Source organism: Enoplosus armatus, chromosome 9 (genome assembly GCF_043641665.1).
Source record: "Enoplosus armatus isolate fEnoArm2 chromosome 9, fEnoArm2.hap1, whole genome shotgun sequence".
Taxonomy (NCBI): Eukaryota; Metazoa; Chordata; class Actinopteri; order Centrarchiformes; family Enoplosidae; genus Enoplosus; species Enoplosus armatus.
The window spans coordinates 20,240,954-20,385,132 of NC_092188.1; the positions used below are offsets into that span (position 1 = coordinate 20,240,954).

General features: G+C 42.9%; 3 protein-coding genes across 4 annotated transcripts; 1 reads left to right on the top strand and 2 right to left on the bottom strand.

Annotated features, from left to right (window-relative positions):
* Positions 1-7,142: 7,142 nt before the first annotated feature.
* rspo2 (R-spondin 2) lies at positions 7,143-62,372 on the bottom strand. 2 transcript variants are annotated; one of them, XM_070912519.1, is made up of 6 exons: positions 62,245-62,372; positions 38,578-38,766; positions 29,385-29,528; positions 28,911-29,099; positions 7,415-7,425; positions 7,143-7,244 (listed from the first exon to the last, which is right to left on the bottom strand). In XM_070912519.1, exons 1-6 carry the CDS (start codon positions 62,342-62,344, stop codon positions 7,143-7,145), a joined length of 735 nt encoding a protein of 244 aa, XP_070768620.1. In that variant the 5' UTR covers positions 62,345-62,372. The 2 variants fall into 2 exon arrangements, with proteins under 2 accessions (XP_070768620.1, XP_070768619.1); XM_070912518.1 differs by lacking the exon at positions 7,415-7,425 and having other exon boundaries at positions 7,143-7,258.
* A 4,413-nt stretch (positions 62,373-66,785) lies between these two features.
* Positions 66,786-92,580, bottom strand: eif3ea (eukaryotic translation initiation factor 3, subunit E, a). The gene is made up of 13 exons (XM_070911294.1): positions 92,486-92,580; positions 91,175-91,292; positions 90,804-90,921; positions 88,832-88,874; positions 87,716-87,820; positions 82,007-82,132; positions 81,567-81,691; positions 78,733-78,859; positions 77,943-78,044; positions 74,151-74,260; positions 68,807-68,909; positions 68,181-68,315; positions 66,786-66,957 (listed from the first exon to the last, which is right to left on the bottom strand). Exons 1-13 carry the CDS (start codon positions 92,573-92,575, stop codon positions 66,922-66,924), a joined length of 1,338 nt encoding a protein of 445 aa, XP_070767395.1. The 5' UTR covers positions 92,576-92,580; the 3' UTR covers positions 66,786-66,921.
* Positions 92,581-101,268: 8,688 nt separating this feature from the next.
* Positions 101,269-124,657, top strand: emc2 (ER membrane protein complex subunit 2). Its single transcript, XM_070911985.1, has 11 exons — positions 101,269-101,308; positions 102,114-102,227; positions 105,110-105,174; positions 106,148-106,233; positions 107,980-108,037; positions 112,572-112,657; positions 112,907-112,966; positions 116,435-116,516; positions 116,759-116,869; positions 118,593-118,697; positions 123,993-124,657. Exons 1-11 carry the CDS (start codon positions 101,269-101,271, stop codon positions 124,077-124,079), a joined length of 894 nt encoding a protein of 297 aa, XP_070768086.1. The 3' UTR covers positions 124,080-124,657.
* The last annotated feature ends 19,522 nt before the right edge of the window (positions 124,658-144,179 follow it).

The window sequence follows — 144,179 nt, forward strand, 5'->3', positions numbered from 1 at the left end:
CCCCATACCAACAGAGCTGCTGCCAAACCACACAAGGAGATAGTAAATGAGAGCAGAAGGTTCTGTTCGGCTTCCTCACACACACATACACTCACCATGTGGTTTATTTTTTCTGACTCATACCCACATACACACACACAAAACACAATGCAGGCAGGCAGCAATTAGGGGCCTGTTCATCGGTGAACTACAGTAAACTAGCTCTATAAATCTTCAAGCTAGCGTTTTTAAAGTGCACAAACTAAAGTGCTGGCGTACCAAGCTGAGGAATTCACAGGATGTTGCTGTTGTTGGTCATTTGATTAGTAGACATTCTTGACTTGATGGCATTCAGACAGAGGCAAATGAAAATCATAGCCTCAGATCTTTGTTGAGACACACAAAATTGGAAGCAGCAGTGAGGAACAGGTAGTTTTTGTTCGCTTTGCTTTCCTGAGATAGGTCGGCCTCAAGACTGATGAGAAGATGAACACATTGATCTACTTTGTATTGTGAATTTTATATTCTGCATTAAAACAGCGCAGTGGGATGCGTTGGTGAGGGCGTGTTGTTAAGGTACTGGTGAGACATTGAAATACGATCCAGGGAAGTCCAGTTGGAGGAACAGCTTAATGACGCCAAAACACTGCACAAATTGTTTGTAACACTCACAGGAGTGGATTCTACAACGAAAATGATCACCGCTGTAACTGTTTTGTCTTTCGTTGCAACAAATTATTATTGGACTCATCCAATTTTTGACCTGATGGTGGATCTAGATGAAAACTCAGGAGATAACTAAAGTACAATACAATTCATCTGTACCAAGTTTCACGCCAATCCATCCAATAGTTGTCAAGACATTTCTCTCAAAACCACAAATGTCAATTACATGGTGGCATTAGAGGGAAAAGTCAGGGGATCACCAAAGTCATAGGGACACATCATCTGTGAATCATGAATTTCTGTACAAAATGTGCCAATCCATCTAGTAGATGATAAGTTAAAATTATGACCTGCTGGTGGTGCTACGGGAAAAGTCAGACCAAAGTCAGTGGGTTTCATCCACTGGGGACCCTGAATGGCTGTACAAACTTTTATGACAATCAGACTGACCCAAACTACTGACAGGCTAACATTACCATCCCACGTCACTAGCATGGCTAAAACTGAGTGATGGAATCGAACTTTCCGTATGATTGAATGCACAAAATTAGACAATTTTATGGTATTTCCTATCAAAGCAAATTAGTTAACGTTACCCCGTGGTTGGCAAAATAGAAAACATTTTACAGACTGATTTCTCTATGGGAATGATGAATTGTGAGTAATACTTTTGAATATCTAACACTGTGGAGTAGAACTTTGGAATTGCTTTCTATTAATGTTCCCCTTGATTGGATCCAGAGGGCCACATTACACACAATATTGCCTGTAATAATTCATTGGACTGCAATTGTTTCAGACTCTTAACCGACAGATTAGTCATCACTTTCTACAGTTAATCACTTAAACCAGCAACAGCAGAGAGCAGAGTGTGAACCAGAGGCTCCACCGCAGGTCACACTCCACAGCAAAGGCTGGGAGGCATTCACGCACACACACGTACACACACACAGACACACGCAATCAAGGCTGGGAACCACTGACATGAGGTCAAGACCTCCCCTACAGCTGAGTTGATTAAACACGTTTCTACAACCCACACACTGCCCAATAAAATGTGCTGTGCTGTGGATGATGACTGCGTCGCACACACTGGGAGCATCACTGGCTCCAGCCTTCCCAGAGATCCCAGCTCGGCGAGCCCAGCCCAGCGAGTGAGACGGAGGTACAACACCCCACTGCAGCGGCACCACTTCCATCTACTCGCCTTACTTTGAGGGACCAATCAACCTGGCTTCTTATAAGGAGGATAATGCCTGTTTGTACATGTGTATATGTATGAATGAATATTTCCTCCACAGACCCTCCAAGTGGGGGCAAAGGTTGCTCCTGAACCATGGTGCTGCATAATCCGTCCCTGAATGAAGCTGAGGGGCAAGATAAACATTCCTGGACAATGAGACCCTCCTTTACCCCCTGCTGTACTCATACCCACTTAAAATCTGCTTACCCACAATGCAACACTTGGCTCAAGTGAATAGCCCCCCTGGAACCTGTGCAGTGCCACTACAGAATAACACAGCCCCGCTCCTAGAAGCCATAAGTGTCAGCTATGGCTCAGATACAACCCTTCTGGGCCCTTACTGAGCACATTATATCCAATTCAACTGGTCTTAATATACTTTAATAAGACCTGTTTTCGATTAATTCTCCCTTGAAACCGGTAGTAACACGGCTACTAGGCACATATAAAAATTGAATGAATGGAGTAGGGCTGCCAGAGAGTCAGGAGGGGGAAAACAGGAATCCTTGTGGATTTGTCCTTACCAGCTGGCTCTTGAGCCCAATATAATGGTTGTGCCCATGGCTCTCAGAGCACCAGTAAGAGGAAATATTTGCCCGGTCTATAATGTGTTTAAGGTGCGCAGTATGATTCAGTTCAAGTCATAAAGCCCTTGCGTGTCACATCCTGAGAGGGAGGACGGAGCTGCTCTACCTACATTCCCCTCAAATGATCAGGGACAATGGCTTTGTGTTGTGTTTGGATCCCAATGTAGAAGTAAAAGCCAGGCATTTCAGAGGAACGCAGGGTTAAATAAACCAAAAAATACTTACAGCACCCATAGGAAACACCACACCGGGTCGGTATAGAAATGCCTGTCTGTTCCACGTAATGGATGGTGATAAAAAAAAATCCCATGTCCCCCGGCTGCACCTGCTGTTATGAAGCTGAGCTGCAGAAACACTACCACAGCAAGTGACTCATAAATATTCCCCCATTTGTCGTCCAAGAATGAAAAAAAAAAGTAATCAAACACAGCATGGTGATATTAATGCGCAAGGTGAGCATTGAGACCATGAATCTCGTCCACTTCCTGTCCAGCAGGTGAGGCAGACGTGGAGGGGCTGAATGACTGCGATCCTCATGTACTTCCAGCACAGCTCCGACCCTTTTTTACAATTTCCTGTTTCAAACGTCTCTGCAGCAAAGCAAAGTGACTGTCACAGACAATTAGCTTTTATTGAAGAACATATTTATTTTTGGGATTAACTTGTTACCTAGCAACTCCAAATGAAGCCAAAATCTCCATTGCGAGTTGACTTTGGATTGCAGTTTTGCAATTAGGGGCGAGTTTAGTAATAAAAGTCACCCATTAATGCCACCATTTAGCGGGCTTGTACACACCATGATGGCTAACACATGGCAAACTTGCTCAAAATATTAAGATCTGCTTGTCCTTTGACACCACTATGTTCCTACTCGTTGCCGTTTCGGCCCGTGCCAAACAGCGTGGCTAACCCATATGAAGATTAATGATTCCAGATTTCCCTCAACTCGAGGGGCAAGCAATGGCTCATTATACAGTTATTAAAAGCAGCAAATTATTACAGCATTTATTATCCCAGGCAATCTTATTTGCCCCACCAATGTCATAACTTCCATTTCTGCCATCTGCATTGGAACGAATGTGTCACATGTGCCACAACTGCCACAACTGCACACTCACAGTGGGCTACAGTATGTGAATGTAGAGCAGAGGTCCCTGAGCCCCTCCCCTTATCCTCTTACTGTCTTGTGAGGTACATACAGTGTCTACAATAGAGGCATTTACATGCCATAACAACCTGCTTTAAAAGCACTGATTGCTATCACTGATCCATACAGAGTAGAGCCCACTGGGTCATTTCCTGTTAGCGGTTTCACTTGTTGTGCCTTTGAAGCAGGCTTTAATAATAGGACCCAACAGAACTAATGAAAATGCTCTCTGTCAGATTAAAAGGGAGCTTCAGTCTCAGCCACCTAACCACATTCAGCACAAACAGTAAAACACACACACACACATACAGAGGCATGCGTGTACACACACACACACACACAGTTTACAGAAGTGGTTTACACAGAGAGGACCATTCCTTCTGATGTGTGGATGACTGCTAACCCTCTTAACAACACTGAGAATACCATCAGTGTCCCGTTACTCACAGCAGTAGAGAAAAAACGAGTGGATTAATGTCAGAGGGAAAGGTGAGGGGAAATCAAGGGACCCATTCCTCCGAAATGTGCGACGTGATTCTCCTTGTACCCCCTTTTTTTTCCATTGTAGACGCTGCAATGTGTGCTGTAGTGGTGGTCTTGTGCTTAATGAATCCACTTCAGTGCAGTTCCTCTCCGTAAGCCTCTAGGTTTAATCCCTCAGTCTGGAGCAGTGATAGTCTGGCCCAGGGGATGACATCTGTGAATCGTTCATTAACTTGTAACCAGCAGCAGATGTCTTTAAAAACAACTCGCTACATCTACGCCTTATTTCATTCCCTGCAACAGTTATTTTTGCTTTGCTTCTTTCACTGATGGACCCAACTGGCTACATGGAGCCGATTATTGAAAGTAATATGCAATTTTATGACATTGAAGACTCATGCAGTGTTGTTTGAAACAAATTTTACGACAATAATGTTGCGCAATATGGAAGTAACCAATATGTGGTTATCAGTCAAGTGAAAAATCTAACTGAATACAAGAAAGAAAAATGTTGATGCCCTGATGGCTGATTAAATGAAATAAAACATAATTTACTTAACTTTGATAATGTCTCTTTTCTCATAATGTCATACTGTTGCTGGCGGTATGCAGAATAAGGACGATTATCATTACATGCACTGCTGGTGTAGTTTCGTGATGAAAGTTCGCTTTAGCTACGTAGCTTATTGTAATTAGTTTTATGATGCAATCAGTTATATTTTTGAGAACCTTTTACTTCATTTTGTCAGTTTCGGGGCTCCATAGTTCAAATGTCACTTGGTAGAAGTGTTAAGCTGTGAAAACGAATGGCCTCTTGTGTGAAATATGCTGTGCCACTTTGACCACCTGTGAAAGATGTTCAGGCACTTAAAACCGCTATGTATTAGGCCCCAAGATGGACATGGAGCATATAAGGAGAGGAATATTTCAACACTGACAGCCTCCCTATGGAAATATCATGTGTGATTTCGGGGGGGTTAACCAGAGCAGGAAGACTGTGGTCTGTGTCTCCCAGGGTGATATATACGTGACACAGCGTGATTCATCTGCTACTGTGCATCCATAAGCTGTCTGGCAGATTCTGCTTTTCTCTTTGGGGACAATGATTATACAGTGTGGATCTCTGGCTAAATTAGCCGTGGCTTGCATTGAAACATTTTCTCTTTGCCAATGTAGCAGGCAGATTTAGCCAAGAGAAGACTTTTATACGTGTTTATTTGATGTTTTGAGGACCATAAAAGTGAATAAGTGGGACGTGCATCACTTAAAGAGGCAATCGAATGTGTGTGCGTGATGAAAGACAAGTGCCCCAGCCAAATACATGTTTTTAGGTCATGACACCATGATGTTGGAAATGAATGAGCCACCAACGACATGCACTGGTTTTATACCATTCATGGTGATACGTCATAGTGAATTACCAACCCTTAACAGTGCCGTCATGCTGTTAAGGCCCAATCGACCGTGTCCAATCCTTTGGCTGGAGGTAGCACTTGTGTCATGCAGTGCGACATGATGGATTTCACAAATGTTTTTGAAATCACATAATTGTACACTGAAGTGAAACAAGGGGAAACGGCAGTTTCAGAGTTTAGCCACTTATATTATAGACATAGACAATAATGAAAGGCTTCATCGTACAGTCACATGAAATGTATTTTAATAAAACACAATGTACACATATGCAGTCCTATGACCATACATTTGCTTGATCCTAATTATTAAACCTAGAATATGTCAAAGCATAGTTTGATTTGTCTTTTTTTCTTCTTCTTTAAAACATTGAAATCAGTAGATGAGGTCAAATGAACGTAATACAACACTTTGCGTGACACAAACCTTTTCCACGTGTTAAAGATATGCACTGTTATAAGGAACTCAAGGAATATTTCAGCATATAAGAGTAACAGTATGAGGCAAAAAATTCTCACTGAGCAAAAAAAAAAAGTACAAAATTGAATTAATAAATAAATCAAAATATATACCATATAAATGAAATAGCTATGTGGCGGCTATGTTTATTATTTGTTTTTAATCATTTTAATCTGTAGCTTGGTATTACAACCTTTTAATCTCTAAAACATTTAGAACAAGTGAACGAGTCAATACTGAAAATACAGTAATAAGCTTTCATAATTAGATAAACTATGTACACATGAGTCTGTTGCCATGCTAGTCGAACAACTAAATTTCTTCTTTTTTTTTTATCCACACTATACAGTTAGAGCATAAAGCGGTCTGAACGTAAACAGTTTGTGCTGAGAATAAAATACTTTGCAACTATGCATGGTAATTTCTTTAATATTACTCTCAAAAATGTACATAACAGAAAGGCCACACATGGGAACACGCCGTCTCCTTGGGGGAAGGTGAGGGTGGTTTTGACATAAATATAGGAACAAAAAAAACAGTCTCTTTCAGTTCAAGATGCCATTTTCTTGTCCATCAGCATCATTTGCTTCAGCCAAAATCTCTTTTGTCTCTTCATCCTCCATCTCTTTGTCATCCTCCCTGGTTCAAACCCCACCCCCCACCCCCTTCTGCGAGCTTGCCAACTCCCTCACTACCTCTCCTATCCACCTCCCTCTATCCGGCTCTCTCCCGCCTCCACAGTCTCTGGTTTGCCCCTCCGTCTTCCATCACCCTGCGCGGTTAATGACATTGTTAATGACGGGAAATGAGTTCAGTAATGTCAACTGTAAAGGTCCACAAGGCAAGGCAAGGGGTGGGGCTGAGAGAGCAGAGTCACCTGGCTGGTCACTGCAGCAGGGGGAGAAGCAGCGGGAGGCAGAGGCATGAAGCATGTGTTTAGTGTGTTGATACCGATATCGTACGCTAGACATATATTTTTTGCAGTGACGCAATTGTGAGTCATGGTTGTGTCCTGGTGGGCAGGGGGGAGGTGGGGGTGGGCTGGGAGGCAGGTGGGGAGGTGGCGGGGTTTTCGTGATAGTCGTCGGTCAGAATTTAGGTGCAGCGGCGGCTAGCAGCTTTGCGTTGGTTCTTTGTTCAATGGGGGAGTCCGTAGTTTCAGTCCTCACTGGCTGGTGCGCGCAGAGGCCAAGTGGTCGCTGTGCTGGTTCTGGGCTCGAAACCGCAGCCTCTGCTTGTTTTTCTTCTTTGGTTCTTTGGATCGGTGCTTCCCTGAGCCACCTGGGAATAAAGAGAGGAATGGTTAACCCTTTTATCGGTACTTCCCACACTCCAAGTAACGACCATCCTGTGTTTTCAGACAACCTCATGTCAAAGTCCTACTCAATGTAATGTGGTCTGGTTCTTTAACAAATGTTACTACATGATGACCTAGACCCTCAGGGGCCCTGATTTGATTCATTGTAAATTACTTTGGCAATATGCATGGTGTCTGGGGCTCTGGGCAAAATGGGTTTGGGGAAATGTGTGTGGGGGGGCTCAATAGGGGCCCACAGTTTATTTTCATTTTCATAGTAGGTTAATACGGCCCTGCATGTAATCCACCAAGCTTGTATTCCAATAAATTCTTTGCTTTTTTGATGAAAATGTGTACTACTGTTAGTCCTTATATACAGAGACTAGAAGCTCTGAGGCCTCCATGAGAAAAAAAGAATCCAGTCTGTCAGCATTTATCAGGCATTCTGTTTATGAAAAGATCTGCACGGAAAAAACAGCTCCATCTCCTAACCTCATTGACCTGGCCTTACTATAAAGAGATTGTTGGCAACTGTATGGTGCTGTACTAAGCATATTTGCTTTTAGTGCAGGGGCAGTGCTGTAGTACTGATGACTGCACCCCCGCTTGAATATTAATCAAGCAAACTTAAAATTGGGACACTTTTTCAATGTTACGTTACTTGATGGGTGAAAAGGATTCCTTTTCTAGCAACAGATTAATAACCTGTGAGCTCCACTTCTAAAAAACAGTGGTAAGTAAAAGCACAATCATGCAGCAGACTGCTGTGGAATGAATTACGCGAACTCAACCTGCTTATTTTGGGCTGGAGTACTTGGGATTTGGGACTTGAGCTTGGATTTGATTACACTGTCCAAGAGTTGGGAACATTTGAAAAAGGTGATGGAATAGGAAGATAACCACTTGGAAAATTTAAAATTTTAACTCCAAACTTCTTGCAAGAACCAAAGTGTGCTTTGAGGATTGATGGCTCAGGAGGATTCCAAAAAAGCCCTTACAGTGATGTCTCACAAGTTGTTCAACTTCTGCCAATGAAAAGGCCGCTTTACATAAAGAAGTGAACCTTATATGAGGGAACATCACATATCAGGTCTTCATTTGCTCCAACCCTCAGGACTGAACCTCAGTTTTAAACTCTGTTCAGCCCAACACTTTTCACTGTCACTGCAATGGAGAGGGGAGATAAGTATGGGATGTTGCATAACTCTCTTTCCAAGTTGGAAAGGTCCCCCAGCCCAAGGTTAATCCATCCCAGGTTTCACTGGGATGGGCAAGGCATGCTGGGAACTGACTTCCTGCTCTCGTGGAAGCTTGTGTGGTGGAGGCTCTGCACCCACGGCTCTCTGTGACAGAGAAAACTCTGGCTACCGAACCACAAGGCAACAATCTGGCTGCCAAGGCCACAAATAAGATAACGAGGTGTGTGTGCGAGATGTATGTGTGCGAGGGGGGAGTGAGTGTGAGGGAATTTAAGGGAAAAGAAAATCTAATGGGGGGAAAAGTGGAGTAAGGCTTGGACGATGAGACGCTATCTGGATCCTGATCTAGAACACAAAGAAACAAGCCACGCTATGGTTCGCTGAGGGGGGAGGCACAGGAAAAACGCTACAGAAAAACAAGTCCCGAACGCAGGCTTTTGTTGCCCGATTCTGGGTCTTATTACTGCACTTGTTCAAGCTTTTTCTCTCACAAAAAAAATAGGTAACGGTGTGTAAAATGTGGCATAATCTCTAATTGCCTTCTCATATGCGCTGGCATTGCGGTGGCCATTTAAGCACCCTTACGAAAGACCTATTTCCCATTCTCAGGGCTACGCTGTGAGGTAGATTTGAAAATATTCACTCGTTTAAGCCGACACGCATGAGAAAGCGAGATATTGCTCTGCTAATAGGGTCTCCCAATGAATAATACAGATGCATGCAAACATCAAACCATCTCAATGCTATTTCCTGCAATTAATCTAATCTTGTTATTTTGAGTCACATTGCCAATCGGAGCCATGGCAATAAAGTTTCTCGCACACAGCCGCTAGTTAAAATCATAAACTTTCACATCTCCTCCATCAAAATCTCATGCCCTTCAATTGAAAAATATTACCAGAAGACTTTGTACACTTGCTTAGCTGATGCCACTTTAGATTATATTTTTTTGCGTGATTTACGGTATGATAATGTTTGTTAAAGTAAATCTGGAGCTGAAAGGCATTTGGCCTATAGGTTCATTTTCCTAATTGCTCTTTAAAGAGGTAATTTTCATCCAAAACAGTGTTGCTAGGTGCCTGATAAACACAGCTTTCAGTGCAATCAACCTCGAGATGAATTACATTTGACAGCAATAAAGTACATGGTGCAGCATTAAACTCCCTCTGTAACGGGCAAAGCCTTTCGCAGGCCATTCCTTGGACGCAAGGCTGCATTTAAACTGAAAAGGCCTGCATTTACAGCAATTGCTTGAAACACAAATACATATGTGAGAGTTAAGTTTAAAAAGCATTTTTCCTGGCTAGTTGAGGACTGGGCAGGAGATCTGTGATCCAAAGAGTTTTACGCTCTCTCTAACAGCGCTCACAACACACACTTATACACACACACAACTGCAGGAAAGAAACAAATTCAGCAGCTGCACACTACTGAGTTCCAAAGGTATAACATTTTGGCATCTTCCATTGATAAGACAACTTTTTAAAGCCTCGTGATCAAACTTGGGCCAATCATATCACTCCATCCCTTCCTTCCTATAGCTTCCTTTTTCCATCCTTTAACTCTTAACTATAACATCATATAACATGCATGTGAACGGAAAAAGAGATAACAGGAAAAAGCCCTGGACTTGTCTGCCCTACAAAGGCAAAATGCCGTAACTACTACAAAAGTATTTGGTCAAAATTGAGTGACGACCTAAATCTTTTTGATCTCTTCCACTACACACACAAACACACCCACAAATTTAATATGGGGGGGGGGGGGTTAATTAGCCTAAAAGGGCATAAAATGAAGGCATTGCAACCTTTTTGTCAGCCTGGAAACTTCAAGCCCTTTTCCTGAACTTCACTGCTTCTCTTTCCAAGGCTTTTTTTTTATTCCTCTGCCTTTGGTTGTAGCAAGTTGATGACAAGCTGTCAAGGCAAGAAATGTTATGGAAGTCCTCACAGCAGGAACTGTATACACGCATCTGATGCCTGATGCTTTCCAGGCATCGCTTTTAAATTGTGCCCTTACAAATCACCAGATTCTGGATATTGTAACGATACTGTATATTCTAACAATCTCTAGTGTAGATAATAGCTCTGATACATCCACTCCATACTGTAGCTCTGCTATACAGAAAACCTTACCCATCTTGGAAGATTTATTTTGTTTGTCAAGAAGCTATCCAGTTCTGACTGTTATGAGCTGCAGAAACTGAATACTTCCAATCGGACTTCTCAATACCAGCATTATCAATCTCCAAACTAACTGATGACACCTCATAAACTCACCTACACAACAATTTCAGACCATATTTCATAACCAAATCTCAATGCTGACAGCTAGAGGGCAACCAATCCCCACATAAGCCCCTTCCCCCAGCATCTGATCCAGTCCCAGTGAGATGGTCATATCTACCCAAGAACTCCCATTTAGCCTTTCCTCAGGGCACTACGCACTCTGAACACTGAGCTTTCATCATCTCATATTTACGACCGATGTAATCACTTAAGCTGATTACCAGGGTTCACAGAGGAAACAGTTTAATTTGCCTGGAAAGAAATGATTAAGTCATCTCAATTGCTTTCAAAACCAAGAACAAATTCATAAATCTTACAGCATGTAAAGATAATTTTGTCTTGGAAGGCACAGTAGGTTTCAAATCATTCTCTGTCTTTGTTTTGCGCTGGAACTGGCACAGTGATCATCCAATCAAAGGAGCACGGCTTTTATCAGAAAATTATAATCCTTCCTTATACTTCTCTTTACGTTCTGGCTGCATTTACTATCACTACAGCAAACCATAATTTTGCCAATGTTTAGTTTTCCTTCAAAGATACGATCTTCCTCTGCCAGCTTGACGTTTGTGTTTGAGTTGGAAATGAAAAGTTAATCAAACAAACAAACACAAATCTCAAGAGCAAATCAAAATGTTTTGTATTTCTGAATCAGAAGCAGAGCCTGTGGTAGGAGTGTTGTTTACCGCTGTCAGAAATGACCTTTGCGGAATTCTTTTATGTATCCGCGTGTGTGCGTGTGCGAGCATCTTTGAATGATATACATGCCCTTTATGCCTGTGCGTCAGTGATTGTGAGCTTCTATATCACCTATGTGGAGCTTGAGAAATACTTAGTGTCATTTCCAATCTTTTCAGCTGCCAAACCAGTGAGCAAAGAAATATTAAACTCCTCCGCACGCACTGTGGTGGACGTTCCTCAATAACCTCTCGAAGCCAGCCGGGATCCACCGCTTTTGCTTTTTCTTCCCCATCATTCTCCCTCTCCCCCCCCCCCCCTCTCTCCGTGTCCCTGTGATGCTATTTGAGGCTCTCAGCAATAATTGAGACGACTGCATGGTGAGGATCCAACTAAGAGTTAAGCGCTATTAGACGTATCATATTATTAGGCTCGCACTCTAGAATAATATCTCCTTTGCGGAATGGCAATATGACTACTTGTCCAACTGATGCACTGAAAGATAATCAGTCAAATCCATATCCAGGGGGAAGGAAGCCAAAGCCAAAGCCAAAGCTCCCTTCATCTGTGTCAAAGCTAATATCTTTGTTTTGGAAAAGGGGACCAAACTCAAGAAAATGCATAAGTTTACATGAGAGAAGGTCTGCATTACGTAACAGCGTCGTATTCCTCTGAAATAAGGCTTTTATTTACCTTTTTGTCACCCAGCATACTTTGGAAGATCTCTCTGCTAAGAGACTTTTTTTTCTCTGCTGGCCCTGAGGCTACTGTGGGGGTATCTACAGTGTACGTTACCCTATAATCACAGAGGCCATGACCTGCTAAAAAAGAGCAATGCACTGACTGTCGGCACAGGCCAAGTGATTTCATCCACTAACGGCTCCGGCGGCAGTGCAGGAATCGAAGGCCTAATCTTATCTCCATTGCTTGTGGTTTGAGAAAAATCAATGGCTGACCTCGAGAAGGCATTAAGACATACGGTAAATGGGATCCTATACTGCTGAAAACTCTCCCCCGCTCTCCTGTTACCCCATCCCTCCACTCGACGCAGACGGTCAATTAATAACTTTCATAGGACATGGAGGGAGGGGGGCAGGAAAAAAAATCCAAACAATTTTGAAGAAGATTCGGGTGGACTTAAGGAAGGTAAAGCCGGATTTTTTGGCGGCTCGTCTTTTTCATAAACAGGCCAAAGCGGAGGCCATTATTTGTGAGGGAAGGAGAGAACTACTGGCGCCAGTGAGATTTGATTTCAGTGGCAGAAATTGGATTAGCAGCCATTAAGGGCCTCCTCACACATACATTTATAATGCTGTGAAGGGGAAAGGATCTGTAGCCAGCCAGTGCTCTCTTTACTCACACACCGACAACTCCTCTGTCTGGGAAAAGGTTACGGACGCTGACACGGCCCCAGACTGCTGCTGAACATAGTTTTCAGTTGATTTATAGGTGGGACACAGTGGTATGACCTCAAGTGACCCATAGTTCATTAAGGCGTAGGCCAGAGGCGGGCCAAAACTTTTAATGGCGCTTTGTGCTGTTGCCTGCCTGCAGGGAAATGCTGTAGAGGGCTGATTTGACATCTGAGGCAGAGGGGAACCTGATACAGATGAAAATAATGCTTAAGTGTAAAAAGGCAGAAATTTGTAACAGATACAGACCTGGACTGGGAGTGAAAAAGCTACAATATTTGGGAGGAACACTACTGGGAAATACTGCGGCGGAGACACAGACGTCAGATGTAGGAAAAAAGAAATCAGCCTTTTGACAGAGAGGACAATCATTTACAAGAAGCTCATCTTGCCAACCAACTGACAAGAGGCTCTCTGCACAGCGTCACTTAGCCCTAACAAGGTTACTTTGGATCACACTCTTTCATTCACTCTTTCATTCTTTCGTTCCCTATTCCCCCCATGCTCTGCTTACTATCACCACGCTGCGAGGCGAGAATGATCTAAAACATACGCATTCCGATTTAAAAAGCTAATGTTGGGATTAGGTCGGTCATTATTTTCTCATCTATGACCCGGTGGAGGATCTGCACAGAGATTAAAAAAGCAGGTTAGCTCACCGCGCGGCTCTTTGATGCTTCGTTTCACTGACAATAAGTTAAAGCGAAAACCCGACTCGGAGATTAACGTCTCTAAGCGGAGAAGTCCCGGGCAAAAAACATGCATGACTGACACGGTGATTAATATGCCTGATGGTCAGTGCAGACAGCATGTTTTTTTCCCCTCTGGAGAAGGTCGATCACACCAGCAAGAAGCAGCCACAACCTGCCCAGGAAGGCCACAGAACAGACGATGACCCCGCACATTAAAGTTCTCCTCCATCAGTCTACTCAGAGTTCAAAGTCATGCTCTGCTGCATTTCACCGCACGGGAAGCGTTCCCTTGTGCTGTTTGGGTTACCACCTCTGGCTCGAGGGCTCAAAGGTAGGTTATCAAGCAGAAACCTTCCATGACAGATGTTAAATTAGGCCAACTTCCAAAAAGTAAGAACTGAGCTCCAGAACTATTTCCTCTTCCTCACCTTCACCTAAACACTTACGCTAACTTTCATGAATGTTGGAAAGTTTTGGAATTACTTCTTCCTACTGTACTGGGAAAACTTTTATGGAATAATCCCTTGGGTCAGATTTCCAAGTTGGAAACTTGGGGCATGATTAGGGTTAGGGTTAGATGCCGACATGTCAACATGGCACTGAAATCCTTAAAATACTCCTAAAGTCGATACAGTATTGCTCTCTAGGTGTACATTAAATCTCTATAAACATCTGTGTGGCAAACAGTGTTTAGCAAGTTACATTAAATCAATTACTTATTGCTCATTGAAAAAGTGATTACATTACTAATTCATAAACATCAAAAGTCATTTGTTACGTTGCTTTTGTTACTCAGGCCAGCTCTGTCAACTCCAACGCCTTCAAAATCATGCATCACATCTTCTTAGTTTATTTCTTCTTTATTTACTTGCTATGCTAACTAGCCAGCTACCAATGCCAAAAATCCCAACAGCGACTGTCGCACACAGAACAGGATTTTACATCATGGAACCAATTTACAGCCTGCGACTTGCCTTAACAACAACAGACAAAAGGGATGGTTGACAGTATTAACTAATATGATTCACGTTTAGGTTTCATTAGATTTCAATAACTATTTCACTTTTATACACTTCCTGTACTGTCACCAGTTTCTCTATAAATGACTACAGCAGCCCTAACTCACTTGACTGGGGGAAGTTAAAAAAGGGCCCCACACAGGACCAGATGGTTTCATACCAATCCATGTAACGTTTATTACTCTAAAGCTGCATCAGGCAAGATTTATATGAAAAAATACAGCTGGCTTTTCTGCCTGAATTGAAGAATGGGGATTCAACAGGGAATAGCATCCCATCATTGTTGTACCCTTTTTGCCAAATTAATTTCTAGTGATCGCTTCATATACACCATGCGCAGAAACTTCACATCAAATATAAATGTCTCTCCTAAACTGCCATGAGCAGATGCCTCGTCCTAAGACAACTGGGCTCAGCAGCAAGGGCTAGATTTCCTCATCCCAGTGGTAAAGCGGTTCAGCCATTATTTTCTAGATGTCTGGTGTTGGTACCAGACACAGAGAAGAAGAAATTAGGTCTGAGGAGTTAAATCACATGACGTTATATGGTTTCTGGGCTATGACATCCTGCCAACTGTTACGCTTTTTCCCCACTTCCACTTGAAGCTGCCAGAATCTAAAGACTTGTAGTTTAGCTTCAGCAGAAAGCTGTACGCCCCCTGCAGCATTGAGAGGTTATGTGAATGGAGGCCTGCTGTGTATGTGACTTAGCCACTGCAAAACTTCGAAAATGGGCCAGCTAGTGAGATATGATCCTCTCTCTTCATTTTTTGAATTAAGGTGTGGAACTGATCATTATTGACTTTGTTTCCACTAAATGGAACCTTGCTGTATGGCAGCGGCTTCACACAGCCAATGGTGTCATGAGGGTAACGTCAGCAGCCAGGCAGTGAACAGGCATCACGGCCGGCCCGCTGAGTCTGATGCGCCTTGAAACCGCAGGACTCAGAGAGAAGCGAGCAGCCCCCTCTGCGGTCTGCTATCTCCCGACTGACTCATCGACACATCTGGGCCTAAGTATATGGGGCTCTCCTGCCCCACGGGCACTTGGGTAAATGAGGGATAATTAGCTTTAGTTGACTTTAATGAATGGCTTAATGTTGTGTTTCATTTCTGATGAGAAAAATATAAAGCTCTGCACTTATCAAAGGGAGGCCCCCGCGCCGATGTTCCTGAAGGGTTGCCGCTGGTGTGGGTCTGTTTGTTTTTGTATTTGTTGTGTGTATGGGGGCGGGGCGGAGTGAGCTGAAGAAAGCTGCAGCATGTGAGGGAGGGGTTTAAAATGTGGCCGCGGATCTAAAGATCAGCAAACCTGTCGGGATATACAGTAGCAAATTCATCATTCTAGCCAGGAAGTTACTACAGATGTGAACTCTGCTTGTCTTTACTCAAAGATGGAAAAGGGCCATAGCGCTCCACGTTGATTTCCATGTCTTCTATATCAAGAGGAGATCTCTATAAAGGCTTTGATCCATCTTATAATTCCCATATGCTGTGATATAAAGCAGGAAGTGTCTCACAGAGTTATGATAGTCATTCATCTTAGTTTCCGATAAGTGTATTGCATTGAGCTGATGAAATTAATCATTTTCGACAGACACGAGATCCAGCATGGATTTATTTTTTTTATTCAATCTTTGATAACAAGCTGCTCTCAAGCTAGTCCGATATAACTGTCATATACATTTCCATGTCTTTACACTGATGCACTGTCAGTTGCCGCTGCAGCTCAATACAGTTCATTATCTTTGCTGTGCCATTAAGAAGTAAAAGCTAATAAAAGCTGGACTTGGCAGTTCAGTTTAGTGTACTTTTAAACACTCTACCTTTTAATTTTTACAGCAAATCAGGCTTGGCATCCGTTGACTAATAGAATGAAACACACTCACTCCAGAGGAGCTCACCAATCTTCTTCCTCTCTCTGTGTAAACCAGCACCCCACCAGGATTAACTGTGCACTTTTAAAAGCACCCTCACACTGACAATGGATCAAGGCAGGAAAAGCACATCCTGCAGCGGAGGTAACCTCTTCACACCGCAATTAAACGAATATTTACACTATTATTTATCTGAGGAGGTGAATCTGAATTTCCAGGATCTGTTGAGTACAATGTAAGTCTGAGGCTCAAGTAAAGGGGGGGGTCAACCCCCAATGGAGGGCCCTTGCTTGTGGATTTACCTGGCTCAGCCCCCTCCCATGAGCCTTTAGGTCTTCACGAACAATCCCTCTGCATTACAGCACCCCAGCTCATTTTATGGAGAAGAATAAAATGGTTGTTAACACAGTCATGAGGGGGCACGAAATAAAGCGCACCCAGGGTAGGGGGCTTTCTGCACCCCTATGGGGCTATAAAGTGGAAGAGAGAAGGATGGGTGAGGGTTTCAACAAACAACTTGTCAACACTGTAAACTACTGAAACATAAAGTGTCTATAATTGATAGTTCACTAAACCTCTTTCCCCCGAACAGCGATCACAGTTTAGGAATCATAAAAAGGCACGGCAGGCCTATCAAGCTTTGGATTTCTCCATATGGTCATGGGGCGGTAGTAAGAGCATTTAACGAGTTTGGAGGGTGATGTCTTCTTATAGACTTTCCAAAACCAGAAGAGAAAATGTAAGGAATGTATTAAACAGTGTGTTTGTCTGCTCTAATGTAAGCTGCAATCAAAATCATGACCAGCTTACTAGCTGGTCTATTACTTCAATCATCAAAACATCTACTAACAACATTAGTTTATGGAGTTCAAGCTTACGTTTAAAAAGAAAAAAGAAAAAAAGAAGCTGTGTTCACGACCAGCACATCCACTGTGTAGTATCCCTCCTCTTTGTGGAAGCCACTACTGGAGGCTATCAGAGTTTAGGGCAATGTTAGCAGTTCTGTCCTGCTCTTTATTAGTTGAGCAACCCCAGCCAAACTCATTACCCGACATAGCTTTCCATTTGCCAAACATCGGATAGCCCTGATCCTAAAAGCCTTTTCTGTTGTAATGTAAAAATGAAAATATGCAATAAAAGTCTGATCTTACAATTTTCCTTATCATCCTCATAACACTTGGACAAACTTCTCTACACTGTGATACAAGAATGCTGTGTGTCTCCCGCAAGAATCAGCAAGTGGGGAGGATGTGATCCACATAGCCGCCATCACCACCATGCATGTGTACAACAGTGCGTGTGTTTTTCAGTCCTGTATGTGAGTTCACGTGCGTGCACACACTCTTCATTCTCTAATTCCAACTGGTCTGCATCCTCCTTGTCTCTGTGGGTCTGAAAGGGAACAGGGCAGGATATAGGAGGAAATTGTCCGGCATGATTCCCTCTTTATATCTCATTTCTGCACAAGTCCTTTTATCCCCCCTTCTCTCTACTGGGAAACCCCAGGAGGAAATCCCTCACATGTTTGGACATGGAGCACAACTGTCCCAAAAACCGGACCAGACCCTAACGAGAGGGGAGCCAAGCTAAATCAGACGGGCTTAGACGCTAAAACAGAGACAGGGGGCCATCAGGATCATGCCGCAATCCCCGTGCAATGGCCAGTGATGAGGGAATCAAGTCTGGCTGGCGCTTTTTGTTTTCTTTGATTGTTTAACTAACTCTCGAAGGGCGCTGTTGTTCAGGCTCCTCTGATGATCCGACGGACTGCACATATTTTTTGATAAAAATAGTTCATTAGTTCACAGCGGAAGAAAGGGAGGGAGGTGGGGGCTGTGTTTGATGTGTTCGCAGAGCTCCTGTTGCGCGGGGAGAGAGGTAAAGCCAATTCAGGAAGGGCCTGATCCTCTCTAAGGCCTGTGCTGCATCAAACACTTGTCAAACACCAGGCAGACAGACAGCTGAGTGGCTCTGACAGATCTGATCACAGACACAGGCAATAAGAGTCACCGCCGCTCGGCCCAGGCACTACCCTCCCACTCCTGTCAATAATCCCCCTTCAACTCACTAAAACACAAACAGAGGGCTCTGAGGCATATGGCAGACATTTTCTTGATGTTTTTAGCTGTGTATGATTACGGTGCAATTTCAACGGTCATTTCAGGGTCTCACCTCGCCGAGGATGAGGTTTGTGTACTCCAGAAGGCAGCGGCATCTGTCAGAGATGCAGCCGGGGAAGGAGAAAGGAATCAAATCAAAGTGAGACTTAAGCTCCCACTAATCCAAAAGAAATGTCTCAAGGCCTGTCGGGATCACGGTCCTGAACCTTGCCACCCAGCGGGAAGGAGCGTTTATGTTTGAAGGGATTTGATATGGTACCTGGAATGGGTTGAGTTTCATTACGACAACCACTCAATCATGTCTAGGGAGTTTGCTTGGAGAGCCATCATGTTATATCCTCTGAAAAGGCAATATAATTGGTTTTTCCTGCATGACAGAATACTCAAAATGCATTATGAAAATGACATATTTGAGGGAGAGGCGTTAAATGCAAATACCACTAAATGAACAAGTACAGACATGGGTAGTAAAATATTTGCAGAATGTGAGTGTCCCAAATTAGGAAGGGGTCATTTTCCATAGAATATTTTAAGATTTGAGTATTGTTTTTATTTTACAGTGTTTTTTTTAACATTTAATTTATTGTAGGGTTAGGATTAACATGTTACGTTGTGTTAACATATTGTGTCATATACAAATTCAATTTAAATATTTTCAACATACTGGTCTATGCGTTTACCACTACCACTGAAACGGAACAAATACCAAAGATAAGTTAAGGAATGCATCTTGCACATACACCTGGCTACAATTACAGTGATATCACACTCATAGCAGCATATTTTACAGAACAAAGTCCCCTCGACTTTGGCTTACACGATTGTCTGGTATTTTGTTATTTAGCCTACTTTTTCCAGTGAAAGCCATGAAGATGCAAAGAGCAAAGTGTGAGATGGTTATTTTAAACACCATATGTATCTTCGTCTTCTCTACTTTAAAGCTGCTATAATGACTGTTTCTACATTAGCAATGGGCCAGAAGTTTAATGTGAAAAATGTCACTCGTAGAGACAAACCCCAGAGACACCTGATTCTGCCGTTCCCCATAGCTCCACGGAGTATTTTAGCATCTTTAAACTTTTTTGGTTTTACTTTCTGCAACTTTACTGTTTTGATTCACTCTCATCAGGATCATCTTCAGCAGCATCAGGAAGTTGTTTTCGGCAAAAATAATAAAGCCTCTGTATGTTACCTGCTCAGCACCAAACGACAGACAAAGTTAGCGACTAGCTGGCGAACACAGTGGAGCATATAGCAGCTAAAGACTCAGATGTGGCGTAAATAGGCATCTGTTTGCTAACAAAGGTAACCATATCAACTTTAAAAGGTAATGGCTAAAACTAGCTTTAATGCAGATTAAAGTGTTAATTCAGAGGGTATAAATACCCTGCTCATAATTCTCTTTCGACTCGCAAATAAGCCGTTTATAATCACAGAGGGGCTTCTGTCTTAACAAGTTGTAGATAGAGGCTTGTGCTTTATGCGGTGAGAAAACGTGTTGAGGTCAATAACTTGTGCCAGTATTCGCTCCGTTAAACTGAAATTTTAACACCTTAGAGTTTTGCTTTTTGGTGTGGATGGGAGTGTCGTGCTCTACAACCTTGGTAAGTTGGCCCAGGCCTCTACTTACCACTATAATGGCTCTGCTCTTAGTCTGCACTCCCCCTGTATTTGTCACTGTTTGCTCTCACACACACACACACACACACACACACACACACACACAGAAAACACACAGACACACAGACGTACATGCAACCAAAGGCCGGCAGGCCTATACTTGCAGCTTTGTTGTGTCTGCATGTCTGTACACTGGGTCCACGCTCACGGACATGAGTGGGTCAGAAGCCACAGCCTCTCTCTGAATCACTAGCTGTAATTAAAAGCTGTGATGTCTCTATAAAGACGCCCGCCAGAGATGGAGAAAGAGAGGGAAGGAGGGTGGAAAGAAGAGGAGAGGAGAGGAGAGGGGCTTCTGGTGGCTGAGCCAGTGCAACTGTGCACCAGATGTTTTCAGGCTCCCCCGTTCGGCTCCTCGCCTTCCTTCTTTCCTCCTCCAGCCAGACCACTGGAGAGGGGGGACTCCAGTGCATGCAGCACTGCCTCGAACAGTGTACGCCATGCGGACACATCCTCCTCTGTGGCATGCATGTTGTTCCTCAGACTGCGATATGTGATACATGAGTGAGAGAGTGTCATTTGAGTGCGAGACAGGAAAAGAGAATGGAAACAGGGACGAGGAAAAGAGTAGATAATGTGGCGACTTGTTCTGCCTGTGAGGTCTGTTTTATTGTTTGTCGGTGTCTATTACGTGTGTCTCACACTTTGGCTGCGTGAACGTGTGTGTCTGCAGGCGCGCGCGTGTGTGTGTGTGTGTGTATGCATCCTCATCTGCCTGGTGTGGTGTAGATGTGGAGATGAAAGCGTTTGCGGCCCACAGGAGAGCTGGCAGCAGTGCCGGACTGGAGGTCTGGCAGACAGAGAGAGGAGGTGCAGGGATGCAGCACGATCAAACAGACCCCACTCTGACCAGCATGGGTTATCTAAATATGAGGTGGGAAGCCCAGACACAGGAGCCTACTTCAACATAGGTTCAGACCCATATAGGCACTTGATGTTCTTTGACTTGATTGAAGCAGAAAGCAGATGATATTTGGCGCCGGTTTTTGATATTAAATCTCACCATTCCAAAAACTTCCAATAAAGTAGAAAATTCAATGTTTTCCAAGAATGTTATGCCTGTCAGGGTGGAAGAGCCTCTAAAACTACATTTAGACCGTCTTAGCACACAAATCCATACTAATTACATTTTATAAAACAGGGTGAGCAAATTTCATTACAGGTTTAACAGATTGCCACCCCTGAAGCTGTTCTGTAAAATCCTTTTCACACCTCACTGAATAGATTTCTCCAGTCAGCCTTCTGATACAAAATAAGGAAATAATCACCAACTGTGGTCAGAGGCAAAATCTCCATCATATCACAAGTGACACAAGTCACTGGCTAGTCGTCATCAGATATTTTATAGAAAGAGTCCCATATAGTAGTATAGGAGTCAAACCCTACTTCAAAGATCTCATCACAAGCTGTTGCCATCCATCCCTGTAAAGACACAGACCATGTCTCGACTGCTGTAAAAAATCACAGGGTGTAACAGCACAGACTGCCCATCAAGGGAGCGTTCACTGAGGGAGCGCTTTACAGCCCCGACCGTGTCATGGGCAATATCAGCCCATATACTGCTCAGTGGGGGGAAATAGCTCCCGTTTGTGGGGCATGAGAACATGAAAACATTCCACTTCTGCACAGTATCTCCTCCTCCCCCTCCTCTTCCCTCTTTCCCCCTCCAGTTTGCTGCCACTTTGTTTGTTTGTGTACGTCTGTTTTTGATGGTGCTGTTGATGTCGGCCCATATGCCTCATTTCCTCTGCCAGAAGACAACAACGGAAGCTTAGCAACCAACGCAGTGTTCCCTCTCTTTGAGAAAGTCCCACTGAACAAGCTTACAAATGATCCATTTAGGTCAGGATTTCATAAAACTATTCAGATTGTAGTCATGAGTATAACCATCAACTTTTGGCAATGTTCTGGCTGTCAAATGCACATCTATTCAACACCAAAATGTATTCTAGAAAGATATCTACATCCGCTAGCTTGGATTTACGGGAATAGCATTACCACCAACGCACACTTCACAATAAAGTGAGTCAAACAAATAAGAGGACTGTTGCATCTAATGTGTGTACACAAGTCTACAAAAGGCAGTTCAGCAAAACCACAACTCAACTGGGCCAAAGAGTGTGAAAAAAAAAAAAACCTTCAATCACACCCCTCCTCTTTCTTCCTGCTTGGAAAAGACCAGATGACAATAATGTGGAGTATGGAGCCCCAGTGAGCGCTGCTGACCCCTCCTCCTCCACCTCCCTCCTTCCATCCCTCCACCCCCTGGTCTTTGAAAGGCCTCCACATGTTTATGGCTCATGCCTGTGGTATGACGATGGATTCTCCATATAAAAGCCAGCAGGATCATGGGGTGTTTCAAATATTGCTCTCTGAAGACAGTTGCTGACAAAATGACAGCAGCCATATTTATTTTGGTCAGAGAGCAGGGGCACTTAGTGGGAAGTTAATCAGAGACCCCCCTTCCTTTTTCTTCCCCCGGCTTCCAGCACCCCCCCCAATAAGGAATGCACCCAGGGCAGAGAAGTTTCAGAGACTACTGGTAATGACTTTCTCCTCCGATGGAAGATTTAGCACCACTAAACTGCATGAGATGCAGAAAAACAAACCCGAAAGTTTGGTTTGAGGACATCAGCGTAAAGCAAGTGTTGATTGCCTGTCCAGACATGGGCCTAGATAATCAATTTTCAACTGGTTAGTAGGAGATACAAAACATAAGCGAAGACGGGGGGGGAATAATCTATGACAGAGATTTGCAAATATGGGATAGCTGAAACAGAACTTGTGTTAATTTGTGACTGTGACCGCAGCGGTGACCATAACTGCCATTGGCACTGGGATGTTGGAGACCTGGCCAAGTCAATGACAGGTTGATGTGTCTTTCCTCTTCACCCATGCTCTTATTCACTACAGCCCAGTGCAAAGCTTCCAAAATGCTCTCTGTCATCTCAGCTTTACGGTTTCACAGTAGTGTGTGTTTATTTCATCTTTTCGTCCAGATTTTGGCAGCATTTAATTAAATTAATGAACGATGCAAGCTCATGTGGTGGGTGGTGGAAGGGGGTAGGGGGGTTGTCCCAGTCAGACACTAACCCAGGCCCTGTGTCCAGAGCCAGGCCATCCATGCTGTCCAAGGGAGGCAGGGTACTTCTGAGGCCTTCTCACCAGCTACTGTGTCAGCCCCTATGGAGCGGCCTTATTAAAAGAAGATTAAGCCGTGGCTCCTCCAGTCACAACAGGCTGCAGTGTGAGGCTCACATAATCACTATGACAGGGCGTCTGCCAATTAGTGCTCTCCTTCTGTCCTGGGAAAACGCTCCTCACTCCGCTCCCGCTGGCGGGAAGAACTGATCCGGATTGTCCGTGATATTACCCAGGCCAGAGATCGCCGTTAATCACCACCCGTCATTCCACTGTGGCAGAAATCAGAGTGGGACTTGTCATCTGTGCACCAGCTCTCGCTTCCAAAAGTCCTGACTTCCCGTAGAGCACACCCGGGGAACATTAATTGGAATAATGAGATAAGTACATGAAGGAACAGAAGTGCAAACCTCTGTTTTCAAGTACTTTGGGAAGACTTCAGAGGGGTGGTTCGAGCAAGAGCTCAATTGTTGTTCAGCTTGGACAAACTGCACCATGAGCTCCTCTGCTGAGACAAGAAGAACACGCTCCATCAATTAGCCTCGAGTTGAAAGCGTGCGTCTGTTTGAGAAAAAAGCTGGCCTGATGGTAGAAGGCTACATCTGACAAAAACACATCCAGAAATGTGTTTGGATGTTGGGTTTCCGAGCCAAACACAGGCCAGACTCAGATGCGATCATGCTGAGTGCGTAACTAAAATGCTCAGAAGTGAATGGCATCTTTCACCAGAGCTTAAACCTCTTGGCTCAGAGAGTATAAACACCAAAATTGTGTTTCACATGCTCATACGCACGCACGCGCATTAACTGCTTGCTCGTACGCAAAGACTTGCCAGATACCGGAATTGTTTGGTGTCTCGAGCGGTGTGCGCTTCAGACAAGGCGGTTGAGCTTCCTCCAGAGCGGATTTGAGGCAATCAATGTTGCTCTGTGCATCGTTTTACAGGACCGGAGACTTTGGAGCAGATGGTTTGCAGACGGTGAGGACCAGGAGGTCCACAGCACTGTGGATTCACCGCAGAACCAGACTGGCTTCAGACAGAACCTGGCGTAAATCCCACCAGTCAACCAAATCCTCATGAGGTCTGGTCGATCCAAGGCGGATCTGTGTTCACTTTGGTCCCCTGCAACAGACTGTAGGTGATCTTAGGGTAAATTAAACAACTGCCCGCCTCTCTGTCATGTCCAATGGCCTTAAATACAGACAAAGACCTTGCAGGGCCTTTAGATGTCTCACTACGGAGGAGTGATGAGGCAGTAAACTGAGTCTAGGTGGGTTTATCGTCTTCTACACCCCAGCCGCAGAACGTGTAACAAAGCGTGTTTATCCAAGGTTTCAAATTGATGGCAGAGGGAATAGACTGGGCATCATGGCTGCAAGAGGTAGTTATCACAGTTACAGCATAAACACAAACTGCACACAGAAGTTATGACAGACAGTATTAGTGGTGGCTGGATCCAAGCACTCAGATGACTGATGAGATGGAGGGCTTGGCCTCGGCCGAGCCTTACAGCAGAAAGGGTTTCTCTGGTTACACACACGGGAGATCAATACACCCACAAAGGCCTGCAGCACTCCAAGTACAGGTACATAATACAACGGCCAAAGATAATCATTATATGTTCCTTCTTTCTTATTCTTCCTCTCGCTGCATCTTTCTGCTGTCCCTCTTTTTCTTTCCCTGGGGTCAGCAGAGGGACTGTGAGTCTTCATGGGCCAGTAGAAGCAGTCGTAGAAGCATTTCAAGTGTAAATTGAACTGCATTGTTCTGGAAAACCAGGTCTTAAATATGTTTCTGTTGTCAGTTCCAAAATTTGCTAAGCTATAAACTTTTACTGTTCCATAACTTCATACTGTAAAACTTCTGTTCTTGTTTGGGTTCACTTTGAGCTTGGCCGCCTCTTGCACTACAAATGCCCCTTAAATGACTGTACTTTTACCTACAATCCAAGCAAGCAGAGCTGCACAAATGTCACTCCGGCCTGACACCATAAAGACTTTTGTGCCGTCTGAGAATCTGAAAGCCGATTTGTCAAACTGTCTGAAACTGAAATTAGCCTGAGTTGCAATGGTGTGTTTGTGTTGGACTTTACTCCCTCTTAAATCTCAAATCAGGGATTACATTGAGAGTGGGAGTTTTCGAGAGCTTTAACATTTTAAGTTGTTTACACAACATCTAATGTCACTGACATGGCAGAAGCAGCTGTTGTTCAAAGATTATAGTAGAGTGGGTGGGCAAGAGAGAAAGAAAATACACAGATGGATTGATAGGCAACGAAGGACAGCAGAAAAAAAAGAAGCAGAGAAAGAGGAGTCGAACTTGTCACGTGTCTGTTTGTAAACCAGTGAATCTGATGACAGGAGTTGCTGGGAAATCTCTGTAGGGACTTCCTTAATGGCATCAATATGGAAGAGCCGGGGGGCTGCAGCGTTATCACTCTTCTCACCTTTCCTCTCCTCCCCTCCCATCAGCTCACAAGGCAGAGAGAGGGGGGAACCCAGTCTGTCAATGCTAGCTGCTCCGGCGCTATTAATAAAGTCTCTTTATTGTTTATAGCCTGTTCAGGGCACTACTCCAGGGATCCAGAGGATAGAAGAGCATCTGACCCTCTCCAGGGAACAATGCAAAGGCCCGCCACACACGCTAGCCAAGCATCGACGAGGCAAGACTTCCTTATTCCTCTAGAGATTGTTGTATTGAAGTATTATTTGACAATTATGCACCAAACGTAAACAGCTGGGTGACAATGATAGAACTGACAAAGATTTCCAATGTGGTTTTGAAATTGTTTTCGTGAAATATCTGTCCACTCCAGCCTTCCTGCATTGTTATACAAGCAGAATGTCCACTTTAGTTGGAGTGCTGCGATACTCCCCAGAGAACAGTCCCTAAATATTCTGTGCAACCTTAACTGGTGGAAAAGTCACAATTTATTTTTGCCAAACTTCAAAAGTTTGCCAAAAATTAGCTTGACAGTTGGATGGAAATAGCACTTGTGACAGTGTACCGCCACTGTGTGTCCATGCCCCCCACACAACCTTTCCCCTCCTTTTTGGGGACAGAGTGCATTATCAGGACACCGGCTGAGGACAGCAAATGAAACCCAGCAGCGCGAGTGATATACAGTGTGTTTACGCTGATCGGCAACTTGTATGGAACGCATCAGACACGGTTTACACAACTCGTCATGTTCGCTGTGAAAATGCCTCTGCTCTTGACATTATCTGGGCTTTACTCTCTGTGCGAGTGTGTGTTTTACAGAGGGATTAGATCTTTGCCGACATAGAGGGAAAAGAAGAAGATCATTCGTGTTGTTATTGCGCTCCTCGAGCTAAGCTGGGAGACAGGGATCTGTCAATGACGTCCAGTGTAATTCAAACACGTAGATATGTAGAAATGCAAGCCAGGGTGATCAGATAAGCATTTCCATAAATAGTGTATACCTACATGCTGCTTCCTCTTATTTCCTGTCTCCGTTTAATCCATAGCATCTTTATGGTCTGCAGTTATATAATCCTATGCTTATCCTAAGCATTGGTGTCTGGTGTCCGGTGAGAAGAGCTCATGAAAATGTTCATTTTTAGACTGTCTTAAGTTCCAAGTGATCATCATAATTACTTCTACTATTTATATTTTCTTCTGAATATGAAATCTAAATGTTGAGGTTCCATTTTTCTCAACCCCATTTAAGGATTAAATTTACCATACTGCATTGCAAAGCCTGTTATTTTTAAGTAGTGCCGGGGATCTCGAGCTTGTAAAGTCCTTGAAATCTGTATAAATTTAAAAGGTCACCTTCCAGGCTATTTCATGATGAACTCAGCCACATTGCAGCCATTTCTTGAACCTCCACTTCCTGATCACCTGCATTTCAAAGGGCGGCCTCTCGTCCCATTGGACCATGCTTTATTATCACTCACGGAAAGTGATTATTTTACAATGTCAGTCGGTCGAGCTTCCATGCGACGGCACTGGATCTCCTCCCCTTCGACTTAGCTGCTTACACTTTTACATTGTATTTATTTGAACTGAAAAGTGTTGCGTTTCACTGGCTTTTGCCAAGTGGGGATTTTTTCACGAGCGGTCGAGCGGTGGGGAATTAACAACACATGCCTAAGTCTGAAATTTACCTTTATTAAACGGGCCACCGCAGTACTTCACAAGCCCGGAGAGTCCTAAGATGCACACACAGTGACACTTTTACGTACAGCTTTCAACCACAAAGCTGAGGCCACTGATCCTCCACAGAGACATAACTCCGTGATTGGTTAAGAAACTGTACTGAGAGGTTTGCAATGGCTGTGGCACCAGGGAGCAGTAGCTTTAAGTGAGATGGACATGGGGAGCCTGTTGTCGGTTTCTAAAGGACTGAAGAAGAATGGTTCTGCTCTGCACTCAATTTAGACTTCACAACAACTTCCCATCAGAGACTTCATGCTTGAGATAATTAACGGCAGTAACCAAGCGCAACAATGCCAAATTTTAATTAAAGAAGGTCATAAAGTTTCTTGGAAAAGGTCAAGCAAGCACGGCAAAGTCACAAAGAGGCACGTAGGGGTTGGGGGAGAACTTCCTTGACAAACAGGACAGGACTTTGGAGCTAAATGTGCCATGGAATCACAGTTTCCAACCCAGAGAGCAGCGACTGCCTTGGTAGCGCTGAAATATGAGAAACTATCAGGGTTTATTTCAAGTTTATTTACTCTCTCACCACTTCACTAAATGATCCTCCTATTCAACACTCCAGGCCAAAAATGGAGAAAAATCCTCGAGGTTAGAATATTTTCCTCTTTCTGTAAAACAATGTTTTTCTTTTTTTCTGACAGCCTGAATCTGCCACTGTAATTGCTTCCTTATTTGGTGAATTAAATATTTACACTTGGCCTATCCTAATCCAAAGTTTATAAGAGAGGCAAAAAGTACATTAAGAGAAAGGACATTTATTTTAAAAGCACTCCTAACTGAGGCCATCACCCCAAATGGTGTGTTTGGACTGTCTGAGAGAAATAGTTTACTTTTTGGAAAAAAATATTTCCCTTCGCTGTATTCACACACAGAGAAATTCCAGATTTGACTTCTCATTTAATGGCCTGACATACATGCTGTGTGCACCGCAAATATCTCTCATGCTGATGGGAGGAAACAGAGACAGCCATTGAGGAAACCTGCAGTTTGAAGAATTCCAGTGAGGAGAGGAAGGGAGATGGGAGGGAGGGGGGGTATACCTCAGAAAAAGAGCTCTGGCTGAACAAGGCCCGCCATGGAAAAACACTGATATTTCATGCACGGAAACGACACCGTGCACCTCAAAAACGCAGACAGTGAAAAAACAAGACTGAGTGCAAGGTACGAGGGTTACATGAAACAGGTGGAACTGAGAGGGGGAAAAGAGTCTCCTATGGGATAAGTGGGCTGTTTTCTATAATATTCACCAGAGTAGTGTAAACTTTAAGGTGAACATGGATGGAGTTGGGACTGACTGACAGACTATCTCTCTCACACACATCAACATGTGGCTGTATGACATCCTTACCTCTCCTGCAGTGCCTCATGGCCATTTTGCACATCCTGGACTCAGCGATGGTGGGACAGGGTATTGTGTCCTTGGGTGGTTTCTTTACAATGTGCCGCGTCCGGGTCTCCAGACCCCACTTATAGCCGCAGGTTTTGTTTCTCCTGGTGCAGGCTCCCCATTCACTCCACTGGCCCACCTCACAGCCCTCTGTGGAGACACACAGGAAAACAGTGATGTGCAGTGAAACCACAGCAGAGTGAAGTTTAGAGGCAACTCAAAGACCCCAGGTCAAGCTTTAACACTGGGTGAAGGAGCTTTACTGGGATGCTTTAACCTCTTTGTGTGTGGTCCCAGTTTAGCTGCAGGTTTTTTGGTCCCAAATAAGCAGGCCAAGTTATAGAATACTGTGCAAAGGTAAAGAGAGTCATAAAAGACAAGGTTGTTTACTCTCTTGAAACTTTTTTTGTAACATATATAAGTTGTTTCACGTACCTCCACACTCCATGGTTTCCTCCAGCGGGGCAAAGCCCTCGGGGCACTTATCAAAGCAGCGCCCTTTGTGTAGGTAAAAGCCTGACTTGCACTTGGTGCAGAAGTCTTTGCTGAAGCAGGACTCACAGTTCTCTATCCTGCACCCTGGAGGAAGAAGGAGAGAAAGAGGAGAGTCATCAGGGTCTGAGCAACGCTCTCATCTGGAGTTGATCGAGAGCTAAGGGGTTTGGGGAAGGGGGTTCTTGAAAGGATTACACTGTCTCTCCCGCAAAAAAAAAAAAAAAGTAGTAGATGCCCTGTGAATCATTTCTCTCCGGGGCTCAAGTGTATTTCAGAAAACTTGTTTTGCCTGACAGAGATTTTCCCTTCATCTTCCTGTTCTTGTGTAGAGTGAGCATATCAACAGTGTGAAAACACAACAGCAGAGTTACGTCACACTGACCTCTTTCAACAATTTGCACTGACATCCAACAGTTTGGATTCAAACACACAAGCTCACGTTTTCAACTAATGGTGTGCTGCAACTGGAAGATACACCCCATTGGGGCTCTGAATAGTGTCCTTAATATGCTATCTTGTCACTCCACACTGCTCCAATCTGTGTCTGTTTCCATAACTGAGGATTATTGGGAAGTCAGGCTTTCATTAAAGTGTCAACGATGGCTTGTGATCACGATGTTGGCCAGCTGTGGGGACCCTTTAAGTCTTGGCTACAATATGAAAGAGGGTAGGTGGGTTAGGAAAGGGGGATGCACGGGGGGATGACAACATTTTGTGCCGCCTTGCCAAACAAATGCTGAATGCATTTAGTCAGCAAACACACACACCACGCCCTGCCGCTGCGCATGACACACAGTGCCGCGCTTGCAAAGAAAGGCTCGGCAATGTGTCATCAGGCTCTTACTCTGCAAATAGCACGTCAGGCAGGGCCAAATTACAACAACCACACCAGCAGGGCGACGCACAGGCCCACATGATTAGAAGGAGCCTCCCAGAACTGTCTAATTTATGACGCTCCTCAGAAGCTCTATGTGGCCCTATTGCTCAACAGGCTTCCAGTGTCGGGGAAGCACAATCTGTAACCTGCAGCCACCGCCTCCCACAGCTTGCAGGGGGCTTCCCAGGTAGGGTGTCATCTGCTCCTCTGACTGCGTCTCACACACGGGGATGCAACCATGCATTAGCGCGTGCGCATTACCTCGACGTGTAAAACCTACGTTACTGTGATTTTCCACATGTGAGAGCGGCAGAGGCTGAGGGCTGCTCTTTTATCTGTGACCCTTGCAGGGCCTTGAAGGGAAGGTTCTCACAATCACACCCCTTAATTACACCATCTCCAGCTAACCATCAGGCCTCCTCCTCGACATTCCTCCAAAACGAGGGGGTCCCTCCCCGCTTTACTTTGAACCCTAAAGTATGGCCTCTGCCCACTCACTCTGGTCTCACGCTTTCCCGACCAGTCTAAACAAACCATGGACACATACACACATATGCACAAACACACACATACCAATCAGATATGGCTGGAGATAAACCCACTCTGCAATGAAGCTGTACTCCAAATTCCAAGAAACGTAGATCCACTGACCATAGATCTCTTTCCTGCATCCTCACACCATTTTTATGTTATTAAGTCAATCAGCTGACATAATGTAGCTTATCTAGGTATTACTTTTGCTCTATTGTATCTTATGGCTCAACATGTCTTGGATCTCTGGAGTAACAGTAGTGCTGTAGAGATTTTGGTGTGGAATGTGTGAGTCTAAGGGAGGTATAAATGCATTTTACTGTCCTTTTTTTTGCTCTCTGCCTCTCATCCACTTTCTGGGTGAAACGGAATCATTCAGGCTTGGGTTTGATACAAGACTATTGGGCTCGTCTCAGGGAGCAGGATAATAAATCACCGAGCTAATTGGAAAGCACAAAGCTGTCTTTTACCCTTCACACTTCCCAGGCCTGTCATCACCTGGGAGACTTTTAGCTCCCAAACAAAAAAATAAAAGAGTAAAAGGGGGAACAAGAACATCTGGCAGTACTCTCAAGCACTGAGGTTGTTGTGCAATCCCCAGTTATTGACAGTAAATACGAGCAACACAGATGTGCGAAACACTGTATCCTTGCAGCGGCAGTAGCACTTGACAAGGGTTTTGATTAAAACATCACTGTTGGTTTCAGTTTTGGATGTGGTAAGGCAATGGCGCAAATGCCCAGAAATCTTGTTTTCCAAATAGAAGATAAGCAATACTGTCGCTCTGTGAGATGGATGAGGTGGATGACACATCAATGTGGCTCCATGGGATTTAGAATGCAGGAAGGCAAAGCTGGAGGGTCAGAGGTCATCAGAGAATGAGGTGGGTCGGAAGGGATCACTATGACAGACATTTATCCCTCTGTCCAGTTATCTGGCAAAAGGCTATCTGGGACAGCGTGGCCTATCTGTGACACTGGAGAAGCTCCCACACTGATCGCTGGCCAAGTCGCCAGTCAGGCAGCTTGTCCGGCATCTCCAGGAACAGATACAGGGGAGCGGGTTCATTCTCCCTGTGGGATTAACCTCTGGACCACCTTTAAAGTCTTCATCTAGGTGCCTCAGGGAGACTAATGAGAAATAATGAGGTCATCAGATCCCATTGAAGGCCCAGTGTTCCTGGGACTTAAACGTATTATCATCATTATCTCCCGGCCTGCTTCTGGCCGGGAGTTATATTATGAACACAGGAGGGAAAGCCTTGTGTTTCAGCACTGAGAGGAAATTCAAAAAGCTGCCAGTGAAGTGGCTGAGGGTGCACGATTTACAGAGATGTCGTCAGCTGTGCACCAGTGCCGCCGTAATCCGTATAGCTGTTACACTTTTTCTTTTTTGTTGTTTGTTTGAGTTTGCACTTGGTTTGCATGTCAAGTGCATTTGAAGTTCATAGATGAGTCACAGAGCATCACTTGTGATCTAATGGTGCATGCTTGGCAGAAGCCAGTCCCTCAACTGTGGTCTGGATAGGGAACCCATCGATTTTATCACGGACACTCAAAGCCTCATGTCACTTTCAGTCAACAGCTTCCTCTGCAGGCTGACAGCACCATGTGTAATCACTCTATTTATTTACATGAATATTCACTGTGTAAGGAAAGGGTGCTAAATCATTTCCTGAAGATTGATGAATCTCTCGTGTTCCAGACAGAGTCTTTTACGTTATCTGAGCGGGAGGTGGGTTGTCAGACCACTCATCAGTCTACCGAGAGAGTGTCAGCCTCCTCCAGAAAGCTAACCAGACCCGATGTTGCGCAGCAGGAGTGTCCATGTCGTAAAAAGGCCTGGCAGTGTGAGGGGGAAAACAAGCCCTATTTTTCCATCCTTCGCCTCCAAGCTGCGTTGAACAGCTCCGACCTTCTCTCTAGGCCCCAGGTTTGGCTGACATGGAAGCTCTGGCTTGCTCGCTGCCACCCAGCCATGTCGTGTGGAGCTGCGGGTGGCAGGAGTTCATGGCAAAGGCCAGAGCTGCCATGTTCTTCCCAACTCTCTCCGTGCTGTTTTTTCCACATGGGTGCTCCTACGCACACCGGCGTGGAGCTAGGTGAAGCAGAGGTGGTGTTCCTGTCAATCAGCATCTTCCAGAGAGAGAACAGGGATGGCAGATGTGTCAGAGGTCCTCCTAATGTCTTCATTCCCAAGGAACACAGTCATATATACCCGGGTCTGCTCCTGTATCTGCTCAGCCAGCTCCAGCATACACACAGACAGCTCAAGCTTCAGATGGTGGTCAAGCACAGACAGCCATTCCACCCTCACTATAGTATGCAGTATGCACAATTACGCAGTGTTTTGAGAGAGAAAAACAACGTCTAGCTGTAATGTCCTCGGAGAGGGCTTGGTTTGGTGGGTCCATTGTATTGTCTGGCAAATCTGGAAGTGCAGTTAGTAAAGCTGTGATGATTAAATGTCCCTTGGTAAGGCTCAAAGGCCAAAAGCAACTGGTCTCGTTGTTGGTCAGACTGTGCAATGGAAATACCCACAAGCTCAGAATTAGAGCGAGAAAGAGAGAGCTTGAATGAGAGCCACGGAGAGGCAGAACGGGAGACAGCGCTGCCAACTAAAGGTTGCAAAACCCATGTTAGTTCCTTTACACAGCCTTGGTACCCATTTGGCTGTGACCCATGATGCAAGGCTCCACCCCCAACCCAACAAATTCCCATGATGTTCTTTAAAACTGAAACGATCTTGGAAAAAGGTACATCCAGTCATCTCCTACTTCCAGCCCTAATTTGATGTGACAAAACAGCGAGAACAATGGGATTTGGTGAGATTTCCTAAGTCCGAGAAATGCAGTAAGAAAGAAAGCACAATTGGCAATCCAAAACAATTACGTCCGACAGCAGAGTCTCTAGTGGCACATTACGCTGGCACTGAATGAGCTGTGATATTTAAACCACGCTTCCAGGATATTGGCAATCTCAGGCCTTGATCAGACTGGTTGTTGGTTGGCAGCGAACACAGCTGGGGTTTCTGCGCGCTCTAAAGCCTGCTGCAGTGGGGTAAGGCAACTGGGTTGGTGGCTAGACTGTGTGTGTGTGTGTGTGTAGCAGTGGGGGGTCCATAATACACCCCGAGGGAGGAAGTTTTGAATGCAGCCTTGCTCCCATGCTGACCCTCTCAACACTTTCTCTCTTTTAAAAGACAGCTCTGATAGTCGCCTTTCAGCTCGTAATTCTTTCAGCCAGAGAGCGCGCTTGTGATACAAAATGACTGAATATGCTTTGGCTCGGGAATGTATGTTAAAACCGAGGTATTATGAAATGTGACTGAGGCGAGAGCATGACTGCACCGCATTCACACAGATTTGGCTGTACATAAAGCAGCACACTGCGTGACCGTTGTTACAAATCTTCCCTGCCGAGCAGTGGGTTGACACCCACAGACACTAGTGTGGGGGCCTCTTCTGGGCGGCTGATAAGAACCCCGGTGGATAACACTGGAGTTACTGCATATGGTTTATGGCTCATATCAACCCGACCATTAGCTGCTGAAAGGAGTTCTTGCAAAGCCCAGGAGACCCAGGAACATAATATATGGACACACAGAAAGGTATTATGCAACAAGAAGGCATTGCTAACGAACCAGCTACATCTGTAGTTAACACTGTGGCTCCCATTCCACAGGCCTCTTTGGAATCCAGGTGAAGTGAAGCTGCAAATGGGCTTCCAGTTATGTTACGTTGCGGAAAGTATCGTTCCCATTGTTTTTGGCTCTGATTGTGGTGTTATTTTCCCTGCAGTGTAGGGAAATCCCCCAGAACAGTGAGCCTTAAATTTGAAATTCATCAAGTGAGGCACAGTTTCTTAAGTAGTCCTGAGAAATTAGTCGGTAATATAGGCCAATAAATTAGGATTCTGAATTATGGTATACTGGGCGGGTTCTGGTCTTTTATGAAGTGCTGGAAATACAGTAGGTGGTTACACTCAAACTATAGAGTCTCTAAAACCAGCAATGAAGGCTGATTTCTTTACATATGTGCAAATTGCACGACTGAAAATAATTCTGTTTCTTTTCTCTCTGTTTGATTTCTGCCTTTATACTTGTAAATGTACAAAAACTTGTATTCGTAAATACTGTAACTGAGATATTGAGATACTTCTTTTAGCTAATGTTCAAATGTGGCCTAAGTTTAAAAGTTCCTCATATTTGCGCCCATAGCCGAAAGACTATGAAGTTGAAAGTCTGCAGTAAATTGCTACTAGGTGAGACTGACTCCAAAGACTGAGGTCCATAAATGTGGCTCTTTTAGAGGACCAGAAGGCCATGCTGAATCTGCTCCTCCTCCCCCAAATGAGACAGTTTACCCTCAAAACTAATGGTGCATTTGGACAATCCTCAACTCACAAAGTCATACATTTACAAGACCAGGTGGTTAGCTAAATGGCTAAAAAAAAACTTCACCTGACACCTGAATTTAAAGCATGAAGTGACACTTAACATAAATAAATTATTTCAAAAAATGTTAATGCTGAATATATCACACAGGTAATGTTTTAGCTTTTTACCTATCTAGTGTTTTGTGCCCAGTGCATGCTGGGATAGGCTATAACCCACACATGAGGCTGAAAAGGAATACTAAAGAATGTTTTCTTTCCCACCATTAAAAAGAAGATATTTCGGTCTAGAAGTAGCAGTATTAAAGCAGCCTTAAACTCCTTATCGGTCAAACTATCTGTGTGACTTTCCTGCATCTTATTGCTAGCTCACAGAGTAAAACATTTTCATCCCTCGTCTCCACCCACAGCTCTCTCTGTCACATGCCTCAGGAAGCCCTTCAGAAAAAACTGAAAGTGAGATTTCAGCCAGCGAGTGGCTGTAGTGTATAAACCTCTTGCTTGTCTAGCTCTTGTTTTCCTTTACCCAGGCAGTCCACACAAAAAGAAATTCTTGAATGAGATAAGATCACACAGACAAACTTTAGTGTAATAATAAGCAGCTGCTCTCTAAGTGATTTCAGGGCCTGTGTTTAAAAAGCTCATGATAACAGAGACGTAATGCCACGTTCCAGGCCTCTTTGGAAACCAGGAGCACACGGCAGCTCTGACCGTGTCGGCCGAGAACCCCTCACCATCGATTGTCCACTGTGCCTTTGAGTTCTTGCGTACCAGTTGCCTGTGTCAACTCGCAGAGAATATTCACTGACCCGACAATTAGCTTCCAACCCAATAAATATATATCCGTTTATGGAGGTTGGACGTGAACTGTTTAGTGAAAATGACGTGCAGAGCACAGCTGAGAATGAGGGTCAAATAGGAAACTGGATTAGAGAGCCATGACTGAAGCAGCGATCACATCAAAGAGGGTCTCGCTCTGAGATCTGATGCTACGTGACAATACAAGATGTTGTTCTATGAGCACTTTGTACGGAGATGGATCCAGATTAACTTGCCGCACATCAGGATCAGTTAAAGTCAAAACTCACCCAGCATGGGGATACAGCGGTTAGGATAGCAGGGTTAAAGTAAAAAAAAAAAAAAGAAAATAAAAAGACTTTTCACCAGAGAACAAGATGTCTTTCTCTTCCAATTTTCTCTGAGTCATGAAAATGGGGTGAAATGACTGTTACTGGTTAAATACTGCACTAGACAAGAATCTTTCAGAAAAAAACTGTGATCGCAGAAGAAGAAGAAGCCTAAATGACACAGAGATGCTGCAACATTTGCTAAAATATTGACAGTTTGGGAATCTTTACTTTCCAAATGAGATTAAAATCCAAAAGTATCTCTTCCTGTTTTCCATTCAGATAATGTTAGATTGAGATTTTTTTTAAACGTTTGAATAAAGGACAGTGTTGGACAAATTACATGAAAAATAGGGCCTTTATGAACTCCAGAGCCTCCGCACCCACACCTCACATTCTCTGTATTCAACACGGGTGGAAACAGAAAACGAGACCGTATGGTTTAACATGCAGCATGCATGCAGCTACGTTTTTGAGGTATTTACTAACCATCAACTGCTAGCTTAGCGATAGGATCGGTGACTGCATGCAGCTCTCCAGCAGTCCCGTCCCTCAGTGAAACCGCAGGGTTCTGAACGCAGGCTTAGCAGCGACTAACGTTAGCAAGACATCTAAGAACACACAACAACATGTAAGTACTCAGCAGGAGTCACGTTTTTCTTGTTAGAGGCTACCCTACATCCTCACACCAATGCCAAACTAATACCGGACTCATTGTAACATGTTACAATGAGCAGCATTGTATTGTATGTTCATACTCAAATGGAGCCACTGGATGTACTTGCATGTAGGTTGGCAGTGATTGGGTAAGCAGAATGGGTTGGGTTTTTTTCTCTCTTCCTGCGGTTGCTACATGTTCGCATTATTGGGCCTAAAGGTCCGGACGCCCTCCTCTGGGGCTTCATTTTAGTGCGTCTGTCAGGAGTTTGGCTCAGGGAACCAAATGAGTTCAAGTTCCTCTCTGTTTTCATATGAAACACTCAGCCAACACCTCGGGCTCCGAGTAAACCTATAAAGTCAGTCTCTCTCTCTCTCTCTCTCTCTCTCTCTCTCTCTCTCAGAGCATATTCCATGTTAAAATAAGGTTATGAGATCGGGGTGCTACATGAGGAGGAGAGGGAGACATTTTATTAATTGGATTTTAGAGTTATTCTTTAACGAGAATCATGAGAACGTTTCAATTTTTCACTGTTATTGTTTTAATACTAAAACATAATTCAGAGTGTGAGAGACCAAAGGTGTGGTCTGTTTCAAGTTATTAAACCAAAACAATGTTTTCCACAAAACAGTTGTAGTGGAAAAAAACAAACAAAACATTTACAACATTTACTGCAGTCCACAAGAGTACTATGAGCACCAATGAGAAGACTATTAGCAAAATACCTAATAGGGTTTTATCATTGAAACAATTATTAAAAATGAGACAAGCTTAGAATTAGATCATGTTTGCGTTCCTCATAAATAAACTACTAATCTTAAGTCTTAATCTTTGTTTGCTCCTCTTAATGCTTTGTTTGTCCTCATCAGACTTCAATGAAAGTACAGTTGTTGGTGGAGGATCTGGACACTTCAGTTGTGACTGGCTTTCTGTTCAAAGTCAAAAGCTACTTTGGCTGCCAAGAAATGACTCTGTCTGGTGAAATTCTCAATCCACGAGCCCCTGCAGACAGTCGACAAAAGGAGTGAGTTTCATGCCCTGATGCTAATATATAATCATCTTTGTAGTTCAGTTGATATTGAATGACATGGCCGAAAGGGCTGGTTTTTACATGTTGCTCTTAATGTGAAGATACAAGTCTGTAGAGTGGGTTTGGCCGAATCTTCAGTGCATCTTGGTTGCATTTGCACCTGGATTTCATGCCTTCAAACATCCCCGTGACTATAGGATGTTTGGTAAGTGTAAAGGGAGTGTTAAAAAGAAATGAGAAACGAGCTGCTAGTCTCTCTTAACTCCTGGGGGAGACGCTGCTCAGACGAGACTTCACCTCTTACATCCACCTGTGTGAACAGATGAGCCGTCCAAATTGCGAGGTATGTGTGTCTCCTCTGGGTAATTGACAATAAATTATGTGTTGTGGGAAAAGGGGAAGCTGAGGGCATGCGTGGTGGGGGGTGTTGGGAAAAGGAGGGGAGAGTGTGGGAGATCGGGGGGGTAGAGGTGGAGTGAGAGGAAGGCAGGGTGGGTTAACCTCAAGAGGACTTACTGGAGCACATGTTGAGTTCGGGGCTCCGCATGCCGTAGTATCCAGCTGGACAGTCGTGAAGACACTCCCCGTACTGCCTCATCCTCTCCCTCCGCAGGAACAGGAAGAGTTTGGGCTGGCAGTTTACGCAGCCGTTGTCCCTGGAGCACACCGAGCAGCCTTTACAGATGGGGTACGCTCCATAGCTAGCTGCAGGACAAACACAGTAGAGTAAACAGCAAAGGTGATTAATAAGAGGGAATTAGATACATGAAGGTGTCAGCATGCTTCCACCGATGTGCTTGTTGGATGGACAAACCCACTCACACACTCTTTATGATGTCCATTCAGGGCTGCCTCCAACCCATTTTGTAACAACGCTCCAACGAGCACGGCAGCTTCACACAGCGATTGGCTGCATGTGCAGAAGTGAAAAAGACCTCTTTTTTCATTCATTCATTCATTCAGTCACACAACTACTTGTCAATTTCATGTGTGTAAACAAGTGCAACACCATGAATGCCTCTGAGGAGAGATTGTATGAACGGTGCGCAGTTATCTCCATGTCATCATGTCTCACCCCTTTCTATTTTCCCGGCTTTTCACCCCTTCAAATGTGGTTGTTCAAGCTATCTGGCTTCCAAAGTTGACTAAGGCCCTGTACACCGAGGCAGATTTGCACAATGCTTGTCAATGGCCTTTCAATGAGCAACTAAAGAGATGATGTAGCATAAAAGTGACCAGAGATTGGTGGTTTGGTAATTGGATGCATCCATCCCTTGTGCCGAAGGAGGATTATTGCCAGTGCTTTCTTCTGTGTAAAATTGAAATTGAAGTCTACGTAGGTCCATTTTGTTTTTCAAATTTCCTGCTACTTGTTGCATGATGGTGACGTAAACCCAATTGGGGTTAGGGTTACTACAGTGAGCATAGCCCCTACAGCTCATTGTATGTAGAGGGCCTGAGAGAATGTTTTTTAAGATGAGGTCAGTGCTATTGTTATTTTTTGCTTGAGCCGCACTGGAAGACGCATCTAACATGGTGGGTCGGAAGGCTGTTCTAGTAACAGAAAAGCCGAATTCTGTTAGACCGTTGTATCATCACTCATCTGTGGATGGCCCTGACTTCACCCAATAACAAGGACGGGGTGAACTTGAGGCAACAGACTCAACTGTGGGAGGGCTGACCAGTAGAAGACAACCCGAGTACAAGAATAAAACCAAAACGACCATAATAGATATATCAGCAGGATGTCCACTAATTCATAGTAAATATGTTCAATTCAACAATTTGTCATTCATGCAAACTCTGGCTCCCCTCTTGACGTTCGAATGCTGATTGGTTATGAATGTGAATATTGCATTAATTCTGGTCAGAGCTGGCCTCCTGAACAATTGTGTTGAGACAGCCGATGAAAGGCCCCAAAACCGCAGTGGCTCTTGCCTCGGCTCGAGTTGCCTGCGGAAGACAAAGGAGCCAGTAAAAAGACAGTCCATTCCACAATAAGTGACTTTCAGTGTAAACTCCTTAGCGTCCCGTTTACAGGAAAATGTCCTTGGGCGAATCCAATCTCTCCAAACGAGAGACACTTCAATTGATCTAAGCCAAGTCTTAAATATCACAAGCAGGGACCGGGTAACAGCGCCGCTCAAACTGAGCGACCTACCACAACGCTTAATAAAACACTATGCAGCAAACTGGACAAACCCTGAGAGACAGAGCAGAGCATGCCTGCGTTACTGGCCGTGGATCCGCATATTAGATTTCTCTGAACTGATTCACCAAGACGAGAGTGAGCGCTAAGTGGGCCCAGTGCAAGCATCAGTTTGTAATCATGTGAAAATCAGTCAGCGAATGTCAGACGCATCTTTTTTTTCATTTCTTTTGCCGGAGTGCTGGGAGACCATCTTTCGAGAGGTAGTGCCGGCTCTGTCAAACTGTGCTCATTCTCTTGAAGCCGGGGTGCATGGAGGTAGATTAAGTGCTAATCAGAGTGTGTCCCTGATGGTCCTTAGGGACGAGGCTTACTGCAACACCCCCATCGATCACGGCAGCGCCAGCGTGTGCGCTCCAAGCCTATTCATCACGCAGACTGGGGATTGTTCATCTGCAGTCGGCACTGGCTCGGTGAGACATGGAGGAGAAATGAAAACCCCAAATTAAGATTAGTTTTTGGGTCTTCCAATTCTCAGAGGGAAATTGTGTCTTATGTTCAACTGTCAGTCCCGTGGCTAAGATATCATTATTTCTTATATGAGCTGTGCCAATGCAGGTCGTCTCTCAATTAAACACAACATCCTCAGAGTCAGTTGGCTTGTTGGACACAGGTGCTTTTTTATCAAGTTTACAAGTGGCTTACAGTACAGCTTATCAAATGTACAAATGTTTTTTTTGTTTTTTTTTACTTTCTGATATAGTTTTTAAGTCATACAGTCAGCCTTACAGGAATTGCTAAAATAATCTGCAGGCATTTATGTCTTGATATTTTTATATATCACACGTATAAAATGACATTAAAACACGCTAAAAACACAGTAAATGCCACTTTTATTTTAAAAAAGTAATTGCAGCTGTATTAAAAAGTATTTTTCTCGCCAGGTAACACCACAAATATAATTTCTCAAATATATCTCGTGTTTCATTCTGTCAGTCCTTCCATTCAGTAAAACTACACTGCAGCATTAGCCCAAACCTCACACTTAACCATATATTTCTGTAGCATATACAGTCTGGATGTGTTTACGGCAAACTGACATTCACATTAACTTGGTCACATTTACTCCCTCTGCCCTCGCCAAACTTGAACACAACACTGACAGAAAGGGAAAGCCAACTTGGCAAAAAGTTAAAGGACTGCGAGGCTGGAAAGCTTCCTTCTCCAGCCCATTTTGAGCGGGCTCAACTCTATAACTATTAACAGCGTGCTAACAACACTAACCGAACAATAATAGAAAAATAGAATCAGGGCCTGTGGTCATCTTAGATCACTGGCCAGTCAATCAGCAGGGAAATTACAGTCACTGAAAAGTCCCATCATGACCCTGGCTGAAAAATCCTGCTCACTCTTTGTTGTCAAACATTTGTTGTGCTGGTTGCTAATCTCGCAACGCGCAACATAATCACACGCCGCTTGAATGCAGCAGATCCCACATCCTGGAATTAGCGTACAGTTGGGGGAAGAAAAAGGGGGAAGGAAAGACTGTATACGGTGGAGAGAAACTCTTTTGGTGCTGATCTTGGGAGATTAGCTTGTGTGTGTGTCTGTGGAAAGGTTTGGAGGTTCAGGCCACAGGTATGTCAGGAAGGAGGCCACAATTCACAGTGTCTGGAGCAGCGCTGTCCAACTCACGTCCTACACTACCGGCATAATGTCTAGCGCACTTTACATCAATCTGTCGACCGCCAGCAGGTTTCAGCCATTCTTAAAGAAAACACTCATTCATATGAATGTGATTTTGGAGTACCAGAAGAAATATAAGAGTAGCTTTAAAGTACCTTTACAGCAGAGCAGAAAATGTAGGGGGAAAAAGTATTTGGAAGAGTCTTGAGAATAAAACCTTTTACCTCAGCATGCTTTATTGGCATGAAAATTGAAAACAGTTTGCCAAAGCATGTAGCGGCCATGTTTTTAAGTGGCACTGAAGAAGAGAAAATCAAAGGGAAATGGGTTAAGTGTTAGTTCTGAAGTCTCTATAGATCATTGCAGCTTAACGTAATTTGGCAGGAACATAAAGCTGTATGTTTAGTGTGCTGGGGGATGTGTTCTGAGTTATGGATGTGGTTTTTTGTTTTGCATATTGTGTCTTTCTCTTGTTCTCAAACAGCAGACACGTTCTACCCCAAGTCCGTCCGAATGCTAAAAAAACACGCTATGTGTCATGTTTCGACACATGCTCGACTGCCCTCTATGACTTCTTCTTCTCCCCACAAACCATGTAATGCCTCGGCTCTTCTCGTGTTTCTTCTGTCAATCAGGTTGAAACTGAGAGTGACCCAGACAGACTGAGAAGACGCACAGAAAGCGGTCACTGTGAGATTATGGATACCAGGTTTACCGTACGTGGTTTTTTCGAGACGCGCCATCCACAGTGCCACTCCCTGCACACGATAAACCGATGCAGTTTACGGTTTCAACCACGGAGCACATATTACGTGAAACCAAACAAATCTGCCGTTCCCACTTCAGACGCTAACTGAAGATCCCTCTGAGCCTCAAGTATTGTATTTACAAAAACCAGGGTCCATATGAACATCCCTGAAGAAGACTTTTTAAGACAAAGACGTAATAAGTGCCTCAATGTGTCATGTCTACAAGGCAGAGAGATGTTGCTCTTGTACATGAACCACATGAAGGACTCTTATATAGGACAATATATTGCGGCAGCTAGACTGAGGAGGATTGTGTGACAAATGCATTAACACAGGGAATCCCTTTGTTCATTTGCATTTACAAGATTCAATTTAGCTAATGTGTATGTTTTAAAAGAATATTTTGACATTTTGGGAAGTCGCTATCTTGACAACCAGCAGCCCGTTAGCTTAGCTTAGCAAAAAAATCTAGAGACGGGGGAAAAAACTAGCCTAGCTCTGTACAAAAAACAACTTATCATTTTTTCGTTTTTGGTTTTTACACAGATAAAACAAATTATATAAAATGTTATTTAGTGAGCTTTAGAGGTGCTGGTAGGTGTATTTTGTTACCTTTTAACAGAGCCAGGCTAGCTGTTTCCCCCCGTTTCTAGTCTTCATGCTAAGCTAAGCTAATCGGCTGCAAGCTTCAGTTACATATTTACGGTACAGGCGTGAGAGTGGTATGAATCTTCTCATCCAACTCTAACTAATGTTTTGGTCATCATCATCTTTGAAACAATTGCATTTGACAATTTACAAAAAGCATAATTTAGACCGTAAAATCTACATGACACGGTTAAATGGCCGTGCAGACATTCATTGATAAATATTTAGCATGTTCAGGTGAGGTTTTGGTCTTTGATTCACAACATGAAGAATGACGGCATGTTTGGAGCGCAGCACTTTCATTCTGCAGCCGTAGGCTTGCTGGGAGGTTTGCTCTGAAGCAGCTCAAGAGCAATTAGGGCCGCAGTGAGATCCAGCAGAAACCCAAACTCCGGCTCAGGTACGTTTTTATGAGTCCAAAGCAAGCGTGACAGACTGCTCTCAGGGCTGCCAAAAAACCTCCACATATACAGGGGGTTCCACCCACGGCCCGGCTAACTTCCTGCCTTCCACTCACCTACCGTTACCCATGAAATCATTCACATTGACCCATTCCAACTTTCTGCAACCTGAAACCCTAACAAGGCAAATTGCACATAATTTTTGTGTTTCTTTTAGAGCCCTGAATTTAACATTGAGAACAAGAAGACATTCTTACATAGGGTTTCACTGAAGCTCTTGCAGACCGACTGATAAAAAAAACAAAAAAACATTTTCCGTGCGATACTGATACTTCAGGTGTTTATATTTGACATCTGTATTATAATATGAGAATCAGTATAATTTAAACAACACAAACTGGACCGTATCTGATTTTTAATATAAGTTACTTAAACTTTTAGGAGCGTTTCCTTATGTTTCATGTTTTATGGACAAAATGGGATTAGGTAATGTCAAAACATTCATATAAATGTGTTGTTTCTATCAGATGTAGGATTTTCTTTTTTTTAAAAAGTGGTTACATGCCTCTTTCTCTCCTCTCAGCTGCTCACTTCAATCACAGACTTGCCCACTGAGCAGCTTCAGCGAGCACAGAAGATGTTTTCTTTCAGAACAAACCCCATCTCGTCATCACCTCTTTAACCTGCTACCACTACTTTTATAAGTATTATTTATTCCATCCCCTGTAAAAAATCATGCATATAGTTAAATGTTAAACATAAACTGAAATGTATCCACATTCGTAGATGATGATATTGGGCATAGAGGTTTATAAAAGAGGCTTATGATGTGGTCATTTTGATTAGACCCTAGTTTATCTCGTCTCGTATGATTTTAACACCACGCTAGATGGAAAATGATACCCACTGGATCGACTGTGTGTCTTGATTGAGGACTGAGTTGAGCTGGAAATGCAACAGACTTGAAGCAATATCATAACGCAGCAGTGGATTCCAAAGATAGCACATGGAGGACAAGAGCCTATATTAAAACACAACTGTTTCTATTCTCACAGTTCTCCTCCATTTCTCCAAGGGCCCCTGGTATGTAAATCTAATAATACAGACTGTGAATGCAACTAACCAGCAGCCACACTACCCATTGTTTGGAAAAGGCCCTTACAGTACAGCCCATATGAGAAAGTTTGATATCATCGCATAACACAACAGAAAAGGTATTCACTTTATTCACTACATCTATACTAACTGTAAATGTCATATGGTAAAGAGGCAGCGATGGCAAAACCTCAAGTCTTGGAGTTGCATAGCAGCAGCAGGTCAAGAAGATTTGTGCTCTCATGTGGAAAGCATCACATTCACCAACAGAATTATACGCTTTCCTCGTGGCACTGAGACAATTATTGTTTATTGTCCACCTCCCTTGTTCCCCCTAAATGATGGTATAAGCTTACTGCTGCTCCACTTTAGAGGAGAAAGAGAAAGCTTGGGAGAGGGAAAAGGGCAGATGCGGGACAGAGCAGCACTGCAGCCACCAGCCGACTGGCGGCAGACCGAGCCGTAAGAAGAAACAGCCGCTTTTCTGGATGCCTGTTCAAACCACCTAAACTCTCCAGGCTTACGCTCTTGTTGTTGTAAAAGGCAGGAGAGCCAACAGTGTCAAACCTCGCACTCACAGTTCACCAGCCGTTGTAATGTCTCAACATTGTTCAAGCTCGTTAAAAGCTGGTACATGGAAAATGACATCAAACCGCCCGGCTTTTCAGGCCCGTGACTTTATTTGTCATGGAACTGGAAGTTGCACTTAGCTCAAAGATTGCAGAGAAAAAACAGAAGGGGTAAGAGGGGGGGTATTTCGGGCCTGTGCGCTGAAGGCACATTTCTGCTCCAATTTAGCAGAAAATATGTTGGACTTGCCTCCGACTCTTTCCCAGCTGGAAATAGTCAGGTTTTAGGATCTACGTTTTTTCCCCCAGTTTACTTTAACAGATCATACTGTAAGCACATGTTTATAATTTAGGACAGTCCTGCTGCTTATAATGATTTTGCAGCTTGAGACTGAGCAAACACATTTGCTGTCAGACGTATTAGCTCGGCCAAAGTGTTCCTGTGACACAGATCCACCGGGCGAGGCGGGCAGCGCAGAGAGTTGAACCTTCACTTGAAAGGGTGGCGGTTTATATCGTGTATGGGTAAAACAGGCAGCCGCGGTTCAAACGGGCCACTGGAAAATGGGGGCCAATTTAAAGCTTCACTTTTTTAGTGCACAATAAAACAGAAGCTCAAGGTAATTTACTTTGGTGCGATTCAACAGGTTGAGCCACAGTCGCATGGAGGTGAGAAAACCACATTTGATTCATTGGATGGCCACATCACCATCATAAAAAGTGTTTGTTATTAAATTAATAGTTCAACACTTTGGGAAATACGCTTATTTGCTTTCTTGCTCAGCGTTCAATGAAAATATTGAGACAGTTCTCACCTCTACATATTAAATATGTGCTGGAGTCTCCACTGGTTGCCTGGAAACTGCTTACAGCCAAGAAATTGATTTTTAATTACATAATTCAACGTTAACATTATGATGTAATGTTTACTTGTGTGGACCCCAGGTAGAGAAGTTGCTACTTTGGTAGTGGCTAACAGGAATCCAAATAAATAAATAAAATAACATAATGCTAATGCTACTGTTAAGTACTACTAACTACTACTGTATTGCTATTGTAACAGTAGTAAAATTTGACAAAAGTCAGCTAACTGACTCAATAATGCTTGTTAGACAGATATATTAACCTGAAGTTTGTTAACATAGCCCACATAAGCTACAGGTCATAACAAACCAAGTAAGAATGTGACAGCGTAACGCGTTTTGTTGCTCATGAACTCAACTTCTACTTTGTAGGAGGAAGAATGTGTTATTCCTTCTCTCAAATGGTACATTGTCTCGCTGCAAGAGGATCATTTAGCTGGTTCGGTTCAAAGTTGCCAACAACTGTCTTAGTTTAGCCCACATTAGATCAATTTCTCTGTCATCTTATTTAAAAAAAAGTGTGATCCATTCAAACCGCTTAGTTGATTCCATAAAATTTAAGCTGTACAGTGTGTATTGATAATCCCTCTGTCCTATGTTGAACCTGCAGCCAGTCAGATAGAGACATTGACAGTGTTTCTGAGTCAATCTGGAAACGCTCTCTGCACCTTTCACCCATCTGTCCAGCTGAACTCATCATGGCCCTCACCCATGCACTCTTTCCAACTCTATATGAAGACCTTAGGTTAGTTCACTTCCTTATTAAGATCTTTATGATGGATTATGACTTAAATCCCCTGTCCTGGGTCAAATCCCACATCTGGATCCCCTGATGTGAGAGAGACCTCATGATTCCTGTTTGGAAAATTAGAAATATAAAGTGACCTAGCTGACCTAATCTCACGGTATGTGCCGCGGTTTTTTCAACACTTTCTGCCACAGTGATGGACACTTAAACCACTTGACCATAGCAGACATGTGACCGCCATGGAAAGCTCTATGGTCACATAGGAGGGGGAAAAGAACCCTGCGAATGACCTTGATGTGGTGGTCAAGTAACAGCATCGCCTCTTCACTGTGGCTTGCGGTCCCATAAAATGTTTTACAGTTCAGTCAGGCCTCGAAAACAACGGAATATCTGTTCACAGTCACTGTCAACAGAGCTTAAACAATGCGCTAAAACAATGCAAACCTCTAATCAGGTTAAACTTGTGTTCCAGTGAAGGAAAAGTCCATCCTAAAATACAGTTTAAAACACTTATAACTGCTGGAGATGCTGCATTTATAGGTCCGCTTTATTTTTGGTGGTGTATTTTATATATTAACAGCCAAATAAAGAGAGTAAATTGCAACACAGTCACAGTATAATGCATGAAACATCACACACTGAGTGGGATTTTCCCTTAACCTCTACACACGCTAAAAGACTAAATCTAGAATCATCATCGTTTTTTTTTATTATTGCTTTTTGAATCAACGCTTCCTGCTGAGTGGCACAGGTCACCACTCAGCATCTGCCTTTGATTCTCCGGACAGTGATACTCATTCATGGTTGGTCAGCGCAGGTGTAAAAGGACTTTATGACACTCAGGAATGGAAGCACTACGGGAGTTAGTCGATGACTCACGAGGATGGACTTTATCACTCTCTCTGGGCAGGCACTAGAAGATGAGCATGTGGTTTATGTTTCTTGCCAGCTCTTCCTCTCTCGTCCATCTTTATTCCCTCTTTCAAGGAAAAAAGGTTGATGTGTCTTGCGAAACGCCCAAGTAATTTTCTACTCATCTCCACCGTTTCTCAGCAACTCACACCGTACCTACAGTGTGGTGCCATGAACGCAACATGATCTAAGATCTGTATTTTAGCATCCAAGCAACCGAGGATCAACTAAGCACTTAGACTTTGCAGATTTAGTCAATATAAAACGTTTTTTTCAAAGGAAGTGAGATGATGAAATGATGACATTTGTAGTATTTCTGAGGATTGGACTTGAAAAATGATGTAAATTTGTGCCAAAAATACATTGGCCTTCAGCTGCAATGCTATATGGAGTATAATAAATAGTTTTACAGCTTTCAGTCGTGAGAGTCCAGAGATGATGCACGCCACATTTGGAAATGATAAGTTAAACTGTCCATGAGGTGTTTGCAAAATACAGTGCATTTTTTCAAGAAATTGAAATTATCAGACAAATTCATGGAAGGCCGTGCAACTAACGGAGCTTGTGCCTGAAAATGAGGAAAAAGAAGATATTTGTTTCTATGACGAGCAGTTGTAACCTATCTGGACTATTTTATTGATTTGATTTGACGAGGCATCAAAATAAAAAGGACCACAGGAATGGCAATAAATGAAGAAAAAGAACATTTTCAAACAAACTATGGTGGCAGTGTTGATGATGCCCTAGGAGATGTAGCTGAAACATTTTACTCCATGTTGGAAGTTTTTCATCCCAGGAAATCCTTTAATCTATGGGAAACGTGTGCCTCACTTCAGAGGAAAGATAACACAGACGGTTGTAAAGATTGTGATTAGTCTTTGTTATATCTCATATAAATCTGCTCAGGTGCCTGAAACACCCTATTTTTTTCCTCAAGTTCCAAAGTCTTTGACAGCAACCAATAAAATACAAACTGCAGATGAAGTACAAGCAGTGAGAAGCAAGAAATGAGAGGGCAAAGTTTAGAACTCTGAATATTTCAATATTTACACTCCCTCAAATCCACTCAAGCTGTTGGAGAAATGTGTTTTCCTCCAATAGAAAGAAGAAAAAGGAAAAAGGGTGGGTGGAGGAAAAGGTGGAGTGGCTCCGATTAGCCCACATGTTGGTAATTTATCACACATAAACCTCACACCTAATTTTCACACCTGTAGCTCAACGTGCTGGAAGTCTAGTAATTCACTCACTCACTCTCTCTCACAAACACACACACACACACACACACACACACACACACACACACGCTGCTGAGTGGGACCTGGCCGCGGGTTTCCCTCCATGCGGGGAGGAGGACCAGGACTTCACAGGCGAGGATCAGTGAAGTCAGCGGGCATGCTTGGCATATTTGCACCCCATGTAGCATTGCTCTGTCTCTCCCACCCTAACCCGTGTTCACTCGCCCTCCCCATTTGTCATCACCTTGACTAAACTCATCCCGACTTCCAGCTCACACATCTGAAAAACAGAAGAATTGGATGTGGAATTTGTCGTACTTGCCAGAAAGCGCAACATACTATAGCTGCAAATCCAGATGGGAGATACTCATCTTTTGTTCAAGTGTTACACAAAAACAGATTGTAAACTAAAAAAAAACTATAAAATGTTAATATCAAAAACAGTGTTCAGTGTGACTTTCTATCACTGATTGAAAGTGCTGGGAAAAGAAACCAAATCCTTCACTTGAGTAAAAGTAGAAAAAGCTGGACGGATCATAACAGTAAATTAGGAAGTGTAAAAAATCCTGCATTCAAAATGCTTACACAACAGTATTAATGTTGATTAATATCTATTAAATGAAGTATCAAATAGTAATGTAATGTGCAAGAGAAGTTAAACCAATATTTTTACTTTATTTTTTAGTAGGGGTTAAATACTTCAACATTTTGGGAAATACTCTCATGTCTGTACACTGAATATGAAGCCAACAGCTGGTTAGCTTAGCTTAGCACAGATATTAGCGTGGGACAACTTGCTGCCAGAAAGCTTTTCTAAATGTCAAACTATTCCTTTAAGCATACCTCAAGATTCTAAATCACTTCACAATACTGCTGACAATGACGGAAGGAGTATTCAGATCCTATACTTCAAAAAGTCACATCAGCAAAATATATTTAAAGTATAAAAAGTCCAAATATTAGGCAACAGAATAGATTCATTATTGTATTTACAATAAATGTACATATGTTTCTGGGAAATTATTACTGATGCATGTTGCAGCAAGGAGGAGCTATTTTTAACTACTTTATATACTGTCGCATGGTTTAATGTATACAGTAACACTGCATCATATTTTAGAGCACTTTTTAAAAGGATTTAGTGGAATAAAAAAGTTACACTTTTTCCTTTTAAATGTGGTTTGTGGCAGTATCGTTTCCCCTCACTTCAGCTAATCGGGAAGCAGCCTGAGAACCAGTTCCCAACCACATAGAAATACAAAAATATTTACTTGGAGAAACAAAACTCACTGGTGCCTTCACAATGAAAAAATGCCTCCTTACAAATAATGAACAAATGCCTTCTCAATTATAATTGAAATGCCTCCTCAATACTAAACAAATGCCTCTTCGATAATACGGAAACTGAAACATTGCTTTTTATTCTTTACCCCCTTTAAAGTTTCCCCAAACGAAGTAGACAAGAGGAAATGTGTATGAAGGCTGTTTCAATAAACAAATATACAAAATAAAGGCAGACTCTCTTGAACGAATAGCACTAAGATAAGCCCTAATGCAGGTAACCTAGTTGAAAGTTCTCTTTTAACCCTTTTAGATCACATCCCCGCTTACATTGTGCACCTATCTAACAATATATGCCAGAAATCTATTTCGTTGTATTCTTATATCAAAATCCTATCATGTTTTCTTCCTGTAAAACAAAATATGATGTGCTTACATAAGCTTGGACTAACCAATAATATCATTACATCCACCCATCAATCTTCAACTTTTAGCCACACAGAGCTAAGATTCATTAGCTAGTACGTCGGTTATGACGCCCACTTTTCAACGTTCAAATCAAATTCCTCCCAACGTTATGTCCCGCCTGTCTATCCTGTTTCACTTGGAAACACGTCAAGATACGGACGTTAAATACTCTCAAAATGCTGTTTCATCTGGACTTTAATATTGACTCACACCAGATTTCAGAACGCTCAAAAATCACTCTCAACCAGACAAACAAAACACAGCAAAGAAATCTCAACAGGCCTAAAGAGACAGAGCTCCTAGCTGACAATATCTGCCAAGATAAGGTCTGCAGTAAGTAAAGGATCAGAACGCCCCGGGTGTGCAATTCCCCACCTCTCTTAAGCCACTATGAAAGGGCTTCGTCACACCCTGATTGGCCAAGAGGGAAACGCACCAAGCTGCTCTCAATTATTATTTAGCAGCCGGCCCTCCACACGCTGCGCAACAGGTGATCTGAATAAACCTCCACTCAACTCAGAGGGACTTCAACATTCAGCCACAATGAATTGGGGAAAGGGAAATAACAGCAAGCACCAGAGAGTGTGTGACTGCTACAAGTAGAGGGATGAAACAACAGAAAATGGAAACACTGAAGGAAAGTACAAGTACCTCAACATTGTACTTAAGTACAGCACTTAGTTACATTCAACCACTGCTGATCGCTAGAACTCACATGGTTTAGCTTGTTGATAAAAGGCAGTTATAAAACATTTGCTGTTTGAGTCTGATTCTTATTTTATGAGGACAAAAATCCTGAGTTTCACATTTCTTGTTTGTTTGAAAGAAATAGAGGAACCAGGTAGTTAGCACGAGCAACCTAAACCAACTCAAATTTCACCAACAAGAGTGGGAAGGGGAAGGAGACGTCACACTGTTTGAGTGACCTGTGATCTGTGGGAAATACAAAGCTCTTAACATTAAAGATGGAGACAAAACAATAAAAAAAAGGGGGGGCAAGAAGTCGCTAACTGACTATAGCCACCTCCCTTCATACCGATATCGAGCAGGCGCGACGTGAACGCCCTGCTGCAAAGTTCTACCTCATTAACCCTTTAACAAGATATAACCTCACACCCCTCCTCGCCCACCGAGGCCAACAGGGAGATGTGAGGTGATCGCCAGGGTCAAAAGTGGAGTGCACCACAGGGGACAGATGGCAAAGACCTGGTCTCACTTTCACACATGGTGCCTGCCACAAAAAAAACTAAACATCAAAGCCTTATTCCCACCCCCCCAACCACAAAAAAAAAAACTGGGCTGGATCCAATATCTACATTAGGTCTCTCACGGGAAAAGAAGACAACTTTGCTTGTTTTCTCGCCCGACTGAAGTCTGTTTCCTACTGGAGAAAAAATGGCCACACCATTATTTGATCGTGGGTTAACTATTAGAATATTAGAATAATACTGCCAACAGTTAATATGTTGTTCCAGTTGTCTGTAAATGTGACCATGTCTTGATCAATAACTTGAGGATTATCCCAAAAGTGAAAGACTTTAGAGAGAAGTTCATCTGAGGTGTTTCACTGGGCCTGTGATATATCGTTTGTGTAGACGGGTATACTGTATCCAGATGAGAGCAGCCACCTTCTGCTCCAGCAGGTGTCTGGGTCACATCTGGCCTCGTGTTCTCACGCCACCACAAAACTGCACCTGAATGGCTGGCACTGCCCGGGCTTCCTAACAGGAACCGGCTTGTGTTGGCTCCAAAAAGGCCACACTCAGCCCTCAGGAGTGCACATTTCTTCCCTGCGGTACCCTTTGAGCTTTCATAAAGCGTGATGGATGAGTGGACTCCACAGGCCAAGATGGAGCACATAAAGCAAATATGAAAAACTATTTTGCTTTCAGTAAAAGTACTATATGCGCCTTACTACATGTGGAAACGTAATCTGTTGCCACAAAAAAAAAAGTGAGCTTTGGTATGCAGGTGAGATAGAATCAAACGAAGGTGTTAGATGTTGCAATAATAGGAACTTTTGGATGAAGAAACGGGGACGTGCATCCAAAAATCTCTGGGTGGCATGAGGTTGCTTAGTGTATCATTACGTTGAAGCAACAGATGCGTGGAGCTGTACCTGTCTTGTGTCTACACGCCACAGTGTTTACTGCTACAAATGAGCAGCAAATTGGGTTGACATGTATTGGCTGCTGTTACAACAATGTTCCCAAGAGCTGGATGTGCCAAAGAGCTGTGCAATAACTCAACCACAGGTCTCCTCTTCTCTAAACAGTCAGAAAAAAAACAATGTCTTAGATGCAATCTCTTGTTCTCCAAAAATAACACTCCACCTTTGAAGTTATGTAAGCTCCTTTTAAGAGTACACCGTCCCAGCTACTCATGTGCATATGCATGTGTGCCCTCGTGCTCGTTGGTGATGATAACCAGCCCCAAGTTGTCCATTACCCTTCACTACTGCCCATTACTGCACCAAGGCAGTACCATCTCTAAAGCCATTAGCTGGTAAACATGTAAACTACGTGTGACCCCTGTCCACTGATACCTATTAGTTATGACTCCTGCTGGTGACAGCTGTTTACACAGCTAAGGCCGCTGCTCCTGAGACCTGGCCCCGGTCCAAATAAAATAATATCCAGTTAAGGAGAAGTCAGCCAAGATGTAATACAAGTGCATAACTAGAGGGGGGGAAAGAGTGAAGGAATCTGAGTAATTTTAATGGACTTCTTTTTCTATTAAAGTTTTATACTTTTCTGTCTAGCATTTGTCTCTACCACAGCCTTGTTTCATTGTCTGGACCCTAAACAAGATTAGTGAGAAACCCTGATGGAGAAAGAAAAGTCACCACAATTGATGTCCTCTTTAACAAAAAGCAACATAAAAATGTGCTGCGTTAAAATCACAACACAGTTTACCAGTTTCACCCCCACAATTAGACTTCCACTCTCTCTTTTTACACTATGTGTGTGTGTGTGTGTGTGTGTGTGTGTGTGTGTGTGTGTGGATCTGTGTCCCGAGCCTGCATGGCGTGCAGCCAGAGTGAAGCACAGAAACATACACAGGCTTAAGTCAACACAGACAACAACAAGACAAACAACAACAACCACACGACTACTTGGTCAGACATGTTCTGTATTACAGTGAACAGGGCCGGGCCTGTTCTGCTGGATACTGGGCCCAATGACAGAGAGCAAGTTACAACTCAGATGACAATCAGTGACAGGTGAACAGCAAGCATCATCCGATGTGCAAGACTGACCGGTGGCAAAAGTTCAAATCAGCAAACTGTCAAATCAGAGAAGTGAACGCATTGTCATGGTAACCAATTACACCTGAGATTTTTCTGTATTTATAACATAAATAAATGAATACATTTAAATTGCGGCCTAAAGTGTCTTGGTAAAGTGATCTGATGCGTATGAAGGGCAAAGCCTTTAAGTCACATTATTTTCATACTCATCAAACCATTCAGGGACCCACGCTGCCCAGTATGGAAGCATCTGCGTTTGTTGATTCTTTACTCATTTATTCAGGTTTTTCCTTTAATTTGTCACCCGTCTGTAACCGTTGTGCAACCAAACTGCAACAACCGTGGAAGCAAACTGTGAGCTGTAATTGGATTGACAAGATGTTGTATCCACCCACAAAAGGCTGACTGTGAGAGGCGACAGCAGGTTTGGCCATTCAGTCTGGCTGCACTTGGACTGAATTTGCAGACCCTAACACTGACCATCCTAACCTTGAAGCTGCTCTAATAAACATTTTAGATTAACAATGGACTACGTGTGACATGGAAGGTGTCACTTAAAGTTTTGAACCCCCAGAGAATTATCAGTCTTTGCGGGCCCCCTCAGCTCTACTGGCCCTTTTAGCGTCTTTCAGCTCAATGTTTTGGTTTTACAGCCGGCGACTTCACAGTTTTGGTTCAGTCTTAGTCTGCGCTGTTTGTCCACGCTCAGTGAGGAGAGACGGGGCTAATGTGCTGCCTGACAACTAGGATGCTAGCCAGTTAGCTAGAAGTTGTGTAAAGACAGAGAGAGGTAATCACACAGCTCATCAAGATAAGTGACAATTACTGGGGTGTGAGCTCAAACGACTGTGGCACACTCTGCTGCCTTGGGGCAAAAGGTTACGTTGCTTCCATGACATGATTGATTTGCAATCTTATTGTTTTGCTCTGATGACAGACAGATGCGTGTCTCTTTAAGTCACTCTTCCACCGCTCTGTGCATCCTCTATTCCCATCACTTTCCTCCTCTTTGCTCCTTCTATTCTGACCACATAAATCTTCAGGGGATGACCCTCTAAGACGTCTGACATGCACGCTACGTTGCCCTCTCTGTTTTGCGCCCCCCCCCCCCCCCCACCCCTCTCCACAGAGGGAGTCAGAGAGACAATGAGCTCAACATCGAGGCCCAGTAATGACTCCCAGCCCTCTTGCTGATTAAAAACACACCGGGTGCTTCTGCACTCCGCAGGCAGCCATGAGGCCTTCCCCTCCTCACACCACAAGGCCTGGGAGCGAGGAGATAGAAGCACAAGCCCGCCTCAACACAGCTCGATACCCAGAGAACAAAAATCCAGTGTAAGCCTTACTCGCTGTAGCATTCACAGCTCTTGTCCCAACTAGTCCAAGCCTAATTCCACAGGCAATTCTTCATTTAGTCTAAGGGTGCCCAATTACCAACATTTACCCCGACCTCAGCCAAAACCATAACAAAACCATAACAGAGGCTGCTTACAGTCCCTGGCTCAGATACATCAAGGGTGGGGCAAAAATATCCTGTCACGTAGTTGCACGTCTTGCAAGTGTGTTGGGTTCATCTTTCACACTGCTTCATCATCATATTGGCAGAAGATTCAGAGAAAAGCTCAGGTCTTCATTTTATTAAGCATTGGAGCGTATCAATGCTACAGACCCCCCCAGGTGGATACAGTGCATCAGACAGTCAGTAGGTGACGGTGGGTTGCTGCACCTTTACCTTTACCTCTCCATGTCCATACTTGGGCCGCCAAATTACAGGCCAGCTCCACGGAGACACTCTTTATTGCATCTGACCAGCTCACTTCCTCTTCATACCAAAGGCATCGCATGCTGAGCTTTATTTTGATGTGGTGTGTAAGCATAATTAGAGGTCCCATAAAAGCAGGGAGAGGGGAGGAAAAAAGGAGTCTTGTCCATCTGTCGAGTGTTAAGGGGTGGGCACGGGGGTAGCGATCAGAGCCCCATGCCTCGCTGTTGTTAGAGCGGCAGCCATTCAGCCAACAGGCATTGATGCACACAGCCTTTAGCTCCAAACTAGAGCCCGCGTGTGTGTTTGTTTCTGCACACGTCGGTGTATTTTCTCAAGGGGCCTCCTTGAGTTTCAGATTTCCAGGCCTTGCAGATCGATGCAAAGTAGGTACTAGTCGGCACGCACACAGAGGAACACACTGACATGGCAAACAAGAGCAGATACGGAGTGTGGCCTTTTCTAGAAACAGCATCTTCATCCAAGGATCCTGTTGGATCTGTATGGCTCTTCTACTCATTCAGGGGAGGTGGGAAATCCAATGTATGGGCCTATCAACTAGGCTCAGTTACCAAGTTGCATGCCAAAAAGTAGTTTAATGGAAATACACTTATTTACTTTCTTGCCGAGAGTTAGATGAAAAGGTCGATACCACTCTCACATCTGCATGGTGAATATGAAGTTAGCTTATCATAAAGAGTGGAAACGGGGGGAAACAGCTAGCATGGCTCCATCCAAAGAGAAACAAAATCCAACACCAGCGAATTAACACCTTTAATCTGTACAAAAAACGTCAATTTGCAGTTTCGCGTGCGGCAATGTGCTGGACTATTTGTCGACTGGCCACTGCTCCTAGCCAAGAAATAGTGAAACGACAGATTGTCATGTTTACGCCACAGCTTTTGTGAGCACCAAACTAAAGTTATGTAACAGTTATTTTGTGAGCTTTAGACGTCCTAGTAGGTGCATTTCATTAACTTTGGACAGAGCCAGGCTAGCTGTTTTCCCCCTGCTGTTGGTCGTTATGCTAAGCTAAGTTAACCAGCGACATATTTACCACACAGGCATGAGAGTGGTGTCTATCTTCTCATCTAACTCTTGATAAAAAGGGAATAAGCCTGTTTTTTTAACAATTCCCATAATCAAAATCATTAGGGAAAAAACACAATGGACGCCTATTGTATCCACATCATTACCCCTAAACAGCTCTTCACTGAATTCTTTTAGAGGTGTGTATTAGTAATGTGAGAGGTAAGTAGTCTGGAAGTGCACTTCAGTGTAAGCCTGAGGGGCTCCATCTCCGGCTCTGGGCAGCTCTCCTACCTGTGAAGCCCTTGCATGAGTCATTTTTTCAAAAAATGCTCCTTTTGTGTTGTTGTTTTATGTGTGGCACTTAGAAATGATTCCCACATTAGAATTTTTACGGCCCAATAAACTTGAGAGAATCGGACCAAATTGGCTGGTCATATTTAGTAGCTTTATTAGGAAATGTATTAAGGTGTAATTGCTTCAGGGGAACGGGCATAGGTGAGGGTTACAAAATTGCCCTCTCGCTCTGGAGGGACACTACAGTTTTTGTCCACCGCTCGGGAGTTTCCAATCACCGTGAGGAAATGTGGAGTGTATTATGAGATTTTATATTATAAGTCCATTTTATTTCGCATTTCCGAAAAAATGAACATTTACAGTGTGGTAAAATGTGGCCTGACATAAAACCATCTGTTTGGCATTTAGCTTTGCCAGCATATGGGATCCTCTGATGACAATGATCGAGGGTGAAAGAGAAGATTCCCCCCGAGAAAAAAATAAATAAAAAACAGGAAAAGGAGGGACCAATTCTGCTCACAATGAATGTTTTTTCTGCTTCGATGTGATAGATGGAAGTGTGCAGAAGTGTTACAAAACAAGCTTTCGCATCCATGTGAAATGGATCCCACTGAAGCAACACCCAAAGAGTTGATAGATGAATATGGCCCACTCCTCCCACCTTCCTGCCTCACTTAGTTCCTAATACACAAGCGCAGGATAAAGGATCATTACGCTGATTTGAATTCATTAGGCTTAATTTAATTTAATAAACAGACTTCTTTTTTTCTATGGGAAAACAAAGAAAAAGTGAAACAGATCGTCCCCCTCTTCGTCACGTGGTGCCTGAAAGAATCTCCCTCTGTGCCTCTCTCTCTCTCTCTCCAGTAGAAAGTTCATGCCACTGCATGTTTTTTCCTCTGCTGGGGTTTTTTCGGCAGTGTAGCATGGCATGAGCGCACTGAGGGGCCTTTCACCGGCTTCATCTGATACCGCTGTGACTCGGAGCAGGAGCTGCGCTACAGGCCAGGATCGACATGCATGGGTTAGTAGGTCAAACAAGGAGCTAGTCTTTCGACAGAGTTCGGAGGCCGGGTCAGACTAATGTGATTTATCAATACAGCACATAAGTGAATCATTGTCCTTAATGGCCATGATAATCCCCGAGACAGACCGTGGACGTGATTGGTTGAGGAGTGGGTGAGGGCGAAGGGGGTGTGCGCGCCGTGCTGGACTTGATGTCTTGATTAGAGCATCAGGAACATGCACCTGCAGGGTGTCCGTGTATCTCCCTGTACTCTTTTTCTCTCTCTCTCTCTCACACACACACACACACACACACACACACACAGATTTACACTTATCGAGGTTAGGCTGATGGGGGCCTGGGAGAGAAAAGACAGAGCTCTGTTCCTTGACGCCGGAGCTCCGGCTCAGGTCAAGACTCGGCTCGCTGTAATCCCTCTCAGGTGATGCTGTTCACATTCAGCCGTTTCCAGCTGATCTGCTTAAATACGCCTTCCTCATCCCCCTAAAAAGCCCCCCCACCTCCACCTCTACTCCACGCTGAAAAATCTCAGATCACTTTTCCGCGTTTCCTTGACGTGATGAATCTGGTGCTTCACATCAATAAAACAGACTGACTCCTTCTGTTTTTTTTTATATGGAATATAAAAAAGAAAGTCAGGATGCAAGGCTCACATCACCTGCATAAGAGTGGCATCGTGTGAGAAGGCCTTGTTAACAGACGTGCCATCAGCGGGGCTTTTTCACTTTTTCCATAAGGCAAGAGTGGCGAGGCTGGTTTAAAAGCAGCGTCTTGGAGCGCTCCCTCTCCTCACTAGGCACTTAATCAATGTATTATATTGCGCTGAAGTACCAGGTTCCAACATTAACACTTACACCCACAAACCTGGAACCTTTTGTGTGAGCTTTCAGCACACTGAGGCCTGATTTCCGAGGGCTTCCAAAGACTGTGTCTGAATTGCTCATCTGCATCCAAAGATGCTATCATTTTTAAACGTACACAGCCAAAATATTTGGCTTGAAAATAATTTCCAAATCTTTTTTGCTATATTATCAACAAACTAAAACCACAAAGTCATTTCACAAGAGTCCAACACCTGATGGTATCAAGTTTCCACACACTTTTTTTATGGGATTCTTTGTTGAAAGAAGGACATATTCAGCCACAAATCGGGACTATTTTCTGTGCACGCACACCCTTGTTGCTGACTGTCATGCATCTCTGACCTCACTCCTTCCACCCTGCTAGAGTGCACCGGTTTTATCTCATCACTTTTGTCCATCAAAACATCTGGGGATGCTGTTCAAGCAACAGATTACACAGTTGAATATGATCTGAAACATGCTGCGGGCCTGCTGGGAGGTCAAATTGTGGGATCTCTGAGTGGACGCGTAAGGGTTAACAGTATCACATGGCAACTTTTCACCACTCTGGACTGCTATTACCAATTCATTACCTGTTTAAACATCTTAGGGCCCCACTGTGTGTGTCTCTCTGTTCCTCCAGGCAGCATTGGAACTCAAGCCTGATTTTATGTAGTCAGCAGGTGGCATCATTAGCCAAAGAATAAAAATGAAAAGTAATACCCTTGTGTCTAGCTATGATATCATAGAATGGCTCATTGGCATCACTTTCCTGCTTCTCGTGGGCAGGATAGGGGGTAAGGAGGTGTAAATTCAATATGTTTTGTCATCTGTTTTACATGAAAAAATGTATATATATGTACAATTACCGCAGCCAAATGGGAGGTCGTGCCATGCAGTGAGCGAGCAAGACAAGATCAGCCCAGAAACCGCACAAAGATCCCAATCTTGACACTCCAGTCATACCCAATGGCTGTTTCTCTCCTTGACATCCCCTAATTATAGTGGCATCTCAATCTCTTTCACCTCACATTGCTCATGTGGCCTCATGCGCGCAGAGTATATTAACTTTTTTTTTTTTTTTCATGTATGTAAAACTAACAAAAGACGTTTGTTCAATGATGTGTTTTGTGACACATAAACCAGCTACACGCCTGGGGAGCAGAGTGTGGCCAAATTGAGTTTCGAACAGGTCTGGGTCTCAACACTCCTGAGCGGTTTGGATGGCTACCCGTGCATGCCAGACGAGGCTTGTGTATGAAGCTGTCACAGGAACCTCGAGGGCTAGAAAAATATTCGAGCATTTCTGGGCCTATTGGACAATGATCTCTTACACATGCTTCTTCCAATATAACCGTGATAAATAAAGGAAGGAAGCAAATACCGAACACTTGGCCGGCTGCCACCGCTTGCTAGAATGGCACTTTTGGCCCAAACTGCCCTCCCCCCCAAACACACACACGCACACACACACACACACACACACACATACACTTTCAGCATTACTGTAAAACCTGTACATATTTGCATGGGATTAGTTTGACAAGTGTAACATCCGCTCTGAGAGCTAGCGGCAACAATGTGTAGCTTATAGCGCTCAGCCTGAAGCTGTTCTTGAGGTCAAATGTGTAAGTTAACCTCTTGATCTCATCCCCACTGGTTAGCCCACCCCACCCCCCCACCACCACCCCCTTCTCTCCCTTTCTCTCTCGCTTTCCCTCTTTCTCTCTCTCTCTCTCTCTCTCACACACACACACACACACACACTGATAAAGAGGCACCAAAAGACAAACGTTAAGATTTGATGCTCGACCATCCAAGTTGACCCTCCAGATTTAAGCAAACTAAGCAAACTACACTCTATCTCCTGTATGGCATCTAAGATCACACAGTCCTCCGAGAGAGAAACACACAGAGGAGCTGAAAAACGTGTGTGTGCCAGTACCCCGCAGTGATTGCCTGATTATTTGCAGATGGGCAGTGGAGGGCTTGCAGAGTGTGGAGGTTCCCCCTGGCACGCAGCGCACATGATTAAATCTGTGATTGCCTCACAATTTACAAGACCCCCCCCCCCCCCCCCCCCCCTTTCCCTTGACTTTTCGTTTTCCTACTGTACTTCTACACTGTCCAAAAGTCCCGCTACAGGGTCCCCGGAGGTGCGCGGCGCTGACCAAGCCTCCTCTCGTGGTCGCCCCGAGGATCTCAGCGACGCGTTATGTCACATGTCTGAGGAGGGCTCGACGGGGGCCACTTTTCCTAATCCCACTGTCTCCTCATTCATTCAGAGCACAGAGCAGTATTTACAAAGGGGCTGATCCCCTCCTCAACTCCTGCGCCTCCGCTGAGCGATTGTTACGCGGGTTTCCTACCAACTGTTCAAAGTGGTTATGAGATCAATTAAAAGCAGCTTAAGGGGGGGCTGGTGTGGAGATGTGCACAATTCATAAGTCAGGGAAGGGGATTTCGTATCTATTCATTAAATAACTCCAACAATACGACCCCCCCGCCCTCCTCCCCCACCTCCTATAAGCCGCCAGCTCTCTATAGACCGATCCGCACTGGCAGCTTTTTTTTTTTTTAGCAGTTTCGCATGTAAATAATATAGGGAGCCCTTTGTTGGGGCCACAGCATCGGGAAGTGGCGTTAATGGCCCGTCTGACAGCGTGGTTTGAAGACGATTAGCCAATCCACTGACGCAACGTCTTTTTCTACTCATTTCTGGACAGCCGATTTTGGGCACATTTTACGCATCAGCTACCGGCTCTGAAATCGTTAAATAATGATGAAAATCTCCTTTCTAGAGGTTAACAAGTTAAATCAGATGCTGCCAGACTCAACTGTGGCTTGGATAACTATTTTTCTTTAAGCGTGGATTTCCGGAACGCTCCTGAATTACAAGCTGATTTCGGATCGGCAGCTCTCACCTGTGCGTCTCTAAAAGAAATCAAACAGAGATAGTTATCAGTGTTTGGTGACGCCTGCTCTGTGCGCGCCGTGCTCCGTGGGAACCTCCAGAGAATGTAGTGAGAAGGAGACGGACTTTAACAGAATGTAAACCTTGTTCAGGACTGTTTCCGCTGCCTCCCGTGACCCACACAAACTCTCTCGCCATCTGTTAAAAGTCACCCCCTGGATGCTGGCCTGAGACCTGCGGGCTACAACCCCGTGTTACCTCTTTTGTTTCTCCTCCAGCGGTGCGACGGCGCCTGACAGTTGCTGTACTCCATACAGTTCAATACGATCAGGGCAAAGGAGAAGAGTCGAAACTGCATCTGGACGGCGATCTGTTTGTTCGGACTCCAGTAAAAAAAGAAAAGGTGCCGGTGGGGCTCGGGGTGAATTTCTCTGACTTTGTAATGTCCTCTCCAGTTTCTTTAGTCGATCCTCAAATGTGTCAGACATCAGACGAGATGCGACATGGTATCACGTCGCCGACTGGGATCATTTTATGAAGCGCGGTGGTCCTCCAGTGACTGAAAGTGTCCGTGTCGGTGCGCTGCGGGGAGAATGACAAAGGAGGTTACTGTGATAACAGTGTAATGAAATCAACACCTTCCTAAACAGTGATGCGCGGGGGTGATAAGGGGGGGATTAAAACAACTAAAAAAAAGCTCTTCTGTGTGTTAATGTGTTGGAACAAACACAGATGCAGGGGCAATGCGTGCTGTTCAAAACGGCGCTTCCAAAAAATAAGCGCAACCGTGCGTAATAGTCGCCAAGGCGCCCCGTGAAAGAACGCGTCGGTGTGTACCTTGCATCAGATGAAGTGTAATTCCGCTCCGGTCCACTTTTAGGTTCCCTCTGAGTGCAAGTGCGGCTCGGGAACACGCAGCATCCCCTCTTTGTGTGAGAAACTTGTGTCTCCAGAAGAGAGAGAACAGAGGTCCGAGGAGGAGGAAAAAGGTGGTCGTGGAGAAGAGAGAGAGAGGAGGAGGAGGAGGAGGAGGAGGGGGGGGGGTTCCTTTCCTCGTCTCTGTAAAAGCTTAGATTCCGTTTACCTGCGTTTCCTCACTCACGCCTGTCCCGTCCGTGTCCAGAGACAAACTCACATGTGTTGCTTTGCGTTAAAGCGGAAAGCGAGAGCCGGCGAGCGAGCGAGTCCGCGTTTAGCGCGCTGCTGAGGTTGCGCGCTGACTGACTCCCAACTGGTCCTGATGCTTGCTGCCTTTTTCCTCATATAGCGCCGCGCCGCTGTCACGTGTGGAGACGTCTAGTTGTTGTGTTCATCTTATTTAACATGTTGAAGATGACATTTAGTGTAGCCCCCACACCCCCCACCCACCCCCACCCCGCGCTCACTCACCCACACTGGCCGGTACGAGGCTGCCTCTGGGTCCTAGTGAGCGGAAGAAGCTGGAAACATCCCGCAGGGGGGGGGGGGGGGGGGGGAGTGAATGTGATCTGTTTTACTTGTCATGCGATATGGGATTGCAGCTTATTTACTGTGTTTATTGTTATTTCAACAACCAGAATATCCCTTTAATATCTCAGTTTCTTAAGATATTACCACGCAGTTACACTACTTTCCCCTCATGGAGGTCTTCATAGAAGTTTCAAATGAAAGTTTTCTCAGTTGGATCGGAAGTGAACGGCCAATCTAACGAGGCCTATCAGCTTTCTTCCGCCGACTATACTGAATAATTAGAGGTTCGCCAAAAAAAAAAAAGCAATTATGTGCGTAATGAGGTGGGCCCGCAAGTCAACCATCTCGTCACGCCTCTTATATTGTACTACACTTCTTCCTCCCTCCTCCTCCTCCTCCTTTTCTGAAATGAATGATAATCATTGGGGAGGCTGTAGCTGTGGAACATGAACAAGTCATTCCATACATTCAGGGTTTTCCAGGCACCCGGGGACTTTCACACTGACCCACGCGACCTCATCAACAAACACGCGGGATGGTCAATGGAGGCAGAGGATCTCCTTCAGTCGGAACCAACTTACCGTGTGGGGGGAGACACGAGGGGCCTGGCAGCCATCCATCCACTCCTCGGTGACATTCAAACGCCGGCTGCGCGTCACTTAACAAAGCAGAGGTGAAATGTGACAAGAGTGTGGTGAAGTACACATGTGAGCATCTGAAAGAAACATACTGGACATCTCTGGTACCATTTGCAGCTGCCTCACATACTGATTGGGATACACGTTGTGAATGCTCTACCCCCTTCAGCCACTAGGTGTGGCACTTAATCTTTTATTTATTTCAGGAAATTGTTTTCATGTCAGAGCCACATTGTCCATGGCAGTAGTTCTAACACCAGCCAAACTAGTGTGAAGTCAAGAATAGTACACAGCCGTTCATAAGACATACAAATGTAATGATAATGTGCATTAAAGACAAGATATAACAATAATCTCCAGTGTAAAAATGATGGTTAAAAGTAAAATCAACCTGTTTTTACCTTAAGTCTGGTTGTTTGCTCTCACAGACCTCCCATCTTAACATTAGAAAATGTCATTTACACGCTGGTTTTACACTTTTAAACACCAGAGACACCAGTGAAAGAAAGATTTCTACACTCAGGCAGTAAAACACACATTTACTCAAACACACACAATGTTCAAGTTTCCATTTTGTCACTGGAACTGATTGAAAAAAATATGTGGGGGGAAAACCTCTAACAATACGTTTAAAAAAAAAAAAAAAAAAAGAAGAAAAAGAAAAAGAGGAATCATGGTTGTTTCCTTGCCAAAACCTATAGTGACCTTTGTCCCGGCTTTGTTTATTTATTTATCTGGAGAGCAGTGACAGACATTGTGGTCAGGAAGGCTGTTAGCCGCAGGCAGTGCCGCTGGTTTGGATCCCTCTCTAGAACAACATCTGAGAGTGCACGGTTAAGGTGAATGTGATAATTTAGGCCTCCGGCACTTTTATTTTCATGATGTGTCATGGAGAAGGGGGCCGGTAAACCAATCACTTTATTCTCTCCATCCCTCCCTCTCTTTCCTCCCTCCCTCCCACTCGTTGCAGTGCACGTAAGTGGAGGTGACGTCAGCATTTGGGATGGTCTGGCTCGGAGCCCTCAGTGCCATAACAGCAATGAGGGGTGCTGCTATACACTCTGTTCATCAGAGACCCAGACTGGATGGTCTGCAGCGTGGGTTTGCTAGGTAAAAGTTCCAGGCCACTGTGGTCATCTAAAGTCAGAATCTCGAAAATGTCAGAGAGGATGAGAGTGAGGCAAACTAAGAAAGTTCAAGTTATACTTAGCAGCTTTCCATGTTTGTGGCTCCAAAATGGAAAGAGGCTAACTTCAATGTCCAGAAATAATCTAACATGACATTCACAAACAAAGCTGAAACCACATGTACAAATACAATTTTATAGTCACCATAAATCTGGTTAGTAGCTGTTCTGAAGCTTGAATTGAGAGAAAAAAAAGGAAATTTAAACATCTACAATCCCAAGACAACTGGAGCTCTACATGTGTTGATGAAGATTGTGCGATATGATCGAAAGCTACACAAGAGTTTATTAAATGGGCCTTCAGGTGAGATTGTTCCGTCAGCTGCTGTATTCAAGGTCAAGAATGAACTGTGCACCTCAACCATAAATCTAATAATTAATCCTAACATATTAACGTCCATCTAAAATCTATCTTTAATATCCAACTCTCAGCCGCTGTAGGTTTGAGAGGTGGCTGTAAAAAGTTTGCTTTTGCAGTTACCACCTCGAAGCGTTGCGGTCGGCAGCCAGGGCTGACTTATTGTAGGTCAAAACAAAACAAATGGAAACAAAAACAGAGCAGCGCTGAATGACTGGAGCTTCATGCCCTCTGTCCGTGAATCCTGACTCGGTGCATAAATTCACCTGCATGGGAAACAGTACTGACTGACAAAGCAGTGCAGCTTCATTCCCTCTTAAAAAGAGGTTTACGGCCACAGTTTTGTGCATTTTCAATCTCATGACGGAATTGTTTACCTTGTAATTCAGTTTAAGGGCTGAAAACTCTTCAGGCCCATCTCAGAAGTATACAGAGAAAATACATTTTACTTTTATTATTGCCGTTTCTTCTTCTGTTAACAGAACAATGTCACCCTTCTGTTAAAGTCGGTCTGTAGAGTCCGACGCATCACTTCGTGTGGTTTGAAGTGTACATGCAGGTGATGAGACACGCTTTGCACTTTCCAGACTTCAGCCTGACAAAGCCAAAGTGCCTTTTCACATAAAATCCTTGTTTAGCAGTTAAATGATATGTAAGGAGGAAATGAGAGGCATGTGAACAAATTGGGAGCAGTAGTGATAAAGAAGGAGAGACAGAGAAGCAGGGGACTGAGTTATGAGAAGGTCGAAAGCAGAGAAAAGCGGGGGTGGGGTGAGACATTAAAAAGATTGTGTCCGTCTGGCTAATGGTACTTTATGGCTCCCTCATGTCCTCAGATGGGCAGGATGACTGGCAGAGAGTGTGACCACTGTTAACTGTACATCACCTCCGCTTGCCCCCTTCAGCTGACATCCCACTCAGCGAGACCGAGCCTGCCACGGCGAAGCGAACCTCTAAAAAACACCATAAAAACCAACAGACTAAACAGCCATTCATCATTACGGCGCACACATGAGCCGCATCACACGCAGCAGTCTTTACTGTCCCACTCGGTGACTCAATGCGCACATTAAAACTTCATCAAGTATTACTGATACAAAAAAGTCTGACCACTCAAACCTCAACCGCTGTTTGTAATGTCCAGAAATAAGGCAATCATGGGTGAAAATGGTTTTGTTGGTCACTTTATTGAATTGGTGATGACTTGAACCAAGTGCAAAGCAGTACTGTGCTCCTTGAGAGACAAGTGTGGAAAAGAAAAGATGTAACACAATGAGTAGGACGGATCCGTCTTCACTGCGTCGCTAGAATCCGGTTTCCTGACCTGCCCAGTTTGGTGTCTGGAAGAAAAGCGTGAAGAAAAATGGCAAATTAGACCATTTGTAGATCACAGAGAGCGATCAAAACAACATTTTGTTGTTGATTGTGGGAAATGTGAAAACAAGTAACATACATGTGCAAGCAGTTAAGTGCTGACGTTTTCCTTGTTGGAGTGTAATGTGTGTGTTCTGTTGGTAAGCGCTGGGTGGCTGTGAGGGTTGACAGGGACCCTAAGCAACCGGCCCAGATGGTAAGCAGTAAATGTTCTCTATATGTAAGTGATTTGTAGCCTTGAGGACAGAGGGATGTAATGGTGCTCTGTGAGTTGTTTGCAGCCTCTTTTGTCTAATTACTAAAACTCCTTAATGAGGGGGGGGGGGTTGCTTTTTTTACAGGACAGGGTTATGGCAGCACTCCCGCTGCAGATATTCAAACAATAGAAAGGAGGGTAATTGAGGACATCAAAAGATAGCCACTCAAGAGCTGCACAGTTAAAAAGTGAACATTTAACATGTCTGTTGTAACTCTGTGGCCTTGGTGCTGTCAGGAGTCGGGCGAGCCAACACATCAATCTGCTTTGACAGCGTGCATGTCTTCAAGGAGTAGGGAGTAGTGTGAAGCAACAGCTCACAGCCCAGAGTATGTGCGTGATTATGACAGTCTGTGTAGTTGAACGGTCTAAATACCACTAAAACGCACAAGGTCAACATCAAAAACACACTTAAAATGGGATGACTGGACCCTGAGCCAGACATCTGCAGCAGGTCCTAAGTGCAGGTAACTCCAGGCTTTGAGTAATGTTCACCAAAAGCCAGTGTGAGGGTCCACCTTATTTACGTTGCTGAGCTGAGTCACAGCACTCAGGCATCGTTTTATGGTTGTTTGGAATCTACCTTGTCATTAGGTCTTTGAAGAGCAATGGAGGGATGAAAGCGTTAGCTCTGTTAAACTTGCTCTTACTGGCTTATTTCGTGTAAAGAGAGCTTTTGTTGATGGTTGTTCATCAACATTCTTCAGCCTTGTTCTTCTGAGCTGATCATTTGAGACCCTTTGAACTGCCCCGAGTTCATGGTGACCTTCTAGCCATCTGATCGGTGAAGGGAGGGATGGTTGACCTGGGAGTGGGTGGTGTGTGTGTGTGTGTGTGTGTGTGTGTGTGTGTGTGTGTGTGTGTGTGTGTGTGTGTGTGTGTGTGTGTGTGTGTGCACGCGCATTTTGTATGTACAGTATGTGCCTTTCTCACCTCAGTCTTGTTGCTCTGGGCCTGCTTTTTCTCAATGTTCATGGCCAACATTTGGCTGCGGAACGAGAGGCTCTTGGTCTTCTCAATCACCTGCTGGTAAGGTGATACGGCGTTGTTCCCCATGACCACATGGCCCTAAAAATACAGACAAACACGGATAAGAGATTCTCAATAACAACCAATAAGCCAATCACATTTGGTCATGCAGACACACCATTCTACAAACACCAACCAGAGGCTTAGGTCCCTATTCACATCTACTGTAGGAACATCTAGATAATTCTATGTCATTCTGAAGGACTGGGCTATGATTTGCTGATTACAGAGAACAGTTGTGATGTGTATGCCAAAACATGCTCGTTCAACAAGGAGCCTCACGAAGGGGACCTAACAAGGGTGAGATATTATGGTTACAATGTCCTTAAAGTGCAGCCTTCAATTACAAAATCAGGACATAAATAATGCCTCTTTATCCCTCAGAAGTCCCACAGGAGGAGCATCTGAAAGGGCTCTATGACTGTCACTACCACCCTCAATTTGCGATGGGCTGTTTAAAAAAAAAAAAACTTTGATTAATTAGTCGAGTACTGAGCCGATTGATTGAGGAAGACGACAGAAGGTCTCACCAGTTTGGAGTCTATCTTTGCATCCAGCCTGGCGTTGCGGATAAGGTTGACGATCCATCTCTCAGCTTCCTCGGGTGACATGTTCAGTTTGTCTGCCAGCATGCTGTAGAGGAAACACAGAGACATGGAGCTTTAACCTGGACGTAATGCAACAGAAAGGGTGGGAAGGTCTGTCTCAGTGCTGGGCAGATTGTCCTGAAAATGAAGAGAATATCCAAGGATGCCAGCCCTGGCTGAGGACTAATATTACTGTATGCGAGGACCTCAAACAATTAATGAATTTCAATTAGTCTTTATGACCAAATACCTGCAAAAATGTTAACACGCTAGACTGAAGGTGAACGTCATAAAGTTTGCACCTGTTTAACACCACATCTAAAAAAACATTTCATAATGTAAACAAAGCTAAACCTGAAATTACTGTTAGCCACACATTCTGGTGAAGACAGGGGTACTTTAGTAATACTACTAAGCACAGGACTCATTTAAATCACAGACAATCTCTACAGTTGGTTGCAAACAGTGACTTCAATTAAACTGCGCTGCTGTCTGAACGTGTTGATGCAGACATGAAATATGTAACAGCACAAACTCTTAGTTAACACTGCATTACATTATGATGGATGTTGAACATTAGGTGGCAAATGACTAGTTACTATTTTCAGTTGAAATGGCCAACACATTATGTTCAGGCAAAAAGGTATAAAACATGAAGCACAGCCCAGAAACACTTCTAATGGTCCTTCACTAATGGGAGCTTGATTTACAGACTTGGACGAATAACTCAATTAGAAGTGCTGGGACTACCCCATGTTGTGAGCCTCTGTGGTTACATATTGTTTTTTTTGCTACTTCTGTGCAGGACACACGCTCTCCCCACCTGGCTGTTCCAAACAGTGACTGTCCTTCAAAATGAAAGCCAGGTTGGAGACCGCCTGCTCTTTGATACAGCTAGACGTGGATGTGTCACAGCAGAGGGGAGGTATGAGGGTGGCTGGCATTCTTTGATCCAAAGCTTTCCCCAGTGCAGCTGGCTTCCCTTGTGGCTTTCAAAATAACTAGACCCCCTTCGATACCCCCATCTAGACCCCCTTCCCCCCACGTTTCCTGCCCCCTTCCTTCTGTCTGACCCCCACCACCCTCCACGCCTACCACATTTCGTATAAGGGCCCCAATAAATATCCTCAACCCCTCTGTGCACTGCCCACAATTACTACAGCAACCCTACCTCACATCTCAAAGACAAGACCCTGACCCCTCCCACCCCTGAAAAACCTGACTAACACACATGCTTAATGAAATGCTGTAGGTACAAATTTGTCATTGTGTACAGCCTGTGTGTGTTTATACAAAATAATAGGGGTTATAAGGCCTATATAAAAACAATTTACTCTACTAATGATCACTTCCTGATCCATTAATCACATTTTCAAAGCCTCCTTCAGTGAGTAAGCTAGAATCTGCCCAGACCACACCATTTCTCACGCCATGGCTCTGCAAACACAGACCCCACCACCACCATTACTGATTTAAGCTGTCGCTCCCAGAGTGTGACTTATTTAAGACATTCTTTTGGTGGAAAGTAATCTTATTTGGGATTTGTGATAATGTCTTAACTCAAGGTTCAAAAAGAAAAAAGGACTACCACTTTCTAACCCATGAATGTTGGTCAAATGATGGCAAAACCACATAAAGAAGGCAAGTGGAATGATGTCAGTGTCTGGATGGGGCATTAAAAGCATAAACAACAAATAAAGGCATTACCTCAGCATAATGAGCAAAATAGCGTTTGGTCTGCAAGTGACACTGCACATCTCTCAAAACATTCACCACAGTGAAGTGATAGGAGGTGGATAACGAGAAAGAAAAGCACCAGTCGCGAGTTGATTCATGTGTGACCCGGCAGCCCCAAGGAGAGAAAAGGGGATACAGAGAGATTGATCAACCTGTCAGTCACACCAACAACCTACGAACACAGCCCTGCTGGACGGCTGATTACACCTCAGGTCATCAAAACCTGGACAAAATGATGCTTGACAATGAAATTGCTCCTATGGATCATTATTGGGAACCTAACAAGTTTAGAAAAGTGTCAGCTGTCTAATGATGCAAGTTAAGTTGTGATGGATAACACATGTCGGCGATCACAGACTGATGCTATTAACATCAAGGATTTTAGTCTACAGGCCTAAATTTTGCTAATGTAGAGCAAATAGCACATTGACAAATAGCTGTGGCTCACATTGATAGCTTAATCAATAAAAGATTTGTCTTATTTGGAATATAATGCTGGCTACTATAAGCTTCATGAAGTATATACATACAACATAGCAGGGCTATAGAAATGTAGAGCAAGACAGAGACAGACACACAGTGTAAAACTACAATAGTCAACACCTGTTAAGAGCACCACTCCATCACACTCACTGACATTCAGGAACACCCTTCACTTATTTACCTAACAATCAAGTAATCTAAGGCAAATTTGAATGAAATTTGTTATTGGTTCCGATTTTACCCGTGTGATTAAGTGATTGCTGCGCAGGGGTACTCTGTGTTTTGTTTGGCAATTCAGTAAAGTGGGGGCACATGTCAGTCAAGTCCAGGTCAGATATGATGGTCAAAACAAACATGATCTGGTTTCCTCACTGGGGAGTTAAGCTAACCCCTAACCCCTCTAAACGTGATTTGTGCCGCACAACACAGGAACACAGAGTGCCCCAAAAGGCCCAGGGCCTTGGCCTGGACCAGCCAAAGTCCTCTAATCTAATTTATAAAAAGACGTCTGGCAATGTTTTCCTCCCAGGAAGGACATTTGTATATCAGAGGAGGGTTCCTTTATCTCATTGTCTCTCTGAGGTGTACAGCAGCCACCCCTACTTCTTAAACCTCAGAGAGAAAGGAAGAAAAGAAAGAGAGAGAGAAGGAGGGAGATGTGAGAGGGAGCATGGAATGGGTCAGACTCACACAACCTACACTATTGACATCCTTTGGCCCTTAAGCCAAGCAGACAGCCTCCATGCCTGGTTTTATTTTACACAACCATGATCCTGTTCCTTGGGGAGAGGGGATCAATTTCATTTCGACCCCTTACTTGCTCTGGCTCCTGAGCTTTCGACTTCAGGCTAGGGGACTCCTTTGGGTCTCAATACCAACCTCACACTTGAAGAGAGGGGTCAGCCATTGGGGTCTAACTCCGTTAGACGAGAGGAGGATGAGGGGGGGGGGGGGGGGGGGGTCTTTCTCAAAAGTAGCCCCCTTTTTAACATGGCTGGCCTAAAATGAATGCATTGTTAAACACTAACATATGACAGCGTTTGGGAGACTCCAATCCATTTGGAGCAACCTCGCGTTCGGCTTGGGGTAAAATTGATTTTTCGGGGAAACCGAAATGATTGTGTGGTCTTTTTAATGACTCAATTGTGAGGTGGAAAGATCTTCAGTGTTACATCCAAATACACAAGACACTCCTTTCCAACTACCAGTGAGCTGTTGTGTACAAATACAATCTCATGACGTGGGGGGAAAAAAACTGCTGAAATGATCATGTGTCTAAAGCATTTACTCAAAATGTCAAAGGACGAGTGAGCATTTGAGGTCAAAGCAGGGTCTCGCCACTGAAACATTCATGGAAGGACTGAGGAAATAAACCCTGTAAATCAAACAAGGAAAACAAAGCTAAATTGGAAACACACTCGGGACACTGAAAAGTCTAGACAAAAGGATGTGTGTGTATGCAATTACAAGTGCAGGCTGAATCACATTTTCACTGCCTACAGTACACTTTTACATAAGCCTTTATTGCATAAAATAACTCTATTACGCCAACTTCTGGTCTACTTTTGTGTCCCAAGCTGTGGGCAAAAGGCGAGCTAAATATCTGTGAAACCATCATGGCCAACAGCTGTAAAAATGTCCTCATTAAAAACAGCCATCAAATTCATTTGAGTCCACGCTTGGGTGCAGAGGGCTTCTGGGTAGAGGACTAATGACTTGGAATTTGGGTGTCTTTCAAAAATAGACATGTTCTGTCCATCGTCATAACACCGCCAAAAATAAAACACGGAAATCCCTGAAACTGCCCCTGATGTGTGTTCCTGCTTCAGAAACCTCGACAAACTGAGAGTCCGAGACACAGAAAAAAGGTGAAAAGTAGAAAAATCACCGATTGACTTCCTCTTTCAGTGTTACCACTAACCTTTGTGGTCTTTAACAAGTAAATGGATCCAATTGCAGTAAGTCTGCCAAAAAGAACCAGGACTCCTAATCAATTCCAGACAATCTGCAACTGGAGATTTCGACAGGGCCTGATCATGTTCCACGGTTCAACCTTGACTACAGACCTCCACAGCTCTATATAACAGTCAATGCAATCATTTTCGTGTCAACAAAAGTAACTCATTCCCTCTTTCCACTCAGCATCATGTGTTCATGGACCATATTTGAAATGCAGACCTTCATTCAGATCTTCAGCATTCACAATATGCCTGAGGGGCAGCATACTATGGATATAGCTTTCTGAAGACAGTGGGGAATTTGTACTGTATATCAGTGAAGAACAGGATAAACAGATTAGATACAGCAACAAGCACAAATCCACCATTACAAAGATGAGAATTAATGGCGGAGAAGAGTGATCTTTGTCACTCTCTAAAATTGATGTAAAGAGGCAGCCAAATCCTATAATCTCTCTTAATTGCAGACAATTACTATAATCTTTTTTCTCTCTCTCTCTCCACTAATGCTCACTATAATTAGCATTGACTAAATTTCTTGTTTTTGGGGAGGCATCCAAGGTCAATTTTGTTTTAATGTAACTAAACTGAATTTTAAACTAGGAGTCAATAGAGACCTACAAAGGCCTCTGACCTCCATTCACCCAAAGAAAAGGAGCTGAAATGTTCCTGCCTGCTACAGCAGCTGGGAACGTCTCGAGCCGTCTAAACCCTGACCTCTTCCTGGGAGAAAACTGTCCATGAATTGGCCTTGGACAGGTGGTCTTAAAAGTTTAGTGGGTAGAGCAACCTGTGGAGACCTGGAAGCAGTTAAACCTCACAATACTTAATCCTCGAGATGTGTGGGGTCAGCATGGCTGTGTGTGGAAGGGGCAATAAACACTTATCTGTGAGGAAAATTCCACTAACCACTAAGCCCATGTTCTTACTTCCTGTTTACTGACTGCTTACAAAGTCTACTGACAGCAAATAGGACGTCCTGTTAGTCCTAAGAGATGTCTGGCTGAATTCTGCCGAGCAACTGTAGTGTCCCTATACAGCATCACCAATGATAAGTTCAACTTGCAAATGTTAGTTTCACTTAGTTTGGATTGTACTGAGTGACTAACCTGATGCTGATGCACTGGTGGATTCTGCAGAAGGTCTCAAAGATGAAGAGGCGGGCGTTCTCAATAAAGTCCTCCAGGCAAGCAACCAGGAAGAAGTCATTCACAAGAACCTAGGAGACATAAAGCATGTTACATAGAGCGGTGTAAACATTATACAAAGAGTCATTTCTGTCCCTTTCAGAGACAGTTTCAGTCTCGAGTAAGGCGAAGCGGTTAAATGAGTGAGAAAAGTGAGAGCTTTTCTTAGACTCATTAGGACAATCAAGCTGGGATCTTCGGATTGACTAGCAATGCAGAGTCATTAGAGTAGCATTACTACTCTTACTCTTATTCAATTATGGAAAAAAAATATTCAAATTCCAATCCATTACTGGTACACAGTCAGAGTAAACAGGGAAGGGAGGACCATCGTGGCTACATTTCTGTTACCAAAACGTTTGTTTAGGCAAAAGTTTTAAAGATGAAAGTTCCCTGTATGTGGTAGAAATCCCAGGCCCTGCAAGGTGCTTCACATCAACCACAAATCTTTGAACTCGACAACAAGCACATTTGACAATACAGGAAGAACAGAGTTAACTACAGAAAGGACCACATTGTCTGTGACTTCTCACCAGTCATCTGGTCTGGTGATTCAGTGTCAACTCCAGTGTGCAGGATCGCCAGATTTCACAGCTACAGTCATCCAATGACTGCAGCATCGCCAGTACAAATAAACTCACAGATGAGAGCAAGTCTTTTCAGCCGTCCATTTACAGTATCACCTGTGGCTTGTTACAGTAAGAAATACATCCCTGCTTGGACTCTTTGACACTTCTGCATATGGCCAATTCATCTACTGTAAATGTTCATGACCCAGCTATGGCCCCAGAGGTACCACTGTGTGAAATGCTCCCATTTCTCAGTGCCTGCTGCATTCCAACTCTCTATTGAGTGCCATTACACATCACAGACCTCCATCTTCAAAAGTCCTCTAAGAATTACCAGCTCTTTATTTGCTTAAGCTTGGAACGCTGCTATCTGCCCAAAGTTCTGCTTGAATAAATCCCAACTACATGGCGCTATCAGGCAACATACATTTCAGCTATGACAACGCTTATCTAAGGCTGATAAACTTTGAACAGTAAAGTGCCCTAATTACTGTCATCTGGGATTCAGACCACAAAGCTTAAACAAATACTGAAAGGGGCTTGAAGAGTCCTTTTATGCACAATCTGAGGGCCTGACTATAGGTAGGCATATACTTCTCTTTCTTTGACATGCAAGAATCTAACATCTGACAAGTGATTCCAGATTCGGGTGGGAGTGGGAAAGAAACAAAAAAAAAAAACTGCAAACTGTACAGCTCGAACAGGACCATTTAAACCAAGCTAAACCCCCCATTTGAAAGCAATTGGCTCAAACTATTGTACAGGGTACAGTGAACTGAAGACAGCAGAGCTGAAAACAATACCCATATCTTGCTATTACAGCAATCAGTAAATAGATGGGTGCCACTCTTCTCAATGGCCCAAAATTGATGCATTACAAATGCTCATCAAGACAAGAGCCCATCCCAGCGGGGTATCCGTTTACCTCAATCACTCCACGGTCTGTGAAACATCCCTTTACCTCTGCAGAAATTCACACGCAAAACTTAAAAAAGCGCATTATTTCAAAGGGAAGAAACTGCATTACTGACTTCAAACAAGACCATTTTGGGAAAATGTTTGCAGACCATCACAGGTAATGCATTAAAGGTGCCGTTAAACATTTTGGGAACCACCCACCTCGCTAAACCTGCTTGTGAACTGAACTAGGTTAATAGAGGGCTTTTGTGCCTACTGGACATGCTCTGATAAGACTGACAGGTAGGCCAGCGTTAAAAGCACCTGGAATAACTTGGGCTCTGACCTGAGAGGTAGTAGGGATTGAGCATCTGTTTCAATCACAGTAGAGTCTCTGTAAACAGGACCCCATGAGACGAGGTCAAGACCAAACCATAGAGTGCCTAAAAAGTGCGTGCAAGTTTTTAACAAGGTCGGTGATTGAGGGCGTGTGTCATGTCGTAGCTGAAACAGGATACAGCTCTAATATTGTTGATAGTACATGTCATCATTTGGAGATGGCCCCTGGAGACCTTTACACAGGAAAAATCTAATTTTCTCTTGGAACATGTTTGGAATTCTTCTGACCATGCACAGATCTTTTTGAGGGTATAACTCAGTAAAAACAAATCTGTTCAAGTTAGTTTGGTTATAACTTCATTTGTTAAATAGTGATTTGGGAAGCTGAAGACTCTTTGTATTAGCTTAAAAGAAAAAAAGTTAAAACGAAACGGAACAGTCAGTAAACCGCTGACATGATTTATAAACATTTACTCCTGGGAAAGAGCCATTTGATCAGGCCAGATGTTTTTCATTTTGAAAGTTTATCGTCGAGAGGCAAAAGATGAAAAAGGGGCCAAATAACCCCAAGTTTCGCCTTTTATTCCTCTGCAGGTCCAAATTATCAAGTCATCTGGGAAAACCAAATTACAGTGTGTAAGCAAACGATGAACCAAGATCAAGTTACGCAAAAAAATACATATAGCACAACACCAGTTAGGACACCTGCTCTCTCTCTAATTCTGATTACTGTGCACTGAAACCGACAAGCCCCTCATAAGCTGGCCTTATGCCATCAATGTAAAACACAATTTATCACTATGTTGTACAGGCATTCCTGTTATTGTGTCTACCTGCTGTATCTAACTGAATAAAAATGCAACACACTGTTTTAAAGAGGCGTTGATTCAACTTTATGGTCATCTTTAAAGGCTGTAGTTTGTGGTGCTGTTGAATTGTGTTGCATTATTCTGAAAAATCAATTATATAAGTTGGGTGAATACAATATTTGCGACATGTGTATGAATATGGAGACGGCACAGCTACACTATGAAAGTTGAACAGATATCCAGTATAACATTAATTCAGCCACACCAAACAGTGTCATGTCTTTACAATTCTTGGCCTGTAAGCGCTGCTTGTTTCTTAAGCAAATGATTACAAAGCGGCCAGTGGACGCTTTCTGACTGAAGTTCTGTGGAGAATGTGAAGTGAAGCAGAACTGTGTTTTTAGAACAAACTGGACACACAGAGCTTAACGAAAGGTTTCAGACAAGACCACAGGAAGTTTGATAGAGAAATGCTAAATGATTGAATTTTTCACTGTACATATCATCTCATTCGAGGTCACTGGTGTTCAGCATTCTAGTCAACATACAAAGAGGACTTTTATAGTATACTACTCATTCTATTCTCACATCAAGGACTACAGTTACATTTAGCCATTACAAACCAAACCAAAATTGAAATAAATGCTCCAAATGGCAGCTATGAGAGATCTCCCTCTAAAAACGAGTGTCTGCACGCCTCTGCGGAGACTTTTGCTTATGAAGCTTTTACTGTTAACTACTAGCCTGATGGGTCAATTATAGGCCATAGTAAAGTTTGACAGGGGCCTGAGTCATACAGTGTCTATATCGGACAGTATGATATGAGGCACAGACTATCACTGTTCTGTCTGCACTGGACCCACGCAGCAGAACACCAGCAAACAGAAACGCTGTGTGATCAGATAGAAGGTCAGACCGAGATCACATGATTACTAACGATGTTCACTACGATACTCTGTGTGAAAGTTCATGAGTCTGACCTGCAAAGCAGAGGTCCTCAGAAGACTTCTGTATTGTCATGGAGATGCACAATAAAACTGCTTCTCACAGTTTTGCAACAAAAAAGTTGAAATGGCGAGATTACTGAGGTGGTTACTCACCGACTCACACTCCCTGAGTTTCTTCTGAGCACTGTCAAAGTCAAAGTTCACATACAGGCACTCCACAAACTCTGTAATTGGATCTTTGTAGGTGTAAGACTCCTGAAAAAATGGAAACAAAATAAAATCAATTATGCCCAAATACCTCTATAGGATCATTTATCAAAACTTATAGCTTCCATTTTTAACAAAGTCAATGTTTAACTATATTGAGATCAATAGAATCAAGCAGACATATACATAAATATCATGAATTGTACATTTGATCCATGTTTTTCTTTCCAATCAAATAGAAATCACTAATACCAGCATGTATGAATTCAGAAAAAAAAAGCATAAATCCTCACCGACAATAAGGACTATGTATTTAAAATAACCACCTATTAGGCACAATAGCTAAATAAACATAATTTACAAGGATTTGAGTGAAAACACATTCTGAACAGTTCCAAATCATGCTTACAGACAGAGTCCTAACCTGACCTGAGGCCACAGAGCAGAGAGCACTGAGCACACGTTTTAGTGATTACCAACAATCCACCAAGACGGTGCTTAGATCTCTGAAGTAGCTACTGTCATTGGATGAGAGGACATCTGTACACTACACTTGGTCAATTCACTGCCATTCATCAGGAGGTACTGGGTTCAAGCCTTTCAAGCTTGGACCCAAACCTACATACACTCCCTGAGCTTAAAAACCATCCTTCAAAAGCCCATATGGCCTATAAGCAATGACTTGGTAACTGTGTGCACTTTGTAAACACAAGGATGAAAATAAAAAGTCTGGTACCTGCTGTATGACCTTCACCAAATCCTTCAGAACCTGCCGACGCTTACGGACATCCTTGTTTGTGATGACCGCTGTGGTTAGGTAACGCAAGATGTGCGGGCACATAGTCTGGATGGCATTGAGGTATCTGGAATGAGGGAGGATAAAGGTAATCACTTATCAGACCGATGTAAGAAAAGACATGATCTTTACAAGGACACACAATATAACATTTTGGCTGCCTATTGGGCTCCTGGCATTTAGGACAGAGAACAAGCCTTTGCAGCTAAAACAGATAAATGTCCTAACAAGACTCTCACTTCTGGACATGGGTCCCAGCTTTAAGCTGTCTCTTTCATTAGTGTCCTATGAGAGGGGAGAAGGAAAAGGAAACCCTGGCAAGAAGATATAGATCAGTGAGCAGGGACCTGCCTAGTAGCTGAAACCCAATCCATCAGGGACTGATGTTTCAACCACAGGTCAACTGGCTAGGGGCTGAACACAAGAGACAGGACGCTGTTACAGGCTGATTCTAATCCCACACCAGCTCTGGAGACAGCGTCCTGTAAAAAAACCCAAAAAAAAACACATGTAAAAGGTCTGCACACACACAACACTTTCTTGTCAAGATGGCCATCCTTCAACATTCATTGTATCACCAAAAATCCTTATTGTTTTCTAAATATCTATCTTTGAACTTCACCCTCCACTCAACCCCCAGTTGACCAAATTCAATCTGAAAAGAGGAAGTGGAGTGGGCCCCTCCAGGTCTCCTATAGCTGAGGCCAGAGGAACACATGGTGTTCAACAGTTTAATTAGCTGAAACAATTAAAAAGGGGACAGGGGACCTGTGGCAGCAGTGATGTTGAGTCTAAAAACAGCAGTGGGCTGCTTGGCAAAGCCATCGTCAGCCTGGCTTTAGGAGAGCTCTCCCTCTCCCTCCCTTTGTAGTTGCTCGACCCCCGTGGAAGACCGCAACGCTCCGTGCTGTGTTCCTGATTAACTTACACCTACTCACTCTCCAGGGGGGTGGGGTCTCCAATAGCAAGCCATCTTGCATGAGTCACTGTACCATATCTGGGGGGCATTCACCCTAGCCCACTTAGGGTACTTCATCTTTTTCCTTTTTTTGAGTTTTGAGGCAACAAACGTCGCTGCACTGGTTTGCTGAAGATGCTACTGAGGCATGCAGGCAAGAAATCAAGCATGAGTTCAAATTTCCTCTGCTCAAGGGGGGCTGTGGGAGAACACAGAAGAGGGACAGGGTAACAAGGTCCCATTTCGCAGCACGTCTGGGAAAGAAAATCATGTCGAACAATTGAACGAGTGATATCACCAATCAAGTGACTCTGGATCTATTGCTGCAGTAGTATTATCCCAGTTTGCACCTGTGTCATACTTAAGACTGGACTGCCTTCATGGGAAACAATGCTCAGTAACTGTCAATAGTACACAAACAAGGCTTTGGACCAACATCTGCTGACTGCAGGGGTAAGGGAGGTCATATGTGGAGCTGACGGCCAGCCACTGGTCACCGACTTCAGCCAAAGGAAGTACTGGTCAAGAGATGGGGAAAGAAGAGCCAAGCCTCAGTGGGGAAAACATGAGGTTTCTAGACTGTGAAACTGCAAAGCACACAAAACTACCTCAGTTTGTCCACACAGATGGTTGGGTGAGCTTTTCATGAGTAATTATTGGGCAGGCCTCCTTAATCATCCACAATAAAATTAAAAACTGAGTAAAATTCAGGGAACCAGACATTTGAGTGTGCTGTGTTGTGGTTGCCTGTCATACTGTCTGTGGAGCCCAATCATCTGTACAATTATACAAGCCTGCAATCAGAACGGGGGAGGGAGCAAAGACATCAAAATAGGTGGTGTGCAAATTTTAACACAGAGTATAAAGTTTCCGATCTGCGATACACATGGCCTCGTTCTCCACTTGGAGAGTAAACAGACCACACGAAAACACACACTTCTGAAACCACTTTAAAAATACCAGCGGGGTTCATGAAGAAGCCCACCGCCCAAAAATGTGTTATTAAAGCAAATGGTTTTCTCTAAATCAAGTTAATGTAGTTTCTACAAATCCTCTTACAATCACGTATTACTATAAAAAAAAAAACACATACTGTACATATTACACATCAGAAACATACATACAAATGGTCACAATATAATAAAAACAACAGCATTCGTCAGCGACAACAATTATCAAAATATACAAAGAGAATCTGTATAAACAAAACTAAAGTAGCTAAAGAGGACCTAGAACTAGATGCTAAATAATTATTTATACACATAATCACATCTATTCTTGAGATGTTAATACGAGTGATTTTTCCAACAAAATTCATAGCATTTAATAAAACTTATTTAAGCTTGTTTATGGCTCGTTTTTTCGGCACCCCCCGGGGTTACCACCTCCGCAGCCTAAACTGACTACCCACATTCAAAATGAATGGGAGGACTGGCGCTTTCGCCGCACCGCTGGATTTTGTCTATATGCAGCTTAACTGGAGCCCCAGTTTGTGCCTCTCACTCATCGCTTCTAGATGTGCGATTAACAGAGCGGACCCCCACGCTCTGCTCTGCGCATGTACACGAATCACGAGGTTGCCATATTTTGCATATTTTAAGTTTGCAGTTACGCATTTCAATTTACCTTGATGGACCAACAGACCCAAGGTTCAACCAAGCTCACAGTTTTGCTTTTCCTGTTGACTTGTTTTGGGGAAATGGATCTTATCTTTACAACTACTTCCTGGTATTCTTACAAACGTTTTGTAATATCCTGGCAAGAAAGCAGGGGTTAAATCAAGAAACTAAATAAATATTAAAAAACAGTTACTTACTGTGGCTGGTAGAGAAACAGCTCAATAATATTGTCTCTGCCCTTGGGGTGGTTGAAGAAGACAAAGAGAGACCAGTGAATGAGCCATGTCCTCTGCTGGAGAGACTGGAGAGGGGAGGTAACAGACTGGAAAGGACAAAGGTAGAAATACAGGCAGGAGGGAAGGAAGAAAGGCAAGAGTGAAAGAAGCACAGAAAACAGACCCAAAAAAAAGCACATTTCAAATTATAAATATATGTTGCCAGTCACATAAAAGGGCCATCAATCAAATACAGACAACAACTTCATACTCAAATCCAAGTTCTTAAGTAGTCAGATGAGCACATGTGGGTAAGGAATAAAACGCCACAGCAGAGCTGTGCTGAGAGTGAAATGTCAATATGAGAGTCTATGTAACGGAATCTAAATGCAGTATCAAATTCTGAGAAGTGGGGCATTTACGTTGTTATCGATAGTCTCTCTCAGGCGGGTGAGGTCCTCCATGGCTGCCTCCCAGTTCTGCATCAGGATCTCAGAGGCCAGCTTGCCCCACAGAGAGTTCAGGGCATTCCTGTCTGTAGATGGGACCTTGGAAACAGACATGGTGCACTGTTAAAACCTGAAGCACACAACACTACAACACATGAAACAACCATTTTTTCCACATTACTTTAGAATTAGTATTTGGTCTGTCAAGCAGAGTCTCCTTATACCGGTTGGCGCACTGTTCAGTAACATCTGCATCCGTACACAGCCAGACTGGGCTTGCCACTACTTGCTTGGCTTCAGTGGCACAGCTGCATAGTGCAGTCACTTTTCTTATTTATGCTGGATAAATGGATTAAATTATGTCATCCTAAGGGAATGGAGCTTGACAGAAAAAGAAAAATGGATCATGAAAGACTGTTTAGCTTTTAATAAAACCAAATTTGCTGCACTTTTAGATACTACAACCACTGCATTGCAGTTGACCATACAGTTTCTTACTCTCAGATTACCACATTAAGTAGGCATATTTGGTGCATGCATGTCACTATGCTGTCTGAATAGTTTGCTGAAAGTAAAACATTTTGGGTACAGTGGAGTTTACTTGAATGGGTAATGCCGACAGGCCTCAAATCTAATGGCATACCAGCAATGATGGACCTCTAATCAATGCCTGCATCATAGGTTACTATACGGCCGTAGTTACAGCAAGTATTTCAAATGTCATTTGTCTTGTTTGCAGTCAAGAGTGTTCCAGCAATTTAGCATTATGGTTCCATAAAGTTGGGGGACAAACAAGAGACAAAGAATGGTCAGAATTGATGCAGCAGACGTCCAGATATCCTGGCTTTTATTCACTGGTATGAGACAGAATGGTCCATCTTTGACATTGCCATACCGTGCAGCAGCAGTGGTCTACTCCATCCTTATTAAAAAGACTGCATTTATATCACAAACAAAAACAAACAAATATTCTAAACCAAATACTTGGGTCCTCCTACATTCCACGCCTGAAATAAACTGAATTGTGTCATCAACTTCAATTAAGTGAAAGATGAGCTGACCACCAACCTGAAGAATAATCAATCTGATTGGTGGGGCGGAGGCACCTACCCAGAACATATTACTAGAATGTTTTAGGATCAACTGTTTACCCAAGTGTGACATGCTGCATAATGCTGGTTGGTGAAACAATTCTACAGTACGTGCTTTGATCAAAAAACGACAGCATCCCTGTCCAAGGGCACGTACACCGTCACCCACTCCATGAAAGAACAAGCTGCAGTGCGAGTCTAATTAAACCATCTTAGCTTGTGTAAAGCTCCTTAGAAAATCAGTAAAGAAACTTGCGATGGATATTTGTCATTATAGATTTTGTTTCTCATTAGCCAAATTATTATATGTAAAAGAATTTTTACATCCATTGATAATTAATATAACTAACGGCAGCTTTAGTGATGAGACTGAAAACCCAAAGAATAAGAATAACCAAGAAATGTCCTGGCCTGGTTGTCAGGCATCACATTAAATAACCTGCTTAATATGTACATCAAATGTAGTACAAAACATCCATTGAGATTTGCTTTAACATTTTTTATGCCACTTCAGTCATGAGACGGATAATTGCAATAATCTCCATCCGTTACCTTCAGCAACTCTGGACAGCTCCGTCGTTATCACAAGGTAATTAAGCTGAAATATGAACTGACGCTAACAAGACATCTTTTCGAGGATAATCACTCTCAAAAATGTTGCAGGCTACTGTTTCCGATTTCCAGAACAGACTAAAACAAACAAAAAAGAATCAGGTAATGAAACACAGGTTGAGAATGTCTCTGAACCTCAGCAGGGCAATCACTCTGCAGTGGACATCGGACTACACCCTAGGGCTCATGGGAAACTCTGCGCCACAGTAGTTCATGATAACAGCAAACACCAGACGCAGTGACATGAGTCAAGCAGGAAGTCAGGGTGGGTGTCTGCTGAGCGGCCAGAGAAACCTAGATCCTAACCACACACCCCCGTACACCGTCGGACAGCCGCTGAAGTGGACTGTGAGACACGACAGATGCACAAGTAGAGGAAACACTAAAAAAAGAACAGGTTTCCGCTGGAACCCCACAAATTGGTAAGATTTTTCAGATATAAAAAGGGTTTTGTCTTACTTGGCACCAGTTACACTCATATTATAGCAGTTTATTGAAATGTTATCAGAGACAATGGCAGGTAAGGGGAAAGTATTTGGAAAATCTCCTGTAGTATTCCCCCAAAGGAAAACACAGTAAGATGTGTGCGTCCATCCAGACAGAGCAGCAGAGTTTCTTTGATCACAGGGCACGACTCAGGTCCATTATGAATGATTTTTTTTTCCAAGTCACAAGAAAGATCAGTATTGTAACAGCGAGAGAAAAAAAATTGGCTCCACTGCCAGTATAAAGGTCAGCATTTCATCTGTTGAAGTGTTTTGTTTTGTTTGTTATTTTTTTTTCCCCCTCTCTTGGAAGTCCCTGCCTGCTACGTTTGGCTGACCTCCAGGTCATTATGGCAGCTTTCTACACACACACACACACAAATACACGCACACAAATACACACACACACACACACACACACACACACACACACACACACACACACACACACACACACACACACACACACACACAGTCTGGCTTTCACTAGTGGCCACGCTAGAAAAGTTTCAATACCTGGGTTTTTCCAGCAGTTACCTTAAGTTTCCATTGGTTTGTGAAATGGGCACATTTTCGCTGACTGACCAGCAACAATAAATTTACTGTGCTGGGGATCCGTCGGGATACTCAATCTTTATTCTTAACATTCAATCCCTGCATTAAGTGATGATATGAATAAGTTGCTCTTTTCGGGCTTGGCCACACTGTAACAAGACCTGAGGCATGGATTTTGCAAGGCTGGCTTCCTTCGTTTAATTGACTGGGTTTCCCACGTTAAATGACTTTATGGAGCCTCACCTCTCCCATAAGGGGGAGGGAGAGACAGAAGAGGGGCCTGTGAGGATGGGAGGTCCACAAAACACAGAGAAGAGGGGAGGGGGAGAGCGGCGTACAGACTCCCACTAATGAAATCCATTTCTACCTTTTCCCCCTCGTCTAAAAAGCCTCTTGCATTGTCAAGAGTAAGCAAAAGATATCTAGTTACAGAGCCTGATCTGGCTGGAACTTAAAATGAGGGGTCTAACAATTTGAGGGGTAAAAGAAAAAAAAAAAAGATGATGCTGGACTTCGAACAACATACCTCAATTAAAGCAATTTTGGTTTATTTAAACTGAGCTGCAAAGCCATAAACAACTGTTGTTGGAACAGTGGGATATATCCGTTGCAAGCTTTTGAAGACTTTTCTTAATGCATTTTTTTTGGTAGGGAGTGGAAGTGGAAAGCTTGGGCGAATTACCCGTCATCTTGTCTCGGATGCAACTCTTCCTTCTACAGATTTGAGCAGATCAGTGAAAAAGCCATCAAATGAAGTACCCAACTGCTTTGGGTTAAGAGGGTTGTTTGTAGCGAAGAGGGTTCATCATCGCTCAAAGTCGCTGCCAAGTTTTTCAGGAGGGGACACTCCAGCACAGTGAATGTGCATGACTAGCCAGAGTCACTGACATCCGAAAGACAAGAGGCAACGCAGTGCAGTATCAAATGCCAATTAGAACAGGAACAAAAGATGGTCTTAATGTTTTTCGCTCTAATGAATAGACAAAAATGTTGATCTTTCTCTTGCCCCTTTTTTCAGGGCTGGCTTTGGCATGAGTCCTCGCTTTACCGCAAAGCTAAATGCTGAACCAAAGACAAACAACAGCAGGAGGACGAGTGAGTGACACTTGGAAACCACCGACTATGCAGGCTGGTTCCACTGGTCATTATAGGACATTCAGTTGAGTTGAACTTACTAACACTTGATGCAAGATAACACCAAAGGAGTCAAAATACAGCTACATTTCAGCTGGAAATTAGTTTACTTCAAATGGAACAATAACGTGAGTCAAAAGGGGGGTGGCTACGAGGCTGAAGATGCCCTTCGTGTGACTTTGAAGGCAGCCTAAGAGTTCACACCAGTCCAAGTCTTTGATTCCTGGTTCCATTGGCAGGAAAATAAAAAGTTTATAACTTTTTCAATAGAAAAATAAGCATTGCCAAATAATGGGCGTCCGCTTAATAGATTATTGGTGGGGTACCATTGAGTACCACAGTGACTTGTCATTGGATATTACACAAGCTGGAAAACTGCTGTAGAGCTAGCAATTAACTATTGGAGTCGCTGACTGAATCCTCATTATGTGTCTTGCAGGGGCACAGAATGCTTCAAAATGACTGCAAATAAGCCACGGGATCGAGTCAACAGCAGATCAGCACCTGTTAAACACTTCTCATGTGAAAGCACCGTAAACATAACCAGTAGTTGTGTAGTTCTTGACATATCCACTACTCTGGAAATGTCCTCAACTCTAAGACTACCAATTACTGCAAGGATGCAGCAACCTGTACTAGTCTACCTCTTCTTATACATTAAAAAAACTCGCCTAGTACAGAAGGTAATGTTTAACAGTCAAACATTCAAGGATCACTTGTTCAGAATCTCAAAAAAGATGGAGGTGTGGCACCTTTCACACAGTTACAACGTCACATTATCTACAGTGACTCAAACTTAGTTTTTGACCAAGGCCACTGACAGATTTCCAAGTCTTATGAGAGGCAGCAGTCCTTGCAGTCGGGCTGCACCTAGCCTACTCACTGCCTAGTTCATCTTTCACTCATTTCTGAGGGCAAAGGGAGAGAAGCCGCAAATGCTAGAACACAGGCAACAAGTCCTTTTGTTTATAGAGGAAATAGGGAGTGTACATGCACACTAACACCAATACTGCCAGTGCTCTGAACTGTAATTATCTTCCTCTGCAAAACATTTGCTCGCATAATTCAATTTGTAAAAACATTCATCTTGAAAATTATTTAAATCATACTCTTTGCACTGTATAATTGTGTCTTTTCCCTACAGCTCGTCCTTTAAATTCAGGAAAGAAAGAGCAGCCTAATAAAGACGGCCCTTATTAAAAAGGACATTTCATAATGACAGCCAGCCCCCCCCCCCATCATACGTGCACTGCCTCCCTGAAACACCTTGCAAAATGTGTGTGTGTAAACCTCTTGATGCTAACTAAGAGATGCCTTGCATAACTTAAGCACACCATAAGCTAAGGAGTCGTGACGAGGGACTCTCTGGCCACAGCACTCAAATCAATAAGCTGTCTACTGAGGCCTGCCCCGTGAGAAGACTACAGACAGATTATGCAGTCCGCCACTGATCACTTGGCCCAGTAAAAGATCCTACTCAAGTCTTAGAGCAGCAGTCTCCTCCTAATACAAAAGACGTGCAGGGAATTGAATAGGCAATGACGTAAGCTTTTCACATTCAATTACTCCTAAGTGTTCTTTTCCTCTCCTATGCAAGCATTGGCCTTTTGAGGAATTAAAGCAATCTGGCAAACATAATGTGATGTTTAATTTTAATATGTCAGAGAAATGCCTTAAGTCAGTACATAAATGAGGATAGTAAAATACCACAGACACTCTGTTAAGTGAGGTATGGTGTACAGTTATCAGCAAACATCACTATTAATGTTGGTGTTGAATGTCAATGACAAATGCTGAAAACTTACCAAGACGCGGAAGAAGTAGAGGTATTCTGCAGCACCAGAGTAGTTTCCACACTCATACTGGAACTTGGCATATCTGTACAGCGTGTCCAAGTACTCCTGACGAAACTTCACGAGAAATAAGAGTATCAATATCACTAACTGAGAAAAATGTGAAGCATTGTCAGACCAACCAAAACAATAATTGGGCATATTTTCAAATCAAACAACGTGCTTGCTCTGTAATTTTAAGCAGCTGCAGTGCCTAAAGGAAATCCCGGTTTTGTGTTATATCTATTCGTCTTTCAGGCTTAAGGTGTTGTAATCATGATAAAAATATTACTTCAACCATCTGGCTTACACCAAATATATTCTAGATCGTAGTTATACTGCAAATCTAATTTTAATTTCATATTTATTTGTAGCATTAACATCTTTTTCCTGCTGTGGTGGCAAACCACTGCTAAATTAATGTAGAGTAAACACTGCTATATCATATCAGTGGTATTTGGCAAGAGAATATTTAACTTCAACAAATCTGCCAAGAAGTGGTCATGTGAACGAAATTAGAAAAGCATATGTATATATAGGGCTATCATTTCAAGCCTACTTGTCTTCATATATTTAACCGTCCTTCCTGCTGTCCAGTATCTCACAGCAGTGCACTGACGTCAGGCCATTCACTAAGATTCAGTAAGACTGTGACAGGCAATGGGTGCTCTGGGCTGCCCAAGCCTTTCCCACAGCATGCTGAGGGGCCCCGAGCCTGGGCAGTGTGGAGGTGCACTGAGGACAGCGTGCAGGTCAGCGGGATACCGGAGTGGGAGGGGACAGATGGAGGGGAGGGTAAGAAGCCAAACATCACGGTAAATATAGAACCTCCGGCATTCTTGCGGCTCTATCCACGAGTCCCGAGCTACTCCGTTTATTCTTAACAATTCACCACAGAATGTAAATGTCCGCAGAATTTGTGCAAGCCATACAAACCCCGAAAATGAGTTAAGGGTTTTGGGAAGTAGTTCTGCATTTCCCTGCTCGGCCTGCCCCTCCCACTTCGCCCCTAAAACAACCATGGGTTCACACAAGAGCCATGGGAAATGCAGTGAAGAAGTGAGATGTCAGCAAATCAGGCCAACTTACGTTATGTTTTTCTGCCAAATAGTCAAAGAGCATTCGTCCATCTCTGCAAAGAAAAAAGAAAAAGCAAGACAGTTCCTGTAGTTAGAGGCCATTTAACTTGAGTCGCTGTTTGGCTGACATCCTGGTGTTTGGAGTCCCATTCAGGTATATTTTTCCACTTCTGGTCTCAATCAAGAGCTGTACATAAATGAAGACCATTTCACTTTTAAAACAATGTGATGGGCTGTTTATTACATTTGGTTTGGCTACTACAAATCTATGCTAGCCATGTCTAACAAATTATGTCTGGTGAGGAAAGTGAATACTGATTTCTCAGCACAGCCTCTGAGTCTCTATGGCTTTGTCAAATTAAAGGAATGCACTGGCTCTTCTAAACTGTTGTATCCCAACTGCGTTTTACAACTTTGCCTGTAACCTAAAATTGTATTTATGTGGACACCAGATTGAAACTATGCGTGTTTCTAGGGTATGTTCACTTCTATAATGGGAATGAAGGATGGTCTAAGAAGCTGTTGTAGTGTGGAATGTCAGCCTGCTGTCGGGATACTACACAGATCCTGATCATTTATCTGAGCCACTGGCTATACCATCCAAGCAAATGGGCAAAAGAATATTATCTGCACAATGTCTTCATAGTCATACAAAGTTTCTTATATTTTGCTTTGCACTTGTTATGAGATTTAGATGAGAGTCAGCTGCTGAGATGTCCAACAAGTGGCAACTGTTCATGAAAAAGTCTGCACAGCATTACTGCCACCTTCTGCACTGAAAAAGTCAAGGAAGCCATCTGCACCACATTCACATGTTCACTCAATAACATAATAAAGTGGTTTTCATTGCTTCAACAAATCCAAGCAAATGAGAAAAACAAAATCATAGATCACCCTAATGGTGACCATAATCCACAGAGTGTGTCTAATAATGACAGATTGTTAATAAATATGGTACCAACATGATTAACTATGATAGCTGGGCTTGGTTTCTGGCTTCAGTAGTTATCCAAATAAAGCCGGGTAAGGCATGCGGGCCTGTTAGCTAACTGTTCAATAAAAGTACTAAGACCAATAGGTTCTAGTACCCTGCTTTGTGGATCTGTGGGCATTAACCCTAACGTACAGAGCATTGGGTTTTAAATATAAACCCATTTCTCATTTCCAGCACTGGATGATCCTCTAATCCAGAAATAATGTTAAATCAAGCATTATTTAGGCCACAATGGTGGAATAAAACTGTTGCATGTCCTTTGGCTTGAGAGTAAAGTCTTCATTGACCCCAGATGAGTTTCCTATTGTTTTACAAATCCAATGGTATGAGGAAAAAATAATGTATAACTTAAAACAGAAACAACATTCCTCATTCAAAAGGAAGATTTCCTCCTTACTCTATGCTGACAGGAAACTAACAATAACAGACATGCGCTAAGTCAAAGTTGCTATAATCAGGCTTCACATCTCACATAGCAGTTCATACAAATCTTAAATAGACACATGTCTACAGCCCAACTAAAATATAATAAAACAGTACAAACTGAGAAGAGATGAAAATGGAAAATGCTTTTGATTAACTGCACACTCTTGCCAAGAAACAAAAGGAAAGGATAAAGACTGAATATGACCAAACTATTTTAATCACTGTAGACGACAAAACAGTCTTAATAAAGTTAACCACATCTTGCGTCTATCTCTTTTTAATTCGGTCTTTGCCGACGTCGCTCAGCAAAAGCCCTGAAAATACATTTTATTCAAAATGAAGTTCCATGGATTCTACAAAATCCCTTTGCAATGCTGCTGTGCTGTCGACTGTTTCAAATAACAGGTTTTACTAATCCAGAAATCATGGCAAGTAAGACCAGGAATGCATTTCAAAACCTCACTAAGGCCAAGTATGTCTTGCATGAAATCAGTTTTAGGATAATAATTAAATAAGGAGGAACATTAGATACTACTCTTGAGTAAAAAATAAGAGGCTTTACCTGGTGGACTGCATCTGCCTCGTTGTCTCTGGGTCCTCAAACATTTTCACAATGGGTTCGGTCTCAGACTGCAGCTGCTTTAGCTGGGCCACCACCTCTGTCCTCTTCTCCCTTAGAGCTGACACAGGGAGATAGAGATAGAGACAGTCATTAGCTACAGCAACACCAACACGTGCATGGTCGGCCCCCAAGCACTAAAAACGCTGTCAAACTAAGTTTACTGCTAAGTCAACTCTGAATGGAGTGAGTAGTGTAACAGTACCCCTTAATGATTTCTATTAAGCAATATCAATAACTTCCTTGGTCTTGTGTGTGTTATTGCTGGAGAAATGTGGATGAGGAGTGTGTATCCACCAAGAGTCAACACTTACTATGGGGAATTTCCTTTTCAGGAAAAAGGCTTCTGTGAACGTCCATGGCGAAGTCCACCATGTTTGTGTCACTGAGGAGCTCCAGTTTTCCATTAAGCAGCTCCTGCTCATTGTAGATCTAGGAAACAGAGCCAATTGTAGAAAACAGAGGTGAGGGGGACGTTTTTGAGCACTATTATTATTATCTAAACACGAATCTCTGACAAAGTTATGAAGACTGATACATTGTTTCCAAACTATTAACTACTACAAGGCAAAAGTATTTAGCAGTCACTGGATAATACATTTAGCTCATCTTTTCCATTCAGACCGCCTGCCCTCCCCCCACATGGTCAAGTGAATTGCCTCAGCCTAACATGTTGCATTACATGTTACATTACATGTTAATGAACAAGACAGTGGCATGCTGGCTATTGATCGTGTTAACGTTACGATATGTAAGTTCAATTTAACCTGTGTTAGCTTTCTAATTTAACCAAGAGGTTAGAGTTTAGCTAACGCTAACTCTTAGCGAACGTGGCGGGAGTCTATTGGCCCTAATAGTTGTGGTAAGTGTTGGGAACATCGTTGCTAAATATTTTCCAGCTGTTAAGCATAACTTGCAAACAGTTGCCTAGAACGCATCCCAGCCTTTGGCGTTATTATTGCAAATGAAGCACTTTTGTTAGCTTCCAAGGGTTAGCATAGCCTAAGAGAGCCCAGTTATAACTGTTTCATTGCCCAGTATATCTCCACTGGGCGGCAACATCGCTGACTTGTAGATTGCTAACGTGTGTTAAAGCACCGCCCCACAACTGTGTACAACCTACTACACCGAGTTAATGAAACGCGCACTCCTACAACCGCTTGAATCTGAAACAGCGCGTGGCTGGCTCAACCAGTGTAAAGCTACTCACAATGAAAAGCAGGACTTCCGATACTTTATTTTCAAATGTAAAAAAATCAATTGAAATCTTTAAGTGTCATGATGTAGTGCGTAACATTTCATATAGTAACTGTTAGGAATAATTGTTTGTTCACCACATACATCGAGCCAATCGCTTAGGCGTTGTTCTGCAGTTTCTTTTGTTCGGTTCACCCGTCAGTTTACCGTTTTTAACAAATGTGACGTGGTTTCTGCTTTTATTTTGAAGGCAATAAGCTATATTTCCGGCTCCATTCCGGTTACAGGTGGCTACTTTACACAGCTGCAGAAAATGTGACCAACTCCGTAGCATATACGGTTTATACAACTGTCCAAAAGCCGTATATAGTTTCTTAAAATAACGACAGAAAGATTAGGAAGTGTTTGTGTGTTAATATAGTCCGTACCTCTTTGACAGACAGGAACTCCAGCAGAGGAAAAACGAGATGACGGTCTAAAAAGTGGGCAATTTTGGTGGTGAGGTCGTATTCCGCCATCTTTGCTCCGGGGAAAGGGAAGTGGAAGCATGTTTCAGCTTTGTACAGAGGGACTGGCCAATCAGCGTCATTCTCAGCATCCTCAACAGGAAATGTGTAAAAAAAAAAAGACTTGTGCTGCTGATTTTACAGGGCTGTTATGAAATGTATCACAAGTTTATACTGTATACTAATATAATTATGTATGCAATATGAAGTAATTATAATAGGGCACAATTATATAATTATATAATAGATAGATAGATAGATAGATAGATAGATAGATAGATAGATCGATCCAGTCATGCTTTTTCAGTGTGCAGGACTTAACAATTTTAAGGCTTGGTGACTTTATTCATTCCTTAATGACAAGCAAACATTTTCAATACAATTATCAGCTCAGGAGTGTAAAATTTGTGTAACATGGTCTTGTAAGGTCCATATATATTTATTATATTTTATTTGATAGAATGACAGTTAATATCCAGCTCCCTGTTGTGGAGAAAGGGACTTTAGTTTCACTTACATTTTTACCCTTTCATTCTTGCTCATGTATGGAAATGTGTATGGGTTTTTTTTGCGTCAGTGGTTTCTCAGAAGGATGCATGACTGTGACTTGTAAACCTTTCAAAATTCCCATAATTTCCTTGTGGTGTTGATACAGTGAAACATTTCTTGTATAAAGAGGGATCCAAGTGAACGTTTTGTTGAATCTGAAAACATAGGCTTTCCTCCAGACACCACCAATATTTCTCCTAAAAAGCCTGTGTGACTGTGTATGACTTCTTCACAGGACTAAAACCGTTTGAGGGCAAATATAGTCATGATAAACCCCCACTTGTGAGCCTGCTAAATTTGAATGAAAACAACCAGATAATTTCCATCATCATTTGCCTTTCCACAAGGTTAGAATGTCCTCATTGTGCATCTGAACCATCCTCCTTTCTCCTCCTTCACTTCAGCAGCTGCCTCATAAAGGTGCCCATGTGTGGACCATACCCAGCCGACAACAGCCAATATCAGCTACTCAATGGCCCATCTCTAATAGGTTTCACTTGTACCTTGTTTTCTTGACAACCACACGGCGCTGTCTTGTATCCTCACACAAGTCTTCCCTTGTTACAGCTGGGCTCTCTCTCTCCCACTCCCTCCTCTCCCTGCTGCCTGACGGCAGGTAGAAATGAGTCATAAACAGACACCACTCACCATGGCCAGTTGCTGTTTTACTGGGTGCTTCTGACACAGTCAGCTCTGGCTCAGTGGCAGCTCGCTTAAACTGAAAAAAAGAGAAAACACAGCTGAAACCTCCTTTGTGTCGTCTGCTTCATTTCAGAAAAGGTTTTGCAGTAAAAAGAGTCACCCATACAATCATTTGCAGCTTGGCAAGTATTATTTGGGAATTTGTCTCTATTAGATCATTCAGTGATTTGATTTAAATAAATAAAAGCTCCAGCCAGTTTGGCGGCCGCTAAGTTGGCTTTATAAGGTCAATAAAATGCTTTCTCTGTGACTGTTTTTTACTACAGTTGTTACTAATGTGAGCAGCTTGTATACTTACTATATGCTTTTCTTCATGTTCATGTTTCCTTGCTGTGTGCGTAATATTATTCTTTCACTTGTGCATTCCTGCTCAGTATTTTCTTGTAGTATTCAAATTAGACAGATTTATTTTTTTGGAAGAAGGGAGGGTAGATCTTTTCTCGTCCTAAATTAATATTTCTTTTCAGCATTCCTTTGTAATATAGTGAATTGTTACAGAAATAGTTGCATCACATGAACCATGGTTCATAAAAGTGTACTTTGCCATAACTTCCAGTAAGATATATAAGAATATGATGTAATATTATATTAAGGTTTACACATCTGAACAAGTTGTACCAATTTAACACTGTTAATTAAATATATAATACATTAAATACAAATATTATTCTGATATGTTGTGACATGTCTGGAAGAGGGTTCAAAGAAAACATCAGTAACTCTGAGAGCCTTGGTTTTTTGCACATTTCAACCCCCCCTCACCACCTCAATCATTTTTGTGCAGTCCCGTACCAAGCAGGAAAACCTCTATGTGTCCTTCCAACCTTACTTTAGTGCAAAATGATCATAACCCAATAATTGTTCCTCCATGTAACATAAACACACGCTCTATATCCTCAATCTTCAGTGTAATGTGAGTTGTGTGCTTGCATTTTATGTGCAGGCAATAATACTTGTTATTACACAATATTGAATTAGGAAGCAGCGGGAAAAATCCTCACCGGTCCAGACAAAGCCAATAAGCATTCTGAGATAGGTTAAACACCACAAGCTAAATCCAAAATGACAAGAAATCATGTGTTTTAAACACTGATATGAAGGCCAAATTGCTTTGGTTTCTCTTGTTTCAACCAGCCAATCTTTAAAAAAAAGGTGCTTAGGAGGTAGTATTTTGGAAAAACATGCAGTCCCCTCTTCCCCTTCTTCAGATGTTGTTCAGTTTTCTTTCCTGTCGTCACACTAATGTTATTTTGCTGATAACATGCTGAACTCCCAAAAACATGTTGAATCCAGACTTCACTCTTTGAACATTCAGTGTGTACAGACTTATGTAGTGTGTTTAGTTGATTTTGTGAGTGCTATGATATTTCTCTTAAAACGAACCCTTGATCAGTTTTTACATTTGCTAACAGAAGTCTCAGGCAGGGTACATACTGAAATTTGCAAACTAAACAATCGTAGCCACTGAACACCATTAGGGTGCTCAACCCATGTTTTTTAAAAGGTCCAGTGCCAGCTCGCTCATCCGTCCCCTAGAGAAAAGCAAAGCCAAACCCATGAATTACAGAAAGTTGGGGAAATGGGCACGGTGTGATCGAGACAATAAACAGGGGGTGGATCCAGGAAATGTCCTGCTGGACATCCTCTAGTATGTATAAATGTGTTTATTCACTTTCTTTCTGAGAGTTAGATGAGATTATCGATACCTCTCTCACATCTGTACAGTTAACATCAAGCTGGAGCTAGCAGAAGGTTAGCATAGCTTAGCATAAAGGCTGGAAAGGGGAAACAGCAAGTGTGGTTTTTACACTACCATATAAAAACTGTAAAAAGTGTTGGGTTATGTACTAGAATATTTATTGGCCATGAGCAGTGACTGAAGTCTTGTCATCAGTGTTAGGTTGCCAGGCAACCAGCAGACCCTCCAGTAAGTCACTGCTCCAGGCCAAGAAATAGTCTGGCCCATAACCCCTTGTAAAACTGCAACTTTACATTTCTACACTTCAGCTTTTGTACGAATTAAACAAAGGAGCAGGGGTTAAACTGGGCTGGAGCCCACCTGAGCTGAGCTCAAATCTCACACTTTCGGGTTGAAACATCCGTTTTCAGACACTCTCTCATGCTGACAAACAAATGTAGAACATAGGCTCTTTTTCCTCGGTTATGTAATAGCTGTGACCATCACACAGCAGCAGGATCGATTTCCAATTTACGCATGTGGCACAGCAGCGGCAACTTCATTATTTAAATCTTCTGACGTGGCATTGTGATCGTAGACTAGCTACGATCGCAGCAAACAAGTAAGCTGTTGCACGCAGATTCCAAGTTTATACAGTGAAATCATTGGGAACAAAGTGACCGTGATCAGAACGAGTCCAGGACCATCAAAGCTGTCGGCATGTTTTTATTTTCAGCAAAAGTCCAAATGTTGCCAAAATCGTGTCAAAATATTTGTCTCTGGCATGTCAAGTTGGTTATTACAGGGAGTTTTCAGTTTTTCTGCTTAAATGCAACCACATTTGGACTAGTGGCTTTACTGCAAGCATGGGATTTATTTAATAAATTATTAAATTAGGCACCAGATAGTAGGCTTAATGATAAAATGCCTATAAGTTACTGTACATTCTTGCTTTTCAGTGTTTCGTCAACCAACCAATTTAATGCAAAAACAAAAACAAAAAAATGTCCGCCACTGGCAGTGTATAGGCCTATACATATAGGGTGTTGTAATATTGTCTTTTGGGACTTTTCCACCTCAAATTTACAGTTGCTTCACCAAAATAACCAATAAAAAAATGATTTATAGTTAGATTCAATTTGAGATATCTGCCTCTGAAATCTCACCAATACAATGGAGATATAAAGAATTTTGTTTATGCTACAGTATTAAAAAATATATATATTTAGAAAATTCAACAGCAACATCTCTTTCCAGAAACAGTGCCATTGTTATTCTGGACAATCCACATCCACAGAACACAGTGTCCACAGTTTTCATTGGAAGTACTTTCTTCTATGAAACCTGTTGACAATGTGGTCTGTGGAAACCACCCCACCCATAACCAAACCCTCAACCTCATTGGACAAGGGCTCCCCCTCCTCTCAAATCCTAAACAAGATGTAGCGTGTTAGTGAGCTTTAGAGAAGCTGGCTGGCGGATTTTGTTACCTTCAGACAGGCTAGCTGTTGCCCCCTGTTTCCAGACTCTTAATGCTAAGCTAAGCTATCCAGCTGCTGGCTGTAGCTTCATATTTAGCATACTGATATGAGAGTGGTATTGATCTTCTCATCTAACTCTCGGCAAGAAAGCAAAGAAGCGTATTTCCCAAAATGTCACACTACTCCATTAAGGCCAAGACTATTGTGCACACAGTTACTGCAAATGTGAGCCCTACTTCACTTTGATTGTTGTTTGTCAGATTCACCCTCCTCTTGGATACAGTTCACGGTGTTCTGCTCCATAACATAACTATTTCTTGGCGATGTTCCTGCAACTTTGTAATCTCCTCCTGCCAAGGTGCTCCACAGTCAACCCAACCAACAGGGTGAATGTAACTAATGATTTGTTTTCAGCAACTCCCATCATATCCAGCCAGACCAGTGAATGAAGAGGCTTGGGCTAAAGGCTTATCAAAACTTTAAACAAAGCCCATAAAAGTGGAGTAAATATAAACAGCCATCCACCATTTCTGTCTCTGTAAACCAAAGCATGTGTGTCTTTTTGTAGGATGAAGTGGCTGCAGGCAGTGATGGCTTTGACCACACATGATATCCAGGTTCAACACTGGGATGCTGTCAGGAACACCAACACATTTCAGCATGCAAAACAGTTATCCATCATTCCATGTGTCTTGCAGAAACTACTCCTCAGCCTTAATGGGATCAACTTTAAGGGTGCTGGAGTGACGGGCCAAATATTCCATGAAAAACCTCAGCTCTCCAGTTCCCTGAAAGCTTTCTTGGTCAACAAATGAATCCAAGAGAGGGAGAAGAGATGACACTGCCAAAGACACCCACCGCTGGCCTCCTTCTAATATCTGTCAAAATATAAATCAATACGACCTGAAGACAAATGACTCGCCGCTGAATGTTGCAAAGCCAAGCATCCCCGCTCTGAATCCGGATTCCAGCATCTCATATGAATTTCAATGATTCTTTTGAAACCTTTTTAGATATGCATCACCTCACTCCGGAGTGCGTGTCAGGTTATAAATCAGCGGCCCACACTCCTGATCAGGAGCCCAGTGCTGACTTCAGCACTGTCACACTCGATGGCAGCGGGATGAAGGTTATCGACTGGGCCAATGGGCCAGAAAACAATGCAAACTTCCAGCGAGCACCCAGTGGCATCGAGCATGGCAGAACATCTGCGCAACACATGTCCGCTGCGCAAACAAGGAGGGAGTTGTCCTCCCACACATCAGCAATATCACTGAAGGCACACAGGGGAGTCGATCAATATTTGACCCCTCTAATCCTTCCTCAGCGAGCTCTGCTCCCATGCTCACTCCTCTCGTTATGCACAACTTCACTTTTCCTCTGCAATTTTCTTTGAAAACATGACATTACAGAGAACATGGCGCTATCTCCAAATTTGCGGTCGTGAGCGTTCTTACCAGAAAAGAAACGTGAAATCTGATAACTCCAGATTATGCTGTTTTAGTTACAGGCTTCCACTGCACGGGGAATGAGATTTGAATATTCCTCTTTCTGTGGATTTTACATTTCTGTAATAATTGCTGTTGTGTGTATTTATGTAGATAAGTGGAGGCCTCTGAATAAAACCACTCTTGAAAAAATGGAAAAGAAAGTAAGACCAGTGAACAATAGCCGTGACTTCTATGAATGTCAAACCTCAATTTAGACCCCCTGAGAGGTTGTAGAAGTGCTTTATATTTCAAGTTTGAACCATACAAAAAAATGCTGCTGGGATGAATGAACCTGACCAGCTGCCGCAATTTAGGATGAAGATGATGTGATTCTTGGATACGACAGAGAAAAAAATTTCAATATTTGGCTCAGAGGTGTCATAATTATCACGTCACTGCCAAATACTCTCTTAGAGATCAAACTTTCTCTTTTAGGAGGCTGCATGAGGGTTATGTAAGATTAGGCTCAAATGTAAAGTCCTCCAATAGGACTTTTTTTTTACTGTAATAAATTCCAGGAGGAGCACAGGAATGTGTTCGTGTGGAAATCAATTTATGGCCTCAGAAGCTTGTAAGGATGAGTTTTTCTCAATCTAAATTACCATCACTTCTCATGATGAATGTGGCCATCAACCTATAGCCTGCACTGAAGTCTTTTGGAGGTAATCTCGTGCATGGTGATGTTAAATCCTTGTTTCGAGTTTAATGAGAAAGGACGACTAGCTATTAAAACCAATCTAGCAACACATAATATACTACATGTGGTAATACTCCAGTCCACAATAAGCAATCACGCTACTACACGAGGTGTCGGGGGAGCAATACATCCTAAGCTTCGTACTGTGTGAGTAACATCAATTACCAGCGTGGTGCTGCTCTGACATGGGGCTGAATATTGTTCTTGGCACCGGAGACCAAGCGAGAGAAGAGCAGGAGAGTGAAGAAGCCTAATTGTGATGTGCCATAATTTCCCGCTCAGGGCCTCTCACTCAGGATATGGGCGAGGTCAAAGGTGCAATAGAGGGAGTCCATCAGAGGCAAAGCGTGCTGAAGTCATCTGTACGGAGTTATTCGCGGTGAGGTGAAAGCAACTTGGTCAGACAGGGGACCTAATCAGATTTCAAAGTAAACACGGTGCCGCCGGCTCCAGAAGGCTGAGTCCAAACATTGTTGCTAATTGCATCTGTCTTCATTTTCCGCAACTCACTGTACAACACCAACAAAAAAGAAATCTAGATGGAACAGGAACTATTTCAAAACCACAGCGAGCACCTCAACCTTACCTCAATTTCTAGTCCATAACTGTTCATTTCAGAGATTGCCAACTCTGATTGCTTCTGTCAGAAATCAAAATATAATGCCTGTGAAGTGTTTCTACTGGAATATTTCTTTTTTTTTTCATACATGGAGACTGAAAAGGAAAATATATATACATGCTTGTCCCGTGTGCCATATGTGGGGGCTTCCAGAGCATGGAAACCTACGTAAGCACCAGTCAAGTAGCACAATTTGGGTTTTCAGATGGCTGCAATTGATCCCACATATTGTGACATTTCTGTACAAGAGAGCTGCTCCAAGTTAAACAGGCGCCTTATGTCAAGAGGCCTTTTTTTTTCACCACCACCACATCCAGCTGCATCTCAAAGTTATAGACAGCTTGTTCACGGAGCGCTTTTACCATCATGTCCTAAAATCCCGAGAGTCCCACCCGCTGCATGGTGTTTATTGCAGGTCACTGGTAGGGCCCTGGCCTTCAGTGGCACCTTGGCAGACAGGGGAAAGCCCTCTACCCCAAAGGACAGTGTATGATTGTTTTAATGTGGTTTCTTTGGTATTTCGTGTTCCAGCAAAAACCCGACCACATATCAACTGACTGCCATGTGCAGACTTGAAAATTACAAGTGCACAGATCGCCAAAGCTGAGCGTAACTTAAACTGTACACAGTGTTATTATTTGTTTCCCTGACAGAGATGATGACATTTCATCGTTCCCTTGTGCACTTGCCCATTACTGATGATGCTAGGCTGTTTCACAATATCAGTGTCCTTTAGAAAAGAAAACATCTCCTTGTTGCCCTTTACACTAGAACATCCACAGAGTATGCATAACAGTAGGCTGTGTGCAGTGAGCAGCACTGGATATGACATCAGATCTCCGAAATGTCTCAGTAAGCAAGTTTGTGCTGAGCCCACATCAACAAGTGTGCAATGTGGTAAGAGAGAAGTGTGTAAGCAAGCATACACAGGGAGGGGATGAGATTCACAGAGGCTCCTGAGGGAAATCAGGATAAAATTGTAGATGTGCTTGGAAAGCACATTTCATATTTTCGGAGGAAACTGATTCTAGGCTCAGCTGACTGTCCTACCCAATACTTAGCAGGGGAATTTTATAAAAATGGAAATGGAGCATGAGAATGACATCGTCTGGATTGTAAATGTCTGCTGTAGCCTGCTCACCGTCATGCTGCATGTTGCTGACTGCTGTATGCAGGTTTACAGCATACTGGAATCACATTTGCCCTGTGCCTAAGCCAGAACACCAGTTAACTCAACCTGAATGGACATGATTAAAACTGACCAAAAGCGTTTCTGTTGATCTAAATATGTAAGCTTTTTAGATGAATCATATCATAGCTCATAACATTATAAAACAAGATGATTATCAATAAGTATTATTAGTACACTATTCAAATAATTACAACGTTATTATTTTTATTATTACTTATAATTTTATCAACGTCAGGCACGCCCACAACTGGCAAGTCCATGACGTAGGCACGGCGTATGTTGTCAAAAAGAGAAAAGATGGCGTCGGTATCAGAAATGTACGATGTGGGTTGGGAAGGTAAGACAAAAGATAAAATAGATTCTCCTCAAGTGTCATTCAGACATGTTTTTATGTTTTTGAAGGCATTCGATGTTTTCTTGGTGGGTTTCTTGTGCAAGAGGATGGGGAAAGTCGTCGCTGTCCCAGACTGAAAATACGAGCTAAGGAGTCAGCATGTAACTAAAGCTGTTAGCTAACGCTAGTTAGCATGGTTAGCTTATCTTATCCGGTCAATCCATATAGTACATCCATACCAGCGTAATAGCCGTCATTTGTAACTTAGTCGTTGACGGTGGTAAATTCTCGTTTAATGAGAAGCTGTGCACGATGTGTGTTTCAGTGAACCACCTAACGTCTGCAGCATGCTAGCCAGTTATAGCTCCTTCGGTTAACGTGAGCTATAGCTACGTCGCGATAGATTTCTGGCTCTGCAAAGCACATATAACGCAATAATGATATTGCAATAGTAACGTCAGTGCCATTCTGTGTATTTGCCAGTGTACTAGTTGCACAAATATAATCGTAGTGGTTCGAAGTTATCCTTATTTCTCTGATAAAACGATCATTTGAACTAAATGTATTGATTGGCACTTTTGGGGTGTCTGAATAGCCCCAGTAACCTTAGTCCCATCATACACACAGTTCAAATGACGGGAAATTAATGAAAAACGTTACTACACATTACAATGAAGCATCATATGTCTTGTATTTCACACTCATGCTCAACCCCAGAGTTTAAGGACCAGGGTTGATATGATTGTGTTTATTATGTTGAAAACTGATACAGATCTCAGCTGTTCTTATGGTTGTCCTTTGTCCACAGAGATGAGAGACAAACTGCGCAAATGGAGAGAAGATAACTGCAGAAATAGTGAACAAATTGTGGATGTTGGTGAGGAGCTCATCAGTGAACATGCATCTAAACTTGGAGACGACAGTAAGTGTGTCCAGACTAAATAAATCAGTACATCATTTCACATCATTCCAGAGAACAGACAGCATACACACACACACACACAGGAGTTGCCAACATAGACTATGAGGTGCATTGTTTCAGATGGACCATTAGAAATGAGATTAGACAATAAGTTGAGAATTCCACGTCATGCACTAGTCTTCTGTTCATTTTTTAACATTAAAACGGGAGACTGTACATGCACTGAAGTAGAGAAAATTGTGTTTTTTATGACACACTTTTGTAGGGGGAACACACTGCTGTTTTGGTAATAACACAACGGACAGCTTGTCACCGGAGTATAGCCTACAGGTCTGTTCAAAAACATTTTTTTTGAATGATGATCTTCTGCTTTGCAGCGTTGAAAACCACTGAATGTCCCTCTGTAAAAACAGTCAAGCCAATGTTATTGCCTGTGGGTTCATCTGTACAACTGAGTAAGATGTGATTGATCTAAGTGGGCGATTCTCTGCTGGCTAGATTCTTTTCTCTCTCCTCTCTTTTGTGGTATATATTTTTCTTTTGGATACATTTCTGAACGGGATCTTAGGTTTCCTGTGATGTGGAAAACACAGATAGACGCAGTCATGGCTGAAATACATGATCACTTGCATTAAACAGATCTTTAGGAGCTTTGAGGGGGAAAGGTAAAACACTTAACTTGGAAAAAATTGGAAAAGCATGAATGGAAACAGGTTAACGTTTTAATATCTCTTGTTTTGGGGATCTTAATGATGAGTATGCAACTTCACAAAAAATAAACAAGTAGATCATCAGTAAAAGTAAAAAATGACTTTGAAAGATGACTATATTCCAGACATATTGTAAGCAGGGATACAGACGGTATGGCAATGACGTGAATTGTGCCATAGTAAGCATAGTCCGCTTAGAAATGCATTGAGTACAGTATGCTATTGATTTCTTAAGATTTTATTTTTGAAGCAGGAATGAGTTTTACCTACCATAAACATATCAAAGGTCATGGTTTCCTTTATAACAGCACTGTCCTGCTGCATTATCCCATAAAACTCTCCCCTTTTCCCTCGTCATTATGATTCATGCAGTCCTCAAAAGAGGCGGATAAACACTTAACAGGCCATGGTTTTATTGAAACCAGCTCTTAAATTGGCTGTGAAATGAGATGGCAATTATCAAAACAAGAGCTGGAATCATTAAAGTCAAGAAAAGCTACAGGCATCTGTTTGTTTTGGCATAACCCAACCCTGCTTTTAGGTGGAGTTGGATTTTATTATTCTTTTCAATTAACAGGGGGTGTTCATTTGGCTGAACATGTCTTGTTTACTTGTCAAAGCTGTCTGTCTAACATGTTGTATTAATTCCATTAATTGGCTTCTGTAGCCAGGCTATTAGTCAGTATGTTATAATGTTACAGTTGACTGAATGAAAAAACATTTCTTTTTTTTATAGCTAACCACCATGTGAAACATGGAATGGTTGTGCCTGGTAATGATGGAGCTCAACATGCCTTGCTCTACAAGTGTATACATATAACAGTGCTGACATTTTCAGACTTGCTTGAGATTGGTTTTATGTATCTAAAGAAAACTTAGGGAAAAAAATGAGTATATTCAACCATAAGGTCTCTACACAAAAGGAATCTCAATAAGCATTGTGGAGTAGAAAGTGGACCAAGCATGAGATGCTGATATTGGTACAATTGTCTATATGACCTACTAAACTATAACCTCTCTACAACATAATGTACAATCACATTAATATGTCACAGTAGCAAGACATTGACTTAATCTCGCCCCTTTATATTAAAAATACAAGCTGCAGAGATGTGCAAAAATGCTCTTTTTTGAGAAGAGCCTTCCGGGGATTAAAAATGTTTCGCCTTCCAAAAATAACCCACTTGTAATGTAAACATTCATTAATAGTTCTCTTTGTGGTGAAAAGTGTGAGGATATTTACAACGTTTATGTAAACACATCACTAATGCTTTAACGTCACTCACTGACCAAATTAATTTTATATTGTGTTTATGTTGAAACTGATATGTATTTATATATATTTTTTATTTTTACTGAAAACAGACACATCATGTTGTGAACCCAACCACATTTTGGTGTTGGAACTTGCTCTGGCATGTGAACTACAGTAACTGTTAACACCGTCACACTGCCCAGAGTGAGGGATGGACAGAAATGTTAGTTCAGCACAAAGCATTAACCGTGTTTTTAGCAATGTTTTTTGTTTTTACCTCTTCCATGTCTCAGTTATACTACTACAAAGTGTGAGGAAGACCTCTAATAATGAGGAAAATGTATTGTGGTTGGGGGTGTAGGGTAATTTTCAGATAGTTCAACTTCAGTCTGAAATTGAGAGGTGTTTATAACAAACGTAACAACTTATTTTCCTTGATAATGTTACACTTAATTTCCTCAAATGTCACATTTTTACTGAAATTGAATTAGTAATTTATTACCAACTCACTGTGGGCAAATGAATAACAGGACTGTGAAGCCCTCACACAAGGGCGTTTACTTGAAACTTTCCTACATTTACGATTGTTATTATTGTAGTGCTGTCCAAGTTTGAATTTGGTTATGGTTTTTAACAAGCAACATTATCTTCAATGTATTCCATACAGAACATTGTTAACGTAGCATTACATATTAAATGAAATGGGGAAAGTTCTTTGAATGAAGTCTTGAGCTGTTGATTCACATCATGGAAGCTTGTGTGTGTGAGTAAAAAACATGATGTGCAGCTGTTGGGGACACACTCACAGTTGGGACATCAAGTGTACAGTTCAATATATCATTTTTTCATGTTACATTAGACAGTGGGATGGAAAGGGCGTTAACACAGTCCTCTTTGTCTGTGTCTCTTCTGCCCAGTATGGATTATTTATGAGCAGGTGATGATCGCAGCGCTGGACTGCAGTCGAGATGACTTGGCTCTGGTAAGTTTTTACTGCTCCTCCTCACACACCCAGCTTCAAAAGCCCATCGTTCACTCCCTCACAGCCATTCCTACTTTGCGGCAACCCCGCTGCCAAATGTGAAAATCTGATTTTTATTTGGCCAAATGGTATTACTCTGTCTGTACTTTGGAAAAACAATTTGCTGAGAGTTGGAATTAGAGGGTGTAGCAAATGAGTGGAGAAGCATGCTTCAAGTGTTAGCTGAACTTGGCCATCGCTTATGGAGTTCAACTTCTTTTTTTCCCTCAGGATTTATTTGCCATCCTAAAGCTTAATGTGATGTTTCTGAGTTCACGTTGAAATATTCATGGCTCTGAAAATGGTCAAATCTGCATGGGATAAAAAAAAAAAGACAAGAGATCATGGTAATTGAAATGGTTCATCTGCAATCAGTAAGAAACGACTCTTGGCAAAAAGAATGACTCATTGAGTACAGAAAAAGGCAGGACTCAGTCATTGGAATTAGTTGTCTGTTGGCTATCCTTTCAGCCCCGCTGCCAGGCTTTAAAAAAGCAGAAGGACCAGACTTCAGCAGATGGATAGCGCAAATGATTCAGGTCACACTGCAGACTTTTTCACCTCATTCAGGATACTGCTGAATGTGATTAGAACCATTCCTCACCTCTTTTACTACCGTGTGATCAAACAATAACAAGCTCTGTGTAGAGGAGGAAGTGGCAGAGAGCATCCTCATTCCTCTTTTATAGTAGCATGGTTGTCTTAACTGCTGAACACATAGTAGTAACAGCACATTTTCACATCTAAGACTGTGAAATTGGCCTTTTGACTGTCTGTCTGTTTTTATATCAGTGTAGCTGAAACATAGGCAGAATCTGACATTTTCAGACAGGTGGTTTGTATCTGCAGAGGTATGTGTGTGACAGTGTAACATACACAAGTTTAGTTACAGCCAACTATAATTGGTCTCTCTACTCTACCCACATCCTTGCAGACCTGTCTACAGGAACTGAGGAAGCAGTTTCCAGATAGCCACAGAGTGAAGCGATTATCGGGCATGAGGCTGGAAGCGCTGGAAAGGTAAGCATTGGGTACCAAAAGCTCTGAGGCAGAGGAGGCAAAACAAGCTTAGCCTTGCTGTTATGTATGGTTCTTTGGGTGGCTCGGGGGCGAGAAACTGTTAGCAGATCCTACGTGGTACAATGGTCTGGGTGTGTGTAAGTATAGTATGTGTGTGGGGTAGATTGTGTTTATGTTGGATCACCCAGCATTCCTTTGGAGAAGAGGGGAACGGAGAGAGGAAAGGTTCAGCGCTGGGTAGTCCTGTGGCCCTTTTAGCCTGAGTTAGGGATTCCCGGGAAGGAAGTGGTCGGATCCCACTGTTATTCTGGGGGTCCCTCAATCTTCTCTGGTTTCTATTCCTCCATTGTTTCCTTATTTTGTTACTCCTCATCTATCTCTGTATTTTTCTCTCTTTTTGCCCTCCCTTTTTTCATGCTTTCTCTCCTGTGCCGCTTTGGTCTCTGTACCACAACAGGACGGGATAATGTCTTGACATGTCACCACAATCTCAACTTTGTGTCTCCCCCTCCCTCAGTGATGTGTTTTATTTTTGAATCTGCAGTTTAAAAAAAAAAAAAAAAAAAGTAAGTAGAATGGAGCGAGAAAGATAAACAGTGAGTGTGTTAGTCTGTACTGAGCTGAAGTAAGGGTAATTTAATCTGTTTACTACCCTGCTCACATTTCCCACCCGGATCACCAATGCTGGTTTATCGGTTATGTCAGAGTTTATGTGATAATTGAGAGTGATTGCTTCGGCACTGTCAGATTAAATAAACGGCACACTGGGATCTAATTGGCAGCAGACAGAGCTACTCTTAAATGACACAGCTTCAAACAGCAAGGCCCTTCCCCTCCGTACATGCACACACACACACACGGTTCCTAAATAAATAAAGCAAATCAAAGTGGCTTGTGAGTGCTCGCCTGGTGCCATCTGAAATCTCCCAAAGTGTGGCTGAGTAATAAAGTGAATGTGAGGGAAGCAGCAGCGCTGGAAGTGGGGCTTCTCAGTGCTAATGGGAACCAGAGTTGCTTCTGTCTGTTGCAGGCTATGGGCGGGACAGTTTCTGATCACTGATCCCCCGCCTTTGGCTGCTAAAACGTCAGCGTTGCAGATTGCCCCTAATAGAAAAAAAGTTCTAAAATCATCCTTCAGCGCCTTATTTAACATGACAAGTGAAGTGCACATGCCTCCTATTCCCAGATTTCTTTACCGTATGATTTGATATTTACAGCTCATAAATTTTCCCTTTTAAACAGAATCATGTGGGCTCAGTCCAGCAGTTTGAGGCACGCTGTGTTGGATATTGTTGCTTATCAGGTTCATATGTGTGTATTGTGGTATTATGTATTGGCCAAGAGACAGACAACTGAACCAACAACTTAGCTGCGGATCTGGACAGATGTAAAAGCAGCAATTTAATTTTGTTTAAAGGTGAAACAAACTGGATACAATCAAATGAAAATTCAATCTTCGAGTGTGCTTTGTTTGTATTGATTTCATGACTCATTGTGAAGTGATATAAGCCTCTCACAATGCTTGCCGTGGGACCGGCAACCTAAACTTAAATGAGTGTTTATTTCTTCCTTCAGATCACCACTGATTTCTGTGCAGCCTCACTGTAATCATAGGAACCTGCCACGCTGTATACAGAAACTTGATTACCTTGAACTCTGTTTGATTTCCCCACCACCTAATTTTACCCGACTGGGGACTGGGACTGGTTAAAAAACAAATTTGTATTCTTTTCTCTCTATGTGAAGGTACGATGAGGCCAACAAGCACTATGATGCCATTCTACAAGACGACCCCACCAATACGGTAAGACCGAGAAGCAGGGAAAGAAAGGGGAAAATCCCTCTGCTTGGCCTTCTCCTTTGCTTCACTTTGTGGTCTCAGCTTTTTTGGAGGGCTTTAAATCTGCCGAGGCACTTTGGTGTTAGCAGTGTGAGTTTGCTAAGTTAAACTCCCCTTGGCCTCTCTGACCTCAACCACAGTGCTGATCAGCCTATCACCCACACAACTGAGAAGTGTTTAAGGGAGGGGGCTGGGTGGGTGAAGGGGTGATTCATGGTCTTAGTCTGTGGCAGACATGTTTGATGGAAGTAAAACGTAAATAAAGGTCTGGCCTTTGAAGATGGTGATTTACTGGACCTTTCAGACCCCCACCCTGAGTGAACATGGCTGAGCTCCTGTCCCACCTTCTCTATTGCCGTCTACTGGCTTCAGGTGCAAAGTCTGCTGTGACAAACCCTAAATAACCCTTAGTTCTCTGAAGCTCTCTCCTTGCCATCTTCTCTTCTCAATTTACTATTCATCTCTGTGAAGTGACTTGCAGGAGCATGTCTAGCCAGTGTTCTGCCAATCCCACACCACCAACCCAAAGCATTATGTACCTGCTGTTAATCGTTTCCATAAGGACATGTGGCCATGCAAGAAAATAAATCTTTTCAAGGGTTTTCAAAAGAAACCATGACCTTATTTATTTTGGCTATACCCCTCACCCTCACCCCAAAGATGTTCAACAAGTTTCCGGTGCCATGCTAACACATGGATTGCTTTAAATGTATTAAACATTTTCTCTCTGCGCTACAGACACAGCATAGACATTTGTGCTTTGGACGTCATGCAAAGATTATTCACATTGTCGGTTATCTGCTTTAAACAAATAGAGCCTTACTGAAACCCCCCCCCCCAATAATCCTTATGTCTTTATCTAGCCACAGCTGCTGCCTTACACCATATCTCACTCCCACCTTCACTCTGTTAAGACCATCTGTTTATTTTACACTTTTGGTGCTGTTGGAAGTTGGCAAGTCAGCCTTTAAAATAAGGGACAGGACTGTTTTCATGGGCAGCTCCCCTCAGTTATATTTCAATTTAAATGAGTGGGTCATGGTATATACTTTTTTTTAAGGCAAGGGATAGATATATATATATATATATATATATATATATATATATCAAAATATAGTCAGAAAGGGCTGAAGTACTATTAGAATTTGTATGCACGCTTTCAAAAATGCTGATGCGACCTAAAACAAATGCCTCAGAACAAACAGCTGAAGGATTTCCAAGTGACTTAATTCCAATATCTCAGTCTCATAGCTTATGCATCTCTGGCGACACAAAAAAAACCAAATAACGAGCAAAAACTTTTTTGTGATAGTCTCGCTTACTAATTTATGCAGAAGGCTTGATTCATGCCATGTCTGACAGGGAAATAACACTGGGATGGTTGCAGTGAATATTCTGTCCCAGTCACGCTGTCCAACACTAGATTGAAGTAAAAGCCACAAGTCACGATATTTTCTTGTAACACTGTCATTTTCATATACAAAATGGGTGTTGCTCCCAGCAAATTTATGTTTTAAGTAATTGGAGTAATCTTCAACAAATTGCTTCGCATTTATCCACTGTTTGGACAATGGGAGTTGTAATTTCAGTGAATCACAGGGCACCTCCCCGACACGGCACAGATCTTCTGGGAATTCCAGGGACATCCTCGGAAAGGGAATGGTCGGTTTCCTGGTCTCTGCGTGCTGGATACTGCCACCCTAGTGAGCGCAGGCTGTCAGTCAAACCTGGGGCCGGGACTGGAACAATATAGACAAATAGGTCCTTTGTTCCTGGGATGTTAACCTTAAACCTTTTTCCCACAATCCTTGTCCTGAATGACTTGGGTGTAGTGACGGAGGGTGGAGCGATGATTTGATGCCATTGTTTAGGTCACCTGTCTTGGAGTGAGGGCTATCTCCTCCCTGCATGTTCTCCGACATGCCCTTAAGAATCAGACAGGGGATGGGCCTGAGAAATGGCGGAAAATTGGCGACCACAAGGAAGACTTGCGAGGCATCCCAGCATGCGAAGCAGAGATTGGAAACTGAGCTGTTGTAATTACAGGCTGTGGAATAGATGTGGTACCCATTAACCAAAATTGTTGAATCAACAAAAATTGCTCAAGGTTTTTTTGCCATGGCGGTGTCCAAAAAATGTTTCAAACTCTTAGCCCTTCCATTGCTTGCTGTGTTCCAATACCTACAGCAATGATCTGGCAAAATTCTTGTCTGTGTGCGTAAATGCATTTTCTTCCACCTTTTTAGTTCTTCTTGTGAGTATTTTAGATTATGCAGTGCCCACAACATTTGCATATAAGGATGAACCAAATTATTATTTAGTTTAACATTGAGTTGACTCAGTGATTGCATTAATATTGAATTCCAACGCTCTTATTTCACCCTGATTGTTCAATATAAAAAGCTAGTATTTCTTAAATAAGCCACTGAGGTTGACCCACAATCATATGCAATTACAGATTCATTGTAGGACAAGATTATATTTGAGTAGGTCAAGTCTCCTGAAATTTAAAACCACAATTCAGAATTTTTTGACCACATAAATGTGAAGTATATTCACAATATTTATGGAAGAGTTTGACTTGCAGATCAAAAATAACATTCTGTTTCGTAACTGATCATAACTGAAAATATGCACCTCCATTGCTGCTATGTACACAAACCTTTAACAGCATCATAAAACCTTAATGTTTGAATTAACTTGTCTTTCACTCTCTCTTCCCTTCTCCCCTTTTTTGCTCAGTCCAATTTCAAGTATGTACAGTGTGCTAGGTTTGCCACCCTTGTTGTGATGTATCTTATTATAAAGGAAGGTTGCGGTAGGTCGCAGCAAAGAGCCAGGGGTGATGTGAATAATTCAGTCCTCACTCCTAAGGTCTCCTCAGAGCGCTAATTAAAAAAGAATCACGACAACAGAGGGATCAGACCCACTGCCAGCTTTTTCTGGATCATTAGTTAGAGAAAAGAGGAGAGAGAGGAGTGGTTTGGAATTGCTTCTCATTTAATAAAGTGCTGTGTGACTCTCTGGGCTACCAACTTCCATATGTTCCTTTGAGCCCCAAGTGGTTCTTTATCTGGGAAAGAAGGGGAAAAAAAGAGGTGGGTGTGGTGATGGCGGGAGCGCACAAGTGCAAAAATCCACATTCAACATCACTTTAGTGTTTGTTTAGTTTTTTTATGCTTCCCTTTTTGGGTATTGGATGAGGAAAGATCCCACATGCTTGTAATTTAGTCTGAAGTGAGTATAAATTCCTGAATCTCACTTAGCATCAAGTTCTGGTGAAATGCGCTGGATCTAAAGTGGTGTGATTTTTTGTTTTATAGTCAGAGGACATAAAAGAGGAAATAATGGGTTGACCTTTCACTGTTCCTTGTTGCTTGATAACTTCATAACATATTTTAATGATTTTGTTGCCTGTAGACCACCCTGATACTAAAAATACACACTTGCACAGATGTGAATAGTGTGTTTGGGAATAAGATACATGGTGGTGTAGGTAGTACTACAATGCTTCTTTGTTTTATCAAGATGTTGATGATGTCCGGTTGCCTGTATGCTTTTTTTTTTCTCTGAGAAGTTAAAATATTGCTTGTCAGCTGAGGCAGCAGTGTCTCTGCAGGTCCTTGTCCCAGCTTGATGGATCAGTGGATTTCTTGTGATGGCAGTGTCAGAAGAGGCCCAAATTTACAGCCCCTAGACATGACTCATACACAGCCCTGAGTGGCTTTGGTTATGAGTGGAGGAGAGGAAGCCCCATTCAATCAAGTGCCAGTCCATAAATAAAATAGGCTGTGGCAGGGCAGTGCACTTCTAATGGAGCGGCAGCCTCCTGTTAAGATTTTCACTTACTACCAAAAGGAGGAGGAGGAGGAGGGAGTAAAACATTTGGAAAAGTCGGAGCAGCAGGAGTAATGCTTTCTAATTCAGATTGATGAGAATCTAATCCACCTTAAGGTCACTTCAACATCAAAACGAAGCGGAAAGCAATTTTCAGCTGATGTAAGTTGGGCTGGTGCAGTGCTCGATGCGTGCCGTGCCGGCAGAAAGACAGGCGTTGGGGTTTGGGGGAGTGTGCCATTTTCCCCACTTGGTTAGGGGATGACTCACCACTTTATCTCAGCCACTGAGCTCATTCCAACTCCCAAACATTGACTCATAATGTATGTGTCCATCTCCTGTTGGACATGGCCACTAACTATCTCCAATTATGTCTTGGTAGGCTTGTATTCATTTAAATTTCCCAGTAATAGTACGAATAAACTTGACAAAGTTAACTTTGAGGCCAAAAGTGCCTGTGCCTTTTTTGCAATAAAATCCAAGGAGCTGATTCATCCTATAGAAATGAGTCAGTCTCATAGCAAAACATAGAGCCGGACTGAAAAGACGCTAATGTACACACTTAGACTCACAACTCTAACACTCACTCATCCTCTCGCCCCCCTTCAGACGAACACTCGAGGAGCTCAGTTCCTAATCCTGTTTACTCTCTGCTCTACAGGCAGCGAGGAAACGCAAGATCTCCATACTGAAGGCCCAGGGGAAGAGCACTGAAGCCATCCGGGAGCTCAATGAGTATCTGGAACAGTGAGTGTTTCTACAAGAGGGGGCGAGGGTCAGGCACCCCCCACCCCCAACCTCCCCTGGCTTTTATTTTAATTAAAAACTGAGTTTGCTTTCAATTGAGCTGGCACGACTTGTCAATAAAACGCCAGCAAATTCTTTCTCTTACCTTGATGGTTGGATGAGTGTTGTTGTTATTGGAATAAGTAATACTTACATTTTCACTTTTGCTATGTTACAAAGGCATTCTCTGTTTTGTGTGTGTGTTTACAGGTTTGTTGGGGACCAAGAAGCCTGGCATGAGCTGTCAGAGCTCTACATCAACGAACACGAGTAAATGCATTTTTATTTAACTTAACAGTATGATTTTAGTATTTACACATTTTTTATCCACCTTAATGTATTTTAAAACCCAAGGATGATTTCATCATCATGATTCATTTTATTCATCACCATAAACAAAGGTTGGCAAGTGTGCTTTTTCAAAGTTGCATTAAAATGCTGTTGTCAAGCTTTACAGCTACCTTTGTGTATTAATGCATCCATTCAGGAGCACTGCTAGATGAGACAGGAGGGGCACATTTCCTCCATTATGTACTTTTTTGTCTGCCTATTCAATATTCAGCTCTGAACCAACAGCTCACATTGTTTGTGGTTATGCTGTGACCCACCTTTGCAATTACAACCCATTTAAACCAGTATACAATCCTTAAAGCATTTCCACCAGCTGTAGTGGGTAAACTGAAGCTTGATTTTACACATAAGATAAGCTCTCTTTCATTACAAGGGTTATCTAATAAGTATCCGGGAGCATTTATTTCAAAACAGCAACTTTGAAAAACAACCAAGACAAGGGAAAGATGGTAAATATCAAAATGGGGTAAAAGCACTAGAAAAGGAGATGGACAACAGATAGGAAATGCAGCAAATGAGCAAAATATTCAGCCAGTTGTCTGCCAATTGTCCTTTGAAACTTTTGAATTTGTTCATCATCGTGGCAAAAAGATTTTTTTTTTTTTTAAATCAATGAACATCCTGTATAGTAAAATGTATACTTTCTGCAGAGAATGTTTGAGGTGTATCCCATGTGTGAAGTAATTTTAGTGTGAACTCTTCCTTAAATGATGGATGTTCATGTTCATCATGTAACATAGAAATTAGAAATCAGTAATCTGCTTCCGGTGAGGCAGCCATATGTTATATATGCGTATGTGTCAGTTTAACAGGGCTTCACATCAGACTGATGGCTTGATCTCTAGAGGGCCGTTGGATGGCCACAATGGAAGGCGGTGAGATGCCTAACTCAGCCAGGGGTCTGAATGGAGCCCTGTCCATGTTTGTCACATAAGAGTTGTTTAATAGGATTTGAGTCTTAAGCCCCTCTCTCCTCTCATATGAGAGCAGACAGACTCCCTGGCCTCCCAATGATATCTCAGTTGCCAAGGAGAATAGCCAGACAGACGAGAGCAGTGTAAGAAAAAATAATTTTGTTTGTGTCACCTTTTATCCCTCCTTAATTGTCTGGAGGCTCAAAAGTTACTGAAGCAGTGTCTGTAGCTGAGCTATGGTTTTATATGTGTGTGTTCGTGTGTGTGTGTGGGGGGGGGGGGGGGGGGCACGCTGACTCTATGGTTGCCTGGTTGCTCTGGTACGAGGGCAGTGGCAGCAGGAATGTGTATCGAGGAGAGAAGGCTACTTATTGGATATTTCATGCTTTTGTCTGGGAGGCTTTATTGCTGTAGTAGCCAGAGGAAATCCAGGGGTGAGCGGATTATCTCCCAGCTTATCCCAACACTTCTAATATCACACCATTCACTCCCACAGCCCCTTATCTACAGGCGTGTCAATTTCTTTTCTTTGTTTTCTTTATTTTGGGTTACAAACTCCCTGTTTCCCCTCCTCCTCCTCTTCCGGATAGCCCAGCATTATCACCACTCTTTTCCAGAGGGATAGAGCATGCAGGGGGGGGGGGGCACTTGCTGTGAAATTCCCAGGAGAAGGTGGTGGCACTTTTCTCTCCCCCCCCCCCCCCCCCAGCCAGAGAAAACAGGGTGATGAAGAAGCGAGGAAGAGAAATAAACTTTCCTCCCCTCACTGTGCAACACCCTGGGAGCTAAAAATAAACAAAGCGGTGTGTCTCTGCGCTGCCATTGTGAGGGTTGCAGCAGGCATCAGTGTTAACACATTAATAACGTAATTAATTGCCTCTGAGTTGACACTGTTAAAACAATCCTTATGCCAGCGCTGTTTACACAGGAGATTACTTTGTCTGTTTGCGAGTAGTGCAAACAGACAAAGTAGTGCACTGTCGGGATCTGCTGTTGGCTCTTATTCTGACCCAGCTTATGAGACTGTTCAACAAAATTGGACTGGTCATCCAGAATTACAGGATAAATAGTAATAATTTTTTCAAAAATAGTTTTGCACAGTCTGAATCCATTTTTGTCTTATATGCAGTCAGAATGTGGTATTGAAATGGGGGAAAGCCACTGCTGATGGTTTTACTAACCTCCAAAAGAAACAAATACAATTCTTACAGTCTTGCGCACGATGGAGGCTACAACCTTCCTCGAGCACTGTGGTAAAGAGTGAGCTTAGGAACCGCTATAGAGAGTAGTTCGGTTATGGTGGGGTTAGATGGCTTAGAGGAAGAGTAGAAGAGGTAAGGGTCTGGCTCTGGTACAAGATTCTGGTTGATGGCTGATGGAGCAGGCTCAGTTGCAGGCCATGGCCACTGCATGAGCACATCTGAAAGCCTTTATGGAGAGGAAGTGGTAATTGTAAGCAGCCCCCAACCTTCCAAGCCCTCTGATCTCCCCCTCTACTCAACCCCTTCCCCCTGTTTATTTCTTTCTTACTCTGTCCCCACCTTCCTTTCCCTCCTATGCTGTTAATCTTTCAGCTAGTTACCATGGCGGACTTTAAATAGACTGACATTTGGATCATTTGCTTCCCACAAAAACTCTGCATCTTAACATTTCCCTCGTTTCTCACACGTGAAATGACTCCCCGTCTATCGCAGTGTAGAAGCCTTTTGGATTTTCTTTTAACTGATAAGGTTCAGAAACATCTCGCAAAGACAAAAAAAGAAACGTCATTGCTCAAGAAGCAAAAACTTGGCAGAATGACCTTGATCACCTTTGTCTGGATGTGCTCACAGACAGCCAATGCAGCACCATTTTCTGTTGGTAGGTTCTGCTTCTGCCTTGGTCTGTGTGTGTTGGCTTCTATTTTGTTAGGTGTACAGACGTTTTATGGCTTTGTGTTTAGTGATATACTGTATCTTAGCTCGTCTTGGCCTGGGCCCGTGAATGGGAAACTGTGTATTAGAAGTGGAGTGGCAGCAGATTAGTGTGAGGTCAACAGCTCAGCAGTCTGCTGCTGAGAAGTGATCTCATCTGAGTATAGACACAGTGTGCCAGCTCTTACTGTAGTGCTGACCTCAGGAAGGTAGTTAACTACACATTAAATGCTGAAAAAACACACAGACAGACAAGATTGATCCTCAGTGTCCCCAAAGGAGGGAGAATCGCCACACTAGATAGGCTTTTACCTTTGCCAGCTGTCTGGACTGAGTAAGCTATACTGTAAGCCTGTAAATAAACTTTATGTCATGTGATGGATCTTTACAGATCTCTGAATTGCATGTAAACTAACCCTAACCCCATGGCGTTTTCAATTCAAATTTATACCTGTAAATTTATTGGGCATAGATGTTGTGCTTCACAGTTGAGCAAGCTAAAGGATGACACGTCCACAGCTGTATCAATTGGCTCACTGTTTTCCTTGTCATTTCCACAGCTATGGAAAAGCCGCGTTTTGTCTGGAGGAGCTGATGATGACCAATCCTCACAATCACTTGTACTGTGAGCAGTACGCTGAGGTAGGTACCCGCCTGGATGTCCATCATCAAGCATGGGGGCAAACTGTGGATGAATGAATGGTGCCTCTCTGTAACACAGAGAGACACCGATACGCACTTAACGTCATTGGGAATATAGGCTCATGAAAGGAGACGTGTTTACACGGGGTTGTCATGTGTTGCTTATTCAGATGTCATGCTGTCATTGCTTGAGCTGCCCTTTAGCACTGCTTATTGGCCGTGTTTAATACCTCCTCACACAGGTGAAGTACACTCAGGGGGGGCTGGAAAACCTGGAGCTGTCCAGAAAGTATTTTGCCCAGGCGCTGAGGCTGAACAACCGTAACATGAGGGCATTGTTTGGTCTGTACATGGTGAGTACCGCTGTGCATGAAGAGAAAGTGGGAGAGAAAGAGAGAGAGAAAAAACAAAAACAGTAGAACCTTTTTTGTAACCCTGTGGTTTGTCAAGGTTGAGGCTGGCCACTGAGTGTGTCAAGCGAGACTGTACTGTATGTGTGTAAGTGTGTTTTTTTGGGGGGGAGCGAAGAAGGGGCTCTCAGACAGGTCAGCTCACTGCTGACTCAGACGGTGAACTCCAGCATCGGAAAACTCTGCCCCTCTGGAGCTCTTTATTTTAGTAATAATACCCCTTTGGTGAGACTTTTTTTTTGTTTATGACTTGAATAAATAAAGTAGTCATGGAGTAAAAAAGAGAAAAGCGCAAGAGAGAGAGCAGTACAACTGCTGCAAGTGTTTTGTCACTGGCAAATTATTCAACCAGGTGCCAGTTTGATTGTAGTCTTGGCCCTTTCATCTACACATTTGTTTAAACAGGATGTTGTCTGCTAGTGCCAATGCATCATATGTAAGTGAGACTTGACATAAAAACACAAACGAAGCAGTGCAGGGAATAAAATGTGGAGAGGGGAAGCAGGTCTAACACAGAGAGCCCCAGTGTTTTCCTCTCTGCTGCACTGGGAGTCTTCAGGTAGTCCAAACACCTCATAGCAGCCCATTCCCCCTGAAAGCATTCAGAGGTGTAGGCAGAGTACAGGAGAGGAGCAGGGCAGGGTCGAACCGAGACGCTTCTGTTAACTGTCACGTTCGTCTGGAGAAAGAGCAGGCCCCTGTACGGTTTCCTGACAAGTCATCCACTGACACTTGGGCCTTTAATGGATACTCCAGGTGGGAGTTTATTCTTTTATCAGTCACAGACCTGCCTCAAGAGTGTGTTTTGCAAATTGTCAGCTAGTCTCGGTGGTCCAGATCTTGACAGGTGCAAGAAGTTCAGTGAAAGGGCAGGAAACTTTCACCATCTCACACCATCTGAGTCAGTTCGACGGAAGACCTGGTAGCACTGACCACAGTTGGGCTGCGGGTTAGTTACTCGACAACACTTGCGTGGGGATTCCCATCCATAACGGTGCACACTGTTATTCGGGGATAGCCTGTCTGGGTTGACATAATCTAAATTAAGGAGTTAAAAAAAAGAAAGAAAGAAAATGCTTACTAAAAAATACAGAAGCCAAACCATTTGATAGAAAAAGCAGGGCCAGGTTGATTGGTGTGTAGTTAAAGTTTCAGCGCACTGGTAGGGAGGGCTTTGAAGTGCAGGCAGGGTAAGCCCTCTGGGCTTTGCTGTGTGGAGATGATGGCAGGAACATGGGAAAGACATGGGATTTGTGGTTCGGAGGGGAGCTGTCGGGGAAGGCAGAGACTGTGATTCACACAGCGCTCCTCTCACTGTGCGCTGCTTTTTTTTTTTTTTTTTTTTGAAGACATACAAGGTCCTTTCATCACCATGAATCGATGGTGTTGGAGAAATTAGGCCCTGTTAAGTGACAATTTACGTATGAAGCATTAAAACACTCACTTTTTCCTCCCCATAAATGATTTCTCCTGTGTCATCAGGCCAAGGTCTGTTTTTTCTCTTCATTCTGCCACAATGACTAGTGGAGTGGTAGATGGTAAGAGTGGTTGCACATTCATCTCAATTACGCTTTTATTGCTGTTTCACCAAGTTTTGATATAAGAACACCCCTTCCCCTGTTTTCTCCTTTTGCTTCTTCTTCCCATTTTCTGTTTTTTCCTCTAGTCTGCAAGTCACATTGCTGCCAGTCCAAAAGTTAGTGCCAAGGTGAAGAAGGACAACATGAAGTATGCTGCTTGGGCTGCCACTCAAATAAATAGAGCCTATAAGGTGAGTTACACATTCAATATATATTTTATTCTTGCCAGTATCTTCATTAATTTTGTCTCGCCTCTGTATCTTTGGTGTCTCTGTCTCCTGAAAAACATCTTTTTCCTTTTTCCCCACATCCCCCGTCATTCCGCCAGACACTGAAAACCACCAATCATACTATCTTATGACTCTTCTGTTGTGTTTTAGCTTTCATGGGGTATTTGCACACAATATCCAGACATCCAGAAATCCCCTCATTTGCATAGTATGTGAAAAATATTCACCACCAGCAAATGACCCCTGAATGCACAGCAGTCCTGAAGGATGCCTTTGACTTGCAGTGTTGTAATAACAAACCCTAGTGTCTTTCTGTGTGTCTTGGTACATTTGCTGTTCATGTGTTGATTTAAGGCCACAACAAGACTTTATTCCACACCCTGGCTTCACAGATGAGCCTCTCGCAGAGCCACAAGCTGATTCTCTGACGACAATAATCACACTAGACTGTAGCAGAGCGTTGTCTAGTTCAGTGTTTCTCAAAGTGAGGTTCAATGACCCTCAAGTGCCTTTGAACTGAATCTAGGAGGTCCCAAGCAAATTCACGAGCCTAATTATAGATTTTTATATTATTTCTTCAGTTGCAGTGTTTCTTAACTAGTTAAACATTTAATATTAAATTAACAAATTCAAATATCGTCCCAGAACTTCCCTGAAATGTAATCTGATTAGCGGGGCCCAATGAACCCAGGATCCGTGATGTGGAAATTTTAGGACCCTTGAGGTCTACGTTGTGACTCTGACCTATTAACATTCAGAGAGTAAGAAAGTGGGAGTCAAAGGTGTGTGTATGTATTAGTATCCGCACACGTACGCAAAGCAAGGAGGGGGAAAAAGTGAGGAGCTGCTCAGATGATCACTAAAATGGTTTATGACGTTGTCATGGCAACCCAAGTTTGAAAGCATATTTAAAAGAAATCTTATTTGCCAAGCGGGCCAAACGTGTTGCTTATTTGGGCATCCACAGTTAAACATGTAATAAGCGGTTTCTTGCTCAGCTTGTGTGGGTCCTGTTGAGAGAGAGAGGGGCTCCCCGCTGAGCCTCTAAAGACCTTGTCTCACCACACTCAGCTGTCCTGGCCTTATAGACACATCTCACGTGTTGAACACTCAGACAAGTACGAGGGCTCTGTTGGAAAAAAATGTGAATGCGAGTAACGTCACGGCGAATGGCTGTTGTAGAAGTGTCATGGAAGAGCTCTGAGCTTTAACTTGTTCCTTTTAGGTTTGAGTTAAAGTGGAGTGAACTGTCCTGAGTGAAGACTTGCAGCTTGTTTTGTTTAAGTTAACACTTAATATGTATGCAGATATAAATCACCTTGATAAATGGACAAGTGTAGAGGTGGTTTGGTCAACAAAATGAGTTAATCAAACGCCTCGATTGATGTCAAGCCCACGCCACTCGTCACTTTGATCAGTGCGGCTGCTGACCTCACCTCGCTGTCTGACAGAGTCTTTGAACCCAGCAGGGGACAAGATGAATATCTCAAACTGCTAACTTTTAATCATAAATCAGAGGCCCGAAAGAGGGAGAGGGACGAAGTGTGAAAAATCATATTTGAAGGGAACTTTGTGTCCAAAACTCTGAAGAAAGTAAGTGAAGGGTCCGAGGCACCGGGCTTTGACAGGACAGCTGAAGTTGAGTAGAAGGGCAAGGTGAAAGGCTGACAGCCAAATAACACGTCTGATTGAGACAACAACAGTCCTCCTGCCAGAAATCCTGTTACAGTCTGTAAGTGAACCCTCTTTTCTGACGACATATTAAACTAATTACACAACACTTTGTATTTAGATTGCAAACAGCTTATGCATCCATTATTGGCAGTTGCCAGGCTGTATGTAAGTACACCAAACAAGCTTTGAAACAGACCTATTATAACTATATATTACTTTGGGACTTCATCTGAAACTTGTTACAGGGATTTAACAGTAGCATAACCAGTAGTGTAGCACATGTTTTCCTTGCTTAAATATTTTCTTTATTGCCAAGGAGGTGTGGGAGAGGGTTTGCCCACAGACAGGGAACACACATCTGTGTTTGGTGATGTTGGCTGTAATGAATCAAATAGATAGCTATTTGCTGCCCAAACACTGCCTTACATGTGACTATATACAGTTCAGTAGATTCTTTACTACTGTACTAACAGCTTAGAGATTCAGTTGTCAATTAACACTTAAATCAGTGTCAGGGAAGCTGATATGGGCATCGCTATGATAGGCAGGCAATGCTGTAGTGGCCCAGAGGAAAATAGTTTCAGTTGAGTTGTTAGGATGACAGACTGAAATACTTCAGCTCCTCTTAAAGGTTAGTTAACGAAGTTTTGACCCCCCTGGTGACGATAATGAGACACCTCAGTCAGTCAAACCTTTTGTCCTCCAGGGAACGTAATGTGAGCCCCCTCCCCCCCTTCTGCCCCTGGTCTACAACCTCTTGTATTTGTTTAAGTTGCCCGGTAATAGTGAGGTTGTACTGTGTGTATATACAGTATGTGTATGCAAGCCTGGCACCACGCACGAGCTCTTGTATATGGTTGGGCTTTTCTTTTGGCTGCTGTGTGAGGCAAGTTAAATGACAAGGTGTAAGGTTGCCTCCTTTTTTATGTTTTTTTTTCGTTCCCTCACCACCCTGTTAAAAGACTTCTGAGATCTTTAAAAGGGAGCGACGTTGTGAGCCTCCATCAGACAGCTGCAGGCTGCTGTGGGCTTGTGCTTGCTGATTGATGGCTCCTTTTTAAAGCGTTGCTCGTGTCAGTTGTCCACTTTTATTAGGGCCCCGGTACCTGGTGATTGTCATACCTCAGCGAGAGAAAAAGGTGGGCAGGTGAGTGCAAGTGGGAGCAGACGTCAGTGAGAGGTCACCACTAACTTGGGCCCATTTAAAGAAAACAAAAAAAAAATGTAATTACCAATGTTGGGGTCGGTTGACATGTAAAAGATGGAGATGTGTGGCTTGTAGGTGCAGGGGGCTTCAAAGCAGCCCTACATGGCCTGCCCTAACTCTCTAAACAGATTCTCTGATTAGGTCCTCTGTCACGGACCACAGGCTTTCACTGCGTCATGACTCTATTATCAGATGCTCTAAATAGATGTGGAGCTGTCTGGTCTGCTCCTACTGTTGTAGAACAGGGCAGGAGTTAATGTGGTGGTCTCACCTCAGGCTGAGAAGATAATTGACTACCGGGCCCGGGGTAATGGCGCATTAGGCAGCAAGGCAATGAAATGCACTGATCATTATAGCTACCCCGCCACACACACACACACACACACCCTAAATCTAGAAGAATGAGTCACACTTGGAAATTACGTAGCCAATCGCACACCTTAGCCAACTGCCCTCTCTAAGTTGGAGTTTGGCAAAAAAGGAAGGAAAAAACTTTAGCCATGGAAATACGTAGAGGTTTAGGCTACAGTTAGCTCCTGTTTGTAGAAGCCTGAGCAGGGCCAAAGGTTGAATGAATAAATGCCGCTCAGCATTATAAGCATTGCTTAATGTTGAACATAGGGTTTCTGTTTTGCTGTTATTCCACAAACAAATAGGTAGAGGAAGGGACTGCATGTGGTTTTGGAAGAAAGCCAGGATGGTCTTGGTACAAGACTTTCTTCAGCCCAACTATGTGTGTTTCAAGTATGGAAATTTTTATGTTTACAGTGAATGTGTGTGCTTCTGTCTGTTCAAGTGTGCACACACACTCAAGGGGTTCATCTCTCACCTTGGAGGACATGCAGAATGAGCTCTCTAGTCCAGAGGCAGCATTGAAACAGTATCCCCTGCCTGTGTTTGACTCAGGTTAATGGTGTTTTCATAACGATTCAATTGAAAAGACCCCACAGTGCTGTTGCCTCCTGCTTGTCTTTTTTCTGTTCAGCTGTGTTGTTGCTGTTGTTGCTGCTGACTAAGCAGCAGATATTTTAGATGAAGTTGTGTCTCTAAGTTTTTATATGATGATTGATGTGCTGCAAATTCTCCTGGGGACTTTACTTACTCAGGTTTTGGGATTGCAAAAGAGTGTGTTGGTGTTCATTGCTGCCTGCCACAGTAATGTTTTAATAAAAGCACTAGGAGTCCCCAGAGTCTTAAACATTTGTAATGACTTGTGGGCTTTAATCTTTTCATTTTGAACACCATTGTTAGTCTTCTAGATTTTTATCAAATCATGGGACATTTACTATTTTGCTTATTCTTCTTAGTTCTTCAGAGTAAATGCCCCCCTCAGAATGAATTGTTATAACTCCCATGATCCCATGACATTTCATCTAGCACCATCATCAGGTTAAATTTTTCTTTTGACCAACGCTTTGATTTATGTCCAAATACCTGCAACACTAATATCATTCCCATCAGCCTCATCCATACTTTGCTGATTTGGTGCTAATATGCAAATGTGGTGAACATGGTAAACATTATACCTGCTGAGCATCAGCATTTTAGCATTGTCATTGTGAGCATGTTAGCATGCTGATGTTAGCTTTTAGCTCAAAGCAGCACTGTGCCGAGGTGCAGCCTAGCGTGGCTGTAGACTCTTAGTCTCGCACCTTAACAATACATAGTAGTGTTAATGTAGCTACATTGGAACGGCAACCACCTGTATCTGACTGTGCTGCAGGTCAGATCTTATAATCTAATTTGCACCAAGTTGATACATTTAAAGTAAAGTATACTTTGAAGTTTTAGAAAGATTTCATGAAGATTTATGTCTGTCTATAAATGTGGGTGAAGTGAGGTTAATTAGACTGACCCTTTTATTATATCCCTGGTCCCTTGCCCAAGGTTAAGGAAGTTGTCTTTCTCTTTGGTATTTTTTGAGGGGATGCCTTGTCAGTTGCAAAGTTTAATTGGGTAGAAAAAGTGTGTGCCTGTATGTTCACACATGAGTAATCCTAGATGTGCTTGTGGATTATAATTTGCGGCACTTCCTGTGAAACCCTGTGGACACTGTGGAAATTAGAGTGGAGTGTTCTGTACTCCTGTACCAGAGGCCATGGAAGTGGACTAATCATGTGGGCATCCTGTCTCGGAGCTCATAGAGAGAACTAAAATGGCACTTATGCAACAGTTGAGGAAAAACCCTCCGATTAGAGGTATTATTTTACTTTGCATTCTATCCAATAACCACTGTCATCGAATTATTTTTGCCTCTCGCTTTGCATTGTCGCATGTTTTTGCTGCATTCAAGCGGGTTGTGCTATCTGTTACTTTAGTTGGCGGAGAGACCTAACTAGCTGATGTTCTCTTTTCCCCTCCCCTCTGACATGCAGATGGCCGGTCGCGGGACCAAGGAGAACAAATGCTCCATGAAGGCGGTGGAGGAGATGCTGGAGTCCATGCAGATCACCATGTCCTAGATGTCCCCTCTTCCACGCTTCCCTTATTCCCTCCTGTTCACACACAGCCGCTTGGAGCGACATGGCAGCTCAAATAGCCTTGCAATGTGACCAGAACCGGATTTTTAACTGATTTTTTTTTTTCCCCTTTCTTTATCCCTTCAGGTTCGATTCTGTAATTGATTGAACTTGACATGGACAATGGAAGACATTTGTTTCCCTCAAGTGCAAATATTTTCCCCACCCATCTGGAACCTACAACAGAAAGTGGTCCAACATATTTAAACAAGTTCTGCGTAATATTAACCCAGCTGTGATTTCCCCGTCCCATGCTGTCTTTTAGGTTTACTTTCAACTGATATCACTAATTAGCACATCCCTATCAAGGCTACAACTCTGTGGCCAGGAAAGATAACAAGCTGTACAGTAAATGCTATTTATAAAGACAACGTGGAGCTCACACCTGTCTGCACTGAGGTCCTTTACTACTACGTGCGATCTGTAAATGAAACATCTTTATCTAAAAATGTTTTTTTGTTTAATCTATTAAAATGTCTTAATAAAAGTTGGACTGATTGCAGAGTTCAAAATACATTTTCTTCATGAAGCAAAGTTAGTGGTTTGTTCTTTGGATTTCCGTGCATCTAAATGAATGTCATGTTGTCTCCAGCAGTGACACTTACTGACACATTTGAACCTGCTGTAATTATCCTGGAGAAGGATGAGAGACATTTGTCATTATGAAGGAAGCATTGGTAACAACAGGGGCATAAAAAGGGCCTCTTTTTTTCCCAGTGATTCCAGCTGGGAATTCCTGCCTTTCAATTACCCCGGACAGCAGCTGAACCAACTTCAGCGTGCTGAAGAACACCTCTGTCATTTCAGTTTAGGGAGCCTCAGAGATTGCTGCCAGTAATTAACACGCCACAAGTTGGAAAAAAAAATGTATTCATGAATCTGGGAACTTTCATGACAGGCGGGGAAGAAAGACATCTTAGTGCTGTGAGAGGCAGCAGCCCTGGTTTCCTCAACTGTTAGTACACTCAGTTCACTGGGTTCTGTAATTGTTGAATCTGAATTGATCCAAATGATCATCTTAAGTTGTCGCTCACCCGTGCAGGGTCAGCTGTTACTTCCATTCCTTTTGTTTATTAAGTCGTGGCAATTGTCTCATAATTTCACTCTTCGGCTGATGGAAAACTTGAGTGTTGAGTTTATGGTCTTTTTTGGACGGCTTTTAAATTGAGAGAGGTCACCAGCTCAAAGCCCGGAGTGTGGAAAGCCGTTTTCTCGAGTTTTTAATACTCTCTGGCCTTGGTCAGTGGATGAATGTGTCTGCATTTGATTTGCCTCGCCAATCTGGCGGAACCAATGAAAGCCAGGGGACGTTTGAGCGTAAACGGACTTGAGTTATTTTTGAAGGAAAAGGGCTGAGGCTAAATGAACCTCTTTTTTTGAGGAGTTGCAGGATGAAGGCTGTTTGATTCGAAGCAGAGTGATTCCTTTTTGTTGCAGCTCCCATGTAAATATTGCTAAGGTAATTTATGAACTTATAAAAGGGGAATAAAGGTTGCCAATCAGTTTGATGGGTCATCATTATGAGATATTGGTATCCAGTGCCAACCATACTGAGGCAATAGTGCCATCTGTAGTCTGGAGGAAGAACTCATGACTTTGGGTAAAACCCTTGACTGCATGCAGCAATGAGTGACAATGTGCACCTGGAAGTAGGCTCTCGCTGCCATGCACTAAACATCATCTAACTTATCCTGTGTGAGATGTTATTTCTAGCCTGTCTGCAGCTCTGATTTTGCTGAGCAAGAAAAAAAGTGGTTTACGCACAATTTATCAGTCATGAATTCTGATAAATCTTTTCCTCGCATTCAGCCGTGCTATCCAAACATATCCTTGTAGAGGCAAGAAAAATAGCGTGTTGGCCCCACCGTGTGTTGCAGAGTCTGAATAAACCTTAGCATCACTTCTCACCTCCCTGTTTACAACACCTCCAGCTCCTGACAGCCTTTTCAACCTTTGTCCCAGTAGTTCTGAGCCTACGAACCTCTCAACGGTTTGTACCTGGACAGCAGAGCCGGACCAAAAGACAGAGGAAGGCGAGGAGAGAACCTTGTAACCCCACTAAGCTGTTGGCTCAGTTTAGTGTGTGTAGGGGATTCGCTATTAGTGCTGCCCATAATCCTGGATTCCCCGGGAGATTAGCCCCTGGAAAGGATTTGCTTGTCCTCGGGCACTATGCAGTGGCCAGGTTAGCTGAACAGGATGAGCTCCGGGATGATAAGCTTACCGTGCCTGATCAGCCTATTCATCAAAAGCAGAGGTTATGACAGTGACTCACAAGTGTCCAAGCCTTGCATTGCATTCTAATATTTCTCCAGCAATTTAATAATTCTTCGTCCTCTTGGCCATATGTATCTTTTTACATTAAAATAATAACACATAAGGACACAAAACATGTACGAGAGCCTTTTTTTGTCATCTAGTAGACAGCTCATGGAGATGACTGACAAGTGCTGGGGCAAGAGGCAAGACGTTTATAAGTTAGTTTCCTGTTAAAGGTCTTAAACCACATGTCAAATTGAGAATGAGGAGAGGAATAGATCTTCATGCATAAAACTATATTTAGCCTAGCTAGCAGCATGGCTCTATGGACCGGCATCAACTGGTCGCTCCACCACTGTGGTCCAGACCGAAATACCTCAACAGCTATTGGATGGGTCACCGTGACAGGTGAAGGTGGACAATGTTGGTGAGTGTTCCTGTAGCACCACCGTGAGGTTGACGTTAGTGGTTTTGAGTTGAGAATGACGTTTCAGTACTGGCGTTCATTTTGTCCAATAGTTTGGTTTATGACCAAATGGCTGCGAAACACATGACATTCCAGTCAGCCTCAGCTGTACTGTGTGCAGTGCTAATTAGCAAATGTTAGCATGCCAACATGCTAAACTAACATGTGAATATGGTAAACACCTGCTAAACATCAGCACGCAAGCACTGTCATTGTGTTGCAATGCATTTAGCTAACAGCAACAATGTGCTGTGACAGAGACACTAGCTTGGCTATAGACTCTTATTTGAAGCAGAGGGGGGTGCTAGCCAGCAGAAAAGCTGGAGGAATGGGCTGCAGAGGTGGGAGGAATAGGGTTCATGGGAGATCAAAGTGGCGGTAGACGAGGAGCTGATTTCAGTGAGGGTAGGGGGGTCAGAAGCTGAGGGAACAAGGAAGTGGAGGGCTGCAAGACAGAGGGAGGAGCAAACTGCTTCATGATGCTCAGGACCGGAGCAGGGAAAGTTTCCCAAGGTGAGGGAGTGAGTGGAAAAGGGAGAGCAGGGCTCCAGCTAGCTCATCCATCTCTGTCCGTTTTAGGGGGAGAGGCTGGGAGTGCTAAAGATGGATGAGGCATGCAGTGGTAAATCCTGCCCTGTCCAGTCACACAACCGGGCCTGGTGATAAAATAGTATTTTGGCTACGAGCAGGGACGGCCCGACCCACTCCCTCTTTTCTGGGAACGGAGATGCGGGAGAAGCAGAGGGAGTTGGACCAGCGAGGATGGATCAGTCAAATAACACCTGACACGTAGAGAAGAGTCGTGTGAAGATAACCACCCCGGTCGCCATGCAATTGGCCCACCAGAACTCATTTAACAAATTCACAATAATCTGCAACTCTTGAGTGCTTCCAAGCTTTTGATCCATTTCAATTAGCTCTGAATATTAAAACACACACACACAATAATAAATGCACATTCATTAATTCTGGTGTATTTGCATAGATTTGCTTGACTTGTCATGTCACATTAACTCAGTTTTCATGATGAAATTCATTTTGTGGAAAATAATGTTTGACAAGCATGCATTCATCAAAGCAGTTTTTAGTTGGGTTTTTTTTTTTTTTTTTTTACCTTGGATACAGTGCTGAGAGTTGACCACATGTCTCATTCATCCATCCAACAAAGCACAGTCAGAGCGTCTAAACTGCTTCACTACATACCGATAAGGAGGTGGGATGTTTATGTAGAAATGGGGAGATTTGTGTTGCATGATAAAATGCAAGCATTACATATGAAACAGTGAGGTCATCTGGCAAAGTGATCTTTTTTTTTTTTTTTCTTCTGCTCATTGCACAATACCTCTTTGTTGATCCCGACTTACACAATTTCACCAGCATGAATGCAAACTTAATTTTTTCTCTAAGGGCATTGATGCTGGGAAATAATTTCCTCTCAAGGCAAGACAACATCCCTGAGAAAAGCATGTGTGTGTTTGACAGAGAAAGGGAGAGAATGTGTGGTTATGAAAGTGTGATTATGAATGTGCAGACAATGTGCAGGCATGCCTTTGTGTCAGCTAGAGTGTGTGTGTGTGTGTGTGTGTGTGTGTGTGTGTGTGTGTGTGTGTGTGTGTGTGTGTGTGCGTGCGTGAGAGACTATGTGGTAATTTCAACAATATGAAGAGCTTTTGCCCGTGGAATTAAAAGTATTGGCTTCAGGCGATGCTTGTACTCCTAAGCCTCTTGACCAGGAGGCTCCAGACTGCTGCAATCGTCTTCCAGGGGATATTCTGCGGCCTCCACAGGCCTTTTCTGGTTGTTGTGCCGGCTTCTCAGCTCCAGGCTCTCTGGCAGAGGCCTCGGCCGTGCACATGTTGAGGCTGCATCCTGTCTGCAAGCTCTGTCACAGTGTAGGGCATGTGTCAAATCAGAGAGGGGCAAGTTGCCGGCTCCAATAGACAGTTGTTCTTTCCAGCCCAGGCTTCCCAAACCGCAAATCCCCTCTCAGAGCGTCTTCTCAGCCAGAATGCACAGGCTCACCCCACACAAGGCCTGGGGCCTAATTACAAAAAGGAGGGAAAACCAGAATTGGCTACTGATTGAGCTTCCTGGGTGAATGTTAATGGCAACCACAGAGGGATACTTTATACCCTGAGAGGGATGCAACAGAGACTGGGAGTGTGTGGGTGTAGGGGAGGTTTGGGGTTGTACAGACAAAGCTTTACATGGGTTTATGAATACATACAAGCTGTAACATGTTATTTTATTCCATAGGCATAGTGAGACGTCTCATCTGTGTACACTGACAGGTAACATTATTTTACTACAGTGCCGGAGTCAAAGGAGTTCCCAGGCATTGTGCCAAACATTCCAACTGGGAACAATGGGACACATATTCCTTGGCATTGCAGCGTTGATGGTGTGTGAACACTTCCTCCTCTTGATTTTGATTACCCACACCCCACCGTAGTGTCAATGGTGGAATGTAACTGAATGCATTCACAGGTTTTGAGGTACTTATACTTTAGTATTTTTATTCATTTATACATCTTCTTCTCTACATTTCAGAGGAAAATACTGTGTTTCTTTACTCTACTAGATTTGCCATTAGATTGCCACTAGATTGCTAGCTGTACCAACTCAGCTAACCCTCTGCAAGTATTACTATAATAATCCAATATGATTATATAATAATATAACACTGACGGGAGTCATTCTGCTGCATTATGAGTGCTTTTACTTTTGATACTTTACATACATTTGGCTGAGGATACCATACTTAACATATTTACATACTTTTACTTAAGTGACATTTTAAATGCAAGGCTTTTACTTGTGATGGAGTGTTTTTAAATTGTGGTATTGCTACTTTTACTTCAGTACAGGTCCACTGCATGCTGTTAGCTCCTGACTCAGCACCCCTCTACCTGTTCCAGTATGCGGCACTAGGCTGAGGTCCTCAGCTTCATTCCAAAGCCTTTTGCTCTAACTCCAACAGCATGCTTTCCTTTTTAGTAATCTCCAACAATACCGTTATTAATTACATCCATATGTGCTCATAAGAGCTGCGGCCATGCATGGTTTAATTTATCAGTTGGCTGGTCCTTCTATCCTCATGGTAGCCATTTGTCTCCTCCACTGTCTCTGGGGTGGCTGGTCACTGTTAATTTCCCCAACTATGATAACTGGCAAACATGGAGGGGTTTAAAAAACACAAGGATCCCCAGTGAAAAGCCTGACTCAGCCTGGTGTTGTTTGATATGTGTAAATTATGGCATCAGTGAGAGATTCAAGCCTACATGTGCAGGACACGCTGACATGCAATGTGGTCTGCTGACTGGCTCTGACTGTGCTCCTTTCCCCACTGTTCACTTGCCGTCTCTGTTTGCAGCATAGTAAGGTTACCGTATTACATCCTTTCTCACATATATCCAGTCAAGACCCATCAGTCTCTTTCGTCGTGACATGATCTGTAATAGTCGCAAAAACATACAGTGCTCTCTCTGTTGTGGAGGGTAAGGGGGGAATTTTCGAGTAGCCTTTCGCGATGGATGGGAATGAACTCTACCGTGTTATTGCCACGTACAATTTTATGTGCGGTCACGTACACACATATACACCAATGGATACTTGTGTCACACACACACACACACACACACACACACACACACACATTCTCGTCAGTGTAAAGTTGGCAGGCTAGCGATGCTACCATCTGCTTGTGGGGAGAGGGATATGGCAGGCGGACGACCACAAACAGCCAAGGTAATAGTGATGGGTTCCACTCAGTCTCTATCTCCCAGACAGCAGTAGACTCCTCATTCCACAGTGCTTGGACTTTGTACAACATGGGCCACGGCACAACGACAAAGTGCTTCTCCAGTTCGCTGGCAGCTACTGTAACATTTCTCAGACATTTACGTAGTTTTGTGTAAACCAAACAGAATCTCTTATTCATACAGTTCTTACCCATGTAAATCTTGGCGCCAGTTTCCGACAATACTTCCAGGTAGGGATTTTTTAATAAATGCTAATTGGGCGGGGGGAGCTCTGCGTGTGGAGGATTCTTTGCTCTTGGAGACACATAAAGTAAGGCACAGAAACACGCAGAGAGAAAGCTTGAACTTGTGAGGTATGGCCAACGGACTAACAGAAAAACAGAAAAACAAAATAAAAGAACTCGGTTTATGAGTTGGGTCCTCAACCAAATGAACAGTTAGAATCCATGCCAGAGTATAAAAAGCTTAGGCTACAAATCCATTACCTATGGCAGCATTTTAATGGACACTTTGTTCATCTGGACTGTGGACAGCAAAAACTCTTAATTATGCATATCTCTATTTCAGGAACACTAAAACATCCAGATATTCATAGAGCCACTAATGATACTTATTAAATCTGGTTTTGAGTGATCACATTAAAGTTGCAGGCGTTCGCCCAACATCATGTTTCTTCAATCTAATGTACAGTAGGTGTAAATTCTCACGTATAAATCGTTACATTTCCTATTTTAAATGACAGAGTTGATCAGCTAAATTGCGGTTGCCCCCACGTGACCTCCCCTCAGTATTAGTGTTGGCTAAAGTTTGCAGGTTTTTCTTCGGTCTCCGAGAGAGCCAAACCATCGAGTCTAATTTCACCACATATTCCTCTTAGGTCAAAGTGGGATCTTTCACATGAAAACACATTACGTAGGTGCTGCACAGAGGATCTCCACAGTCAGCCTCGTTGCAGCTAATTGCGAGACATTCGACATTGCGGATTGTATTGCACTATGCAAAAAGCATAATGCATTACAATCAATATTGGCAGTGATCCACTTTGTACATTCTTAATTATTCATCAGTTATGCATCAAAAGCAGCACAGAGAGGGAAAATTATATGCGTCATGGAGGCAAACAACAAACATACTTCACATGGCTGTTCATGATCAAGAATGCTTCCACAGGCCATTTAAAAGGACAATAGTCGATATTTTTATAGTAAAAACGTATCAAATGACAAAGTGAAAACTATGTGAAAGAGGTCGCTCGAAGGGATGAACCCACAGAGAATTATCACCCAAATCTGCAGCTCCCCTCAGCTTTACTGAGCTTTATAGTGTCAGCTCATTGTTTGGCTGTCCAGTCTGTAACTTAAGTGCTTTGGTTCACTCTCACTGGCTGTCATAGTGTTGCTTTCAGCCGCAGCAGGCAGCTGTTTTCAGCAAAAAAGGAACTGATGGCCGGGCGGGGATTTCCAAAGCTGTTTGACCATCTGACAATAAATAGTTGTTTGATGCCCAAAAAAATAAAATCATCCATTATTTCATAAAAGATTAGAGAAAAATCGGAAAGCAAATTTGTGTAACAAAACTTTTTTTTTAATACCCCATTAATAATCTCACGAACCGTCAGATTTATCTTGTGACCCTTTTGTGACCCTAAACCACCTAACAACCACCTGTGTATAAAGTAGATTAACTAGCTCCACCTCTAGCAACTACAACAGTACAATGCTGCTTAATGTATCACTGCCTCTGTATTAACTATCTATGTAAAATATAATAATAAATACATTTTTCTGCAGAACGAGTACTTTTACTTTTCAATACTTTCAGTACACTTTGCTGAAAATATTTTTGCACTTCTACTTAAGTAGGATTTTGAATGCAGAACTTTTATTTTTACGTTGTTGTATTGGATCTGAATACTCTTCCACCCCCCGAATAACACAGTAAAAAGATTAAATGCCGTCTTTTCAAGTAATATTATCACACAGGCTTTAGGTAGAATTACTTAAATAACACCAGCCTGGATATTGTAGCTATGTATCAGCACATCCAAAGGAGCATCAAGAACACCACAGCCAACAGAAAGAGGAGATCAGGTTCTTCTTTAAGCTATCAAATTCTGCAAGGTCCAATGAAGTTTACCTTCTCTTTGACGGCCGAGACACTTAAGTCCAGCTCAATAATTGCCACTGCCTGCTCACATTAAGCCCACTGTATCGTACAGCAATGAAACACTTGTAAAGATCTGGATAAGTAATACATATCACATGCTGAAGGATGCACGCTCGTCAGAAGGGTAAGGTTACCTTTGTGGTGGCTGTTTGTCAATAATTGCGCTGTTTATACCTCTGGAAAGTTTCTGCAAGATTTTTCTGCCTCTTTGGAAAATAATCGTTGATGCAAATTTGTTTTGTTGTGGAGGCTATGATTCAGTCCAAGATCGAGACCGGTCCGGTTTCCTTGCGGCCCAAATTGGGCTATTTTTCCTCAGAGAGGTCTCAGCGAGTGGGATTAAAAAACCAAAACTATTAAGTTCCTTGACGGAGAGCATTACTGTTTTGCCCTCGTGCGTCAACACTCTTATGGTTCTTATTTTCTTTTGATACATTGTTGGAGCGTTATCAAGCCCTTAAAGGAGTAGAGTCTGCAAGTCTACCTGAATGCTTGGTGGGCATACTTGAACCAGGAAAGACGAAACGCCTTTTCCTCCTCGGAATTACAATCAGAACAGATGGTAGCATAAACTTGGATTGTGGTTTATCAACATTTAAAGAGCTGAGTTTGACTTGTGTTGCCAGAGCATTTGTAAAAAAAAAAAGGGGGGGGTAGGTTGAACTTAATTGGTGCAGGCGGGGTGAGTAAGAGCAGGGTTGACTTAAGCTTTCTTACCTTTATATTTGAAGGGTAAATGGACCCATGCTGATCCCTCTGGGCTAGGGCTAGTCCCTGGAGATTAATGAGCCAGGCTGCATCCGAGAGACACACAGAGACCACCATTATTCAAACTGACAGATCAAGGGTTGGCTCTTTAGGTATATTTCATTCGCATAAATAACTCTCCTTGGTGATCCATACCATCTCATTACTTATCCTCACTGCTACCACTGATGTCATTGCCACTGTCAGCCACTCCCGCAGACAAAACAAGAGCTATCGGGGTTAAACATTACCAAGTCTTCCTCTGGGGTTGGATCGACCATTCCTCGTCTGTTAACGGTAAAATAAGGAAAGCAAATGGTCCGTCATCAAGAAGCAGAGCAGCAGTGATTTGTTCATGGCCTTCCAGACCATGCCTGTACCAAATCATCCAGAACAGATGCCCTGATCCAGCTCGCTGGCATCTCAGCCCACCCTCCTCTCTCTTTGCTGGCCGGCTCTAGAGTCTGGGAATCAGGGATGCTGTCACTCAACAACAGCCAGTCAAGTGGGAAGCCAGAGCTTTATATGGATGCCGAAGTGGAGAGGGGTTAGAATGACAACAAGCCGGCGGCTGTGAATCCCCAGCTGCTGGTGGTGTTATTTTTAGAAGGAGCAAAGTGCACAGTAGTGTTAGCAGCTGCATTATTGTCTGAGTAGTATATACTACTACTTCTACTGATAATCATGATCTCCTTGTCATACTTATAATTAATCATTTCTTTACTTAATAATTAGTAATTTCTTGCAAATTTGAACACAAGAAATGAACTTTTCTTTAACTTCACTTTTCTTTGAATTAATCAGGCTGATCAGTAATACATTCATTTGGTGGGTCAAGTATCAAACTGAAAGTGTTAACCATGGTTGGATCTCCATATTCTACTATTCTGCTCATAAGCTCATGTTCTGGGTAGCATTACAAATAGTGTGTTCAAAACAGAGTGACGCATTGCACAACATATTTTGTATTTTCACACACTGAAATCGAGCATATGCCCAGCAGTATTGCTTTCTGGCACGTTTTCCAAGGTTTGCAGTGGATGATTCAAAGAAACAGCACATTTCTGCACAAGCTTGTGTAACTATGCCATCTGGGGAATTTTGAACCGCTGCGGAGGCTGACAAAATGCACAAAAGAGTTATGTAAACCGTATTTATTACCTTAATTAATAAAACAACAATGGATAGTTTGAAAAACATTAACAACAACAGTTTTGACACTTACATTTTTCTGCACGTTAAATAGTGATCACAGGTCAAATTCAGATTAGTCAATCAGACATTTTGCATGTTACACAATGGTTGATGAGTGTGCATATTCACTAAAAAGAAACACTATAATGAGATCAAATATCTTGTAATAACATATACTTGAAATATCTTGTTACAAAAACATTTTCTTGATAATAATGAGACATACTGGATATGCATTTAAATTTACTGATGAAGTCTTTCTTCAACAGCTAAAAAGTGCACAATTGTTTTGCCTTTGTAAAGCAATGCATCCTTCTCAACAATACATTGGTGGACTGTAAGTAAGAATGTAAGTAAACTTTGCAAATAGTAGTTACAAAGTGGTTAAAGAGCGAAAATAAAGGAGACAGAAAAGGCAAATTACACTTGAACTACAGTGAGAGTTGATGCTGCACATCTACATACAAGAGGTAGTCAACTGGTGCTCCTATATACTGTATTTCCAACTATTTTCAGGCTGGGGACACATATGAAGCAAGATATAGAGTATTCACATGATCTAATTTTTCAACAGCAATTCAGTCCTGTTCAATTAATTTGAGAATATATATAAAAAACTGAGGTTTATATTGTACACATGGTGACTTTATTTTGATATCATACCCTCTAACCTTCAACTTGGGAGTATTTCGTTGTCTAACCAACTTTATATGATGAGTCTACAAAGACGATATCCTGTATATTCATGAAGTGGCTCCGACTCTTTTTGATCTGTGCCTTAGATCATCCAAAGCAGTATTTTATGTGACTGCTCATTTAACAAGGGTTGGAATGAACATATGTTTATTTAATCCTGCAAAGATGATACTAGGGTATCAGGGGATTTCTGTTTTCTGGAACTGTGTGTAAGTTTGAAACTATCACATGGCAGTATACGCATGTTTGGTCTGCATGAGAAGGACTGAGACGAGCCCAATGCACTTCCTGACCACACAGAGAAATCAATTCAACGGCTGTCGTGGCCCTTCAATAAATCTGGTGGCTAGATACAGGAAGTGTGGAAGTGATGTCTGAGGGTCCAACATGATTTTACTGCTGGTCTGTTGACATGCTCTAACACTTTGAGTCAACACCCGCCCAACTTGAGGACATTATATTCATACGTTCACAGAAAAGCATTTGATATTTCTGAGAATCAACACACGGAGTCACTTTTTTGACCATATGAGCACAGTGTTCTTTCTGTAGTTCTCCTTTTTTCCTAAAATGCATGTCCAAGCCCTGATTGGCTGACAAAACCATAGTCCAGTATTAAATTCATACACCCTTGGATCCAGACACTTTCATCAGGCTTTCTCTTTCTTCACCGAGGCTTGGCAGTCCTGTCACACAGTCCTGCCTATAACACAGTGTGATCATGGTGGTCCCAAACCTACTTCCCTTGTGAGGCATGACATCTTACTGTGAATTTAGTGTGCTGAACTGTCCATCTGCTATTGGCTGGTACCTGGTAGTGATGTCACATTCTAGTAGTGACATCAATGGGCATGAAAGACCAGCCAATAGCAGGTAGATGTTGATATATTTCGCAGGATAAATGAAAACTTGGACCTGCTGGTGGAGCTTGAGGAAAAAGTCTGGGGGTCACCAAAGTGGTTAGGGTTCCTCCGCTGGGGACCATGAATGTCTGAATGGATCCATCCAATTATTGTTGAGATATTTCAGTCTGGACAAAAGTGGTGGACACGGACTGAACAACTGACAGGCTGTCATTGCAAACCTTTAGAAGTGCAATGAACTGTTTCCATCTTGACGGACACTTCGTCTTGCATATTGTAGTGGTCCCCGGAGAGTTCTCCAGAAATGAGGATATCCTACACGGCCTTCTTAAGGACACCTTGCAACCTGAAAGCCCTGTACAACAATTAGGTAGCTAGTGAATAAATAGGTTGTGGTAGAGAGAGATGCTGGAGCGATTTGACCTGATCCAGTCGTGTGGAATCTGTGAGAATGTGCTCCGGGTCTCCATGTCAAATTTGACTCCTGGAGAGTGCTTGGCTCAACTGCGAAAGGCTCTGAGTTACTAAACAGAGCCATTAGTGTTGGGTAGACGAGTGGTCTGGCCTCAGGGCCTTGCTGAGCGGCAGGGGTCCTGTGGTAGGAAGTCGTGGTCTGTAGAAGGCAGGCAAGGGGCTTGGGAAGCGTGAAGCTCAATACATATGGCCTGCTGGCTGGACCGGAGTATGAAAGAGATAGGGTGTCTGGGAAAATATGTGAATATTTTGGATTCATCACATTTAGAGACCACAGAAGACACTGAATCTCACTGTCCATCTTCGTGCAGCAGTCCCCTGACAAGCATAACCAGGAAATCACTTTTGTATAGTATGCAAATGTTATTTTATCCTCTCCTTTCTGCTTTCTCTCGAACGGTTTTCCATCGTGAAGAGAAATTGGAATGGAGGACTTATGCTGAAGGCACTGTATGTAATGTATATCATCTAAGAGGATGTGTCAGTGTTAGTATGTCATTCGTTGACCAGATTCATAAACTGCTTGTTCCACGTAGAGTCATGGCACAGGACAGAACAGGTCAGTGCACCGTCGTTTCCTGTTGATTTGAAGGTTCCTACTGCAGCTAATACTGAAAATAACTTGGCTGCAATTGAATGTCAGTAGAAAAATGTATTTCATCATTGTTTGCAGTCGCGGACTTTGTGAACTTATGACCATTGACTTTGGCCGAACATTGGGGGAAAAAGAGGCAATAATAATGTTTTTTGATGTATTTTTCTTTTCAGTTTCAGATCCAAGCCATCTCTAGTTGTTATCATATCAGTGCTGTGGCCATCTAAAGTCAATTTGGACTGAGGCACTAACGAACTAGAAATTATTCTGATCCCAATCTTCATTGAATAGTACGTCATAAGAACTAAGTTGTATTATTGTGACAATTTCACATAAACTATGAAGGTTCATCAAAATAATTCTCTCCAACATTTTTGGAGATGATGGCCTCACAACCGGCTGGATATCGATGAGCAGTCTTATCTTGGAAAGCTGTTTACTGTTGGCACTGATGTGTGGAGAATAAACTTAGGTTTGAAATTAATTGAAATCTAATCTTTGTTGCTGCTCATATTGGTTTGTCTAAAGGCAAAGTCAAGGTTCAGTCTTTTATTGGTCAGTTAACATAATACAAGAGCGCTGCCTCTGTGTGGTTTTGGCTCCTTCTATGTACATGTCACACTTCAATAAAAGAAAAAATATATCAGTCATTTTTCAGTCAGTAAACTCAACTAGAATGAATTATGTGAATGTAGAATATGCACAGTTCTGATGTTTAGCGTCTACGCTCTGACCTCGTCACTCCCCACAGGAAAACATGCATGTGGACTAGTGTCAGTCTGTGTATGCACTGTAGGCATGCACTGAGTTATTTTGTATCTTTTAGCAGCAGATACTGTAGAAATATGCAGCAGGGAGTGGGCAGTGACCATAATAATTCAGTTTACCAAGTTTGAACTTCCAAGATCGCAAGTGAATTTGACTTGGTGTATACTGAGAAAGGCCATTTGACATTGTGGAGCCTCTCTGTATGCTAGCAGGTCTTCCCCTTCTTGCGTCCTTTCTGCGTATGAGCTGTGGGTCTGGACACAACCTGTGCTTGTCTTGGAGAGGCCCTGCAGTTATCACTTCAAACACATACCCCAGTTTGCATCCAGGAAGGTTTTTACCTGCGGTTATATGTACTTTCAACTCTCAACAAAATCCCAGAAACCGAAGGGCAACATAAAAAGCCAACTGCTAATTTGTTTACTTTCAACAGGTCCGTTCTCTTTCATCTGATCCCTGTGTTCGGGGGAGCTTCTGGCACCTGAAGGGAGTTTTCTTTGAGGTAAGGGTCAGCCAGACTATCCTCATCACCCCTGTGGCTCACTTCAGCCGCACTAGACTGGACGGGGGGAAAGAACTCAAGCTGTGGTTGTGTATAATTCCTGGCACACTGAAACGGTGATATCTTTGGAATAACGGCTGTGGTGAGCAGCGAAATGGTGCCATGTATCAAATCCTGATTGATTTTATCATTACATCAGTCTTCCTGATAGTTCATTGTCATTTCATGATGAAAGTCCAACCATTCACTCATACTCACACACACACACACCCTTTTAAAATAATTCAAAGTCGCTGAGTGAATAAGGCAGCCCTGAAGTGTATCTCTACCTTAGACAAATCAAATCAGTGGCATTAGTTCAGGAAGCAGTGGATAAAATGAAACACCCTGGGCCTTCAGGAGATGACTGATTCTCCTAGTTTCTTTTTCCCCTTTCCTGTTCTCCCTTGTTCACCCTTGCTCTGCCCTCTCACTGTCCCCAAGGGAGAGGAGGAACATCTGAAGACGATCAGAGAGGGTAGATGCAAACCTTGTCTGGAAGGGGCCCCGGCTGATGCAGCTACAGTACAATGGAGAGGGTCGGGTCATCGTATCTGTGGGGTCTTGGCAGGATGACTCACGCTGGGTTATATATTGCTCACAGCGGGGCTTCCGTTCTGGAGTTTGCCACACTTCTCAGAGGATCATCTTTCCAACCACCACAGGGCTAAATTCCACATGTGCGTGTTAACTTGTGTTACTTTCACCTAAAGCAGCGGGCAGAGTGGTAATGGACCAGCAGGTGCTATCTGCTGATGCTTCTCCCTCACAACATGAGACAGAGAAATGGTTTAGGGCAAAAAGTATGAACTGACCACGGCAGAACTTAGAAAATAAACAAGTCTGAGCTGGTACATATGCTCGCAGAGATAGAGAAGATGATCTTATACAGATGCTGTGAACTTTAATAACCCTGAGGATGCTCTTTGCTGTTATTATGTATACTTTGGTGCTTCCATGTCAAGCCAAATCCTCCTTGTACACATAATGATAACCGTAAGTGAAGAACATCATCTTTGGTATACTTTATTTTCAACCTGACCTCAGAACACACACACACTGAGCTGGCTTTTTATCAACTTCAAACTACCATTAGTTCATTGTTAGTACACAAGACATTAGTATAATTTCTGTCTTCTCAAGAGGAGGCACTTGCTTAAATCACATCAAATCAGATGATGCACCACTTACTGGATGTAATACACAGATGTGCTTTGGTCTGCTGGCTTCCCCGTCAGATGAGGCTACAGCTCATCGGATGAGTCACCCTTCAATAACATCAACAGAATCTTCATTTTCATTCTGGCATCAGTGTGAGTTGTAATCTATTTGCTCTCCCCATGCAAAAAAAAAAAGAAAAGAAAATCTTGTCCCTGCTGTTGTAATAGACACCATGACCGCAGCACCAAGGACATAAACTCAGCACTTTAAAAGTAGCAAACACATCATACACACATTTTTATTAGCATTTAAAGTCAAACTGAAATATGAATTCTTTTCATTTTTTTGTGAGAGGAAACATAAACTGTGATGCACTTCAGCTAATACGCATATATGCAGTTCTTTGAACATATTTGTGGAAACTAGCATCTAATCTTCAAGCCTCTGGGTGGGCGTGTCCCATTGCAGCTGTTGACTGACATTTGAGTGCCGGCGTTGCTAGGAGACTTCTGTCCTGCGCTACTGACTGGAGCACGCGTTGATGACATGACATGTTTTTTCCTTCTTTTCAACAAACACACATAGCGGTGGTTATGTACCTTTATCAATTTAATACGTCTGATGCTGGGTTCGTCCCGATATGTCACTTCTTGCAGTAGAATTGGAGTAGCCTGGCCACTCCAAAGGGAGAAGTGAACGTGAACACAAATTATGACCGATTCTTTTGCCCCGTAGTTACCGAAGTAAATATTGGACCCATTCTTCACAAGCCACATATCTTACAAACATTCTGATGCTAAAATGGCATTGTGCAGACTGACAGATCAGGAGAAAATTAACTTTGGGGGTGAGGAAGTGTATACCATTTCATACCGTTGGTGCAGCTTGGATTTATACACTGATTTCTTAGCAAACATTAATTAACATCTGGACATTTGAATCAGAAAATTAAGTGGCAAGTCCTTTGATAATAGATTTATCGTTCCACTCATTAACCATGAAGCAAAACCTCCTTGCAGTCTCTGGTGTCATTTTCTCCAGTGTGAGGAGTTTCTGCTTCTTCTCTCTTTTCTCTCGAACAAAACAAGACAACGCCTTGGACGAAACAATTAAGCGATTGAAAAAAGAATAATCACATTGATCAATAACAAAAACAAGCATTAGTTGCAGCACTATACACATTTAATAATTACTAATAAGTAAATAATGGAGAGCACTATGTATAACTGAAAGGGGTTGAGGCTATAATTTTGGGTTAGGTTTTATTGACAGAGGAACAACATGGTTCTTACTGCACTGTAGCACACTGTATCCTCTCTAAGTGATTATCATTTACCACTCATCGATCTTTACTGGCTTTTTATATTGCCTGTATAACACCAGAGGTACTATAGTTTAATTCTCCAGCATGCGCTGGAGACCGGAGACTCTGAAACTCTGCAGTTCCATACATTTTGTCATTCCTGTAGCTTCGACTTTAACGTCCTGCCTTCAACACTTTAGGATTTATGGAGGAGCCATTCTAACATCCACAAGAGGTTTATGAACCCCAGTAAAATGTTATTTTGTTCCATCGTCCAAATGGTCAGACCACAAACCATCCAATCGTGGCATTAACAGTCAGTATTGACCTGTTTTTCTGCTGCGGCCTGCTCCCATGGCACCCAGTCAAGACTCTGAAGACAGGCCTCCAGCCCAAACCTTTGCTCGGATGGAGAGAGCAAACTGAGCCAAGCACTTCTCATTCTACAATTGTCCAGAAATTTTGGACACCTTCCATGGTCTTTTATTGGTTCAGGCCCTTTGGACTCTTGCCTTGATCACAGCATCAAACTTTTTAAGTTTCTGGGATGTTTCCGTGTGAACCAAGGATCACTCGAGGTCAGATATTTTAGAGCACTCCATGTGGTCTTTGCCATGTGTGTTTGTCCGTGATAAAATCTCTGTTCGATACGCTACGTTGAAGGCATGTTTGCTCTGACTGAGGTGAATATGGATATCGACAGGCGATCTTGGCTAACCTGTGGGTTTTATGATTTGACAGTGAACAGAAGATTGAATTCTATAAAGTTCTCAGAATATTATATTTCGATAAGTATTAACTTCTGCATTGGCTATCATTATTTAATTTAAATGCAATGTTCTATCAGATTAGACAATAGAAATTATATATTTAAGTTGTCAATTCGAAGTCCTGCGTGAGTTTCATAGTTATTGACCGTTGCTTTTGCCCCTATTATTGTGTTACTGCTACAGACTCTGACGCTTACTTTGAAACCACACAGAATCTTTGGACAGTTCTGGCTCTTCCTTATGATTTAAAATGACACGCATGGAGACAAAATAGCACTGTGTCTCCATACACATCAGTTTCAATCATAAGGAAGAAGCCTGTATTTTAGATACAATTCCATGTGGTTATTTACAAAGATACACTTGGTGATATTCCTCTTCTTCAGATGATTGAAAAGCAACGCTTTTTTATACCTACCTCTGAGTGGACACATGCTACATAATAAATTCAACTTTACTGTTATTTTTATCTTGGGGAAAACCCCAGTCTATTTTTGTCCATTTCAAATGGCATCAACAGCATACGCACTGTTATCATTTCCAGTGAGCAATGAATCCTGTGACAGTCCTGTGAGTGCGCTGTCCTGAAGTTTGGCGGAAAGAGCGCAACATCTTAAACAGTACAAGTGAGAAATACATTTTCCCACCACAAAAGGATTACATGAAGGAGACATGACTAGAAACAGGCAGCGGTTTGACGTAGAAATAGCACAGTGGAAAGTAGGGCTGTTGTGGTTGGGGTGGTGGAGAGCTATGTACTTTCTGCCTTTAACTGCACTGACCCAGGTTCAATTCTCAAGTCATAACAAGAGAGCTTCTCCAGTACGTGGTTTTAATTGTAATTAACAGTTTTTTCTTATAAAACATTACTACCCTAGCAATTTTTAGCTGCTTAACCATGACCAAATCATTAGATGCCTATCCTTAATGTCATTTGTATTTGCCATTGCCTGATGAAACACTGACCTCAAAGCTGCTATAATTAACATTTTTATATTACAACTGATCAAATGACTATGTACAATGTGAAAGGAGTCTCTCGTAGTGATGAACCCACTGAGAATTACCACCTGACTCTGCAGTCAGATCTACAGAACGTTTTAGCGTCTTTTAGCTATTGTTTCAGTTCAGCCTCATCGCTCTTAGCAGCACTGCTTCCAGCAGCAGCAGGCAGCTGTTTTCAGTGAAAAAGCTCTAATAAACCCACTGTACACTACCTGCCCAGCACTACACAGCAAACAGACACAGTTAGCAACCACAGAGCAGTTAGCTATTTCCCTCAGCAGTTACTGGAGGCCAAAACAGAGCTGAAAGGAGAGTGAATATTAAAGTTTCATTCTTCAGGTGGACACGCAAAAAATGTTAATGTTGCTCTGTCTGCTCAATGAGTAAACAAGCCATTGTTTGCTAACCCACATAAGCCATATCCACTTTATAATTTGATATGTTTCTGTTGTGTTTACAGCTTCTTACACTGCCCCCTGGTGGCCAGACTAAATCAATGAATGCAGGTTTAACGATGGCCAAAGTTTTTTGACTTGTTTGGTCTCATTCAAACAAACCCTGGCATTCGTTTGACCAGGTGTGAATGTTGCTAATTGAACCAGCAGATCCTGTAAAACAACAGACAAAAAGGTCAGTCTCGGTCCTCTTCCATCAGACTCCTTGTGTGGTTTCCTTGGAATGAGAATGCCCTTGGAGCAACCTCAAACCCTTCTTTATTATTTATGACAGATGTGTCTCAGCTAACGCTCATATCAAACTATTTCCATATTATCTGTTTTCTCTTGTCAGACGACCAGTGAGGATAAATAAACCCTTCCAACACAGTTTAGTGCAGCATGATGTGTTGTCAGTTGCCTGAATCAACTTTTCTCTAATTACGCATGTGTCCAGTGAATGAGTTACCTGTCAGTGCATGTAACTTCCACGATGATGATGAAGATGATGTAGGCCTCTCGTATAGGCTCATGTCATTATGAAATACCCTTTCCTTTTCATTGGCTTGACCGCACTGAACATTAGTCTTTTGGCCATTGCTAAAACTGATGGAAGAGGAAAAGAGAATAAAAAGAAAAAAGTAATACTGTATCATTGTACCCATGGGCTTTTTCTATTAATAATGTCAGTTATTAAACAGAATAGCTTGGTGAAATGATGACAAATCATGATGAAAGACAAGTGGCAGGGTGCCTGGTCAGAACTGATCCTGCTATAATTGGAAAGCTACAAGATTTATTCACACAGGTGTCCATGATGGGACTATAAACTGTCCAACA

Excerpts from the sequence above, each read along its gene's own strand:
- rspo2 (XM_070912518.1), bottom strand. The coding sequence starts at position 62,344 with ATGCAGTTTCGACTCTTCTCCTTTGCCCTGATCGTATTGAACTGTATG. Across the intron at positions 29,529-38,577 it reads CGAACTCAACATGTGCTCCA|GGTGCAGGATAGAGAACTGT; the intron begins GTAAGTCCTCTT and ends TTCTTCCTCCAG. Across the intron at positions 29,100-29,384 it reads GGAAACCATGGAGTGTGGAG|AGGGCTGTGAGGTGGGCCAG; the intron begins GTACGTGAAACA and ends GTGTCTCCACAG.
- eif3ea (XM_070911294.1), bottom strand. The coding sequence starts at position 92,575 with ATGGCGGAATACGACCTCACCACCAAAATTGCCCACTTTTTAGACCGT. Across the intron at positions 90,922-91,174 it reads TGAAAAGGAAATTCCCCATA|CTCTAAGGGAGAAGAGGACA; the intron begins GTAAGTGTTGAC and ends TCCCTGTGTCAG. Across the intron at positions 88,875-90,803 it reads AGGCAGATGCAGTCCACCAG|AGATGGACGAATGCTCTTTG; the intron begins GTAAAGCCTCTT and ends TTTTCTTTGCAG.
- emc2 (XM_070911985.1), top strand. The coding sequence starts at position 101,269 with ATGGCGTCGGTATCAGAAATGTACGATGTGGGTTGGGAAG. Across the intron at positions 102,228-105,109 it reads ATCTAAACTTGGAGACGACA|TATGGATTATTTATGAGCAG; the intron begins GTAAGTGTGTCC and ends TCTTCTGCCCAG. Across the intron at positions 116,870-118,592 it reads CATTGTTTGGTCTGTACATG|TCTGCAAGTCACATTGCTGC; the intron begins GTGAGTACCGCT and ends TTTTTCCTCTAG.